Source organism: Colias eurytheme, chromosome 17, assembly GCF_061535395.1.
Source record: "Colias eurytheme isolate Ceu_HAF_F1 chromosome 17, ilColEury1 Martin Lab GWU primary, whole genome shotgun sequence".
NCBI classification, from domain to species: Eukaryota; Metazoa; Arthropoda; class Insecta; order Lepidoptera; family Pieridae; genus Colias; species Colias eurytheme.
In genome coordinates this window covers 5,238,733-5,360,543 of record NC_142996.1, presented here as the reverse complement: position 1 = coordinate 5,360,543, position 121,811 = coordinate 5,238,733, and the positions used below count along the sequence as shown (strand labels likewise).

Here is a 121,811-nt window from a genome sequence, read left to right as displayed (position 1 = left end):
ATGTCACATACCAAATAGAAAATGACTATGGATGTCTACAATTAAATAAATCACGTATTAACTTCTTTTACACGAATATCCGCAGTATACGAAAAAAAGGCAAATTTGACGAATTGAAGTCTATAATTGGAAGCATGTCCCGTACTATTCATGTTATACTCTTAACAGAAACATGGCTCAAATCAGAAGAGGAAGCAGTTAAAATGCAAATTCCTAACTACACACATTACTATAGCTACCGATCTGATAAAATCGGTGGTGGAGTCTCAGCCTATGTACACAATGATTTACAGCATAGCTTAATTAATTCTCTCTATGAAAATGGTAATAATTACCTTTGGATTAATCTAAAAAAATATGCACTAGACATAGCAGTTATTTACTATCCTGGCGATAATAATCTAAAATCTTTTTTGTCATCATTTGAAACACAAATACAGAATCACAACAGGGCTCTTGTATTTGGCGATTTTAATATAAATTTGTTAAAGGCTGATAAAAGAACTAAATTATATAAGGCTGTCATAAAAGAGACCGGGTATAAAATACTTAATAATATTGAAGAAAAATATTGTACAAGAGAAACGGCTACATCTAAATCTATTATCGATCACATAAGCTCAAATTTAATAAATGACAAATTCCATATGACAACTATTGATGCTTCTTTGTCTGACCACAAGCAAATAATATTACAGTTAAAAAAATTCAAGCCACCTCCAAAACAGAAGATGAAATACGCGGCTATTGACTACACTAAATTAGAAAAACTGATTACGACAACATCTCATGAAATACCTGACACCTATAATGCCCTTGAAGATTATATTGTAAATGTAATTAATAAAAGCAAAATCACTAAAACGAAAATACTTAACCTACCACAGAAAGACTGGATTAACAAAGACATATTACTATCTATTAACAGAAGAAATGAATCATGGAGAAATTTAAGGCTAGACCCGGATAATGAAAAACTGAAGATAATGTTCAAAGAGAATAAGAAGATCACTGAAGATAAAATCAAAACTACGAAAGAGACATACTACTATAAAGAATTTACTAAGTATAACAAAGACCCAAAGAAGACATGGACCCTTATTAATACTCTTGCAACAAACAAACTTAAAAACTATGATAGTCCCCATAAATTAAATTCTGAATTTGGTCCAATTACAAACATTTCTGATATTTGTAAAACATTTAATGAGTTTTTCTCCACAGTTGGTCCTAACCTTGCAAAACATATTCCAATCAGATACCACAACAACACAGTTCATACATTACCAATCATACATCATCATAGCCACTCATTATCTGCATTTTTACCGTGTAACGAAAAAGAAATAAATAATATAATTAAAAATCTTGACCCTAATTGTAGTACAGGCATAGATGGTGTGACCACTAAAGCCATAAAATCCATTAGTAAATTAATTTTAGACAAACTTACAATTAGTTTTAATAATCTATTATCAAACGGAGAATTCCCGGACTCACTAAAAATTGCTAAGGTTAGTCCCATCTACAAATCGGGAGATAAAATGGAAGTAAACAATTATCGTCCCATCTCTGTACTACCAGTGATTTCCAAAATTCTCGAGAAAATTATTTACAACCGCTTAAATGATCATTTGAATTTAATAAAATTTATATCTAACAAACAATACGGATTTCGGCCACAGTCTAATACATTATCAGCTACAATAGATTTAGTCACAAATATTAAACATAACTTTGATCGTAAAAATATTGCTTTAGGAGTATTCATTGATTTAAAAAAAGCATTTGACACAGTTAGTCACTCGTTATTAATAAAAAAACTCGAGGCTATTGGAATCACTGGTATTGCACTAAAAATGTTTATTTCATATCTAAATAACCGAACACAACTTGTCAAAATTGGCAATACGCAAAGCGATCCCTTACCAATGACCTGTGGAATACCACAGGGATCGGTGTTAGGACCACTGTTGTTCTTAATTTATGTGAATAATATCCATGACATAGGCCTACATGGCGAAATTACCCAATACGCAGATGATACATGTCTATTTTATTTCGGATCCTGTATAAATAATATTATTTCACAAGCTCAGGAAGACCTCAACCACTTATTTGAATGGTTTCAGTACAACCTCTTAACTGTTAACGTATTAAAAACATCCTATGTTATTTTTAAAGCAAAAAATAAAAAAATTCCACCTCATGTGCCAATTACTTTGAATGGAATTCCACTTCAACAAAAAAGTAATGAAAAATATCTTGGTTTAAGAATAGATAGTGGCTTGTCCTGGAACATTCAAATAGACCATGTTAAATCTAAACTCTCATCCCTTGCTGGCTCACTTCGTAGGGTTGTAGGATGCCTTCCTAAACAGGTCCGCATAAATATTTATAATTCCTTAGTAAAATCACATCTTATGTATTTAATCGAGGTATGGGGAAGTGCTCCCAAATACAAACTAAAAGAGTTACAAATAATTCAGAATAAAATAATTAAAATATTATATCACTATCATTACCTAACACCGTCAATCAAAATTTATAAAGACACAAAACTGATGAACATCAAACAATTATATAAATATACAACATGTATTCTTATTAAGAAAATTTTAGACAAGAACATACATACAGCACTAACTTTCACGAAAAATAAACCAGCTTATTCTAAACGTAACACAAAGGATCTAGACATACCGAAGGTCAGGACCGGCTATGGACAGAAATGTATTACTTTTGAAGGTGCCAAATTCTATAATAAACTAAACAATGATATAAAAACAGCTGAATCGATTTATACATTTAAAAAGCGCCTAGCTGATCACATACTTAATGACCAATCACTTCTGGAATAAAACACCTACCTTTGGAATAGCTGTGCCCGGACGACTGTTAGATTATTTATTTACTTTGTTATGTTATTCTCATGTAATTAGCTTTAAGTCTTTAAATGAGAATAAATGATTCTTTAAACCTAACTAATTTTCTATACCAATCTTTGGTCTTTACTAGGAATCGAACTTAACTTTACTTTTTTACCTGGGTAAAACCGAGGTTCTTACTTATCATTTGTCAACTAAGGTTCGAAATAATGACTACTGACTAGTAAGTGACTACTATGATAGTACTATACTTTTTGTCTAATATAACAAGTGTAAAGGGAAAATAAAACTGTAGTTAAATATAAAACATGTTTATTTTATGTTTGAAGGTACAGTTAGATACACTTTTATACACTATGTACACGAACACTCAATACCTAGACATACATATATTATTTTTATTTATCTCAAAGAAATACACAAACATGACACAGTAGATAGGTACTAACAATACGTTACAGTATACTTTATAAAAATTTACTTAATCTATACATTAAACAGTTGGCTGGTGTTTACTTTACCTAAATCTTATATTAAAATACGATTTCATTACAAATCTATAGAAAACAACCACCTGTACATAGTCTGAAACTATTTTACGTCTTTGGAAACTCATCACCGGAACATTCAGGTTATGGTCACATGATTTAAAAAATCTAAGGCGGGATCACACGCTAAGATTAAAATACGAATATTTTGTTATATAAAATAACTATAAAGTGCGTAATTTGAGATTGCTATTTTAATATAATCGAAGGTTAAAACAACTATAAATAAGATGAATCTCTCCATTTACACATAATGTTTAAAATTAATTAATTTCACATTTACGATACAAGTTCAACTCAAAAAGTTATATCGATTATTGCACCCTTAAACAAATCAAAATTGTGCTCAAACAAAGTTCAGACATATGATTCAGATTCCGTATCAGATTCAGAGGCATCCAACGCGATGCCGTTTTCATTTTTCTCAGTTCCGTTTGGCGGATCTCGATAGACCGGCGGTACAGACTTAGATCGTGACGTCTTATCATCTTTATTGACGTGAACCGGCTGGAACTTTCTCAATACCCTTTGATAAACCATTTTTCGCGGTGGCACTGGGGGTGGCATGTGCGGAGGTTTCTTGTTGTTATTAGGCTCCGTTTCCGAGTATTCTGGTTGAACCGCAGTCGGTGTCGCCTTGTAAATATCGGAAGTGAACATGTTAGAGCTCTTGTCCTCGTGGAAAATGTCTCTTCTGCGGTTGTATACAGACGTATACAGAGGTACAATGTACTGTGTCGTGTAGCAGTTTTCGAAGGAATTTTCGCTCGCCGGCGATTCTGTCGACCGACTGTTGAATGAACTCTGCGGTTGGTAGAGAGTGTCGTTGCTACTCGAGTCACTGTGTAGAATTATGTTCGCAAGGGATTTCGATTGGTTCAACTTATTATTATTATAGGTTCGCATTCTGGACTTTTTGCTATCTTCAGAATTGTTACTTCGAATATCATCAACGTAAGAATACGAATTTTGAAGCGGGTTCATTGTCTGCTTTTCTTTTTCCCTACCGCTGCCATTAACCATGGAGAGCGTAATGCAATTTTTAGTGCACATGTGGGCAGGATCAAAGCGACGTTTGCGACAACAGTTGACGATGTTAACATCGTAGTTTCCGTTACGTGTTGTCGTGACGTTTTGTCCTTCGTCACTCACTTCCAAGCTTTTCGTCCTCGCTGCTTGACGAGACCAGTCATTTCTAGTAAAAATGGTGGCTGCCGGAGACGCTTTACCTTCTATCTTCTGCGAGGATTCTCCTTGCTTACTCACTTGCCCATATATTTTTTCACTTGCATTATTCGAATGGCTGTTGTAGTTAGGGCTCTTTTTCTCCCAGCCGGTGTAAACGCGTGAATAATTAGTGTTCATGTTCGCCAGTAACTCTGAATGCGTTTGGTATTGATTCTGCCGTTGGATACTTTCAGTAAACATGGCAAGGTCGTGTATGTTACTGTAAACGATATTTTCTTGACTAGAAACTAAATCGCGATTGGAATCGATCGTCTCTTGTTTCGTTTCAAGTAAATTATCTGAACTTTTGGCGCGGTTAAAGCTTTTATTGGCAATATTTTTGTCTGCTTCTTGCGTTTCTGCATACATACTGTACACCTTTGAGGTTCGAGCCGCCTTAGAAACATTGCTCCTCGGTGGTTTCTGGGGTTCGAGCCCGGTAATATATTTAGCAGGACTTTGACCATAAATATCAGCGGTCGATCGTTGTACGGCAGTCTTCGATACGTAATTTCTATCATCGATGCCGTTAGAAACGCCGACGTTTATCGTATTATGTACATATCTATCTCCCATATATGGCATCGTGTATAGCTCTTCATTTACGGTACTGTATATTTCTGCCTTGTTTGAGTAAATATTTTGTCGCTGGTTAATCGGCGGAAGCCCGTTAACGTTGTGATTATCATTATTGTAACGGGAGTTTATTTTGCCATCTTGTTGCATGTTACAAGTTGGCGCTGATAGGCTATGTAGGATATTTCTCGGGGCCGGACTGTTGCCTCCATTACTGTTGGAATCATCTTCCGATAGTGTGAGGCCGGAATCTCTGCTTAAAGATAGTTTTTCTTTACGTGGGGTTGTAAGTTCCATAGAGTCTAACGAGATTCCAACAGAATGGAGACTGTCACTTTCTTCAGCGCCTGAATCAAGTAATGCATTCGAGTTTTCAGTAGATCCATTGCCAAGCAGACTGGTTATTTGAGGTCCAAATAATGCTTCAGCTTTCACAATAAGGAGCTCGACGACCATTGGCACAGCTTTAGGAGCTTTATCGCAAGGGACATTAGGCCATAGAAGGCTCGGTCCAACGCAAACACCAAGGTTCATAGGGCACATAAGATTAATGTTTGATTTCTTAGCGATCGCTTGAAGAAGGCACACGAAGTATGTTAGCATAGTGTAATGTGGCTTCGGCAGTTTGAGCAGTAAAGAACGGATAGCAGATACCTTTTCGGTTTGTGGTAAATCTGTAACAAAAATAACAAAATTTAGCTTAGTTCATGTGTTTAATTTTAATGTTAAATCAATAATAAGGCAAAGTACAAATTCGAATATGTTGTCTCACTATACGACAAATATTTGCTAACCGTTAAGTTTTTTTCACACATCTCGAGTGTAAACTTAGTATCAGAAAAAAATTAAGGAAGTGTGTTCATACCAACATATGCAAATATGAACTAATAACTTACTAGTATTTTCTGCTCGTTATATTTACAACTAGTGCGAATTAAAACTACATTACAGATTTTTACAAAGTTAAAACTAGAAATAAATTTTCTAAACTTTGTCTAGTCAATAAGTACATATTTTTTAAGGTTAAAGGCATTCATGTAAATACTTACTTAGCACTTGAAGCCAGGATGGGTAAAGTTCCGCTAGTAAGAGAGGCTGCGGCAGCGCTCGGAAGAATTCTTTGACCAGCGCCGCCAACAATAGTACCGGCGCTCGGTCTAACTCTGGGCACGTACCAGCGCTAGGGCCTAATGCGTCCAGCTGTAAATAAAAATAAATTATTATTAACACAGTGCATTAAAAAATAAATTCAAAATTATTTATTTCTTTCCTTTACAAATTAAACAAATTTAAATTAAACAAATTTGTGATTGGAACACTCCAAGTAAGCAAATAAAATGCTTGTGTCAGGAGGTTCCGCTCTTCCTTAACACTATTACAGAAACAGAAATAAAAAGCGCGGATAAAAAATAGCGCGGAATAAAAAGAAATTAATTCCGATATTTCATAAATTTGTAAATTTGAAAGTAGGTTCACTGCCATACATATTAAGATCGAGAAATACCTACGTATTTAAATTATAAAGTGTAATATTCTAAAGTTACGATATTAACAAAGAAATCTCTTATAAACAAGCTATGTCTTGGAGGCACGGGAGGTGGGGAGTCGCCACATAAACACGCTAGACAAACAACCAAATACCAACCTTATCTCTAAGCAGTCTGAGCGCTTTTGCATTAGCACTTCTACGGAAGACGCCGTGCGTGTGCGGTGCGTGTGCTCGCAGACGTTTCAGGGCATGCAGTAGTGCGGGGGGCGGGGAACCTCCACACAAGCGAGATAGAGACACGCCGAATAGACGTCCACCGCGACGTAGTAGGCGCAAACCGCGACTGCCGCCAGTTGTGCTGGAAGGGAGCAATTTTATTAGGCTCTATGAAAATATGAGGATATATCTTTTATTAGGTATCTCGAGGTGAAAATAATTGAATTTCAATTTCATAACGTAATTTATTCTGCATAAAAAATAAGGTATAGGTAGCTATTTTATATTATTTTTTTTGTAGAAATTAATTATGTATTCTATTAATTAAAGTTCGGAAATTATTGGATTTCCAAGGTAGACTTAGATAAATTACCTCTTTAGAGCTTGATTCTTCTTCCTGAGTTCGAAAACGAGTCCGCATGGATTGTTTTTAGCATTGACGTGTTCCAGATCGAAGCCATCTTCATTGGACAGGGTTTGTCTTATTCTGGACATCTACAAGTAAAAGAAAAAAATTATAAACATTGCATTTCTATCTGCTATAAAATCAGACGTCATAAACATGAGCATCAGCCTCCATAACAATTTTTGTTTAAAAATTAAAGAACAAATGCGCGAATGATATGATAAAGTGTTTTATTTACAAATGCATTACAGAAATTTTTGTATAAAAATTAATTTCTACAGATAACTTCAGAATAAGCATGCCATCTCTTACCTGTATAGCATGCGGCCTCTCATTCCCCTGCAGCGGGCTGGGCGGAGCGTCCCGTCCCGCTCGCACCCACAGGCTGAAGTCGTTAGCGGCGCCCCAGCGGTCCTCTCCCTCCCCCTCGTCGTGCTCCTCCGCGCCCGCCTGCAGCACGTGCAGCGCTTGGCGGACCACGCAACGGGCGCTCATGTCTGGGTTCACTGATACTGTTTTGCACTAGAAGGAAAGTATTATTTGAGAAAAATATACAAAAAAGTGACAGAAAATATTTGTAATGCTATATTTTTCGAAAATGGCTTGTGTTAACAACAAAGTTACATAAAGGAAGGTTATCTTATTCGACAATGGATTTTGACGTGATTGATTATTATTATCCTTCATTTTAATTAAGTTACATAAATAGTTATTTTACGAGAATATTGAATTGCGTTTATTGTTAAAAAAATGATTTAGTATCAGGCATAACGCTTGTAAAGATCTCTCTAGGCTTTCGTGGTTGATGTATGCGTCAACTTTTACTCGCAATCTTATTTTGGCATACGAACATTCACCGCAGTACGTGCTTTACTTGTTAACAACGTACTTCAGGATATGTGAACATATCCGTGAAAGTGAAATGAAAGCTTTTTAGATTTCCCACCGATGCAATGGCGGATTTTTTAAAGTATAAACTGCAATAGTGAAATTGTGGTTACTTACGAATTCGATCGAACTCGCCAAATCTTTGTAGAAGATTTGAATATTAGTTGACTTTGGCTCATTTGTCAGCTGCGTGTTTAGTGCATTTTGAATTTTTCTGAAACAACACAAAATAAGAGTATTAAAACATTTTGCAATGTAATATTTTGTAGGTAAAGTAGTTACCAATTCAATGAACACTACAATCTCTTAAAACCGTAAATGCTTTAATAATTTTAAACAAAGGAAGGAGTAAATTAACGTACCTATACCACGTGTCTCTTGCAGCTTGCGTTGGGTAAGTAGCGAGGTAGTTGATAACTCCACTAAGCGCTGGCCAACCAATAAGGAAGCCGGTATCATCACTATCTGGCAGAGACAGCCAAAGCTCCGTTAGTCTCACACTTTCCTTTAATTTAAAGCAATTAGTTCCTCTGGACTTTCCCACGAGAAGTAGGTCGTTGAAGAGGAAGAAATGTCTATCTAACGGTGGGGAGGTAGAGCCCAATGGGCAGAGTTGGACTGGAGCTTCCATGATGAAGTTCCTTGGTGTGAGGGAATTGTTAGAGCTGACTGTTCCGCCGATGTCCAAGCTCGGTCGCTTGCGAAGGCTCTTTGATTTCTGAAAGGACACGTCACATCATTATTTTTTATGTCTGTTGACTTATAATGGCAGAAAAATCTATTAATTAATGGGTTGAATGACCTTTTTGCTCTACTCTTTTCTAACAGCACTTGTATAATATTGGCTGTAAATATTACCTGTGCATGGTGCGATGCGAGTGCTGCAGGTGCATCAGCGTCATGCAGGGCAAGGTAGTCGTGAGGGAAGAGGTCTTGCACTCTCTCCAGGTCGGAGAGGCGCGCCGCCCGTCGCCGCGCGCACCCACCGCCGACCAGGCGCTCATACTGCGCTAACCGTTCGATCTGTTGACAATGTTATATTATTATTGGAGGGTAATAAGAATAGCTTGATATTATATATAATATAATTAATTAAAAGTAATTGAAGTGGTAAAAAACTTTGTGTTAAATATCATCATGCATATATTTAAAAGAAAAGAAAAAGTGTTTTGATGCATTATAGTTAGCACCACATGCACTAGTATATACATATATAAACACAAGCATAGTCAAAACAAATCGTGTAATTTACTTCTGCATGTAATAAATTGTCTTCAAAATGCAATGCAACGCCAGCGGCACCGCTTGATTTATGAAGATATTTAAGCTATGCGTCCGCCCGTAGCCTCCATTATGTCGAATTATGAAGCCTCACCTCTCAGTCTTACAAAAACAATATATTCTAAATATTCAAATAATCGTTCATAAATATATGTCGAACGGCAGAAAGATAGAGCTAAGGCATTTATTATGTTATATTACGCTTCATTAAATTACACTATTGTAATTTAATGAAGCGTAATAAGTAATCTAAATTCTAATGGCATACGGAGTCCTGAGGGAGCTTCCTCGGCTCCAGTGTAGCGTGCCCGCGACAATGCTCCTGTATAATAACGCGATGCGGACCGTGAGAAGATATCCATTGTATGCATTTCATTTTAATTTACTCACGTTCTCACAATGCGCTTTAATTTCAATATTTTCTTAGTTACATTGCTTATTAAATAGAGAGAGTAGAGAGTATTGACAGCAGAAGTCGCTTGATAATTCTATAGGCCATACGCTGACAAAACGCAGTGCGTTATGTGTCTGAGGAATTTGTGATATCAAATGCAATAACCGATGCAGTTTATGCATCAATTACCAGTGTAATCCGTGCTGCGAACATTAACATTTGGGAATCTTTATAATCGTTTCTTGGAAACATTAACGGGTGCTAAAATTTCGATTTAAAACATCATTTACACGAGCACGTTAACGTTTTTACAGCGCGATGAGACTTTAATTCGAGGTCTCGAATCGGAGGTTTCGATGGATTGACGGCTGACGTGCACAAAAAACGAGAGGCGATTTTATTGGTATTAAGGGTAAAGTGGGCACATGACACGAATTTATTGTGCTGTAAGTAATTGTAAGTGCACATAACCGCGGGCTGACGCTCGTGAGACTTATCCAAGCAGACATATTGACAGCGTCCCCGTTACGCGATCCAATTCATAACGCGATTACATCAACGTGCTTTGCTCTATGATAAGCCTTTTTCGATAGTTAAAATGTTACAGGCTTTACTATCACTATTACAGGTACTATGTAACCCACTTTTACATTTCATAATTTCCTTTATCTTGTTTATTTTCGATAATGACGATTAATGTGTTTGATTAAAGTAAATACGAGACGCTGCACTTCAATCGAATGAAGCGTTTCGTCATATTTGGATAACGATTTATTTTATCCCCATTTAAAAAAAGATATAAATGACGGTTCATATGTATTTGTTAATGGTTAAGATAAGCATTTAAGCAGTAAAATATTTGTCTATTATGCGATAAAGTGGCTGTATTTTTTTTTGTTTAGATTTAGACCCAATTGTTTGTTCGTTACTGGGCGCCAGCGGTTATCCCATCTCTTCAATCTAAGTATGTACCTACCAAGAATTCGGAGCATTACAAATAAGCACGAAATTTTTATCTTAGGTCGAGTTACACGGAACTGCACTTTTTAAGTCAAATGTTTACTTCAGAGTAAGTGGGCACGCTAAGACTTTAGATAACGAATGCTGTCTAAAATACAGATAGATAAAGTGACGCGCGTGTCGCCAGTGCTTTATGGCTTTGTGCTTTTTACAAATTATCTTTATCACTATTTTACATTTCCTGTTTTACTGGACACGCCTGAACTAAGCGTTAAGTAACTTTACGCATTACAGAGAGGTTAATAATGTATTGTCAAGATTTTGAAGTTTGAACATACCTTAAATAAAACTATAAATAATCATAAACATATAAACATTTCAGTAATGTACATAACGTGCATTCTATGTTATACTAGCTACTTCGGGTTAATTCGTTACTGGTTATAATCTCATATAAGCATTAGATCGGAAATACCGAAGGTTTGCCAGTTCATGTAACATAGAGGCAATAAAATATGTTTGACTAGACCACTCAACTACCTTTCACTTTCAATACGTAACACGAGTTTTCGCCCTTCGACAACAATCTTTAAGTTTAGTTGACATGATCATTATATTGCCGAAAGGAGAGTCAACAGCCGAAATCACGTAACACGATGTTTCTAAGCGAAACTAATGTTTGTTTATTGTTATATAATAGCGTCTGACTGAGTAATCGTTGAGATATTAATCTTTATGGTACAGAACACTGTCAACGGGCAATAGAGGTAGGTATGTTCTTAATTTTATTTTCTGATTAATGAATGGAGCGAATTCATGTTGAAAATAACATTGAATCGATCTGAAATAAAGCGATAAATCGTCATAATTCATAAATGTCTGAAGTGATAAAGTAGAGTGGAGGTATTTATGATTTCACGATTATTAACGGTACTTACTCAATTTAAGAAACATAACTTTACAGGTTCGCAGAAAGCTGCAATTAGGGTATGATTCATCTGGAATGTACTAGATTGTTAGCATTCGGAACATGGCGCGGCCTCAAAAGGAATCTAAGAGTCTTTGATAATATTGAGCTTTTAATCGAGATTGTATATAATTATGTTTTATATCGTCGATTCTCGGAATTATCAACATTTATATTCGATAGCCGATTTGTGTGAAAATTCAAAAGATATTTAGTATTTACCTATGGTAGTGACCTACCGCTACTTAGAATTATTTATTGATACTTAAAAAAACACATTCTGAGAAATTGAGATTGAAAGTAGACTAATAAAACGGGCCTTTGGAAATAAACTTTTATCTGAACTGAGGATAAATTCTGTTATAAAATTGCGTTTCTTATCAGATAGACATCTTACAAAAGGTCGAGACTCGACGGGACGAAAGTAATGGCCACACATATCTTTCGCCATTGTATTGACGTGATGCCAAATAAACTTTAGAGTTGTCGATTCATCTCCGGTGAAAACACGCCGCCAGATTGCCCATTGATAAAACTCTCCAATGTCGCAGGCTAAGAAAATAACCTTAAATTGTTCGTGAGCTTCGCTATAGCTGTATCGATTTCATTTATATTATTATCATCGTGAGTTACAAGACCGAAGATCAAATGTAAAAAGAAGTCGCTAGTAGCTACTCCGTTGTTTATTATAATATGTAAAGTACAAAAAATAAACTGGTAACGTAATTACGATGCGAGCCGCTCATAAATCATAAAGAAAGCAGCGTTGTTACCGAAGAAGACATCAAGCGTGGAATTTTCGATTGGGATGATGTAGGACTGCGGTGAATCGAAATAATGCATTCTGGACCGAATCACTGCGATGAGATTGAGGCCGTTGACCCCCTTACTGCATCCCTCGTGCTCGTCGCGACAGCGATCGTAATAAAAACAAAAAGCAACATAAACGGGAAAAAATTCCTTTAAATTTCAGACATTATAAATCACTCGATGAACACAAAAATTTATCCACAATACAGATTTAACAGCATTCTTCTTAAATCTAAACATAGCTCCACAAATGTTTGTATAGAAATACGATGCTGGATTGAAAACATCGTTGACAGACGTAGACTTAAAAAACATTGCTCTCTCGGCAAGAAAACAATGCGTTGTTTTTAAAAATGTGTGGTGCTCTAGATAATAGCCTGCTATAAAATTTCAACATCGTTTATTCTGAACAAAATAAGAGAAATATAACGTGCTTTGTTTGAAGGTTGTGTTAATTTTATAACATGTCGAAGCACAGGGTTTCTTTGAACGCTCTACGAGCATCTAATCAACGGGTACATGTTAATTCAACCCACATTCAAAGACTAATGTTTAGCTAAAACAGTTACAAGTACTTAATTTCGGACTTCGTTCTTTTTAAGGCTTTGTTTCAATTTTGTAATTATGATTTAATGACTCATAGTTATTGTAAAGTTTAATAATAACTATAGTAATAATGGATGGTTAATTTGTTAAATTTTATTGCATAGCCTTGAACGATTGAAGAATGGTATCTTTCAGATTCTATCGACGGCTGTTGAATAGAAGAAATAATTTTGAAAGGATACCATCAAAATGTCAGTTATGTGCTAACTACGATAGCGACGTTTAAATCATACCTAACGGGTGATTTAAAACCTCCTAATCTGACTATTGGGACATAGGTTAAACGGACTCTTACCCAATAATTAAATGGCAATAGTACGCATCATTTCACATTAACAAAACACTATCTTTTGAAAATATCCAGTTTGAGTGACGGCATATCAAATGAGATTATGTAACATTAGGTTAACAATAGGGCGAACGTCAATCATGCGTTGGAGACGATTTTAAATAAGTCTACGGGAGAAAGTGCATCGGTTGCCTTGGGCGGGGACGTTGTTATTATGTGATGTGCGTAGCCCGATTCGAAGTCATCGATGTATGGGTGGCTTAATTGAGGTGAACCGGGGTCTGCGCCCTGGGGTCACTCAGCGTGTCCAAACGCCCGATGTTGCATACTCCACGCGTTACTCCTACATGCAATAACTCGATTAAATGATAATGTGTGTAATTCTATCGTAAGCAAGCCAATTTCGACTTGCACAAGACGACCGAAACACTATATGTGAATAAACTTTAATTAGTATTGTATTACAAGCCCAACTCTACATTTCAATAATTATAAATATTCGATTATGCAACTGCAGGAAATAAATGAGTTCTTAAGAATAGCTATGAAGAATACGATTTCAAAATCTTTAAATATTTAAGCGGATTTGTGTCACATTGTGATGTATAAGTTCGATACCCCGCTTAAGGAAAATAAGGGCTTGAAATAGATTTTTATTGTTTACTCGGTTTTAGTTTTGTGATCTTATTTTTGTAGGTATCCGTTTGATTTTGTCATGCAATAATTTGTATAATTTTTAATTATAATGTACATACTATACACATATTATTATTAGTTGCATAATAAATAGTTATTGCACAAAATATCGTATTCGAATCGAAAAAAAAAGTGTTATGTATCATTGAAACTGACATAAGCTACATAAATTAATTATCATTAAGTAGGTGATTTTAGTCAAATAAACTTGTTTTAATTAAACAATTCAATATGCCTATATACCCCTTTTAAATATCGTTGAGTTTTAATTAAAGTAGCAATGTTATAAAAGGTAATAAACTAGCAATAAGGCACCCGGCGCGGCTTTCTCTCTACGCAATCATATTTTTCCATTGATTTGCGTTAATATTATTGAATATCGAGTTAAAAATTGTTTAATGTGTATTCGATGATTTGAAACAGCATATAAACCCCATTTATACGTAATTTACCCTTTATGATGTTAAAATGTAAAAATGTTATATTTTTAAAGGAATTTTATACACTTTTTAGAGCAAGCATTGGTGCATAGCTCTAAAAAATGAATTTGTACAGTTGACATGGTAGATAATGACAATACAATCGGTCACGAAGCTTTTAAATGTTAATCGAATGCATCTGTCCTAGGTCAAAACAAAGTAGAAAGTGACAAATATCTTTAAAAACGTTTCTTAGTAAGATATCGATTCTGAGTATATGAGTCGTCTATTGTCCCACTTTTCAAAGTTATGTAAGTGGTTAGCGTCTTTAACTTCGCGTTGTATTGAACACATCGGCGTGTTGTATTCAGGAAGTGAAGTTGTTTCCCTAGTTTTTGAACAATCGTTAAATATGTTATATATCATTACTTTAATTAATCGTATGCAATAAATCGTATTGATCAAGTAATATCAATCTTATGTCAGTTTAGACGTTAGACAATACGGAAAATGGATTAACTTTTCTTACTATTAATTAATGGATTGATATGTAACGTATTCGTCATGCACGTGAGTTTGTTATTGTTTGATTTCTACTTCTGTGGTGTAAGTGGTCATAGGCAGCTATAATCGATGATCATAGAACTACTTATTATTATATTTAAAAACCTATTGCTTTGTCTATGCCGCAGTGTCTTAATACGCAATCAACATACAAAGAAATAAGAAGTACATCTCGTAAAAAAATGTATCCTAATATATATCAAAACTCTAAGTATATTCGCGTTATATTTACTTCTATCAAAAACAAATATAAGTTGCGACAAAAATAGGGACATCATTAGGCGAGTCGCCAACTCAATGCATCAGAGTAATACTCAAAATAGCATGGCAACATTTGGATTTGAATATTTAAAAATTATATTCAAAGACGTGACCTTGGAATAAAGTACAAAAACGTAATGAAATACAAGTTTTAGGATAATAATTATCATACGTTTATGTTTGAAGATATTCGCTATATTTATAAGACGTAATTTGCCCAATTTATTTCAGACAGAAATATATTATTTCTTATTCTACATAAGAATATTAATTAAGTACGGTTTATTCCTGTACATATCCCATTTTTAAACACATTGGAGGTAAGATTTCCATATAATATTATTTACTACGAAATCCCTAACCATATTCATGAGTCGTGACTGAACATGCAGATATTAACCTTCATAAGAACTCTTAAGATATTTAAAGCAGAAACTTCGCATTTTTTATCCTCCTGGAAAAAATAGGGATAATACGACAAAGATATTCAAAATAAGTCAACCTTACAAATACCTCGACACATAATGATAGGGCTATATTTTTTGTAGACTCCATCACCCACATCAAACTAAAACTTGAAACCAACTGAAGTAGGACATAAAATTGAGAATTAACTACGCTCGAAATAACGTTGATTTTCTAATAACACTTTGTTTACAGTCATTAATGTTAACCATTTTAAAGGAATGAGAGTGGCATTAAATAACCGACTCCAACATGGTAGCGCTCAAACCCGCAGCTTTGTAATTCTGTAACCACGCTTTAATCGAATTAAACTCGATCTAAATTAATCGATTGGAATTATAGTACGTACTGGGAACAATAGTTCATGTCATGTGTACTTGAAATTCTTGTTACAGCCACATAAAAAACCTATTCTTCCTTGCTATAGAATTATAAAAATGCGTGTATGCTAATACAGAGGAAATCGTATTGGAATATTTTGACCATAAATATTGTATATATTATACATATAGAGATAAATAGCAAATAGCCTTCGTAATAGCAAACATTGCCACATAGAACGTTAGTAAATACACTTAATTAAATAATTCTTTGAACGTTTTTATAAGGTGTTCTTAACATTCAGTCACGTTTATTTGAGCAGGTAGATCTACATAATTAACTTAAACGTACTTCTAATGGGCCGAGGTACACAAATAGAAGAATTACATTGAAATCTGTGAGTGTCGTGACGATTTCCTACTGTCTTTTGTCATGTCCTCACGTTTCAAAACAATTAAATGATCAATGGAGCGCTGCGGAGGGTAGGCCGTCACCGCGGGACGTGGACTAATGACAATAAAACGTGGTAACTGATGTCAGAAACAAATGTTACTTTTGTGTCTGAATGTGACTTCAATCACGCCGATGAATGTGCTCTTAGATTTTCTACAATTCTGTGCTTTACTGTTAGGCTTATACGTGAGATCTTTCGTAATGCCTCGCCAGTTGTACGGTACTGCAAACGTTTTCAAAGCGTTTTGATAACATTACCCATAATTTGATTTATGCATCGAACAAAATTGTGAGTATTATTGAGAATAATAGTTTGATTATAAGAATTAATTAATATTTCGTTTATTCTCAGATTAAGTCATCTGATATTAGGCATTATGTACCTACCCAGACATTATCATATTTACTTTTCATATAATAATGATTATTGATTAATGTCCACATACTGTATGAAATGTTTGTAGGTTGATCAAGATAAATTTATAACTACCATTGCAATTGTTATAATTGTAAACTAGGTCTATTATTAGCCTTCAGCACGCTCCAAAAGAAACCGGCAGGTGCTTGTGCTCAAAACAAACGATGTACGAAACATTAATTGTGCAAAGACCACTTGCACTTGGTCTGGTTTTTATACCGCAGCTTCAAATAATGTGAATTTCGCACACATGTCGAATTAACACATCAAGCTACCGTTTTGTATACACGGGTGTGGGAAAGGAGATGCACAATGCAGCAACTATTAGGGACGGAGCTGTGTTCCGCGTATGAGAAACAATAGTGTGTATGTATGAGTATTTTGTAATGTCCTCCTATTACCTCGCACTCATGACGCAAACCTTTACATTTTACTACATGTTCTTAGCTGGTTATTGTTCATACAAGGCTGGTGATAACTTTATCTGGACGCCATCGTTTTGATGTCGGCTTGAACACGCTTCCTAGATTTAACTAGTGAATTAGATTTATATCATTTAATACAAACGTGCTAGAGGAAAAACAACAAGTCTGTAATTTTAAGGCAGACTTCTAAGAAAAAAAGTTTAATCAAAATTAAAATTATGAATAAGTAGCTACTGTTTTATTATTTATACAAAGCACATCATATTATATTAAATACATATTATGTACTAATACGAAAATACAATGGAAAAAGTGTATAAATATTTATTATTATTACTTTTTGATGTATTGGCCAATGAAAAAAAAAAAAGTTATTGCAAAACTTTATTTAAATAAAAAGCTATCTTAATTCAAAAACATGGTTTATTTCCACTTTATTTCCGAGAAACACATTAAAGGTTCTATGATATATTAATTTACAGCGTAAAAGAAACAAGTTGTATTTTACATGTTTTGTTTGTATTTAGATTACATGCGAACGGTTTAATCTGCATACATACTCAAGAACGATCTTGAGTCATCAAGGATTCTTATTTTTCATTCACGTTGTTCATTATTACTTATTATAGTAATCGCTGTATGACTAACACTTCCTATTCTAAGATAAACATAAAATGGTATAAAACGTGTTAAATGAGGCAATTTTATGGAGCAATCTTTACAAGTAGGTATTGTAACTGTTTGAGATAATTTTCAGTAAAGATTTCTTAATTATTAAAGTACTTTTTGTATAACGGTTAAAATAGCTTTACAAGCCGAGAAATTAAACTTTTCGATCAGTGTAATTGAATTCTTTGAATGATCACGTTGTAATAATAACGTAATATTTTTATTAGTACAAAACTAGTTTTATAGTGTATATTAAATAGACTATTAGGTTACGAATACGAATCTGGTTCGTTCGTGCCGAATAATTACGGTGCAATTACGAAAGTAAATCCAATCAGTCGAATCTTCGCTTGGAAATTAAAAACTATAAACTTACACAACACACGGCAAAGCTAGAAATTGTGATAAAACACGCAAGTATAAGACTTCCCGTTTTCCTGCTCCGGTCCGAACTACTCATTATGTAATTATATATTTATTGCCCTCAGGTAAAAATGTCTTGCAGCCATTTCTCCTAAAGGATTTTGTTTTTGTTTTGATAAATAATAACAATACGTCTGTTACCCTAATTGCATCATTTTTAAAACGAAGATAACAAAACACAATGGCTTCACTGTCATGGACGCATTATAAAGAACGGATTACAGGAACGGCATAATCTAAAGACATACGTGCAGCTTCAGGTATTCTACCAAGAATTATTATTTAGAAGTTTATCTGTAAGTGGCATATAACGGATTTTATTTGACTCTAAAACTTTAACAAAACTAAAAGACTTCAGAGATAAGCATTTGGTTTTGTTATACTAATATGTATAACAAACACACAGAAGTGCCAGCTCCGTCACGCTGGAACCCGCTTTAAAAAAAACCTTACTTTTTTTCAGCCTATTTTACCTACAAACGATGCTAATAAATGTAGTATAGGTCAATTTTTTGTAGTCTTATTAGTTACTTAGAAAACATCATTGATATCGTTCGAAGTAAAAAATATAAATAATAGCGTGTTGATTAGTTTTGGAATGGGTTCCAAATTGATTGTAGTTTATTGTAGTGGCAAGAAAATTCTTTATTTGCGTTGTTTTATCTCAAATTATTGCAAGAAGGTCACAATAACAAGATTTTAAAAAATAAATAACACTTGTTCAAAAACTACAAACGATGCCAATAAATGTAGTATAGGTCAATTTTTTGTAGTCTTATTAGTTACTTAGAAAACATCATTGATATCGTTCGAAGTAAAAAATATAAATAATAGCGTGTTGATTAGTTTTGGAATGGGTTCCAAATTGATTGTAGTTTATTGTAGTGGCAAGAAAATTCTTTATGTGCGTTGTTTTATCTCAAATTATTGCAAGAAGGTCACAATAACAAGATTTTAAAAAATAAATAACACTTGTTCAAAAACTACAAACGATGCCAATAAATGTAGTATAGGTCAATTTTTTGTAGTCTTCTTAGTTACTTAGAAAACATCATTGATATCGTTCGAAGTAAAAAATATAAATAATAGCGTGTTGATTAGTTTTGGAATGGGTTCCAAATTGATTGTAGTTTATTGTAGTGGCAAGAAAATTCTTTATTTGCGTTGTTTCATCTCAAATTATTGCAAGAAGGTCACAATAACGAGATTTTAAAAAATAAATAACACTTGTTCAAAAACTACAAACAATGTAGTTGATTGTAGCTAAACTCATATGTTTGTAGTGGCTGCTGAACCCCTGTAAGCAATAAAAAACAAAAAATTTAGTGTTCAATAAGTTAATATATTCAAAACAATTATGAGCCTTGGATTTCGTGTCGTTTGAAGTGTTAGAAAAAAAAATATTCATGCTCATACATACATCTTCGCACACGTGCGTGTTTGTGTATGCGTGTGGGAGTTTCGTAATTTAGTGTACATTAAATTGCACATGATATATGTTAAAAAAAAAAAAAGAGTTGGATATCTTTAATGTTCAGTAGTTTGCTGTTCAATGTTACAAAGTCACTTAATAATCCGAAACTGCTGAGACGACAAAAGTAATTAAAATGAAATAATGGATAAATTTTATCCGAAACGAAAAAAAAACTCAAAATAGTGCAATATAAAAAATTGGAATTAATATTGTCATTTATCGTTTATTGTAGTACTGGTAAAATAATTTATCCTCTAAAATAACTTCAAGAAAAATCAGATAAAACTAGCCAAATTGTAGTGGTATAATAAAATGACACTGGCATAAAAACTACAAACGATATGAACAATTGTCACAGTACCTTTATATTTGTATGTCTTGCTTATTACTGATTATAAGTGCGAATGAATAAATCTACTTAGTGTTTGATAGAGTGATACATTTTAAGACGTTAGAAAATAGAAAAGGAAATCGTTCGTAGTTTCACAGTTTGTCTTCCGACAGCATACCTTTATATGTATATGGACATTACCGATTAAATATAAGCGTGCGTACACAAGTTTACAGTTACTATAGTGCCTACAGTAAATGTAGCATCGATTATACCTCAAAATATAAATTCAAAATCGTTGGACTTACAAGTATGTGCTGTTTTTCGTATTAAAAAATAATGACAGCCAACTATACACGGACTTTCGTAAGTATTGAAAACTTGAGCTGCAAAAAATTGACCTATACTACATTTATTGGCATCGTTTGTAGTTTTTGAACAAGTGTTATTTTTTTTTAAAATCTTGTTATTGTGACCTTCTTGCAATAATTTGATATAAAACAACGCAAATAAAGAATTTTCTTGCCACTACAATAAACTACAATCAATTTGGAACCCATTCCAAAACTAATCAACACGCTATTATTTATATTTTTTACTTCGAACGATATCAATGATGTTTTCTAAGTAACTAATAAGACTACAAAAAATTGACCTATACTACATTTATTGGCATCGTTTGTAGTTTTTGAACAAGTGTTATTTATTTTTTAAAATCTTGTTATTGTGACCTTCTTGCAATAATTTGAGATAAAACAACGCAAATAAAGAACAACGCAAATAAAGAAAACTTGAGCTGCAAAAAATTGACCTATACTACATTTATTGGCATCGTTTGTAGTTTTTGAACAAGTGTTATTTATTTTTTAAAATCTTGTTATTGTGACCTTCTTGCAATAATTTGAGATGAAACAACGCCAATAAAAAATTTTCTTGCCACTACAATAAACTACAATCAATTTGGAACCCATTCCAAAACTAATCAACACGCTATTATTTATATTTTTTACTTCGAACGATATCAATGATGTTTTCTAAGTAACTAATAAGACTACAAAAAATTGACCTATACTACATTTATTGGCATCGTTTGTAGTTTTTGAACAAGTGTTATTTATTTTTTTAAATCTTGTTATTGTGACCTTCTTGCAATAATTTGAGATAAAACAACGCAAATAAAGAATTTTCTTGCCACTACAATAAACTACAATCAATTTGGAACCCATTCCAAAACTAATCAACACGCTATTATTTATATTTTTTACTTCGAACGATATCAATGACGTTTTCTAAGTAACTAATAAGACTACAAAAAATTGACCTATACTACATTTATTGGCATCGTTTGTAGTTTTTGAACAAGTGTTATTTATTTTTTAAAATCTTGTTATTGTGACCTTCTTGCAATAATTTGAGATAAAACAACCTAAATAAAGAACAACGCAAATAAAGAAAACTTGAGCTGCAAAAAATTGACCTATACTACATTTATTGGCATCGTTTGTAGTTTTTGAACAAGTGTTATTTATTTTTTAAAATCTTGTTATTGTGACTAGGGAATGCAAATCCGTTTACTTTACAAAATCCGGATTTTGAAAAACGGATTTATATAATAATCCGGAGAATCCGGATTTAGCGGATTTTGAATGAAAAATTTGACTTTTCCGTTTGAAACGTTTATTATTATGTGAAATCAATAAAAAAACATGAATCTTAGTTAAATCAAATGTATTTATATTTTTCAATACCTAGAAATTAACTAGACAAACCTAAATTCTAATAAAATAAAAGCTTTTACACTTTGGTAAAGAAAAAACATAAAGCAGACTCCTTGTCACATCCATCAGACATAAACATTATAATTTATAACAAAACATTTAATATTTTCTTAGATAATAGAAATAACATAAATTACAAACAGAGTTTTCATCATAAACAATTAACATATTAAAACGAAACAGCTTAAATTTTCTAAATCAGTAATCAAAATCCTATTTTGCTTTTTCATTCTTTATTAGTAATGATGACAGTCTTTCCATCAGAGTTCTTATTTTTATCAAAATCAGTAATAACTAAATTCAAATTTTCATGAACACAACGAGCAAACAGATTATTACTAAAATATAATCTAAAATTACTTTTGTTTTTGAGACATAAAATGAGACCTCAAAAATGACAATGCGTCTAATGTAGTGTCATTTAACCGGCTGCGAATTCGGTTACAGATGATTCCTGCTGCGGAAAAAGCTCGCTCTGATTCAACGCTTGTTGGTGGGATGCATAAAAGATGTTTGTAGGCGGCCTCCAAGTATCGGCCTCGCGAACCAGTTTCCTCAAATAATGCCATTTCTACCCGCACTAAGCTGAGTATGTCAGTTTCTGGCTGCCGTCTGGGCACATTTTCTTCCCCAACTCCAATCATTTTTATTTTTGTTAATTCCAGATCCAATTTGTCTCTATAACTAAGATGCTGAGATTCAGTCAATTCGCGTTGTCTCGATGTTGTTGTCGACGATTCGACTGTATTAGCCTCAGACTCAGACACTTGAAGATTATTTCGGCTTTCCAAGTCCACAGTTTTACAAATTACTTCTTCTATTTCTGCATTAGATGGCCTGTGAAACACTTCATCGACCGGTACTTTGACAAACTCTTCAGGATTGTGGAGATATAAAAGGGCCCCCGTTAGGCAATGGAGTCGTCGTTCTTTCACTCTCTTTTTTAAGGCATCAGTTAGACTTTTTGTTATTACTCCTTCCTTTTCGTCCAAGCTTTTGATCATGAAATGCAATGCAGTATCAGCAGTGATCAGTGTAGCGTCCCTTCTGCACAGAGCTTCCACGGTCGCTTTTACTATATCTAAAGATAGTTGCAGGTCTTGAATTAACTGAAACTCCTCATTGGTGAAAATGATATCACTTTTTATATCTACTAAAGCCTTTTGGACACATGTTCGAAGTTTCAGGAATCTTTCTAGCATAGTCGCCATACTACTCCAACGTGTCTTGCAGTCAAGTAACAGCGCAAGTTCTTTGCCAAATTCATCGTGGACATGTTTTTGCAAGACACAGTCGTTTTTAGTTGGGGAATTTCTGAAGAGTTTTACTACTGTCCTGACTTTATTTATAATGGTTCGAATGTCAAAGTTTAATGGAAAAGCGGATCCAGATCCAGCCACTTCAACTATGAATTCACCGTCTGTAACAGATTCTTCTTCGTCATCAGATGAAACGTCAATATTTTCAAGCATTGAAGAATGCTGATCGACAGCCAATTCCGAGTCCGACGGTAAGTTATAATTTTTGTTATATAACACATCACAGATTGCCAAATGAATTCCATGAGCATGACATATCTGATGAAATATTGGCAAAAGGCGTCCTACTCTGCACATGACACTTGCTCCATCAGTGGTCATGGCAAGCACATCATTGTCACAATCACCTAAGGTGAGATTGTATAAAGCCAACCTAGCTTTGATTAAAGAAATACAGACCTCAGCTGGCATAGACCCTTGAATTCGAATTAAACCCAGATTATGGAACATTCTCTCACTTTTGAAAGACTTGTTATGTATATTGATATTTATATATCGGTGGTTGTTAATAGATGTCCACTCGTCGAATGTTACAGCGAATTTTTGTTTTTTTAACTTTAATTGATGAATTTCTTCTTTAAGCTTCTTTTTTTCATCTTCGTGAACTCGCATTACCATATTTTTAACAGTGTTCGGCGAACTTGGCAACTTTGTATAACCACTTTTACGGAGTAATTTTTTTATATCTTCGGAAGTACAAAATAGTTTAAAAGCGATTCCATCTAGAGACGTCATCCTTGCAATAACATAGTCAAGGGAGTCTTCACTTTTAAAGTAATCTGTCATTTTCTGCCGCTTGACACTTGGTGTGTCATCATCATCAATAGTTGTTGTAGAAATTGAGGGCTGGCTTATGGCATGGACCTTCTTGAGATGCATATGTAATGTTGATGTACTGCCGCTGACCTTGAAAATCCGCATACACAGCTTACATTTCGCTTCTGCCCCATTTGTAGATCTCAAAAAGTGAACCCATACTGAAGATGAGTCACCCGACTTTTTGGTGTATTCTTTAAACTCCATAATAATTATATCTGAAACAAATTAACATTACCTACCTTTATTAAAATGTATTTATATAATAATATAATGCAAATGTACATTTCTTTCTACAAACAACTAAATAATATCTAGGGAAGGTAGGTATGATATGAAATAAATCGGTCTGCTTATGTACTCTGGAAATCTTCAATATCTTTGACGAATGATTAGGACAACTCTTTCCATTCCTGTCTGAGCTGGACACACAATTAAAAATTACATTAGCTATTTTAGTACGCAATATGTACACTACACTTACTCAAAAAAAATAATAATCTCTAAACGATAACAAGTTGGTCTATGCAGTACCTATAATAAAAAAATATGTATTCGTTTTCGACTCGAATGTCGGGATAAAGTAAGTTTAACATCAGTAAATACCTAACTACAATAAAATATTGAATACGATGCATTAAAAAGACATTCTACTTACGTTATTTTCATTCACTTCACTCGGTGTAATCGTTATTTAGTTAACTAATCTCTCTCTGAGTCCCTGCCTGTCGGTGCACACACAAATCAAATTCAGCGTACTCACTGCACTAGTTCTTTTCACAGAATGAACAAAAGTCCAAAGTCCAAAAACATCGAATAGGTATCACAACTTTGGAACAAAAATTTTATGGAGTCGCTTTTAATTATAAAGTTAATTATTAAAATATGTTGTAATTTGTTGCTATTGTTTTTATGACATGAAATTCTTCCTATCAATAAGGCCGCCAATTTTCACTCGTTTTCCTTATTTATGTAATTTGTTATATTTTATGTACAATAAAGAATATTCAATTGAAAAAGATTTGCCATCTTTACTTCAAGAGTTACCGACAAGAGCCCAAATCTTAAGTTAAAGAAGAAGAAATATAACTTCAATAAACAAGTTTCTACAAAGTAAAAAAAAAACTTATTAATCATAGCTAAAATAAAACATTATAAATGGAAGCTACTCCATTACTTAACCTGTCTTTACTCGAATAATCGAAGCTGAAATACGTTTCAGTCGACGCTTCAAGTGGTGATAAATTGTTGTAAACAAAAGTCAACAGTAATGCAATGTGAATGCAAAAGCTCTAAATTCAAACGTATTATTTCTAGGCCCACTTCGCGACGTGTCGCGACTCGCGATTCGCGCCAAATTCGACTACTTGCACGGGAACGGGATGCACTTACAGTGCCATCTATCGTCTAACGCAAGAAACATTAGAACCTATAAATATGTATTGTAATACTGTGCTAATATTATGTTCGAAAAATCCGGATTACATTCTTTAAATCCGGATTTAAAAGCCTATTTAAATTCGAGCAAAATCCGGATTTATCGGATTTCGGGTAATCCGGATTGCATTCCCTAATTGTGACCTTCTTGCAATAATTTGAGATGAAACAACGCAAATAAAGAATTTTCTTGCCACTACAATAAACTACAATCAATTTGGAACCCATTCCAAAACTAATCAACACGCTATTATTTATATTTTTTACTTCGAACGATATCAATGATGTTTTCTAAGTAACTAAGAAGACTACAAAAAATTGACCTATACTACATTTATTGGCATCGTTTGTAGTTTTTGAACAAGTGTTATTTATTTTTTAAAATCTTGTTATTGTGACCTTCTTGCAATAATTTGAGATAAAACAACGCACATAAAGAATTTTCTTGCCACTACAATAAACTACAATCAATTTGGAACCCATTCCAAAACTAATCAACACGCTATTATTTATATTTTTTACTTCGAACGATATCAATGATGTTTTCTAAGTAACTAATAAGACTACAAAAAAATGACCTATACTACATTTATTGGCATCGTTTGTAGTTTTTGAACAAGTGTTATTTATTTTTTTAAATCTTGTTATTGTGACCTTCTTGCAATAATTTGAGATAAAACAACGCAAATAAAGAATTTTCTTGCCACTACAATAAACTACAATCAATTTGGAACCCATTCCAAAACTAATCAACACGCTATTATTTATATTTTTTACTTCGAACGATATCAATGATGTTTTCTAAGTAACTAATAAGACTACAAAAAATTGACCTATACTACATTTATTAGCATCGTTTGTAGGTAAAATAGGCTGAAAAAAAGTAAGGTTTTTTTTAAAGCGGGTTCCAGCGTGACGGAGCTAGAAGTGCCTACTACAAAGCTCATCTACGACATCCGAAGCTACAATATTCTACGACATCCGAAGCTCACATTGCAAAATATGCCACTGTCAATTCTAAGATAGGTAGGTACTTTATATTGTAAGCGGATCACGTAACATACCTTCATAGAATTGCTGTACGTTGAGATCATGAGATGGTAATCGTTTGGTATCGAGTGACAATCTTGAAAACAGTTGTCTAATGATATCCCAACCGTAATGGAACTCTGACTCTATAAAGAAATAATACTCCGAGAGGTTTTAGCGTTTATACTTACTAGCTTTCCGCCCGCGGCTTCGCCCGCGTTTTCAAAGAAAAACCCGCATAGAACCCGTTCCCGTGGGATTTTCGGGATAAAACTTATCCTATGTGTTAATCCAAGTTACCATCTATATGTGTGCAAGATTTCATTGTAATCGGTTCAGTAGTATTTGTAGTAACAAACGCACACAAACATCCTTACAAACTTTCGCATTTATAATATTAGGAGGATATACTACTCGTATAGGTATATTATGTAGGTACATCATATACCTTTATCTTTTGGTTTTATTCCATGTATGGTTTTTATGCAAGTTTAAAATATTCATAACTCGTTTTCAGTACCGTAAAAAATGAAGATGAACAGATTAGCTTTTTTTAAGACGACAGATGAACGTACATGAGGCTTGAGAGGAAAAAGGTGTTAATAAGCATCTACAGTAATTAGCGCGTCAGAATACTGTAGAAATGAGATTGATGGAAGATATTTGATGTGTGAGCTTGTTTGTAAGCTGTCATACACATTCAGGATTGCCACTTGGCAACTTTATGCAATACGTACAATCTTATATTATGTGTGTTGCAGAATCAAATCTCTGTGTAGTAAGATACTAACCTAAATTAGTTGTAAAGCAATGTTTTGTAATGATCTATCATTACAATTACATTTATTGAATGTTGTATGTGTAGTGGTGTATTAAAACAAATAATATATTTACTTTGTTATACTCATATGTTTGTTTTTTTTTATTAACATAATGCCTATTTTTGATAACGAAAAGTTTTTTCATATCAGAGAGTTACAATTTACCTTAAATGGGTCTATGTTATTTTCAAATATGATTTTTTATTTATGTCTGTGTACAACGTACGAAGAAATAATATAAATAGATAAGTAATAAAGAATGCAAAGAAAATGAAAACGATGTCCTAAACAATATACAGTGTAATTATAGATATTGCTATAATCCTACGCTAATTCGTTTAAGCTGTTGAGCCCTCTTTAAACAAAACACAATGCAAGGTGTGCTATTAAAAAACAATAAGCGGCATTACTAATACATTTTTAATAACAGGCGCTAAAACAAGCTTTTAATAATACGTTACATATTTCTTCGAACTATAAAGTAGATTATCTACTAAGAATTCAATTTTGAAACGAAATAATAAGGGTAATTTGCTAATTATTTGAGTTGACATATAAGTCAACGGACGTTATAAATGCATGCCAACTTTTTACTAGACTTATCAACCTTTAAAACAAGTAGAAACCTACCTACTTACTGTGCTATGAATACAAATGCCCATTGCTAGTTTGTACAAAGCCTCTTTTTATAAGCTCATTAAGTATGAATATATCGTAAGAATTTTAAAACGACCAAGTATTTGCAGGATAAAAATAATATTATTATTTTAGTAACTTGGTTATTGACTTATAGCATTAAGTTAACAAAGCTTCATAAACTTAAACATTTTGAAACGTCAAACTTTTAATTCTTTTTTATTAAAGTTTGAATGAAAATTAAAGAAAATTTCTTGTAAGATTGTTCATTAAAAATTATAATCACTAATTGAAGGTAGTTTTAACAAAAATTATATTATTATTTTAGTAACTTGGTTATTGACTTATAGCATTAAGTTAACTTAAAGCTTCATAAACTTAAACATTTTGAAACGTCAAACTTTTAATTCTTTTTTATTAAAGTTTGAATGAAAATTAAAGAAAATTTCTTGTAAGATTGTTCATTAAAAATTATAATCACTAATTGAAGGTAGTTTTAACAAAAATTAAAAACTAATTAGCTGTATTTTTTTAATTAAAGAAAGCTTTAAAAAGCTATAATAACTTACATGCATATTTTTTTCGAAAACGCGCGCAACCGGATCAAAGTTCAAAACACTAACACGAAAACATGATAAGGCGTGGGTCACACCCTGTTGTTTACACCGGGTACTAAGGCCACTGATGCGCATACACGCGCGCACGGCGAAGACTGTCGATTGACTGAGCGTGCGCGCCCTAGCGGCTGCGCCTGCGGCCGGCGCGCTACGCCCGCGCAGACGCCGGACGCTGCCGTACTTGCAGATACACTACTAATACCAACTAAAGAACACCATAAAAAGACAAACTATGTGTTAATAACTATCATACACGTTTATAGCAGACATGTGGACGTGCAATTAATATTTTTAAAACCGTTCAGCTGCAACTGGAGCAATTCGAACTGGATAGGTTCTGGTTTTTAGTTTCCAATACTTCTGAGCAGGTGCAATTAATTTTCTTAAACGCATCTTCAATTTATTTTTAGATGAAGGTCGCACTTATGGAAGTAGGTAATGCTTTTTGTTACGATTGTAATTGATAGCTGACACAGAAAGCTGCAAGTATTGTGCTATAATCGAATTTCAATCTCATAATAGAACCTCCAACATAAAACCATAAAATGATTTATATCTTTAAAAAACGTAGAGACTAGGACCACAATAGGATAATTTATCGTCGGTATTAAATAGCACGCAAGCGCAAGTGATAAACGATTGAATAGTTTAAAAGTGGGACTGCAAAAAGCAGCCTATCAAAACGAATGCGATACAATCGGATCTGAAAGACAAAACCTACATAAATCATTCGCGTAATATATGAATGGAGTAATAAGTGATACAATAACGAAAGCTTCGTGATTGTGCGGGGCGGCACGCGCTCGCAGCCTCTTGAGGTATTTACACACTATCCTGAACCATAAATTGAAATCTATGATAAATTTCAAAATACTATATTTATACTAAGGTGATATTATAAGATTCCTGATATTAATTACAATATTTTCAGAGTTTTTGACATTCTTATGTTTGAAGGAACAATTCAATTTTTATAAAGAATGGATTTTAAGTACAATTTTTAATCAAGTCACAAAATTTTTAGGATGCATTCAAAATCTAGATCAGTTTTAATAACTTCACTGCTCACAAATATTATGGAGTGTGGACTAGCCTTAATTGAATTCATACGCAATGCCTTCGGAGCTTACACGACTGAGATATAATGAACAAAAACATCACGCTACGTAGATTGATAGATGACATGTATTGAGAAATAATCGTTGACCAACAGCACCAACGTTAATACAAAACGTTTAACAGTAGGAAACAAAACCCACACATCCACACCAATTAACTGGATTACAACCATACTAAAGCCCGCATCCATTTGCATAATATGGTTGTCCATGATCCGAGTAGCAGGCGTGGTGTCGAAACTTCCGATAGCTTGCGACAGACTTCTAATAAGTATCGAGAGCTTATTTGGTTGACAACTATGTCAGTTGAATAACATTTATTATGTAATAAGCTTATAAATATGTATTAATCCCATACGTTGTCAGAATTGTATGAAATATGAGACCAATGACACTGAAATGATTTCACAACAGGTCACGCTGGGGTAAATTCAAAATTGTTAAGAAGAATCATCTATTTTACCACACATTCATGTGTGATAAGATAGAGAGGTTGTTCAAAAATAGTAACCCAGTTTCGATGGCCCTGACTGTGTCCGATCAAATTAAACCAGTTAAATTATATCATTGGTCGTCTGTCCACTGTAATTTAATTATTTACCGTATGATACGCTTCATTGCGGTGTACCGCAGCCTTAAGTGGCCTCTTACTTGCGTTCCTGCACAATATGATTAAACCGAAATCTTTGACGTGCAATCAATTTTAGCTCCGTCATTTAAATCTCATTTTGCCACTAATAAAGTGTGCAAAAACCGTCCTAGATATTAAATATCTGTTGACGATATTACGAAAGTGTCACGAACATTTGCTCTATTACGTAAAGTTGCATATGTTACAGATTTCCGGATTCATAATTATTTATGAAGGATACCTATAAGCTCTCCTCACTTTGTGATACATTATTATAGTCTACGGGCGTCTATTTTCACTCCCATCTACGATATGAACATATGTCATTTCCAAACTGGTTTAAAGAAGTAGGTGCGCATGAAAGACGTGCTGAATCGACAATAGGTTGTTAATGCAAATTCAAGTCATTATGATTTGACACTCCGAGTTGCATATCGTATTATTTTGTCTTCATGAAGTCGCTTATTTCATTTATTTTAAGTCTGTTTCTAGGTCATTGATAAACCGATTCTTGTCTTCCTATTCCGTCGATACGTTCTATTGTTTGGTTTGGGTGTTAATTAATATGAATTCGTGTCTTCCTATTCATATTAATTAGGTACCTACATATTATGTTATTTTAGTTCTATGTTTTTTATTAGCTCTAATAAAACACCATATTTTAATGTTGCCGAAACTAGGAAAAGAAAATAACACTTCGCTGCGAAATATCGCATTTGTCACGATGATTAAGAAACAAAATTGGTATCACGAATTTTACGAAAGATGCTATTAATTTATATTTTATTATGAGACGCAAAATTAATGTCGTAAAAATACGTGTGCAAACGCATAATTCAAAATAGATTATAATTCAAACTTAATTTTATTCATAGCGTAAAACAAGATCATTATTATCATTAGGTACGATAATGTTTCAATACAGTGATTTAAATACACAGTAAGTAAGACGTAGCAAAAAATAATACGGTTCTAGTAAATAGGTCTGTGGGTATAATGAGCTATTATTCATGAAGCATTATCCAATTTTCCATTCAGAGTTATTATATGAATGAGTCCTGTTGTGTTGTGCGTGACCTAATGTAAGGAGGTTGCACGCAAACATTTTGGGATCTATTCACGAAGCACAGCTGTAAGATAGATCTAAATTAAAATAATTCTATTCAAACTCTCTATTATTTTAAATAAGTTGAAATTTAATATTATTTTCATATAACTTAATTAAAAATTTATAGATTAGGGTACTGCGTATTCGAAAATATTTTAATAATATTTTGTTTAAGATTTAAATGCGAAAGTGCAAAGGGCTCTTTAAATTGAATACTCTTATACATAATTAGGTACTTATTTATGTTAGGTATTTATGTTAAAAGAAGCATGAATAAGGTTGTATGAAGATAGATTATACAGGAAGTTAGTTATCAAATATAAAATATTGTTTCAATATTTTACAAGCTATGATATCCAACTACGGTCTCTAAAGTCAAAACATGCTATTGTTTGTGTGATGAAAATTGAAATGAAAAAACTAGTATTTAAATGCTTATCGTTTATTAAACAAATCCTGCAAGTCATGATGGTTTATTCATTGTGTACTTACAATATTAGTGACTATAGTCTAATCTCCGATGTTTGTTCCACTAACCTTATTAAAAGCTTGCTCGATATAATTCTTTTGTTTCGTATAATGAAATATTCGTACTCAAAGTAACTTTCTTATAGAATGTTATTATTGCGAATAGGAAGGAGATTGGAAAATTGATTAAGTTTGATTTCTAAGGTCTTAGTTCGTGATATTTTTTGCTGTTAACGAAATATTATGTAAGTCGTACCACTCGATTATACGATAGTGGCACATAAAAAAACTAAGCTTTGTGTTATTTTTCTAGTCTTCAATATCAATATATGTTATATGATAATGTTCTTAACCTTAAAAATGGTACTTTCTCCCTTTGAAACGTAATGAAAGTGTCCAGAAGCGAAAAAGAAGATTAGTTAAATTGTAATAAAATATAAACGATTTATTCGACGCTCATGTATCGACTCCGTCTTTGAGGTTAACTTCGGTGTGACATACCGAGGAAGCATTGAATACGAATTAGGCAATAAAATACGTTGACGAATAAAATCTGATATTAAAGAGTCTTCAGACTTTTATTAATGCCGTCCTCATCGTCATGCATCGTCGATGCGCGCGCGCATTAGCCATGCGCGTAGGGTTGCAATGTCCGCGGCGGTACTATCGATTGTTTACACACCCACACATGACCATTTGTATATGCCAAGGTCGCCAGAGGACTTTATACTTTATTAACATTAAATTAAGAAAAATAATACGTTAAATATGCGAGCAGTAGCCACCCGTGAGCTATCATGCGACCGATAGGACCATTTTAGGAGTTAAGTCACGATCTTACGCACTTGCGTGCCACTTTAGTATGGGATATCGACTTTGACCGATGGTTATGTTAGAATAACTTCAAATTGACTAATTTAGACGTAAGTGCACGAGACGATGTTAGTTCATGGAAGAAGTAATAACGTGTAATAATTCTCATAGCGGCATGGTTGTTTGATTATCAGAATATAAGAGGAAATAAACTTGATGAAGACATTCAAACACTAGAAAATTGAATTACGAATATTTTAGGAGTAATTGTACTACGTTAATGAAATTTACTTTAACTTATAACCGATTTTCCGGTCTAATTCAATCAAGTTTGCATAATATTATCTTCGTACAATTCAGTATTCGGGTTAGCTAGCTACCACGTTCAGATTATTGATAAGTACATACACAATTCGTATATAGTATTTATTCCAATACATATCAAGTTGAAACTGCTTGTCATTCCCGTCATGTGCCGTCCCTTCTACTGGATATTACTTAACACGTTACAGAATACCAAATCAATTTTCGCCGTAAGCTAACGAACACAATGGTCGATAATCTTTTATCTGATAGAGGCCTCACACTCATTATACACTTAAAAGGTCATTTTCATTAACAAGCCCTTAACACGCTTCAAGATGATTTCTTAGAATAGATTTACATTATATAATAATCAGTAAACGTTTAACCCATTTCAAGAAAGTGCATAAATTATTTTATTACTTTGAATTATTGCATAAATAATGTTTGAACTTGAAATGCCCTAGATAGAAGATTTATCTATTTGGTTCCATGCATAAAAATAAATAATTTTCAGTACAAAACAAAACCATCAATTTGATATATTTACGTGATTTATGATTGAATTCCTCATCTTATTAATTGGTAATGGATAACGTACAGCCACAGCGTAATTTAATGAATGATACGTTCATCAATTTGAAGCCATAAAAATATCTTCATTAGTAACATTTCTTTCTGGATAACAATATTCCCCGCAAAAAGATTGCTGCAATCAATCCCGCACTCAAAACATACGGCTTACGTCATGGTATCATCCGAAAATAATGACGCGGGTAACTTTTGAAGCATCATTCTCTCGACCTATCTTTGAAAATGAATGATTATTTCAAGCAGGTAATGAGCTGCATAAATCTTGCTTCTTTCAAAAGGAATCACTTTCACTCTGTAATGAGCCAAGGAAATCGAGATTGAAATAAGAGCATGTCATTGTTTATCTATATTTATATTTTTGAAAAGTACATATTTATTGAAGTTATTTTATTTTTAGTTCAAATTAGTAATGGTCTATAAGAAACATATATAAAATACATTGCTTTATTGAATAAATACGCTCTACATTAGGAATAACTCGGCATACCTTATAGTTAACATTAATACGTCTTTGTGAATGATAAACTACATAATATAGTCATGTACTTATAATGGATATACTTCATGGCACATGCTAACACACTAGTACTAAAATATGCTACCTATGTAATTAATAATCCTTATTATATGTAACCATATATGCCATAATGGAAATATCTATAACTAATTAAGCGGAACTCTGCTTACGTAAAGAACACCTGCCTTTACGTTGATTCAAGTATTAAACGATTAATTTTATATCTTTATTATTGATAAATATTATATAAGGTGAGTAAGCGATGTTCGTTATTCATGAAAACCAATTAAGACTCAATTTTGGAGACTAATAATTAAAAATGACTAAATTGTAAAGCTTTAAATCTATCGTATTAACTAATAAGTTAATGAATATGCTACATCAGGCATAGTTAATTAGTACACATCTTCAATAGCAAAGTTTAATTAGTACAATAGCAACAATTATTCAAATATTCACATATTATTGTAAAATAATTCTAATTCATGTATTAATATGAGAGTTTATACATGTAGGTAACCAGAAGGGGTAATAAATTGCGAAGATTAAAGATACAATACAAGTTTACAGCGCGGAACTGTTTATCTACGAACAGCGTAAGTAGCGCCTTTATGAATGATAACCGGAGGCTATCATGCAACTCCTCACGATTGTTATGTAACTGCGGTAATAGATAATGGATAATAGTAATGACTAATGATATTTAAAATGTATTAGGTGCTCACTGCGATAACTCGCCACTACATGATCGAGTGAGACGAATGAGATAAGCGGACAAGATCACAACTTTCACTCTTAGGGCTCTATGAATGTCGCAATACGAGACTAAGTGCAATTATAACAGCCATAACGAGCTATGTTAAAAGTAAAGCGTAACGCTAAATTAAAGCTCGAGTGTATGAAAGCTGTGTTATGTAATGTTTTTTTATTCACATTTCATCACTACAGGGGACAGTATGTTGGGGATTCGTGTAATTAGCGGCATATTTGTGTTACTAAGTGTGCTCCGGCGCATGTCACCGGGCGACATGTTTGCACTCTCGCTGCTGTAAAAACGGCCATGCCAGAGGTTTCGTGATTCAGTTCATAATTACGGTTTTAATCTCGGTATAATTTTAATACTTTATTTACGTTATGTACGTACATACATAATTAATAACAAACGTTTGCACGGACAGTAATGATGTGAAATTGTCGTCAACCATTACAAGTGCATTCAGCTAAGACGTAATCGTTAAATGTTGTTTGTTTACTCTTTCGGTTTATTGATCTTGTATTTGTTGTGGCTCTTGCACCATCTGATGGAATGACAGGCACGTGTTCGGTATTTAAAGTTAACGTTGACTAATATAAGGTACTCAGACATGGACCTTTACTTTCCCTGATAATGATATGGATTTTGAGTGGTCGGTCATTATCTTTACACGCTCTCCCGTCACGGTATCAAAATAATTACTTCTCTCTATATTAATTACGTCCTAGAACTTTCTAATTCCCGAGATAAATAGTCACGTCCATAGAATAGTCAGTGCGTATAATGAGACAGCTATGGGCATTTTTCAGATGAGTGAGTTCACTTGTCATTAACATCCAGTGCACGCGTTACTGCGTAATGTTACTTGTTTCTACATTCTTACTTGACAATTTACATATATTATTACTAATGTATCGATGTTGCCATTAATGTGTTTCAAAATATTTAATGTGTTAATGCCCGCCCCTGACTGGATTTAATGTGTAGAATATTTTAATTACCTATGAGATTAACGAAATAAACGATGATTTTTAAACACTTTCTTTTAACAATCATTAAAATGTCAAATAAATATACATTATTTATGATTTGTGCAATTTATTTACACAATTTGTTTTGTTTGTTCAGTTGCAAAAAACATACCCAAAAGTTCAAAACAGGTGATATACCTATTCATTATAAAGCCTCACCAAATACCAAACAGCTTACCTGAAAAAGAAAACAAACGATTATTACACACAAGTAATTTACTATTTCTCATACATGATTAGGTCTTGAAATCAATTTTAATATCAAGCGAAGTTTATAAATCATTTTCGCAATGACCATGCAACATCCGTTGATGGCGGACCGCGTGACATTAGCGCACGTGTTCTAATTATTGTATGCTATTTTCCTTTACACAATATATAAAGCCTATTTACATTTTCCATTAGGTTCTGTTTTGAAAACCCTTTCAATATTAAAGATAAGAAGGCGTAGTTTCTAATCTGTGGTGTAGGTGCAATCAAGTTTACATAGATAATAATATCATAATATGTATTCAGGTATGAAAAAATGCATGAAATATTAACAAAAACCCATTATAGCACTTGGTTCCATATTATAATTTTTACTGTCTGTAACACAAAACTTTTTATAAGCTTTCTAGAACTTCTTTAACTTTCTAGAACATTTTTATAAAAAACATTGTAGAAAGACATGGAAAATTCTCACTTTTTATAGCAGGCTCACACGTGGGCTGTTTATTACGTCTTATATAGTTTTAAAAACGTGATGAATGAGTACAACATTTGCTAGTAGAGACAAAAAGTCGTTATTACTATGTTACCCAATCACATGCTCGCTTAGAGATTTGATATCATACTAAATATGGGTGAAGAAAACTTGCAACCAGTTTGTTAGGAAAAAATCACATAATTTTGTCGACTTACGAGTTTAGTGAATACTGGACACCTGTTTATGAAGTGCTTAAAACAACAAACAACTTTGTAGTAAAGAGTGGTAGCGAAAGTTTGTTTACATTTCGCTGTTTTTGTTTACTTTCTTGCATCATGTGAATAACGTTTGTTTCACTTTATTTTCTACTTGTGGAATTATATAGTTTCATCTATCTTCAACAACTATACAAAATACGATTACACATATCGGCTTCTAATTGCATTAAATTATCCCTAAAATAGAAACGAATTCACAAAATATCTCCTATTTATAACTTCCTCCTACTTTATTATAAACATACTGAATATATGTGAGTTTATTCAACTTTTACATCCTATTTATATGCGTGTCCGCTATCTAACTTCCTATTCTTCCTACTTCCTACCCACCGCGGCACCTTATTATTCTAATCATATGAAAATAGCTTAGAATTATGACATGCACTTTCAAGAAAATTATCGTAGTTTGCGAGTAGCTACAATCAACATCAACGCTCAAATAGCTAACAATTACTGGATCCACTTTCAATATTAGACGCGGAACGGGATCGAGCCGGCAATGAAATATAGAACTGTATTGATTACACGATATGTCTTGCAATCTCGCGTTTGAGCGGTTAAGGGGAAGTGGTCGTTCGTCGGTTTGACGTGAGCACACAAACCGGACGCATCTAATGCAGTTTCTCTTTAGCCGGTAGCCGAGCCCGGTCAGTTACACCGCGGGCTAAAGATAGAGAAATTAGCCGGGGAGTGCGCAAGTGAATGCACTCAATTGCTGCGTTCGCGCGAACGCCGCACCGCCCCTTCCATATACGGGCGAAGCTGCAAGATCGATTGCCGCTAATTACTGCCCTTCGCGCGAAACCCCCGGCTGAAATATTGCCGAGCGAGGATGCTCCTGATTGTGCAACAGCCCTCGAGATAACCGCAACTCCACGCCGAGCATAAGTGTTAATTATATACGATTCTACGCCTTGCGGCATAAATTATTTTTGGAATCGTGAAAATTATTTGTGGATACTCCATAAAATAGCAACTGAAATGCGAATACCATTCATAATTTGATTTTGATTATTTACAAGTGTCAGTAAATATAAATCATGACATTTGAAACCGTAGCTTACTTCAACGGTCGTTGAACTTGCTAATAAACATAAATGTAACGTAATATTTTAATTTAATTCCATATTACGTACCTATAACATGAAGATTAAACCGTGTTGATAATTCTAATTGCATATCATAGCGTCATACTGTGAATTAAAAAAAGAAAATATAATTTATATGGATATTTATCGGTCAACTCAATTACAATATCAACCAAGATACAACTCTGTACAGTAAGAACTGTAATCCACACGCACGACATGTCGCTAAGACGATCCAATTACAATGTTGTGCTCAGCTCTGACAACCATGACTTTCTACCGATATAACTTTATAACATACATTTACCGGTGACTCGTTTATTATTTTAAACTATTATTGAACAAAACCTTAATTATATTAAATGCTAAGCAGTGACCAGAAGGACAATTTACGGTATTTTAATCATTCTACTCAATTACATTTGCGTCGATACAAAAGCATTCAAAGAAGTCGTTAAAAAATTACCTTAACTAGTCAGTAATTGATTTAGCATCAAAATAGACATAACGGTTTGCGAATTATACGTTATGTGATAGGAATATCGTATGTGTTATAAATACAGCGTTGCATGAAGCGAGAAAGTAGAGTGATTGCAAGATTATATATGCATGTACTATTCACTTATCCTTCACGACTTGATATTCAATTGTAGCTCAATGGCTTTCTACTGACACGTTAATGTTATCTGAAATATGCAAAATTATATCTAACTCTAACGAGAGTAATGTATTATACGATAAACGTATTTATCATGTTTAAGGTTATTGAAATTGATGTATTGAAGCTTTGATCTTTATTCGTATATCATATTATGTGAATAAGAAACGAACGAATAACAACTTTAATAACAACAAAACAGATTTCACGGCTATTACTAAGCCATATTAGCATAACAACAAAATTAGGGAAGTCGTTTAAAGATAAAATTGCTGAGTGACATTTAGCAAAACCACAAAACCTTAGGATATAAAGAAGAATCAATAGGGCGGGTCTATTAATTGCCGCAAAAGGAAACTCGATCGAATAACTAGTTATCGACGAAATAGCAATCACAGCGCAGATTCGCTATCTCTCTGCGCTCTCTTTAGCTCAGAAATGTGGTTCGATACGCGAAACATTCTATCTTCCGAATGCCTTTTCTAGTTGTCTCTGGAGTATGATTACTACAGAAGCCTCATTGTATACGGGGTACATTGCACCGCTTATCGGACAATCTGGGGTCATATTTGACACTTTATCCCTTTATGTTAACTTTTAATGATGAATTATAGTGCCGACAATATACTTTGAAGTACGGTGGTGAGATTATAATTTATAACGTAAAGTAACGAGATGTATATAGATCTCGACGCATCAATATTGTAGATAGTTTTAGTACTTTATTGCAATGTAAATACGCTTTTGTAAATGCACAACTACATTGCATAATTACGAATTTAATACTACTAATTTCCTGCGGTGAAACTTCAGTCCATATATTAGAAAATTTAGACTCATCTTGCCATCTCTATAGCGTCCATAAAAGACCGCAATACGAAAGTAGGATCATTTATAATTGGCACGATGTGATTCCCGTTACGTCAGCCGCATTCGATGACAATTTTCTGCTGCGATGGAGACCGCCCTGTAACAGCATCTAATGAAACAACAGGCTCGCACTTCCTCTGTAATGAATGGCGTTGCACGAATTATGGACGCGGTTACCGGCTAACCGATTTCTATAAAATTATAAATTGTTAGAAACCTCATGTTTTGTGTTTGTTTAACTAGAACAATGCGAATGGGACATTAATGATTGTTAATTTAAATATACACAATTTTATGTAATTTTGTTAATGCGTAATATTTAATTGCATTCGAAAACTGGTTACAAGATAGGCATAGGTATGTTTTGATGCGACCATAAATAGTTCTGGAGGCTCGTTAAATATATTTCTATTATGATTAGGTATATAAACCACCAAAATAAGTTATAATCGGATTCCTTTTATATATAGAATTTTCAAGTGGCACTGCTAATTCCTTTGATTCATCAATGATTAATTGAAAGAATACAAGTGTAGCAAAAAAATAACCTCATATCAAAAGGATACATTCTCTCCGTCGCGATGATCAAGTGGATCCCGTCGGTTCTAAATCAATCAAAAACCATTTATAATTCATGGATTCAAGAGCGGAAGTCGTTAAATATGGATCAATAATGAATTAAAATAAATATTGAAATTAACTCATTAAATCACCACCCAGGTGCACTCGCGCTGTCTTCGTTAAAAAGAGAAACTGTTATTAGCTGGTTACAAACATAAATAACGATGTGTTCCATTAATTCATGAACCGTAGCGTAGATCTATTAAGTATTACCGAAGTATCTTCCCTGGCAAAGCTTCCGCCAGGAATAATATATTAATACTCTCTGTAAGGAAATATTCACTGAGAGGGTAATACACAACCTCATAAATGGTGCGGTACGGTTGTTTTAAATTTACTATTTTAGTTTAGTTTGGAATGTTGCAGTTTCCTGTCTTTATGGAAATGAACAGACTACGTGTTTATCTTTTTGATTAAATAAGGATGTTTTATAAATAGTAAGTTAGTTAAATAGTATACCTACTGATTGGACTAATACAAATTTTGATGTGGTACAATGTTATTTGCTTTTTAATTCAGAAAAGAAAACGAAAAGTAAAATCTTAAACAATATATACCTACGTGAATATGTTAAAAGTTAAAACTATTATTAAATTTCATATACCACTATAAGACTTGACTATGATATATTACGATACGATGAGGAAAATCCGGGTTTAACTATACTATAGTTAAACCCGGATTTTCCTTACCCCCTGGGGGGTCGCGAAGCCGCTACAGGGGGGTCGCGAAGCTTATATAGTGAAGTTGCTAAAGGTTGGGAAAGCTACAGCAGTAAAAAAGAAAGAATAACATTTATAAAGATTTATTAAGAAAAATGGTAACTAAAAGACATGCTTAATCATTTGTATGAAATAAACAAAAAATAATAATAACTTCTGAGATCTTTTCCATCATATTCATTTATCCATCATTAATCAAAAAATAAAAATAAACTTATGAGGACCGTTAATGCGACGGTTGCGCTTGTTTTTCAGCGCAATCGATATAAAAAAAATATTTAATGTATTTATCCGAACCGTTGTGATTATGTACCTGAATGTATTGGATTAAAAAAAGAAATAGAAAAATTAGTTACAAAAAAAAACAACGGGTCGCGACATATTTCTTCATACTAAAAGGGCCGTGGTATGAATAAGGTTGAAAAACCCTGAACTATAGCTTTAACACTATTTGAATCCAAGCAATGATATTCTTCATCATGGTTCATCGATTATGCATCTACGCGTATAATCCTAGTAAACATTACACGTAGAGTTATTGCACGGCGGGTCGATGGCATCACGATCGCATCACGATGGCAAAGCTATTGCAGTTTGAAGAACTAGCACCTGTATTGCGAAGATGTGCCTTTCACTTGTTCAAATCGAAAGTGCAGATGCAACCTGCGCGACCTGTGAACTCGGCCACGCAATACTTCCAACATTAGAGCTCGAATTTATATAAACTCATATTTGATTGAAAGCGATTTTATACGCCTTGAGTAATTTTGGCATTTGGACTGTCCTGCGCCTATATAGATGATTACTAAAATAAGGAAGCTTGAATATAAATTTATGGAAACATATTTTTATTATTATAATCGTACGAACTTCATAAACATTTTCAGAAAACAGACAAATCTAATTGAAATATGGATTTTATAAATAAAAAATATAAACAAACACCAAATTATAATTGGCCAAATAAAATGCATTAATTATTGTTTAATGTGCACGTTAACATTAAGCTTACATTTACTTTATCTTTAATTAATACCAAAATGGACAATAACACTTTAGGAAAACACGTAAAACGCAGAGCGTATAAAGAATATGTAAATATACATGAACTGCATGTTTAATAACAAAGAACACACACAAAGAATTACTTGATTTTATATTCTTAAAGCAATCTGAATAAGAATGTAAAGAACTCAGTTATTATTGGATGCTTAGAAAAACTACCACAGAGTAGAGTCAGCATCAGATAGGATGGCATTAACATTGCGGTTGCAATAAAATACGTATTATGTTTCACAGGTAAATGATAGCGGAAAGATAACTTAGAGCTAGATAATTTAATGTTAAAATACGATTGTACAAGAATGGAATTAAAGCCCAACAAAACCCCATCGTTTAATAGTGGTCAGTTAAGCGGCTGTCAAATGGTGACCATTTTGCTAAACAAATCGCGACAGACCTCCTACAGGGAGAATCGTAAACATGCAAATACATAACTTACAAGATTCTAAACGATGATAAAGTATTCGTAACTCATACTGACAAAAGGGTAAAAAATATAAAGGCCAACGCTTCATAAACATTGTGTAACTGGTTGAGCATTAACGCTAGCGTATCATTGAACCTTTGAGAAAAAAAAATTGTTTAAATCACTTTCATCAGCAATTTTCAACGAAATTTGTGTTTACTTTTTACACTTATTAAGGAATCTGTAAATAGACTTTAACGGGAACTATTAACATAAATGCTTATAATAAAATTCATATGTCGGAAGCACGACTGCAATGCGGCGCAAGGAAGTTTAATTTCAGCACAAAAAACGGAATAATTGGTTTTAATATTACTACAATTGTCAGCAGACATAAAATAAGTTTGAAAAATCAGATGTTTTGCGCGAAGTGACAGTAGTACCCACCTCAACGCTTCGCTTATGAGGCGTGCAAAACTGAAATAATACCATTCCATTCCCACTCCAATCTAGTCTCTATTCACAATTTAGTTCCAGGCATTTGCATATTGTTTTCATATTATATTTAAAACGATAGCTTATTCTATTATGGATATATTCTAGTAAGTACCACCAATTCAATTAGATAGAGATTTAAGTTAAGAAAACTTATAAGATTCCTTAACTTAATCAAGTAATCATGATACACCAACAGTAAATAAAATTATACAAATATTTCCTTTAAATTGGCATGACCAAGACTTATTTTTAAATTCTGTAACTTGACAGACAGGAAGATGAACCTTATAAAATATATTAAAATTCCAACGCTCGAAATGAATTATTACAAAGCATTTGCATGTTGGAAAGGTAACACCTCTCATACGTATACATTAACATACGAATGCATTATTTGATTTCAATCATCCTTTATCCTCGAGACGTTTAAAAAAGCAAAACAAACTGTAAAAGATGGTTATAAATGAAGGAATTCCAGTCCCGTTGTTGCGGAAGCCACGCTTTACAATCTGCGGGGCATCCCGAGCAATCAGCGGGATTGCCTGGATTACTGCCATTATACCCTATGATCCTACGATCGGCTAAGTATTCGTATTAGCCCTAGCAGATCTACATAGGCATGCGGTAGAGTTTACTATTCATTTTCAATATAGATACAAGATTGAGAGCGATTACTGCACGTACTGATATAATATGATTTAACGAAGCATAATAGATGCAGTTTAGATTGATTAAATGAGCCATGAGGAACAAATTGAATTATTATGAAAGTAATATTTGTTTATATTTTAATCTTTAAATTTATATTTGAACAATAACAATTATCAGTTATTTATTTTAAGTACTATGGTAGGTACCCAGGAAACCGCTTTATTACGTAAGTATTGTAATTTAATGATCATTATTAATATTAAAGACAATTGATTCCGTTACTCGAAGCTATCTAAAGGTACGTTTACACGCTTGCCAAGCCTTGGCAAACTACAAACAGTCCCAAGCCTCCACAAATCTCGTTTGGCGTTTGAAAGGCGTTTATACGCTTGTGTATGCGTCAGTCTGCAATATACATCCAAGCATGGCGGACACCGAATTTGTGACGGCTATTGCATTTGGTTTAACGTACTTTTATTTGAAACCAACGCTTTTAAACATAAGTTACACCTTGCTAAGCAGACTATCAAAATAATAATTATAAATGTATCGTAGGAACATGCCTGCGCCAGAACGCACGTTCACGTTTTTTTTTCAAGTGTTTGCGAAAAGTAGTCATCAATATCTCTTTTTTATTTTTTATTACCTTTACTGGCCTTCCAGTAAGTTCAGAAAGACGAATCCATGCATCTGCTTGTTTCTTCTTATCTTTATGATTTGCATCTTTCGGATTCCAGATGCATGGTTCCACTTGGTAATGTTCCAGAAACGAAAGACTCTCCTCATTCGACCAGCAACTCATTTTTTATTTATTTTTTGTAAAATTAAGCAAGCGTGTACTCGCCGCGAGATCACGATGGCTACTAAACGCGGACCAACATGTAAATGCATCGCAAGCGCTTACCGCAAACGCCCTTTGATCTGCGTAAAAAAACCGACACTCGACTGGATCGGAAGCAAGCAGGCACAAGCCCACGCAAGCCAAGCCAAACGCCCTTTTTACATGCTTGCGATTGTCGATGCTTGCCAAGGCTTGGCAAGCGTGTAAACGTACCATAACGATTGGAATCTCGCTTACATAACGCATTTTGTTATGCCGTTTACATAATTCGCATACCGAAAAATGTGTACTACGGCATTTAATCAATTTAATAGTCACGAATTACGGGGCTTGTTAGCAAATAGCGTTATCTATGGAGCCATCGAGATGAAGTAGTTCATAATTAGATCTGTTAGCCGAGATGGACGTGAGATAAACATTTAAGAGCACTTTCACTGCGTAATTGGTCATAGTTGGTACTAATATGGCGACAATTTGTGACAGACGTTAACGGTTGGTTGCAGGCGCACACGCATTCGATCGTGGTAACAGGACGTAATGTGAATCGTTAGAAAGTGCGTGGTTTTGTTGATAAACTGTATAATTGATAGTTTAAGATTTCTAATGAAGTGGTTTAGTGCTGGCTTGCTAATAACTGCTATTGAAAAATAAAACTTTATTTCTTTACAGCAGCTGTAATAAAACGGAAAATAGATATATTTAAATATTAAATAATAGACTATAGAGTACGGCCAATTTAATTATAAGGTGTTAACATATCCATTTGCCACATGTTTATTAATTGAGTTCAAATTTCAAGGCAAAATTATTCTAAAATCTATGTATTATTTCACTACTAAGATAGAGAGGCAAGAGCACAAACATACTACTTAAATAAATTAGGGTGTTCTTTATGCAGCATATAATTAAATCTTTTCAAGGAATATCTCAGCTAAATGAAGGCCATTGTATTAAAATGAGAAAAATACTCAACGATAAATAACACCAAAGGTCATTATGGATCTACAGACCGTCATCAATATTGTCAATCAACTGTCGAAGTGTGAGGCAAAAAAGTGTTCATAAAGGCCCATATGGAATTAAACGCTGTTTACAACATTAACGTAACTGTTCTTGAAATGTCAATACAGCTGAAACTTAATAACGTAATCATCTGTATTATATTGTTGTGTGTGAGAAATAGAATTTAATAATTATTATCGTATCATAACGTATGGTTTAAACAAATTGTCTTATATTTTATACTGTTACTCTGAAGTCTAAATTGTTTTAATGTTAAGCGAAATGGTAAATTAACGGACATATAGAATAATATTATTGAAATATACGATACCAAAAACGTCAGAAGAGTCAGAACAGATAATTAACATTTATGAATATTATTTATTAATCGAACTCCAACCCCGTTGAACTCCATACAACTAAAAATTGTTTTTATTTATTTCAGCAATTTAAACCAGCAATTGCTTTTATATTAATATAGAGGAAATAATAACACCTAAGTTGACTGACAGGCATTTGAAACAACATGTATTTTTTTAGGTTCATGAGATCATACATGTACTGTGAGCGTTGTAATGCTCAATCGATCAATCAATTCAAATATTGAAACAAAGCCTGCAGCAACAAAGTAACATCTTGATTGTAGTGCAAACAATGCACTATCCACACGCCTTCGTGGCGTAAATTGTAACCGTAAATTTACTATCAAATACACGTAACGTTGAATTGTAAGGTACACCGACAGGGTAGCCGATAGGGATGGCGATACACTTAATATTATGAATATAAAGTAGCTGTAACCTTATTTTATTGAAGTTGTTATAATAAAGTTTCATGAAAAGCATCTTAGAAATTTGGAAAGTCTATATTCTCAAACAAGGCATAGTAAAAACTAAAAAGTGTGTATACTCATTTTTTTCACATAAGTAGGGCAGATTCAACGGTCGAGTAAAACACAATACCCGTTAAAAATAGCACTATATAAAGAGATATTCACTAAAATTTATTCTAAAGAACAAAAAATTCGTTCTAAATTTTTTTGGCAACCCTAGTAGCAACGTGCTTGGTCTGACCGTGGTCGTTTACATTAGATGTCGCAACACACGTGCTTCCACTTCACACCTACGTGGGGTTGATGCCGTGCCATGAATGGGGTGACGACAGGTGCTGAGATACTCATGTTTAACATATCTGATAAGGTTTATGACACTTGAGGCTTAAGCTCAAGTCCTTCAAACAAACATTAAGTCCTGTTTATTAGGTTAGGATATGAATTTAATATTTATAACTTATACAATTTAATAATCTTGCGATTACTCCTTATTGAATCGCAAAAGAAAATATAAATTACAATCAAGTATCATTTAAACTTTTAGCTATGTTATTGAATATGTAGGTACTTATTTATTCTTATAAAAAAAGCTTTCAAGTTTCATGCAAAGTAAATCAAGTCACACACGAATCTTACGTAAGCCACCATTTTCCCTGTAGCGCGTGAGGAATCAAAAATCTCTCGCGTTTCACAAACAACTTCTTTGTATTTATATACCGTAAAGTGTAATGAGTATATAATAAAGTACGACAAGCCTCTGTCCGATGTCAAGCATGAGTCACATTGAGCAGGTTAAGCTCTGTAGTTGTTCCAATATACGAGCGTGTTAATGCCTGATCGAGTATTGAAAAGTCACATAACTTACATTAGCGGACAATATTGAAGCTCTGTGAAGAGATTTATGCTATATTATTTAAACTGGAAATAGAAATTGCATTGTTGGAGCCTTATTTACGAGATCATTGTTAGTTATATAAAAATAGCTGCGCAGGAATTTATAAATATAGCGAGATAAAGGAAAGTTTTAACTGGGGATTTTATAATGTGTACTTACACACAGTGCTTACTGAGCAGGTAATAAGGAAAATATGAGGATAAAAAGAATGCAATTACATTTTAATAATATCAAAAACTTTTATCAAACGCGACAAGTAGCGTATAAGATACTATAACAGTAGGCGTAGTCTCGACACATTAGTCGGTAATTATCGACAACTAATTTATAGTCCCGTCTTCAGCAATGAAAATGATGTCGCTTAATACCTCTCCCTAATTTGATGGAAGTATACAATGGATACATATTTGTTTATAATTTTTATTCTTCACAAAACTTTCCGTAATGTGTCAAAATATTTATTTAATAATAGCCTTGTATTAATGTATTTTTATCTAAATTAATAACATCATTATTTCAAATCCGTAGATATAAGAAAAATAAATAAAATATAGATTTCATGGATTTGGAAAATCATTTCTTTGCAACACATTCGAATATTGTCAAAACAAATTATTCTTTGACATTGTCAATCGTTATGATACCGACGTTTGATCTCGACAAGATCTCGAAGGCCCTTCTCCCATTACGCTACCGGTATCCTACACGTCCGCGACTAGTTTAATTGGTCGCTTTTGCGTCGCGTTTCGCGCGTATCTCTTTGGTAGAAAGATAAAAAATTCTTATTACAATTTATGTTTCTTTCAATATATGGATGAATCCAGTACCTACTTCCTACTTTTACGTCGTCACTGGAATCGCTCGACATAGCGTCCGTCTACAAAAACGAGGCACAATAATGATGAATTTAGTCATTTTTCAGTCGCATAATATGCGAGCATCGGGCAGCGAGCAAATATCTAACTAGTATTCTACTCGAGTATCGTATTCTAGAAGTATCGTAATGGGAGAAGGGCCTTACGGTTTGTGTGGGTTTGTAGATACGGTTGATAATGTCGGAAAAATTATAGATTATTATAATTTTATAATAAAAAAGATATTTCACACTTCCGATGCTACACGATTTAACGCAATATTGTTTTCTCTTATTTAATGTTATTGCAATTAAAATAAAATAAACAAATAATGTTTTATTTTTAAGATGGTTTCAAAATTTTATTGAAAATGTTAAGAAGCCTCTTATATTATATTAAATAAATAATAAAATATGTAGTGTACCTACTGCTGTCTGCATTTATTCAGCCTAAATTATTGCATTCATATTCGATTAATTTCTTTCTGAACTTCTAGGATAATAAAATTATACAGATGAATACAAATAAAAAACGATCGAATTAAGAAAAAAAATTATTAGAAAAATTTAATTTAACAGTTTATAATAGCGTAGTTGGCTCACAACCATCATCTCTCATCAACATAATTCTAGTAACTTGTTCATCTGTAAATTATAAAATTTATAGATAAATATTTATATTTATTACATAAATAATTACCCGTGAACCGCTAAATCAATTGCATATATTCATCTTTTGCTTATTAACTGTAATAAAATATACAATGATGCACATAATATAATATAATAATACAAGCTAAAAATACAAGTGATACAAATTATCCGTTCCGTCCTTAGTTTTAGTTCCGTCAATTTCTATGATGTCTTAAAGATTTCTCGAAAGGCTTCGAATTGAGCAGAATTATCTTGTAGAGCTTTTAGAGTCTTTTGATTAGAATTTTATTGCACTTCACAAACAACAAAATATTACTAAACTAAAACTAATAGCTTTAACTATATAAAAACATAACGCAGATTGATATTTTCTTAGGATATTTGTTATCCAATAGATTTATAGGATTTTTAAGAACATAATTAAAAATTATCCTCTTGAAAACACAAAATTTATATTTATTTTGATAGAAATATTATTTTGATTGATTGATGTCAAATGTCAAAAAAGTAAATAAGGAGATTGCCATACATGGAATTTTGGATTCCATGAATATGTAATAAATAGAACATTAATTAAACGATTGATATAAAAAAATATCGAATTTGATTAAAATTAAATTAACTGCCATGTTTTTTGTGCATAACATGTGCTTTTTTCATATGCAATTGTATTTGTAATAATGCGAAAAATTTATGTAACTAATTTTAATTTACTATATATTCCATAATATCAAGGTAAATTTCTTGGAAAAACAACACTTAATTTTTTAGGTCTATACTATAGTTACTGAAAATCGTTAGTTACCGACCGATTTCAGTCGAGATCGATGTCGACTAATGTGTCGAGACTACGCCTACAGGAAACTTACATCACAAAATGTAGAGCAATATTTCACATCTGTATGCGTTAAATCTGTCCATCAATTAACAAAAGCTAGCCGAATTAACATGCAAATGCAAACAGAGCAAGTGCTCGAAACATTTAATTATACTAACAAGCAAAAGTACAAAACATACGCAGCGATATTTTTAAACGATAAAGGCTAGATTGATTGCACTTGTCATTGCCCGTGTGAATGGCTGTCTGCATTGGATCCAGGCTTGTTGCGTCATTCATTCAATACATTTGCTCTTCAACCATTGATTGTATCGATATTAGGCTGCAGGCACATTGGACGGCTATTGTAGAAAGTGAGATGATAAATGTAGCGATTTATTTGGACAGTTTTGGTAAAGGTTCATGCGTTACCTGCTTAAGGAAATAGTGTTCTTTGTTCATAATCATCAACAATAACAACTGCGAAACGTTATAAGAATCAAGTTCTTGGCTATAATTTTAAAATAAGTGGAGAAAATGTTAAAAATGATAATTATCAAACACAAACAGACACCAGGGAGCCAGGAAAATCATAAAGATATGTGAGAATTATCGTGAAGTTACATTTTAATAAGACAAAAAATTAAAAGTAACAGTTACGACAACACTCTAAAAGCCATTTAAATACCATCGATGTGTCCACATCCTTATTATTTTATTTAATATGACTCTCAATTCTGAGTTTCAGTTACACAAGTTTTGGGAAAGTCTTAATTATTACTGCGTAATGCTTTTTATTAAAGGTCGATCAATATTGGTTTATGTCGTATTAACTTTCCAATTCTTAATCAATGTAAAACGACTTAAGCTTGTTTGTGATTTTCACATTATTATACCAAAATTATCTGGGGGCACGGTAGTGCCCCCGCCAAGACGAGCCAAGCGAGGCGCACGGGCACTACCTACCTTTTCTCGAAGCGCTTCGACGTTTTTTTGAACCCTCATAACTTGGTACTATTATCTATATTTTTAAATTCTTAATGTTTTTGTTTCAAATATTTGAGATACGTGACTGTTCAAAGAAGCTCAAACTTATAAGGTTAAGTGTGCGTGAACGAGATGCGTAGCGTGTATGTCCTTAAAGTACATGTACATTTTACTCGAAAAAAAATGACAGATTTTTTTTTACTATAATATCTAGTATTGTATGTTTATGTATTCATATGGTGGAGAATATTAAATTGAAACCGTACAAAAAATTGCTTTTGATTCTATCTTCAAGAAATTATTAAATATATACGTAAGTTTATAATTTGAAATAAAAAATACATAATGTTCTGAAGTATAATATTGTTTGAATTTAAACGACCGCAATATTTAATAAAAGCTCACAAAAAACACCGTTATAACAGTTAAGACGTATGAAACGCATAAAATCGCTCCTATAATAATGTTTGAGTAATGTAGTGGGTGCTTAAGGCGAAATACAATCATGCTTGTGCACCTTTTGGGCTACGCCCCCTGGGTGGAGCATAAGAGCGCGCGGGACGCTTCACAAAAATCCCCTCGCCACGCCACACAACTGAATAGATGACGGAAACATACGGAACTAACGGAGGTTCAATGAACTTTACTTATATTCTTATGTTCGCGCGGTTAAAGCTGAGTAAAGCGATCCGGCAACGTCTTTTCGTTGCCGGGCCCATCGAACTAGAAAAATCGACCTTTGTTCCTTTGCACGAAGGTCGATTTTTAATTGGTACAAATCTGGTTACAAAAAGTGAGCTTGTGACTAAATTATTTTATGATGTAATAATTTGTTATTGTTAGAATTGTCGCTACCTACGTTACTAGCTTATTTGCAAATCTTTGTAAACAAATTTTATAGTTTTTCGACATGGGGACTTTACGTACAATATGATAATAAAAATATATAATAGAATAATGCTATTTACGTTTGTTTTTTTTTTACATTATTATCGGTTTTAAAAGATTTAAAAAAACGGGTTTTTGTTTTTATATCATATTTATTGAAAAAAAAAAACAATAATAGACAAAAAAATATTATTTACAATTTTGATTATTTTTGAATAAATATATCCGACATTTTGATATACTTAACATCAGATATTTTCGAATGCTGGTTTTGTTACCATTTTATTTTTCCAATGTTTATCTTCTTGATACGACTTCTTCTCCTTGTTCCGTAAATAAATATGTCTCTTGCCCGTTACTTTGAGCTATCCTTGTACATTGAGGTGCTGAAACAACCATAATTAGTTATAATAGGAAAAAAATTAATTGATAATACCTCTTATAATACCACGATTATTATAAAGATACTGTCATCAAAACTAGAAAAAATTGCACAGCTTTGTACGTTCCTTTGTCGCTTTATTATCCTAGCCCGTAATAAACTCGATTGTCGGCGTCATACATAGCAAACTTTCTGAGAAAATCGTTCTTTTGTTTGCAAAATTTTACGGTTGACCGCAATTATTATTACAAGTGCTTTTATAAAAATTAGTAAAAAATTTCGCAGCTGTGTCCGTTCGTTTATTGTCCTAGCTCGTAAAAAAGTCGATTGTCGGCATCATAGTTACATAACTACAATTTTTTCAAATATTTTTTATATAAAATTTATAAGTAATTGTGCTTATGCATAATATGCAAATAGTATTCATAAAAACAAATTAAAAAATTACTCATACATACATTCATTCGAATTGATATATGTATAAATAAATATCCTTTATCTAGTCCTGTCTAGATCTAATCCTTATTTGGGATTGCTCACATGTGTATAGAATTGTTAGTAGATCAGCAATAAGCCTAAAATAGCATGATATCTAATAAGAAAAAAAATTACATTTACCGGTGCAGTGAAAGACCTCAGACAATAGTTATAATACAATAAAAAAAAACAAAAAAGTTATACGCAATAGGGTTGAAAAAAAATTGTTTCTGATCTCACTGGTCTCACCTACCCGTCAGTGATAACTTACACTAGTCTGAAATATTGCACTATCTTCAATCTTATGACTTATAAATAAATCACATAAGAATAAACTTACACAAAAAAAGTACTATGTGAAACTGTCTGAATGTGGATCACATCAGTTTCTGGTAATCATGGTTGGTCTAAAAGACCAACGTGTCTTTATTGCGTCCTGGCTTGCAAGCTGCACATCGGATTTTTCGTGGTCGCGCTTCGCTATTAGAAATAAACATACATACACAAATCAGTAGTATATTTATTGGAAAATGAAATCTCAAAAAACAACTAAAACATTACCTATTTATACCAATAATAAAATTATAAATAAAAATAAAGACAGAGTGCATAAAATTATAAAATCTTGATTTGTGCGTTGCTAAATTCAGACTTTGTAAACATATATGTACTAAAACAAAAATCATAAAAAGGTAATGAAATCTCAAAATATGACTAAAATAATATTACTTATTACAAATAAAAATAACTATCAGATTTTCATTTATGCGTTTCTCAATTTAGACTTGTAAACATATACCTAGTAATCAAAATATTTGAAGTTGAAATCTTTAGACGTGTAGCGACCGAAAGACATAATAAATATAAATAAGCATGATAAACATTAAACTTACCTATTTAGATACAACTGTAGTTTCTTCATATTCTGCCTTCGCAACATTTTCTTCCTAATGTTCTCACCATCAATGTTTTGGCCACCAAAATTCACCATGTTTATGAAAAACTTTAGTAACACTAACACTAAATCACGTATGCGAGTAGACACCGGCACCGCGCGAAAAAGTTGTACAGGACTGCTCTCTAAGACGCGTTGGCGTCGACTAACAGGAGGCGGAACGGCGGAAGCGACCGGCCTGCGCGCAATTTTTTGCTCATAGTTTATAAATATATTTTTTTTAAATTACTGATGTATTAATTGAAAAATCTAATCCCGTACGTCCCTCAAGAATTGAATGGAAGTGGATGTGGATAAAGTTTCATTGATATTACTTTACTATTGTCCAAATGAAATTGATTCTCCGTTTAATTTTTGGGCAACTTCACAACGTTTTTCTATCGAGGCAAATTTTTTCAATCGTGTTTCGGTTCCCAAACGTCACTAAACAAACTCTTCAATTAAATAAATCGATAAATAAAAAAAATCAAATTCAAAGTTTTTGAAGAAAAAAATTAATTCTCCGTGCGCTCGAAACGTCTGTTTTGGGTCTCATTTCGCCTTAAGAAATTTCCGAGTATATTAACCCCTGTACAACTGCAGTCTGCGGGACGATGCTGCAAATTACCTCACCTCAGATGCCTGAATAAATAATTCAAGAAATGCTAGGTTGGCATCGCGCGTTGATTTGCGCTATGCGGTTTACGATATACAAATATAGTTATTCATATTGAAGCAAATGGTGTAAAAGTGTTAAGTTTATAAATAGAAATACGAAATTTAACTAAATTTCCCTATTTCTATTGGTACTCACACTCGTGGTACCAAGTTATAGCGCGATCGCTCTCAGAGCCGATATCAGTAATTTTTTTTATAGAAAGCAGAGAGAGAAGACTTAGCATTTGATATATTAAGGGGACAGTTTTCCTTAAACACCATCTAACGTCTCAGGTAAATGTCCCATCATTAAACATTCAAAAATGCGTTAGATTATTTCATAATATATGGGCGTTTTTACAGTAAAATAAATAGCTACTGTCATAATCATAAGCAGCGAGTTACACTTGTTATAATAGACTACATTGTTCTACTTTTTAATAAATAAATTGAGACGATGTACCGTATAAATTGAACACTAAAAAGAAAATTTTAAGGGCAATATTTTATTCACTGTATTATTTAATGCATTCGAAATGTTACGAGTCGGACAACAATAGATTAGACATAAATATATATTGTACATCGAAAACTGTTTTTCATCTGTAAAGAATTTTAACTAACCTACAGAATAGCAATTATTGAAATTAAACAGAAGAAACGTAGGATTAAATAACAAAACGATATATTTTTAAGAACTCTACAAGATAAATTTGTACCGCCCTGTAGGTATTCCTTATTCGGCGAATATTTGAACATTAATCAGCAGCATCCGTAATATTTTTCCTATTTTTACACATCCGTTCCGGCATAATGCGCACAATGTTGATGCTACAAACATTTGCATGTTGCTATAAGTACGTGACGTTTGCTTTGATGCCTTTAAAAATATTTTATCGTTTGCAGACATTGTTTGTAATCGATCCTAAACAAACATCTTAGTACGCGCAACGTCTAAAAATAGGGAACTTTGGTTGTGCATTGCCCTTTATCAGACAGCCACACAAACCAATTCGAGCCAACGTCATGATTTTGATGTATTTTAGTATTTCTTCATTTAATTTTAAATTAAATTTAGCACGAAGCTAATTATCTATCACATTATTAGCTTAATGACAATATATTTATTATATTAACCAAGTATTAAACTACATATATTGTTTGTTTGTCGGATATATTGAAACTTTAGTTTATTTTTTTAGATTGCCTTTTGTGAAGAATTAATTAGTATTATAAATTATCTCTACTAACCTACTCGATTAAACATGAAATACGTAAAATTTAGATTATTTAAAGAAATAAATTACTCATAATTATAAAAATAAATTAAAGTTGAATTGTAATAGCATATAATTCACGAAGAAGTAATAATTACACATAGGTACTATAAATAACAATTATGAACAGACCATATTCATACAATATTTTAAGTCGTGTTTGTGCATTTGTAAAAACAAAAACCAGACTACTTACTATTGTTATTAAAATTTAATATAATATCAATGAATCTAAATTAAATCAACATTCATAGTTTGAAAGTTGACTCAAGACCAAGTTTATAGAAACAAGTATTAGTATTCTTCGAAATATTTCATCCAAAGATTTTGAAATGACGATAACTCGAAGAATCGTCTACAAATTATTACGATCCCAAGCCCATAAAACAACGCGAATGTTTTGAGTTAGATAAACTTTCCTCTTTTTATAAAACGCGAAAAATAATTTGACGGCAAATTTTATCGCAGTCTTAAAACACACAGCATCAAAAGATAAAAAAGAAATCGCTAAACTATTCAAGGAATGGTTGGTTAGTAGTTGTTTTGTTTACCTTAGATGTTTTCTTATTTACAAGCATTATTAGTTCGGAGTTGGCTATTAATTATTACATACATATGTAATAACAATCGAATATCTTTAAAACAAAATAGTATCATTGTTTAAAATGGAGAACTAGTTTTGCTGTCGGTACAAAGCTGAACATTAATATAGAAAAATAATAACTAAATTACACTGGCGAACTGTGGTAAGGTTAACATATTAAGTAGGACACTGGTCTGGTGTAATTAATTATTGACACAGTATAAGAACAAGTTTTGTTGGTCTGACAGACTAACCTACACAATTCAATCTCACATCAATCAATCGCAATCCGAAGTCATTTGTATATTGTTTGAAAATATTTCTCACTTTGTTTATACGGCATGCGATAGATAAATATATACAATCTTCCTACTTTCAATTCGCCGCATAGCATAGCGGAACTTGACATTGACGTGGGTAGTTGTTTAAAAAGCTTTTAAGATACTTAAAGCGGTTGGCAGTACACGTTAAAGACCTAGCTTGAAAGACCGCTGGGATAGTAATCAATCTAGTTCACTCTCCGGTAAACTCGCTATTTACGCTCATTTTGAATGAGTTTTTACATTACCATTATTACGGAGAAATGTTAAATCTAACTTTACACTTAATGGTAATCATAGGATTAAGGAAAACGTCTAGTTTACGGGTTAATCGGTTCTTATTCTTTATTTGTAAGTTGTTATTCTTATTATCTGAATGTTCCGAAGTGCACATCATGAATGATTCAAGGTCCCATAAATATTTGTAGCATCGTTGCTCTCATGATCGATCACGTCTTCGGAATGAAGAGATGAGATAGGTATTATTTGTATTGCAATTAATAAACAAGACTGACAATGATTTTTTTTGGCTTCGTGATCGACGTGTTTTAACTTTTAAATGCTAAAGGTCACACTACCAGGTTTACACTACCTTCGTGAATCATCAAGATTTATGTGAATTGGTTTAACACATCTTTGGGATTATGCTAAATATGAGGAAATATAATATTTAACAAGTAAACAAAGCTATAATAACGTATTTTTATACTACGGGGTAAATGAGACGATGTTTATAAGCTACGAAAACACAGATTCATCTCAAACTGTATTCATTATATCACAAAAATACAGGTTTCAAAATTATTTTTGGTTGTGATAAAATTGCTTATCGATAAACTATAATTGATTCATGTCTTATTGTGTTGTAACCGAAAAATTGTAGTACGTGAGAGATTTAGTGCCGAAATAGTACACCTTGACCCTTTTAGTGAAAACCTTGTACTTATCATGAAGTGACAGGTTTGCAATTTGTTCCTCCCTAATACCGTTAAAATTTCTATTAACATCTGATGACTATTCGTCCATTCTTGTCTCGTATCCCATCAAAATCTACGCGTCCATTACATTCTCTTAATTGATCGTCGCCGTTGACGTTTCTTCGTGTCCCGTTATCTCTGACTCAGTGTTATACAAATCACTCCTAGCTACTGCTACGCTTGCAAAAAACATTGACAAATGGAATGAAATGCTTCTTGGAATGCCGACATTATAACTTAATGGCTTCAACGCTTTGATTTGAAATTGGTTTGTAACAGAAAATTAAAAATAATGCAAATTATACGAGGTTTTCAGCGGATTTCTGCAAAATATGACGTCAATAATCATTTTTATTCCCAGATAACGTCTCTTTACTTAGAGAATAATAAACCGTTGTGAGATTATCAGAAGTACCTTATTTACCTACGCTTTCAAAAGCTCTATTAAGATGCTATTAAAAATAGACAAAATAAATAGAAGACGCTAATCTAGTGAGGCACGCTATAAACCCGTTGATCCGGGCAGGTACAAATTTAATAAGTGCTTTTTTGAGCGCAGATGTTCCTTTTGAGAAGACACAAAAGGCGTTAACGCGTCGAGATGCTCTCACAAAGCAGCAAACAGATGCGCACGACGACGTGGCATTTGTCTGTAAATCACATGCGCAAATAGCGCACACACGTAAAACATAATTCGTCGTGACACGAGGTGAATGTGTGCGTAGCAGTCAAGGTTGAGCGTACCTGCCCCTACCTGCCTATCGCATTCTTGCACTATCTGCGGAATATCAGAGGTTCGCGTGTGTCGTAACTTGTAACGGTTCGGCATCTCGGCCTGTCTCGCTAAGAATCAAACTTCGACGGTAATGCCGACTGGCTGATTGACAATGTAATTATAAATGCAGAAAACTTGTTCATTAATAACCTTCAATGTTTCAACGCGCAGCGCAATAAATCCAAGATCTCATAAGCATCCATATCTCTAGCTTTATGTGTATATCATAATTATAATAAATGTGTTATACTTATGAAAAGCACCAGCTAAAAAAAAACGGCTAAAAAACCAAAAGCAGAAGCATTTAAACTTTATAAAAATATTAATCGATGTCAGTACGGATTTTTGGAGTATGTAGCCCATCTTGATGTAATTTTTTGAAGTAACCTAGTATGTGTGGCATGTAGCATGTTGTAGGGTCAAACTTGATCTTAAAACATGTGTAAGAGATAAAAGTAACTGTTATTTTATATTGTAATGTCGGTATATCTTGTGATAAAATAAAACATACAAAAGAACAATGTTCAGCATAATAAATAATAATGATCATAGATATCTATTAATACACTCGATTAAACGCAGATATTATCTTTTTAAATGCATGATGCATGAGTAGGATAGTTCTAAACTTTAATGAATATAAATATTAAGGCATAGATTAATATTTATATAACATAATATTTCGGCTTAATCATTACTTGATACAGCGTTAAAAAATATATTCGCTAAAATATTCGCTCTCGATTTTAAAGCTCAATATGTAGGCCACGGATTGCTACTCGTTAGAGGAAACTAGGTATAAATTACATATTATTAATGCAAATTTTGGTCATTTCCGATTTCGCTTTATGTTATTTGACATATGGATAAGATATATACATAGCTGATTTCAAAACAAACTTGTATTTTGGCATACTTTAGAAGGTTTGTAAAATAGTGTTTATCGAGTTTTGAAAAGTTATGAAATGATTTTGAATAGGTATATGATTTTTTTGAAGAAGCTTTTTTTTTAAAACAACTACGACTACTACTAATAATTATATTATGTTTTATAAAAGAAGGATCATCATCAAAATAAAATACTTGGAACCCGAAAATTCCAAACATTACGATTAATCCTTGTCAAAATATTTACAAGTCACGCCATCAAATGCTGTACCCCTATATTGCTTGTATCTTTTAAACTTTGTATGATGTCATAGTTCAGAGGAACGCCCTCTACAAGTTCTTTCGCAATTTGACGGACGTTATACAGAGGTCGAGTGACCCTAAATAGCCAGTCATTTTGAAGCAAGTGGATTGTTATTGAATAAGTACGGTAACATAATTGATTGTTAACAATTATGCAATTTACTAACATTACTATTGTTTAACAACTAGGCTCTAACTGTAAAGACATTACCATTACGGTTTACTCTATGTTTGAAGAATATTTTAACAGAACTTATGTATGCGAGATCATTAATACCGATGTGTTATCTCATTCATCATTTTGTCACAAAATAAACATAAACGTAACGCGGCGAGGACGTACTCCTTAATGTGAAGGTCAATCTCGCGCGTTTCATTGAAAATTATTTCAGAACGTTACTTTTATTCACTACTCTATAAAAAAAAGGATTAACTCACCTCTTTGAGACCGTCGAGTCTTCCTAAGGATTTGGATTGTCGTAATGGCAAGAATGCTTTTAACGCGTCCATGCGCGAGGTGCGCTCTGGTTCAGCATTTGTGGCTGCAGTCAGATCGGCGCAAGAGAGGCGGGCTTTCCGCCGCTTGTCAAGTAGCTGTTTTGCAGTCCTCGATCTACGTTGCACTGGGGCAGCTTCTTCTTCTGGTTCACTACACACTTCGCGAGCCGCGTGTACCGTGTGCCGCCGCCGAGACACCGGCGGCGACGTCAGTCTCGACACGAGGGATTCGAACATCGTGCTAGCCGCTACGATATTTCGATGACCAGTCACGTGCTATTTTCATACAACTCTCTCTATAATCCATATTGTGATGTCTTTAACACGTGGTGGATGCCTACAAGAAAAGAATAATGTTTGACGAACTATCCAGTTTCAGGGGTAGCCAATCCTCCGTCGCTAATGTATTCGCGTATGCTAGATCGTTGACCGAATCGTGACGCTATTGTCATTGAACTGTATATTGTTAGCACATTCGTAATGGTTTTTGTTTGATATATCATTCACACCGTGTGCATACCATGACGGAAGGTACGCAATCCGGAAACGCGTTGTAACACCGCACGTTTGGTGCGTATTTATTGAAAAATGAAAGTAATTCGTAAAGGTTTTGATGAACTTTTTCTCACGTTCGTGTGTTGCAAAGAGAATTAACCTGGTTACCAAGTTTTCGTAATTAAAAGAATCGCGTATCTAAGGTGCGATGGAAAATGTCGAAAGTGTGCCGCTGTCGTTTGCACTCAAAACATTGTGATGGCACTTTGCCACTTGTGCTGCGTAAAAATAGAAACAGCAAGGCCAATCACTGATAGTGAAAATAGAAATAATTTCAATGGTAGGTAGTCATCGCCGATTGCCAACGCTTTGGGCGGTCAGGTCATGTGATATTGAGGCAGTAGAGCAATTTCAAGAAGTTGCATCTTCTGAATAACATGCGATACTTAGTTTAAACTAGCACTCACAACAAGTGCAACTATGCAACATTAACGTGTGTTTTACATGCGCACGTTTTGATTTAACACTGCTTATATTGCCCTACTTTTTATTTGCATACATTTACAATTCAAAGATTTAAATGTACATAAACAAAATTGATGTTTATGTTAGTGAGCACTTTATGATTTGTAATAAATTATTGGTAGATATATCATCCAATGATCCAACAAATATTGTAAATTGAATACAATTTTAATACATTTCAAATTATCACAGAGACCATGCCTATAAAAGAAGTTTTTCTTTTGTTTTTGGTTTGATAGAGCTTGATGTATAATTACAAATCTTTATGATGACTACCCTAGGAGGTGTTGTGGGTGCATCGCCTGCGGGCTGGCTCCTCAGCCGGTTGTTATCGTTTGTGGAGCATAGCTAAGCTAATAAAACGGTTCGTCCACAGCCATCCGACGCGACGTGGACGTGAACCGGTAGAGACCGGTACCCCACCCCGCGCTATCACCCCTCGCCTCTAATATGCGCGCATCCACACCGCCTTATCAAGACTCCCATTGCGGCTAAGTTTGTTGTCTATCCGCTCTCCTATTACACAGGCCACTCGGACAGATAACTCGTATCGAATTCAACGTTGGGAGCCAACTCCGGCTAAACTGGCAATACGATATCTAACCAGCGATCCGACTAACCGCGGTTCAAATTAAATATGGACGTAATAATACCTTTCCGAGGATAGAGTACGCAAACAATGAGTTTGTAATGCAACAGCGATTTACAACGCTATATTGTGATGCAATCTCGGCAAGAGTGGATGATTTTTGTTTACGTTGATACCGAGAAGAAATCTAATGTAGCGTGAAAACAATTGGCGAAAGTCTGGTATAACTAGTTAACCAATAGCTGAGCGTAGTGACAAAGCCGTAGATTAGAAAGTGTGTTGGGTTTTGTATCAGAGAGCCTGTGATACGGTGCGCGCACACGCTCTGATTGGCGCCCTATCTGTAAATCTGTCGCAGGCACGACCATGACACAACAGTACCGTTCAGCTACGTGGATAAGCCGAACATAGAGCACGCTTTACAAGAAAATCCGTTCATTGCTAAAAGCGTCGCTATGTTCAACATTGTTTTCAAGGAAGGAACAAATAGTTCGAGTGTCCGTCAATATTGCAAACACATTAGACCGGCCATTATATGCATACTACCTATGTAAGTATGTAATAATTTCTAACAACGATAAACATCTTCAGCATCAAACTATCTGTTGACATTCCTGGTAAATGAAGTATACGTTTAAATAAGACAATGTATGCAGAAGCGTCATATTCCTAAAAAGGCTTCACGATGTTTACGTGCGCAGGCGCAACTTAGACACTATCTCCCGTCGGACACGGAAGCGACATCAGGTCAAGCGGTGACCTTGGACAGTAAGTAGGTCGGTCGTGAGATGGGCTATCGGATGTCACCGGGCAGACGTCACGCTCGAGCCCACGAACCCGCGTCTCGATCGATGAGCACGCACACGCCGCTGCATCCAGGGGAAATGTCAAAATATTGTAACACATTTGTTACCGATATTGTAACATGTGGTTACTTTTGAGTGCAAGGTATTTTTCAAAGATTGATTATCTTTCGTTATAATCATTCAAATGGTATTTACTATGGTTATTTAATGTCGATATAATATGTATATAGAAAATAGTTATTCATAAGAAATACCTAAAAAAACATTCTGACTAAATGAAAACTTAAAATTCAGAATAAATGAAGACGTTAAATAACCAATTTGAATTAAGATTTTGGAAAAGTAATTTAAAACCCAATTAACCACGTGGACATGTCACTGTGCATCAGCTTTATTAACATGTAATAAGAGTCGTGTAAATAAAAATGAAATATATGACATGATAGCAGTCAAGAGAATCGAAAGCAGGTGTTATGAGGCGCGTCTCCGAGTCTGTCGCAATGTTTCACCGTTTACTACCAGTTGCAGTATGGTTTTTATGTCATAAGCCTCACATCATTCAAGTTTTACATTTTACAACTTACCGACGGATACAGCATTATATGCGTTCAATGTGGAGATTAAAAGATAAGTTTATACAACCGAATTGCGTCATTGGAGAAGGGTCTAGGCAAAACACCTGCGTCTAAAATTTACAACTTACATACACAATGAAAAGCACCGTAATATCATAATCCAACTAAATAAACATATCAATAGATAAACGCGGAACGCCTAGAAGAAAATCAGGTATAAATGACAAACACAATTTTACTATTGTATTTTAAGATGTATCAAAACTAACAGCAAACGCAAAATATCCTATTAGTATAATGTTTAGGAAAACTACAAGTTGTGCAGCCCATAGAAATGCAATTGTTTACATTCATGACAACGTGAGTGAAAGCCAAGGCTCTCAGCTCATCTTGTTTTGTAAAATATTCCAGATAAATTTAATAATAGTTCAGCTGGCGTCATACCAACACAAGAGAGATAATATCTGTGTTCCTTTTTAACACTTATCACAATAACAATAGAATACATTTTAGCTTATTTTTAAACCACTTTAATTCATTTATGATAATACAAAAGGTTGTAAGTACATATACTTCAGGCTATACTTTATAATTTGGTTACGAATAAAATGGATAAATGTCCACTGAATTGTCAATGAAGACATTTTACGTTACGTGCGTTTAAATTTACTTCCGTGTTAACATTACGGACAGGCATTTTAACAATTATTATTTTTGAGATGAAGCACAACACAATAGACATCACAGAAGATAATAAAGTAACTCCGCTAGGCGAGGCATGTTTGCGTTGCTGCTCTTTACTTATGTCAACAACTTTAGTCACGCTGAATCAAACATTAACTAAATTGTGACTATGAAGTGGTCTTGGATCATTAGAGACGTTAGGAAGGGCGTGAACCGTTACTCGCCTGTATTAGTTTATATTAACTACCGCGTGACAGAGTTATTTAAATTTTTGTAACTGTTTACACGCTACAGCCTAGCCTACAGGCGATGTAACCCGGTCAGTGTACAAGTTGTATGGAGGAATTTATCAAATTCATTCTACGAAGCCTTTGATTTTGTAGTAGTTAGAAATATAAGCTTAATTCGTTTCGCCGGCCTTTCATTAAGCATAGTCTTTCCGATGAAAGTCGAAGTATTCCGATGAAAGTGAAATATTCTTTATAAGTATAATAAATAATCTAATAAATAATCAAATCACACTTTGCATTAAATATAACTTTAAATTGTTTATATTGAGACCGTATACCTGAACCCGAGTTTCTATGCGTTTAATATTCATAGTGGTATTAGAAAACAATACACAAACCTATCTCAAACCAGTCCAAGGCAAGTAGGCCATCTGTAAACATTCTAGGATGACCTACAAAAATAATTTTACTCAACATTTCAATTACTCTTAGAATGCGTGACCTCTCTATTCAATGTGTTAATCGTAAGATCTACAAAATGTCATTACATAACTCAATATTTACAACTCAAACAAGTGATTTTACGTTCGCTAAATATGCTCTATTTACATTACGTATTTTGATCACTTTCTTTTGCATTTGACTACACTTTAGACATTTTAGATAGCATAAATTCATAAATATTATACTTCATAAGATTACTAAGTATGAAAGTTGTAGTTCCTTTTGCGAAGATGGTGGTTTTATATGTATAAATAGTGACATGACTAATAGGCGGAAAAACATACTTTCCTAATATGTATTAGCAATCTTCGCAGTTTTGGACATGACAACTAGAAGTTAAAATAGTCAATAGATAAAGAAAAATAATGCTCAATGCTTACAAGTTACAATAGACGAGGAATGGGGATAGTAAAGCTAAATATAAAGAACTTTTTATGGAGCCAGAAAAACACAAGATGGGAGAAAGTAACAATATTCATGGTTAAACACTTTTTCTCAGTTTTTTTTTGCCATGGAAATAAGCTTAATGAAATTGCTGTATTTTAAATTGTATTTTTGACTAACTTTGAATTTTAAGAATTGGTGTGTTAATTATTGAGTACAAAATATCGACGGACTAATGAAAGCCCAGGACATAAAACGAAATGTATGTTTAAATATGTTATTTTTAATTTACATCAAGTGGCTTGTCTCCTAGAAAGGAATAAAATTTTATGTTCCCTTTCTGATGGCAATAAAAATTCCTTCTATCCGCTTTTAACTACGCACTAAAATAAGTCAACTCTGTTATAGATGTTAATCCGTTCGAAGTTACCAAAACACCATAAAAAATGCTTGGAGCTTTTAAGAAATCTGTGAGTACAATGATTAGTATCCCTATTCACACGTTAATCTGGTTTCTTGTTTAGAAACTTAGGAGTAGAACTTACGAAACAATGTACGATGAATGATAAAATCTTAGTAACAATATTTGTTCTCAGATTGTAGGGAAACACGTGAAATTTGATAATTACTTGGAGAATTTATCTTATCTTGCACCATTAACTCCACCCACTTACTAGAACGACATTTGGGTCATTTTTAAGTACCTCGTTAATACAGTTTACTAGTTACATACATGTAATTTTGTTAACTAGAAAGCCTTGTCATTGTTTGGGTGCCCAACGTGGGTTATTGATGTAGGTGCATTGGCTCGCGGCCCGACATTATGTCTAAAACCAGATCATGATCTTGAAAATCATTAATAAGTTTTGTAAATAAACCTATTTAAATATATTTCATACGAAGTTATAAATAAACTATTATTTATATTATTCTTTCGAACGTATACTGTGACTCTATATAAGTGGGTGGGAAGCAAATATGGATTTTTATATGCTTGGTTATAAACAAATGAACTTTATAAAACATTCAAATAATATCATTTTCACGGTATTGCGTCATAGCAAGCAGATGTGATCATTATCTTATACAAACACAAAAACAATGTATCTAAGCATAACACAAAACTGTGACAAAACTATTCTTTGTATAGAGTATTATTTATCGATGAAATTACCTCACAATATTATATTGTGACGGAACACAATATTGGCTATTATTACCGACCCTTGTTTTTAAAGCGAAAGTATCTACATTATACTATAATAATTTACGACAGGTAGATTCTAAAGGTCGCATTACGTTTGGCAACCGTACTCACTGAATCATTGCATTTTTTGTCAAATTGACCGTTCTAAAATTACCCAAAAAAACACAACTGGTATTAGTGTTCAATATATTATATTCTTTTAATTACAACACAAAAAAAAAACAAATTTTAAACATTTTCAATTCAGATGTTCGCATTTTGTAACCTTCATTATTAAATTAATAATTGGATATTAGTAGGTCAATGACAATTAAATATCAATTGATTAGTTCTAAGAATCATTTAAAGTTTTTTCGACTGTACCTGTGAATCTAACACCTTATATTATTTGTCTTCACCTGTCATAATAAATGCATTACTCGATACTCTATACTCTGTTACGCAAGATGTTAACATACTTTCAAATATCACATTTTAATTATAATAACGTATATCGTATTATTGTGCAGAGAAAGTTATAATTAGGGAATTATTTTTCTAATACAACCGAGATATGATACGAATATAATTGCAATACAGTCTAGTCTATTGGCCAATTTGCCTGTTTTCTAAATTTAATGCTATTCTTGTCGTCGTTTCTCATGATATTTCACAATAAAGAAAAAATATAACAAGGAGCAGCTATTTAGAAGTATAATTTATACTGATTATTATATTTTTAAAAACCCTTTGATAAAATTATTTATTGAATAAATAATAATGTCATTAATTACTGATTATACGTTGAGTTAAATATAGACAAAGACACACCCTGTCTACTAGTACTAAAGAAGCCATATCCTAGCCTAACCCTATTTACAAGCACTCTACATAGCAAGTCCTATAAGTCCATTCATTCTTTGCCTCGTTTCAATAAACCTCTACGACCTATTTAAATTAGCTTATGATACAATGAAATACAATTATGTAATCGAATTGTGCGTACTATGCCCCCTATCATTAATCCGTATTCTAGGTATTACATGAGCCATATTGCTGTGCAATGTAAAATAAATGAGTTAGTGCTCTATCTGTAATTACAATTGGTTTATACCTACTTTATTGCAAAAACAATATATTTTGTCATCGGTACCTATCAATTTATTTGAGGATATTCTTTTGAATTGAAGACAAATCGTATATGATACAATAAATTAAGCATGAATGAATTTCATTTTATATCAAAATTCAGTTACAGACGTAATTAAATATATTATGACGTAAATAAATCAAATCTCTGAGATATTTCTCAACTTTTTCCTCCACTGCACCTTACGCGTGATTGAGCGTGTTTTGCAAGAACATTGCAATCGTGTTAAGGTGACCATGTTTTCAACTATGATAACATAAATAAAATGCTGTTTTTATTTGCAGGCATTATACTTAAATACTATAAAAAGGTATTTTATAAACTTTTCATTGGAATTTATGTAATAATATAATACAACATGCTTCGCTCGCAATTCGCAAATGCTGGTATCAAAATCGGCATTCAACAAAGGTGGTGCGGGTTCTAGTTGCCAATGTTCAGGAATTAGATGAACGACGCTAGATAGCTCGACGTCGAATTGCAGTGACTAATCCATTGTTAAATACCTTGCATTGCTCAGTTTCATTTTTATGTGTAACTCTCTAATCTACTTAGGAACTTTAACGAAAGCAAAACGTGTATGAGCCCAGTGTCAAGGTGGTAATGAGGCTATAATCAAAGCTTCCGGCGCCACGTCCGGTGGTGAAGAGTAGATATACTTGTCAAAAGCTGTGTGGTCAATTTGTGTCCCACGGAAACAAGATTATATCTAGATGCTTTAACTGTATTAGAGGCGTGAGTAAGGAGCATAATAATGTTGGTAGTAGTCGATATCTAATATTTGTAAGGTTCTCTAAATGGTACATGATCAAATGATATTTAAACTGATATCTTTTGAAAATGTAAGAATTTCGTTGCTCCTTAGTGCTTTCATAGGTAGGTAGTAGGTACTACTGTAGGTAGGTAGGTATACTAAATTGCATACAAATTGTTTTTCTTTTGGTTTTAAGACAAACACAAAATAAATAAAGGTAACTGTAATTTGTAAACATTTCGCCTCAAGATTTGGAACGCAGTTGCTGCACAGATGTAGGGTCATTGCGCCTGTTCGCGTCCACTTAGTGCAGTTGGAAAGTTTGAAGGAGAAAATAAAAATGTTCCAGAACTAATTTCAACGCAAAATTTATGTAACGTGTTCATTACATAGTCTATTTTAAGATTTACTTTCAATTGTGTTGGAAATATAATGTGGTTTTTATTTATCTAGACAAATAGCAGAATTAGGCGTTTTACCCAGTTCGCGTCCAAAAATTCCAGTTCGCGTCCACCAGCTTAGAAAAAGAATTAAGAGTGTATTGGGTGATATTTTATCAGATAAATGCAAATAAAAATTAGATTTTAATAAATTATTTATTTACGAATATAGTTATTTAATAAAAACCGGCCAAATGCGAGTGGGATTCGCACACCGAGGGTTCCTGTATAAACTGTTTTTTTTTCATATGTTTTAACTGTAAATGATTATTTTTTCAATGTTTCCCTTATTTGTGCTATAAGACGTTGCTTCCTACCAAACTTCAAGTGTCTGTGTTCACGTAAAGTACCCTGTAGGTTTTGATTCCCTTGCGAATGTCGAAATTTGCGAAAATTTGCAGCATAAACGGCTGTATCTTCTGGTTGCTTTGGCTTATAAGTTTGATTTTTTCACTGCTTTAAGGGACCGTAGACTTGAGTATTCAATATAAATTTCCTGTTCTTCCAGTTACTGAGAAGAAGGGTTTTGACAGAAGGACAGACCGGCAGACGGACATACAGACGAACGGATATCAAAGTGATCCTACAAGGATTCCGGTTTTTCCTTTTGAGGTTCGGAACCCTAAAATCAACATTATTATTAATATAATTCACTGTAAGGAAACTGGAAAAACTTATTTATATTTATCTTCTCATCATTAATAGAACTAAAAATTAACACAAAACAAAGTTACGTTATGTAAATAAATAATAATCAGTTCTATTAAGATTACCTACCTACCCTTTTTTTAGTTTCTAATGAATTAAATTTCTTTTTTGTTTATATTATTTTCTTAACCACAGACTTATTGATTCTCATTCTCAAAGATACTAGTCTCATTCTTAGAAAACCCATTTTAAAATGAAAAAAATTGCATAAAAATTTGCTAATTTGAATGAAAATTTAAATTATCAACTTGTAGTCTTAGTCAAAAATTTACAATCTATTTTAAATTACATATTTTAACAAACAATTCATTGCTACTTAGTGAAAAACAATGTGGACGCAATATGTTCTATTGTTATGCACTATAGGTATAGTTTGCGCCCACCGTGGACGCAAAATGGAAGTTGTACAAATTCGGTGTAGTAATTCGCGTCCACCTTATTTTAGCTATTAATTGTAAAAGAAATAAGCTGATTTATAATCCATACTATTCCATGTTTTGTTAGCAAAGTAAAGAAACAGTTACATATTCAAAAATTCACATTTAACAATAAGATACTTACCGTCAAACGCGACGCTGCGCACTATTTTTTTCGCAAAATCCCGCGCGTTTTAGCTCTCTCGTTTAATAACCAAAATTAAATATTTTTTTTAAATAGGATAGGCGGTGCGCAGGCATATTTTGAATATGTGTGCATGTCTCTTATACATTGAGGTATTATCGGAAATTTTTCTTATTACAATTTTACTTAAAGTATACTTATTTTCGTGAATTTTCTAAAAGATATCCGCAAAATGGACGCGAATAGGCATGTGGACGCGAACAGGCGCAATGACCCTAGGTAATGTAGAGCCGTTGTCTTAGTAGTTAGTACAATATAGCAGTAAAAATCAAATCGATCCTTCTTTGTGCGTGCTTCAAAAGATTTTATGAAGCTATGTAATGAAAGAAGAGTTATCTTATAACCTGACGAAATATTGAATATATGCGGGCAACCTTTACTGTACCGGTTTCATCGCATGTTTAACTTGCAAGATGGGATCGCATATTTCCTTCAGTTTTTTCTTTTTTTGTTTTGGCGGTTGGTTGGATAGAAACCTGTCTAATATATTATCTTGTCTAAATGTGCTTCTGATGACGTTATATTCAAAGAATCGGTTATTGGCTACATAAATTATAATCGCCAAATAGGTAGATTGTGTGTTTACGGCGCTCTCGCTACGATTGACACAGAATTTTAATACCTATTCGCGTCAATTTAATTTTACTTTTTACAATTTTTTCTAATAGGCTCTGTGTTTTACATTTCTATTTCTGTAGTGATTTCAATGATTCATTAATAAAATGCATGATTTGTTTTTAATGATAACGACAGGTAAATATAATACCGATTAAGTTAAACTTTATAGGTAATTATTGCAATCCATAAATAGTAACATTTTGGTTTTGAAACTAGCATAAACACTGTAAAAATAATATGTATTTATTTAATTACCATAGAATATATTTCTATATATAGTTTTATTCTGTTATTTTAATACCATTTCGGAATGTGCTTCATTACAATTTAACGGCAAAAACTTTAACACAACGTGGACATTAGAGACAGGATTGGCTTCCCTTTGCATAATTTAAATAACAAAAGTTTTGTAAACAAATTTATAGTTACCGTTGTGTTATGAACATTTCCAATAATTAATTAGATAATTCCAGTTTTTTATTCACGGCAATATAGTCACTCACACACTAAAGTAATCAGCTCACAGCGAACGTTGCACGCAATCCAAAACAAAAAATAACACAGTTCTTGCACTCTTTAAAGTCAATGTTGAACTAATAAATCAAATTTTATTTTAAAAATCACGATTTAATTCATTTTGTTACATCGATAACTTATAAACGCACTTAGTTTAGTCGTCATTTATTTTCGACACGCAAAACTTTGTTGACAGTAACTTCAGACAACCGAGACGTTCACGCCGCGCTCGCGCAGACACCAGTGTGAAGTCGGCCGCAGACAGCTAGAGCGTCGGCAATCATCGGCTAACGTCGGCGTCGCTCAGATGGAATGCGCGGCACGCAAGCTCAACCAAAGACTACGGGTTTTGCCGGTATGTTCTGATCTACGTGGCTTTTGCCTCCGCTCACATACTCAAAATATAATTAAATTGCAACGATTGCTATAATGTACATTTGCCTAAGATCAGGTTCTGTCCAAAGTCGGCATTAAGTCAACGGGAAAGTACAGTTAGGTGCAGGCGCGGGAATGCGTGAGCGAGGTCACGGAACTAGTTGTAAATGACATGTCTTCAAAGAAGAACACACCAAGATCTGCTCGAATTATATGCATGGTTTCCACATGTTTATCAAACACCCCATTGAAAGGCAGTGTTTATTGCATTGCAGATAGGGCGTATTCAATATTATTAGGTACCTACTCTTGGTATTGACTAGCTGAACCGTTGTCAAAATTTAGCATCGGCATTACCTGCTGAATGCGGATCCACAACTTTTGCGGGTCATTGACGCATCTCCGCCCACTCGAATCCTGATTAAAAGAGTCTTCGAAAAGCCTAAATTCATGCCTCGCTAAACTCAGATTGAATAAAGATTACAACAGGAATATATATTTATCAAAACTGGAATTGCAGAATGCAAGCACGAACATATTTGCGGTTTTAGGCCAAATAGCGGTGTTAGCACAATATTATAATGGAGGTCTTAATGAGTCCGAAAATATTTGAAGACACGTGCGACAGACATCTTAGTTCAGAGTTAATTTGGGTACAACTCTAGTTTAATCAACACGTACCTAGGTACTTTAATATTCCATTATTTTGTATGATATCGTAATCGAAAATAAGTTAGGAACCCGTTGATGACCTCACTCAATATGACCAAAAGAAATATGTTCTTAGAATTCAATAAGAGACATAATAGAACTGCATCATAATAGCTTTGCAATGGGATTAAACATGTTCAATAGGGCGGATGTTGCGTGGACACACCGACCTGGGTATAATCAGGCCAGGTGAACTTCCGTGGCACATTACAATTCTACATTTATGGAAAAAAGTATTGAGAACGGCCTGCGTTTTGCTATAATTTTCTGTAATTTATAAAATTGCGTCACTTTGTTGTCTGGTATTTTATAAAACTATGAAAGTGTGTAATTGGATTAATTTTGTAGAGTTGTCTTATTTATTTTTATTAGTTTTAAATATAGTATTAAAATGATGAAATTTTAAAATGATGGCTTTTTACATGTTTTGTTATGACCGGCAGAATGGTAGAGTCGTATATTGAGACTTAGATTTTTAGATTATTTTCACATTCAGATAGGCAAACATATAATAAACACATTAAAACGTGTTTGCTGTCATGCTCATGAGCAAGGTTACTGCTATTAAAGCCATAGTGCAATCTGACTCTTATAACGTGACTGCTTTGCCCGTAACCTGTTCGGAGACCTTCGTCTTACCTACCTACTTACATATTTGTACTTCTCTAGGAGTACTTTTAACCTCCAACTATTGCGTTACTTAATGTCTGTGACATTTGTTACCTATCACTATAAATAAGTATTAAGGTACTTTTATCGCAGCCATTAAATTAAATCTTTAAAAATTTATTACTAACTCGATTTAAAGTTAACACCTTATTTATGATCGTTAGTAGAGTTTAGTAACTTTAACACGTGTTGAAATGAGGTAGTATTTTTTATGAATCCCATAAAAATAATGTACATCTTCTCTACATATTTCGGACACAAGAATAAGGCGTTTTAGAAAATATATAATACTTCCATATTCAATGCTATGGATGAGACTCAGCTATCCGTTTAGAATAGTCTTTACAGGTAATGCAAGTATGTATGTAGTAATTTCAGTGCGATGTTCGCTGTCCCGGCTTTTATTCTGACTCAAAGGTGAGTCACCGTTCCTGTCGTACAGAGAAGGTAGACATTCTTACGCGCACTGAAACACCCGAAGAATCCTATTGTAAACGCCGAACAATTTATAACCTTATCTAGCAATGCTACTACAGCGCACTCCGCAGTAAAACTATTGTTACTAAATCATGAATCATTCAAATACGAGATATTTGAATACACCATCGGACTTTTGTGAGTGTCACTATTTGAATGGGAGGTAAATAAACGGAGGGCCAAACTCATGGAAGCGTTAACTGTCACTTTTGAACGTTTTACTCAATAAGGAGCCCCAGTGCCTTTTCTTGTGTAAGTTTTCATTTTAACGAGAGAAAGTTATTGAATTTACATAATAGCTAAGCTTTAACGGCCGTGTGAATCGACGCGTTGTCTGTGGTTTTGTGGAAAATTTGTGAAAACAAAGACTATAAGTAAGCTGTGTTGAAACGGCGGAGGTTTGTGACAATTGCGTGCGATAGTGGATACAAAAAGCGGTTCGGTCGGCTCCTCAATCAGTGAAACCGCGCGTAGAAAGCAGAACCGGGAGGGGCGGCCGGTCGAACATCATTGCATTAGCGGTAGCAATATAATAATAACCCATTACTGTCCCATTGAAGGGCAAAGGTCCTCTTGAGATACATTATAAAGGTGTACAAGAAACTTGAACACCGGCTTCTGGGTCGGTGGCTTTCGTTTTTAACCGACTCTTTTAAAGGAAGTGTCATGTTCCAATTTTATCTGTTCTTACATCTATAGGTGGTTTAAATCTAATTTAATTAAAGTTTAAATTATTATGTAATTAGGCTAAAATTGTATAGTACCTAGTATTTTTATGGAAATCACTTGACGTTTTTAGCTCACATATGTATGTGTATAGCATATGATAGCATTGAAGTTACGTGGTTGAATTTGATTGACCTTAATTAATATTAAAATTAAGCAAATCGATAGCATATTAGAATTCAAAATCGAAAAAGCTTACATAATAAACTCGATAAATATATTACACTAAAAGCACCTCTGTAATTATGCATTTTTTTTGGGACATGATGTAATATGTCTCGGTTTATCGACGGGAGTCGCAAATGCGTCACACTTAATTTATGTCATAACATACTGGATCTATCAAAAAAGAAACTAAACTAACCCACTTACGAGCTTCTTAAATTTATAAATCTCTAGCAGGTTTAAGATTGTAATAATATCTAGATTTTTAAGCAAGTCACACGGCTCACACCAGAGCGGAACTCCTAAAAAGGCAATATCACAGCAAAATGAAACACACCGACTACCGAGCTCAATCGTGAAGAAAAAATGCGAGCGAAAAAGTTAACAGTGGCATACATTGCATACATTAGAGATTTTATTGGCGAAAAACACGTGAACAGCACAAAATATGAGCGTTACGAATATTGAAAGTGTGTTTTTGTGCTGTGTTGATACGTTACGAAAGGAGTATTACCACGCTGATGAAGTACGAGAAGATATGTGTAAACTGTTGAATATTCATTAGTCAATAAATACATACTCGTTATGAGATGCACGCAAATATCATCAATGGAAATGTTTTATCTATCTGATCTATCGTGTTTTATGATATTATTTTTTCTTAATCATTCAAACCCATTAATGAATATCGTTTATCATTCCATCGTTTTTTATTTACATATCTTATATATAAAAATGAATCGCAAAATGTGTTGGTAAGCGCATAACTCGAGAACGGCTGAACCGATTTCGATAATTCTTTTTTTATTATATTCCTTGAAGTACGAGGATGGTTCTTATGTAGAGAAAGCGTAAACATGTACCACGGGCGAAGCCGGGGCGGACCGCTAGTTGAAGATAAATTAAAGACTTTAAACGAGACTTTTACATACTTTGATTGATTAATTAGATTTTTTAATAGTTGTAGCTGGCAGTATTTAACTAAAATCATTAAATATTTTATTCTTGCAGCTGCATATTTTATAGTGCCTATTTGAACGCTTTTGTTGTGAAGTAAAAATGGCTTTTAATTTTGTCTTAAATCAAACTTTAATCTCGTCTAAAATGAAGAATGAACCATAGTTAATTCTTCCGATTGTATCTCTACAATTAAAAAAACTATAGAGCATTAAAACTATCATATAAATATTAAATGATAGAGATAAATTTATCAAAGAAATTCGTCGTCAACACAAAGTCACGTTAAATGAACATGCATCATAGCTTATTGGCTTGCTCTGCATTTTCGTAATAAATGGTAACGCGATTTTATTTTTGTAATGTGAGAAGTGTAAACGCTCGCTAATTTGATTTGCAGAGATGCATTGCCGTGCATTTAATAGATAATAAATAGCTATTTAACAAATTATTAATATAAATACACCTTTTGTACTTTACCTCGCATCTATACAACTGTATAATAATTATACTGTACAGTGTACATTGTAATGTTAAATGGTATGGTACAATAAATGGTTAAATAAATATATATTTTATGTGTGTTTTTAATTACGGACGGTTCTATTTAAAACTGTGCCAATCTACAGTTCAATTGGTAAAATGTAGATAATATTTTAAACAACATTTAGATTAGATTATGCCACTAAATTCAAAGATAATAACCGTGAAGCAATAGAAATCATGTTAGGAATGTCCGCTCCGGAAGCTGACGGAAAGATACAAATAGGTAATAAGTAATAACTAATAACTAATATTCACACATTTCTTTGTCCACAAAAGATATATTTTCGGAGTCACGCATAACCGTCACATTTTTTATATTTGATACTTCCGATAATGTTTATTTTAAACTTAACGAATGTGAGCACTATGAGGGCGATAAATTTCTGCGTGATATTTCATTAGGATTTTCTTAGTTTCATCCAGAAATTGAAATAACCTTTTAAAAACGCGATCTTTTATTATAGTACGAGATAATTACCTACCTTATAATTGACGAGCTACATTAAGTTCTATTTAAATCGACGTAAGTACATACATACAAAAGTTAATCGGAATCTAGAAGAATCGAATAATCATGGCTTTAAGCGCATATAATTATACATGGCTGAATGTAAAGAGTCAAATAGCTCGGCCCTCGCATCTTAATAACCCTGGATAAGCCTCATTTGCAAATTCTCAAGCAATCAAGATCTTTAAAGCCGTTTACTGTACAATCACTGGAAAGAATAATTAGCTGATTGGGGCTGCCGTATATTTGCTAATTTAAAAGGATATTAAAACCGAGATATAAAGCTTCACATATGAAGCTGTTTCTCAGACTTGAAAGTATGGATTTTAGATTTTTTATACAGGGCTCTACATAATTCTACATAAGACGCAAAAGACATATAAAATTTAATTTTCATTTAAACTGTTACAAGTTACTGTTACATTTTGCTCTATATACTCCTATAAATAAATACCTTCTACCGATGAAGTGATTAAATAGCATTTATATGTCTTAATAAACTTTTTATACAAAAAGCTATGAAAAAAAAACTGCTGCATAATATTAAAATATGTAGCTTTATTTTCATAGTTTTTTTCACAAATATACCTACCTATGTACCTACAACATTTTTCTATATTTTTCGTTTACAACACTGTACTAGGTTTATTATTCCATACACGGTGGCGTTGACTCTATCCATACGTTCACACTCCACATGAGTTAAACTTATACGTGTTCGAATTTTTCAATAGCTCAATTTATATGCAATTTATTTTAAGCCCAAACTAATGAATATTTAAGGCTTATCGAACAAATACCTGATTATGTAAATAGTATATTGTTATAATAGCATCTCAAATAGACTTCTATAACTATAACCTTAAAATTTTATAAGAATTTTTTGAGTAGATAGTAAACATTTTTGTTATACATATAGTGGGTACACACGTACGCACATGCTCGATAAACTTGCTCGATCTCGAGCAAGTACGAACGTGTGTACCATGCAAGTCTCAAGACAAATGCTCGAAGCCAACCATTTCAATCCAACAACTTCGATTCGAGCAAGATTCAAACCTCCATAATTTTTGCTCGATGTTCGAAGCAATCTTGTTTGTACGTGTAGCTGCGACTTCGAGCATATCAGTCGTGAGCGAGTGATTAATCGAAAAGGTTGTGCGTGCGCAGCTGAAATGTCGGACTTTCGAGCGTTTACTCGTGATTTTGTGGAACAATTTATAAACATGTATCGAGAAGAAGAGTGTTTATGGAAAACAACGTTAAAAGAGTACAGCGACAAGGGTAAAAGAAACGCTGCATATGATCGTTTCATTTTATTATGCAAAACGGTGGAACCAAACATTGACAGAAATGGAGTGATAAAAAAAATTAACTCTCTAAGGGCATCTTGGAGGAGAGAGAAAAAAAAATTTCCCACCAAACACAACAACGTATCGTCCATTGCTCGAAGAGTTTCAACGCACACTGAACATGATCTTCGCGCAAGCTTTTACGTGTAGACGCGAGTTCAAGCATGTCTGTGCTATAGCTTTGTTCGAAGAGACTTGCTCGACTAGCAAGTATGTACGTGTGTACCCACCATTAGTATTCTTGATTTCATAATATTATACCAACGAATGACGATGCTACTTTCAAAGCTCCAACTGAAAGCTCTTTTCTTTATTTTTTAGAACGGTGAATTTGATCAATTTTATTTACTTTTATGTTCGTGTGTGTAAAAAGCTTAAATTACTACAACAATTATTGAGTACGTTATCAGTAAGTCGTGTCTATTTGTATGCAAACAAGCAAATTAGGACTTCAGTCAGATAAGCCCATATGGTCACCGCGCCTGCATGTTTCGTTTCCTATAAGGCTTGGCCTAATAGAACTGTAACATGTGCGATATCTTGATAAAAGTATGCAGTTATTTTCAATTTTGTTAGTGTTTTAATTTTTACCTGGAGTTTTAGAGTCCCTTTTATTTTATAATGTAGGTAATACGGAATACCCCGTTAATTAAAAGTTAGTACCTACCTTAACGGTAATTTGGTGCAATAATGATATTTTTTTTCCTTTTAGGTCAATTTTAACTATTTTAATGGACAACAGTTTATTAAACATAATAATTTTGATTAAATGTGGAATTTATGCCTAAGTGATATCTTGAGAGCTTTTTTTACAGATTTTTAAAGAGACAAAATGTTTTTAATATAGATGTAGAGATCAATCATAAACCGGCCTTTTCTTTTTTTATCTTCATTTAGCAAAGAAAATCGTTGTGCTATTTTAATCGTTATTAATTGTAGCCCATACTTGAAACACATTATTGTACTTGCGATAAAAAAGATCAAAGCAAGAATCACACGGCACGCCTCTATAATCAATAGTCATAACAAAAAGAGGGTTAATAATAATTGCGATTTTATAACAATGGATCAATGTAACCTTCGCAATCATTAAGTATTGATTTGGCATTTTGAGTCTAGTCTATGATCTGATGAATAAGACGTGGGTGGTGTATAGACTGCAGAGGTTCGTACGTTGGCGGGAGCACCCCTGGGGTGTGGTACCTACATTGTAACATGAGTTTAACGGTTACGTAATATATTAGGATAATCTAAATTTATTAGTAGTTTAAAACATTTATTAAACTCTAAGCAGGGTTGAAGTACACTAATGATATCTAATGTAGAGTTATTGCATTATGAAGTCAACATTAATTAAAAGTTTTTTAACAATTAGATCATTGATGAAATAACTAAATCAATTTTAACGGTACCTACTTACTAATTTTGTTAATCAAGTTTCACGTTATAAACATAGGTAATCTATACATATAATAAATCTGTAGAAGGGTCAATTCTGTACATTGAAAATATTGAAAAAATAAATAGCAGGGGGTGTTACTGGATCGATACCAAACCCAAATATGTGATTAAAAAATTTTTTGTCTGTCTGTCTGTATGTGAAGACGTCACGTGAAAACTAACGGTTCGATTTCGGTGAAACTTGGTATAATTATACCTTATTATCCTGGGCGTAAAATAGGATACTTTTTATCCTGGAAAAATACGTAGAAAAAAAATTAATCTTATTTTTTCAGTTTTATCCATAGACGCGGTTGTTCTGTAGAACCGCGAACACACGTTGCGTATTATTATAGGCCTAGCCGTATTTGGGTCCAACAGATATTTATAAGATGTCATTGTCAGAGTTAATCAAAATGGAGACCATCCACGCGATGACCGACATCCGCGCGGACGGAGTCGCGGGCGGAAGCTAGTATATAATATAGGTAGCCTATAATGTCTCATCGATTGCAACTTGATTTTAACCTGAGTCATGAACACGTTGTTGCAGCTATGCATAATTTTATGTTGTATTTTACGATATGAAATTCTTAATAGTATTTTTTGTGTTGCATTATAACATATTATTATACTTCTATAATGTGACCAATATCAGCCTGTTCGACCGTGATATTTAACGTCTTTTCTACAAAATATTTATCATAACGTGTTTATTTAAATTCTGATTATAAATTTTATTGTAGGTTTTAAATTAATGCATAATTGTCATAACTGACAGAATACCATATTTATGGTCAGTGACCTTAACTCAGAACAATGTTTATTTCACATTCTAAATAAAAATGACGGTTTACGTTAATTTTTTACGTACATAAAATTTAGCAGTCTAAAATTGTTTTATTTTTGATTCAGATATGAATTTAAAAAAGTAAATATCATTTACAGCATTTTACACGGTAAAGAAGCGAAGCCCTGAAGTGGCGTGAAACAATGCCTGTAATCAGGGAGAGAGTTACACGTGCACTCTTCCGGCCCATTAGCATTGAATGGCGACGCGTGCGCAGGCTCGTATCATTGTCACACGGCCGCCATCAAATCGACTCCAGAACGGAATACCACCGATACTCTCCTTATTGTTCTCGATTCCATGGCGAATTAATGAAATTGCCCCATTTGACACGAACATAAAAGCTGAATATATCTCCTTCGTGCAATGAATACAATGTATCGTGATCTTCGATTACAACATGTTCGAAATAATATTATTATAAAGCGACTTACCGGTAATTCCAAGTAATCGGCGATGGTGTACTTGGCGGCGCCTCGTCTGATGTCCGCCAGTGCAGAGAAATGTTCGTCTCGTCGCATCTTCCGGCGCAACAGCGATCGAGCGTACGGGTACGCAGAAAGGTATTCACCGTATGCATCCATCAATTCACCCATAAACAGTTGCTTCAATAGAATAGTACTCTCATTCATTTCAACTTCCGTGGGCGGGGGAGGTAGTTCTCTACATTTAATTAACTCTGGAATGCTTTTCGGAGCGAAAGTATTGATCCCACTAGAAGACTCGCAAGACGTGTACGCGCCGGTCGAATCGCTCGAACCGCACTTCGAGAATGGAAAAGCGGACGAGGTTCCGCTTTTTTCACTACTAGCGGAACTCTGGCGTGTTGTGATCGACTTTTCATCGAAGTCCGGATATTGCGGCTCAGATTGACTCTCGGTCGAAGGTGATGATTGAGCGACAATAACATTATTATACGCTGCGTTTTTTATACAATCATATAAATCTTCTATAGATTCATAAGGTGTCATACTACCACAGGAGTTTTCTTCGTCGTCTCTTAATGTCTCGTAAATCTCTTCGTGACGCCTTGTTACAACGGGAGTTAATGCAGACTCTGACCGGCTTCTTTTTACATTTGGTACTTGATCATATCCAAAATCTGCTGGGTTAAGGAAGTCCCACCGTACATTAGACCAAACATTTTCTGTAATATCAGCTGATATTCTATGGTCAGCACAACATTGTGCTCCATTTTTTAACCTCACAGTGGTAACCTCTTCCGACTCTTCTACTAATGAACTATCGACAACTGCCTCGCCGTTGTCTACAACAACATCAACTACAACTTGACGCGGGGCAACACCTAGTGAAGATGAGCTTGACCTGTTATCATCATCTAAGATTTTATTATTTGAAGGTTGTTCACTATATATTGAATTAGCCATGTCAGATGCACAATCTACGTCATGTTGGGATAAAATACCCTCTTGAATCAATTCCGTCAAAAGACTCGACTTCGATTCATTTTCAATATTAATGGAGTCTAACTGTGTATTAAGAGCGGCAAGTGTGTCGTCGTCTTTATCTTTAGCAGGATTGCTTTTTAGTAAACCAGAATCAATGTATTTTCGCATACGTTGTGTTAATGCTTCGCTTGCTTCTGAAACTGACTCTAAGTAGTAGAACAGCAAGTGATATTCTTCTTTGGTAATAACTGCAGCTCGCAGTAATGGCTTGCCATAAAGTTCTACGGCTGAGAACAGCATAGACGCTGAAACAAAAATTATAATATAAATATACCAATTAAAAAATAATATTAATCGTCCATGTAATATTTAAGCATCTAGGTGGTCCTTTAAATGCGTATGTTGTTTCAACTTGTAAACGTTTAGCATAAGCATACTAAGATATCTATGGTCTGTATGTGATCTATTAAGTATCTGTGATATTCCTTTTTATGGTATAGCAACTGGAGAGGCGAAACTTGGTCGCATATATTTATTACACGGAGTCTTTTTATACGTTTACACATAAGGTATTAACCTAAAATGGCGTATGATTTTAAAGCCTTATTCCGCGATAATAAGGATCAAGTATCGGGACGACCGACGACTTCTATCGGTATGGCGATCACGGCGACTGCATTAGCTTTGCATACGAGTCGCTTCTGCGAAAGATTACCGGACAATAGCAACGGCGTGCGTACACGTTTCAATATTGCCAAACCGCTTTCTACAAACATAGTTTGCTGATGGAATACTTAATACACAACCGACTCGTATTGACGAGCGCTCCAAGGCACAAGGAAAGTTAAGGAAATACTTTTCATAAGATATGACTCGCTAAGAACTATAAGTCAATGTACGAGTACTCATTCAGTTGTCTTTAGAAAACTTTATGGTCATATTATCGTAGGCGTGAAAGTCTAAAGACACGATATTATGAATTAACCTGTTCAGAATTGGTACAGGCACTAGATTTCTGTATTGAATGTACTTTAATAAGTATTGGTTGCCAGTGAAACTAATCGAAGCTATTATTGACCTTATTTTTATGGTTTTTATTTTGTTACTTACACCTGATAATTGATTGACTAATTTTTTTCAAACTCAAACTCAAACTTTTGAATGGTTTTAAATTGATTTATTCGATCTATAATCAATAAGGCATCCAGAAAACGGGTATTATGTGTAAGTATTATAGGTATCATTATAAGCTCACCATATATTTTCTCCCAAGCCAGAAAGACTTCTAAATCCTTTCCATCCCACGGTGGTGGCTCAAATTCGACAACGATAACTTCTCCTTCCAGGCAAATTGCTGGCGCCCTTGGTTCCACAGGGGCCTTTGAGCCTCCAAGGAACAAGAGCGCAGTGGGAGGTGACACTGCGTCTTCTGGTGGTGGAATAGGTCCAGCAATAGGAAGAGATAGCGGCACTGACAGAGGTCCAGATGGAAGCCCAGCTATAACAACTCCAGCCTCTTGTAGAGGATCGTTGATTACTTCTGCAACTGTACTGCTGCCCCATACTGTCACCTGTAACAAAAGAAGCACGTTTTAATTCGTAATTAAGTCTATATTTTTATAATACGTAAAAGATACACAAAATGTACGGTAGGTAAGATGTTACTCCAACTATTTAATATTTATGTAGATTGGTTTTTATAAAAAATATTGCATTATTTACATAGATATATTGTAACAGTAGCAACTTTCCGATTATAAAGTTTTGGGAATTATAATGTATAAAAATATAAATATGTACGAGTTATTTCAACAACATTATTTAGATTTTTTTCTTGTTCGAAGAATGCGTCGCCACTGTTTAATAGGTAAACAATACATTGTATAATTCTAATTTTGATACGGGGTTCTGGATTAAAATTCCTTTTTAAGTGCACAAATAGCATATCAGAAGACTTCTCAAAACTAATCAGCTCAGGCATCTTAAGTCGACACAAAAAACAAGAGCTCGACCATCTCGGATATCTGTTACTTTTTCTTCGAAATGAAACCGTTAAAATTGTTTAACTACCTCGCAAACGCAATGTTTGTTAATATTTATAATGTCATTAACCAAGAACGAAATTAATGATTTATTAGAGCTGTATTAATTTTTCACATTAAAAACTGTAAGATTAAGATTAAGCTCTTACCTTGAATGGCTTAAAACTGGTCAATTTAAAAGCTCAAAGTTTTAATAATTGGTAAACAACAATAAAATTTAAAACCCGTAAATTAGGGCTCCAAGAAATAAATCCTTAAGGTATGTAGGTAAGTAAAAAAAATAATCCCGTGTTAAGAAAATTAATTGAACAAGGAAATCTCGCAACTCGAATACCTCAAAGCGCACATTAGCCTAAAATGGAAAATATTTATATTCAGGAATGAAAATTGGCCAACGGGGAATGCGTGTACATTACGAAAAGATACCACGCAGCGGTTTCAACTTTAAATACATGCTGATGTAGATGTTTATAGTATACAACATGTAAATGCTGGAGTTCCGAAGGCCTTGACTGCCTGAGTTCGAAGTTTTTTACTGGCTATGACGTAGCGTTCAAGTTATGCACGATTCCCCGCGGACGCCGCACCCAAACCGAAACCTACAGGATAATGCGTTGATATAATTTATCTTCAACGAGAAAAAATTAAAAAAAAAACATCTTCGAGGCACACTACGAGTTTCGATATTACGACGCGAAGACGAGCGCGTGTTGTTTTATTTTACGTTCAGATTAAACGTCGTCAAATTTAATTATTCTCCGCCTTTTTTACTTGATGAATATGGGTATTGACCATTTTATTATACGGTCGTGTTAATCATACAACGGACAAGCAATTTATTGGTATAAAAATTGATTACCTGGAACTCGGTAGCTGAATTTGTGATGAAACTACCTACATAAATATTATCTCCTGTTATCTGATTCAATTTATGAGTAGGTTTGTTTCCTGTTGAAATAACAGTAATCGTCTGATATAAACAGAAGATTAAACAAGAATGTGATATAATGTTAATAATAGGTAACAAAATATGTTTTTTTTTTAATATTTATTCTTATTTATTTATAACGAAAAGGGGAGGTTTACTACTTTCAAATATGAATAATATATAGGTACATATATGTGAATTAAAAAAACAATATTAGCCAAGGAACTTAGGTCCCTTATCCTACGTTATTAATACCTTAGCATCACAGATTAATAATTATTGATAGGTTAGATATTCTATTTTTTTTTTTCATTAGATACACACCTTTATGAATGTGCAACGTTTCTGAAAATATTTCCGTTTAACTAATTTAATTCAATTGAAAAATAAACAACATTAAACTACGAAAAAATTATTTTGGTTGTGTTGCACCTAGTGCCATCTACATAAGATGCGCGATGCATACGGCATTTGTTGGAGCGCCATCTATGGTTACGGTGTTGCACCACTTCGATTAAGATAAAAGTGATGTTTCTGAGTTTTACTAGTTTATACCTAGATGGCGCTGTATAAAAAAAATGCAATTTATGAAAAATAAAAATAAAAATTGACAGTATCTTCATGAAAATTGTGAAAACTTTATATAGTTCAGGATCCATCGCCCATTTTTGCACTTGATTACTATCAAGCCAATTTTTCGTGAGTAGCTTTATTTTGATGAGACGGACAATAATTTCATGTATGAAACTCTCGATAGTGGTAGCTAACAGAGGTAACAAGGATAAAATATTTTGATTTGGTGGTTTTCAAATATTTATTACTAAAAATGTTATTTTTTTTCTTCAATCTCAAGATAATTATCTAAATTATTCGAAAAAATATTTGTCCTACAAAATCTATGGTTTGATCAAAGAGTCCCCTCATTCCAATGTGTATCGATAACGAGTTCATCATAAATGATTACTAACCAGCTGATTTTTTTGTTTTCACTTATTTAATACTTATATAATTCAACAGACATAATATTGTCCTACAAATTGCGTAATAAATATTTGAGAACCATCAAATCAAAAAAATTTATCCTTGTTACCTCTGCAGTAAGCTACCACAATCTAGAGTTTCGTACATGAAATTATTGGGCGTCTCATCAAAATAAAGCTACTCACGGAAAATTAGCTTGATAGTAATCACTTGCAAAAACGGGCGAGGGATCCTGGACTAATATTTACTTAAATGCATGGATACATTCTATCTTTATTTAATACTTATCAATTATTATTATCTAAACCTATATGTGTAGGCAGTAGGATAGGACAAAAAAAGTTGTTTTCTAAAATTTTAAGTTTGAATCAGAAAATAATTTTCCTCTTTAGGAACGGAAATGGCGAATAAATATACAGAATCTGATCCAATTCCTTGAGTAAACCGCTTCTTTCGTAACGTTAAACATTTCATAATATTTGCAGATTAAAATATGAAACGAGAACAACTGCTTAAGTAATGAGATATGATTCATAATCTTTTAACCGATCAATATGAAAAATCGATTTTTTATGTTGTGGTCCAAATTGTTTTTATCAGCAATTGACGTGCTAACAACTTACCTACAACCAAAATTACTTTTGCAATAATGTAGTAGCACAGACTAATAATAATATACTACGTATGTAGTAGAATTAAAGATGCAATATTATATTGTAAGTACCTAGTAGCCCTTCAATTTTCATGTTAAAGTAAAAAATAAATAAATAAAGGCTATCGATATTTTTATGATAAATTACTATTTATACATGTTATCCATATAATCAATAATATAATATTATAAATTGCAATGTTTTATCATCGCCGTCATTAGGTACATTAATTAACTATCGACGAATAAAATATGATCAATTACTAGGTACCTACTAACTGGTTACTTTTATAGAAAGTATTATTTTTTAGAAAAAAAATCATTCTCTCCTTTCAGACACACTAAGTATTAAGTATTAACTATGAACCTACTTATAATTAATATAATAGCGTTTGTACGGGGCTACTAAGTGGGTACATAATATTCCAAATTGACTAGCGGGATCAGCATCATCACTACATAGTATAAAACAAAGTCGCTTTCCCTGTCCCTATGTCCTTATGTCCCTTTGTACGCTTAAATCTTTGAAACTACGCAACGGATTTTGATGCGGTTTTTTTTAATAGATAGAGTGATTCAAGAGGAAGGTTTATATGTATAATAACATCCATTAAATAGTGGAGAAGTACTGTTATTTTTGAGGTTTCTAATGTGATGTCGTAAAAAATTACATTTTTACCGCTTACATTGCAAACGCAGGCTGAACCCTACGAGTTTTATCAAAATAATGTACTAAGTATTATACACATTGAAAAGGTCTACAGAAAAGTCCGCGATGGCATATGTCTATCTCTTATGGATAACCCACAATAACTTCTTTTTGTCATTTACTTTTTACGACAAATAATGGCTAATTTTCGAAGCGATTTTAACCAATACAGCATTAATCCTTAACCAATTAAATACCTTGAGTACATTGTTCATTTAATATAGATCTAGATGGCCCTTTACACCGTATGATTTAAGGGAATATTTTCGAAGATATTACAGATTTAAAAATTGCGGGACGTAGCGTTTGCGGCGGTACCGGCCGGCCGCCCGGCTATATATTTTATACCCGTGCGAAGCCGAAGCAGGCCGCTATGTTTTTATATTCAACGTTCACAGTTTTTCTGTAGTGTATTTAGTATCAGCAATGCACCCGTGCGAAGCCGGGGCGGGTCGCTAGTTAGATCATAAATCAGTGCCTACAAATTTAGTCGTGAAAGCAAAGCAGCCAGACGGATGTTCACATACATATATAAATATATAATATTATAACATACTATTAATTACACGCTAATCTCTTTTATCGTACCATATCCATAAATCCCGGAAAATCATTAAATCACGTTTCATTGATAAAAGGGTTTATTTTAATAGAATACGCAAATAAAAACGAGGTTATACTTATTGATCGATATGTGAAAACAAGTCTGATTAAAATATTGAAATTCGAGCGCGTACACATATGTTTTTGTACTGATAACATATAATTATGTACAAAGCGAAGCAGAAAGTATGTCAGTCGGCGACCTGTCCACATTCGTTCAGTGACTATATGTTTTAACGTGCAAGTGAAAGAGATATTATATATTAATAAACGAAAGCTGCATCCTACTTTGCATGCATAGCACATAAGTACGTTATAAATTAATATTTGACGTTTCATAGAAGGTCATGCCTTCTGACATTTTTCATGCGGTTTTTTCGCACGTGACATTGCAGCTTCCCATCAGCGTCCACTATTCAATATTCATACAAATTGGTTTAACTTTAGCGGTATCGTTGTAGAGCAGTATTTAAATTTTATGATTGTAAATTTCGAATTTGAAAGTAACGTAACTATTTCATTCTAAAAATAATTTCACCATATCAATAGTGGGTAGGTACATAACTAAGATAAAAATTATAAGTTAAATGTTGTTATTTGTAAATCTGAACCTAATAAGTATGTTATGTATGAGGTGTTTTTATTTATCAATGAGGTAATCGCAAATTTTGTAATTCAAATACTGACCCATATCCATGAATAAAAGTTCAGGAGGAAACGTGTAAATGGAACGCAAATAGCATAAATCTTTATTACAAACAAGTCGTGAAAAAGCGATTTCGGTGATTTACGAAAACAATATTGTTGATAAAATCGTGATATAATAAAAATCTACCTATATAACAACAACAACGGAAAATATTTATTGTGCACCACAGAGAAAAGTACATACATTACTATTCATTATTATTACCTACAGATAATTTTTGAGCTTTAATTATAAAAAAAATATTACTTTAATTGTAAAAAAAATTTTCTTCGTAATATTATTATCTATTCATAGTTAATTCTATCAAATGTCTTTGCAATTTAATACATAAAATAATTAACTCGGTTTAATACTTATTCCGGGAAGAGATATGATTTGAATTACATTGAAGTAATAAAATAAAAAAAGCTGCACAAAACTAAATCGCTCTACCTGTATAACGTTTCCCAATAAGCAATGAGTCAACATCAACATTGGCTATAAAAACTAGTTTCGATTTATCTATGTATGTATTATCAGACGAAACCCTCCAGCATTTTTTTATTAAAGAATACGTCTAACAATCCTTATCTTTTTGAACACAATTGTGGTCTTGTCATTCACATTTGATTAATTATGTACAACTTCTGAATAACATTGAGTCAAATAGCTCTCAAAAGAGGCTCGCTCGAGGAAATTACATTTGGAACTGATATTTTCCATACTTCGCTAAAACAGTTTTAATGAAGATCAATATAAATTAGGTTACATAAATATATAGTATAAATTTTATTAGAATTATTTAAATTGGTTCTTTGTGTAGCTTTTAACGGAACGAAATTATCAAAAGATAATAAGAACTGTAACACACTCTAACAGTTCTTATTGTCTTTTTATATCTTCCTAAAAACAGAAAAGTGAAGCAATGCAACTGTTATTTGATGAAATTATTATCATCTACTAGGCTATCCCTCTAAGTCCGTCTGAGATGAACGGGAATTAAAATAAAATACCTATATTTTTGATAGAAAAAAAAAAATTATAGAATGAGAGATTTTTCATATTCAAGTCACTCATAATCAATAAAGTCTCGTTAATGATAAATATCTTATTGATAAAAAATGTAGTTATATTCCATACATAAAATCGATTTCCGCGTATGTAGGCGCGTCAAGGCGTATGTTATTTAAAGATACGAGAAAGGAACAATGCAATATTTTAAATAATTTAATAAATATTTATTTAATATATATTTGTAAAAGTATAAAATAAAGTTGGACCTATGGGTCCAGGGCAGGTGTTTATTTAGTCTCTACCTTGCTATTTAGATTTCTAAGGTCTACCTATTTACAGTTTTTGCAACTAATAACTGCTATATATTTATAGATTACTAGCGGTCCGCCCCGGCTTCGCCCGTGGTACATAATATTTACGTTTTCTCTACATAAGAACCATCCTCGTACTTCAAGGAATATAATAAAAAAAGAATTATCGAAATCGGTTCAGCCGTTCTCGAGTTATGCGCTTACCAACACATTTTGCGATTCATTTTTATATATAAGAGATAAAATAAGAGATTTCGCGTTATCTTTACCTAACTGATAGATTAATAGAAGAATGACGAATATTGTAAAGTAAACAATTAATTATGAAATTTTCTATGGTGAATAATAACGCTTCTGCTTCCATCGATGACACGTCTACTCGTTGCATAAAGAATAATAATAATCTACTAACAGAAACACAGATAACAACTGACATCAGGTGATTTGAAATACTGCCTGCTCTACAATTCTGTAGTTAGTATTTTAAACGTAGAGACAAGCTGATTAGATGCGTATAATTAATCAATCACCACGCACGTATCAATTATAATCATACAGCTATATACAAAAAGAAACCGCAAATATAATAACATCCTCGTCACACTTGGATCGTCTGACTTTCTTTTATTTACAAACAAACGCTACCATTTGATTGCGATACTCTTCAAGGGTCGTTAACTATTAGGTAGTGGAAAATCGTTTCCGACCTTTGTCAACCTTTAGCTGCTTTCTACGTCTGCTGGCATACTGCACGAATTTCAACGTCGGATATGACACGCTCTCTTTACAGGGCGCCCTTTTACTGTACTTTTGACCTAAATGAACTGAATCGGAAAAAGATCAGGTAGTGGGCTTGCATCATAAGAGCATTCAAAATAAATTAAGCAGTATTTTTAGCAACTAACAATATTTTCTACAAGTCTCCAAAGTATAATTTTGAAGGAATGAATTAGGTGGGTTAAATATAGATATGAGCTGTACATAAGTTTTGCGACAAACAAATATTTATAAAGGAAACTCGCACTATAAATATCTACTTAAAAACAAAAATATTATAAAAATACGAATACGAATATTATTACGAATCACAATTTTTAGAAACAGTATCAAATAATGGCGTTCATATTATGAGTTTGATTTGGTAATAGGATTTCAACCTGATTAATATTTCACATATATTTAGTAAACTACGATGATAATATGAGAATAATATTCAATAACATTATTATACTCGGAAATGGGAGACGCGAGTGTGATTCATTGATACGGAACGATCATTGTGGACGGTTACTCAACAAACGTAATAAATAAGGTTATATACTAGTATTATACTATCTGTGGCTATACTTTATTATAAACAGCGAAATCGTTAATATCAGATGAGTCAGTAATCAGTAGGTACATATAAATTTAATTATTTACCAAATGTGGATTTTGTAAACATTTCAATCATTAACCTATAATTGTACCCCTGTGAAAAATATTCTTATCGACCTTGCTTTCTCAAAGTAAACAAAACAAATATTGTAATGCAATTATTTTTGTTTGATTATCTTATTTTATACAATTTAAAAAGCAAACATAAATTTGTTCTCTACATGGGTACGCACTACGCACAATTACAAAAATGTATATTTTTAAAGACATTCCTCATCAGATTGGAATGTTGTTTAAACGTTGAAGAATTAATCAATAGTCAATGGTAATTCTTATAATAAATCTATCCATCCTTATGGGAGAGAGCTGATAATATTATTATATATTATGTAATTTATAATATATTATAATTTTAAGTCGCATAACATTTTCATAATAAACACATTATGCTGCTCGAAATGATCAACAATATTAGCTGCAAAATCTCAATAAACGTGACCGATTAGCCACAATCCACAACCTGACTGCCATAGATAAAGGCTCGTGCAACCAAACCAGTTATTGGTACCAAAGGCATTTGTATCTACTGGATATATGGCTATATCCAGCGCTGGATTTACAACACGGCAAAGAATAATTAGTATCTATTAACATAGTATGTATAAAGTTATAGTATGGTATTAAGCAGGGCGGCAAAAATTGGGATGTTTTTCCTTACCGATGACCGATGTTATAAAAGTAATAATATCTATTTAAAAAATGTGTGTTGTAAACAATTGATATTTCACGACGAAGACGGTGATAGAAAAAGAAACCAATATTAAACCCTAAGATTAAACCATGATCAAAAAAAAAAACACAACAATCTTAAGTATTTACATCTTTGCAAAGACATTCTACTAAATGTCTTTGCAAAGATAAGCTGGCTAAACGACATTTTTGACTACCAGGGAACAGCATTTAGGTTAAAACTTAAATCCGACTCTGGGCATACTCTATATAGCATGCATTCCTAGCAGATAAGAGATCAATGACTCGTTAAATATAGAATGAATACTATCAAATTGAATGGCATTTACCGTTTGCATAAATTTCAATTTATGAGATGATGCATTCCCGTTTATGACGAAGAGTGACAGATACAAAAATATTTACACAGTTATATACATTACATTATAACAGCCATAATAACAGCACTTATGCAAATTTAATTAGGCAGCATAAGGTTATCAGATGTGAGAAATACAAAAGTTACTACCTAAGTAGTAAGCTGCCTATCTTTACCAGTAAACTAACGGCGAACCAGATATGTTTTAAAAAAATTAAAAATACTTTTTTTTAATTAATTATATTTCTAGGAAAATAAAGACTAGATTCACAATCTCTTTACGCTATTTTCACTTAAAAAAGTGATTATACAGCTTGAATTTAATTACATATACCGAAGAAATAAGATTTTATCCAAGTTTTACATCGTTTTCCTCATATTAAAAGGATTATATCCTTCTCGTAATTCAGTTTCGTAGAATCGAGCGGCTCAATCCTACATAACTTGTTTTCGTATCCTATGCGAGGCGTGACTTCGTTAAAAGAAACCTAAAAAGAATAAAAAGTAACATAATCACTGGCCTAGTAATTTATTTACTCTGTTCAATTTTATTTTTAAGGGGTTGCTTTGTATGCAGTTTATGCTCATAGTTTGTTTTTATGTCTACAATTTACCTGAGTCAATTACAAGCAAGCATAGTGTGCACAACGTGATTATCACAAAGGAGGTAATGTAGGACGATTTTTTACCTTTTTATTTCACAAAGTGGTAACAAGCACATGCTTACGTCATGGCAAACGACTACCAACGTCCAAATGCATAGATAACACTAAATACTTTTAATGAATGGAAATATAAATTCATATTTTATACCTTAGATAAGGTAGAGCCTAAAAATTCGATTAGTGCACAGGTGACCCATTTCATACCAAATTATTGTCTCAAAAATCTGAACAATATCTATTGGCGAGAAGCTAGAGAATAGTTGTGGACACAGTATATTTTGAGAGTCGAAGTAACAATGTAATTATGCAATCGGCTAGTAAAAACGTTTCAATTGATTTCTATTGTGCCATATAAGAACGTTAACGAATCGCACTATGCGTCATACATTTTGGCGACCAGAGTTGCTAATAAAAATGCAAGGCAGACAAACAGTTTACCTTCAATGGTATGGAAAAAGTTGAGTAATACAATGTACTTAAACAATGCAAAATATATCCGTCGTACATTGGCTGAATTTTTATCGCCGTTTTCCTAATTTCTTACAAAGGCACATGTAGTACAAACCACATTGTTTATATGATAACGTTAATTACTCATCAATATTGTATGACCGGTTTTTAGCACCGGTTCTTATTTGACATAATTTATACTCATAGTTTTTTTAAGGTTTTTTGTAAATATAGGTCCTCAAATTTCTATATTACGTACATACGTTTATATTGGATGCTAATATCTAACCAATAAGTTTAAAGAATATCAATCGCTTGTGTCTTATTTGTGATAATGCACGTTCTAAACTACAGCTGGCGAACACAGGTCAATAAATTAAAATAAAACAGACTCTACAAATGAACATATGTCTTAAACACAGCTCAACGAAGTAACCATAGATATTTTCAGTCTAATATCATAAAGAGCCACACCTTAGATTTTCACCAAACTGAGATAAAAACTTGGACAAAAATTTTCGACAGTATAAGTAAACCCAAATATTCATAATCTCTTCTTCTTCTCAATCCATATTCTCGATATACGTATCCTTTGGTCGCTAACGAAGACCTCATCGCTTTTATAACTCCGCCATTATAATTACTCATGTTTAAAAGAATATAATAAATTAATTAGAAATTTTATAATATGTCTCACTGATTTCATAGAATAAAAGTTTTAATATTATAAAAGGTGGACAGGATATTTTTTATTTCTTTTTTCTAACGCAAACTTCATTAATATTAAATTAAACAAGTTTTTATCAAAAATCTTGTCCAGTGTTATGTAAAAAAACATTATTTAAATATTTTATAGATAACCAGCTGTATATTATGTGGCTAAATGTTCACTAGCCATTAATTCATCAGATTTTGTGTCTCATAATAATATTATGTCTATACTTTTTAAAATGTATTGATTTCCATACTTTCGTGTAACGAATTTTGCATAATCCTCTCATAAACTATATAACAGACTTGTTATTTTTATAATCAGCAATATTCCAATTTCCAAGTAAAACCAATGAAGCGAATATAAGCTTGTTAACAAAACTTGTCAATAATTACGTGCGTGGATAAGTAATTGTTTGATACGGGTATCTTATAAAACAGTTAACTATTACCGTAATAGAAAACTGATTGCGTGCTCTGATTTAACCGAAACATCTAGACAATTACAGAAACATCATAATATATCGACATATGATTAAGTTGTAAATAGAATATTCCCTAGCTAAGTGCATAATCTTTATTCACTGAAGGAATGTTTCTTGAAACCTGTATTGTAGATAAATAGTTAATTTGATGACTTAATTTCTTGTCTTTATGGTCTTTAATATGTTGTTGTAACAGTTAATGATATAAATAACAATAAATTAACTTTTGGTGATCTACGTAAATATGCTGTAAGAGTCAGACTAATAAGACAATAAGACAGAATGCTGAACATATTCCCATGTGGCTATGGCCAGCACTTATTTATATAAGAATTATAAGCATATAATTCTTATATAAATAAGGCTTGTAGGTTAATCGGATCGGATTTGTAAGGAATACAATACCGTCCGCACATCAGTCAGCCTTCTTGTTTTAATATTACTCTCTAAGCTTTAAAACCTCAGGATCTATGAATGAAGAATCATAATAATAATGGCACCAAGGTCTCTTTATTTAACACGATACCTCTAACCTAGATTTGAGTCGCTGCGATGATAATAAAATCAGTCAACTATGAAATACTATCATTCATTAATTCTTAGTTTTAAAATCTGCAGAAAAACATTTTAATTTATCACGCAAATAAATTAATTTAAAATTTGACAAGGCGTCCATTTATAGTACCAACCTACCTATTTTATTGTAAGTTGGTAGATATTCATAACAATTAACAATAGTTTATATGCACATAGGAATCCGCACTTCGTTCTTTACTCACTCCTCGGTATTTAAGTAATGAATAAACAAATCAACCGCTTCATTCATGTTTTGCATTTTATAATATTTATCATTATAGAGGATATCGTTGAACTCATTATACATTCGTGCAAATGTAAATATAAATATTTATTATTTATATAGAAGAGATGCAGAACATAACTTGTTCTCACAGACATCGGTAGGAACTCGAGTGAGTTTAAATCATAAATTAGCAATAACCGCCTGTTTAACTTCAGCTTCCGCATTACATAATACTGTTATATATTCAAGGGTCAGCTTATATATAATGTGACACTGATTTTATAGGTGTATATGCAAGTATATCATATATGTTATGATTTAGATTGATTGATTTTGATCGTGATAGACACTCAAAAAATATCGCTCTACATCTCGACGACGACGTGAATTTTGTTATACATCAACCAGACAATAAAGGCATCAAACATCCATAAACTGTATTTATAAATAATGCTATTCCAATAAAAAATGAAGGGAAGGAATTTCTCAGAACTCAGAAGGAAGTCCAGAAGCCTTGTTGCGACATTCATATTAATTGGCTTCATCTGATGTCCATTTTATATCCATTGTGTTTTTACATTCTAACACTATTGAAGTAATACTGACACTATTGATTAATTTATATTTTTCTACATACTTTCTAATATCTTCATGTATGCTCTGAGCTCTCTAGTGGGTTTCAGTATTTTTTTATCTGTATATTGGAGACGATAATAATTCTAATGCAACGAAATTATAGCTTCATTTTGTGATATGGATTTTAATAATCTTTAAAAGCTTGAAGGACTTAATTCTTGCTTCTCAAGAAATTTAGGAATTATTGAAATATTTAGTAGAGTATAAAATAATATTCAATTTTGTGTAGTAGCTGCAGTATTTCTTCAAGTTCTTGCTCTGTATTTCTGCCTCTAAAAAACAAATTTCTTCTATCAGATATGCAATCGTTTCAACTACTCGTCATGCATGTTACAATTAAGGATTGAACCGTCAATTCTAAGACAACCTAACCTCAAGAAACAAAACTGTGATAGACCCAGTTCCGCACGAATGCAACTCACGTTTCCATATAAAACATAATTCATAGTAGAAAGTGCATTTACAAAAACATAAACCTCACGATTTTGTTTTAATAGAAAGAGGTAATGTTTTCGATCCCAAAATGTTATCTAACACTGACTAATGATCTCTTTTGAATTGCAAAGCGAATAAATTATCGGCTGTTTGGTTTTTAAAAGTTGTTTAAATTTCGAGCTACTTATATTTATTATTCAAAAACGATGATTTTACCACGGATAATATAATACATACTATTTTTTACGTAAGTCGGACATAAAAAATATTGTCTAGATTCTTATTTTTTAACCTTACTTGCAATTCATTCTAGATCCTTTCGGTGATACCTAGTAATATTTTTCAAGGCCTTTGATTTGAATCTATTTCATTTTTTCTTTTAATTATTTGTATCAAATTTTACCGATTTGTAAATCAATTTCAATTGCTTATGTTTTTGTTCGTTAATATACTTAGGTACTAGTAGTAGCAGGTAAAATCAATTCACTTTTTACGCGATAGATTAACGACGGAAAAACAAAGCAACTGACAAAAAGTCTAACGTGATTGATTACTTTTTTACGGCTTCAGAGTGTATTTCTTTATTTTGTACTATCTTATCCTGCTGTATATTCTCCTTATTTAATTTTTTAATATAAGGTACTTATATATTATAATGTGTAATATTATATACTTAGAAAAATGCTAATTCTTATGTTTTAAGCATGTTTAACCCAGATGGTTAGGCCCTTCGCTCATGGAGCTACTCAAAAAGAACTACTCAAATTACTAACGAGTTGCCTGAGCGTTACAGCCCATACATGTTCTATGGAGATTCGCACACGACGCGACTAGTTACTAACTGGTCGGTAACGCGTTAGCAACCAATCACGCGCGACGCGTCGTGCCGGTCTCAACGCTACTGGTTTCCCGAGTTTCTTTGTTTTTGATGATAAAAATGAACGAGCAAATAACAGAAGTGACTGAAACCTTATAACTTGAGTAGCGTTGTATGCGAGATACAATTTGTAACTGGTTTGTAATCGTAATTACTGATTAGTTCAGTCATTTTTGAGTAGCTCCATGAGCGAAGGGCCTTAAACTATATGTATTCGAGTTGCCATTACCATTTGCCGTCACAATGTTTTTAAACAAAGCTCAAATGTGGCTTCATATAAAACAACGGGATAGTACGTGGGCTGAAACAGCAATTACTGTGATCAATGTGGATTATAGTAATTGATTTATATTCGTTTGACATACACGGACAATGATCTCTGTGATGTAGCAACACAAAGATTCTATACAGGAACATAAGCGTATTTAGCATTCTAGGTATGCCTAGCTGCATTTTTATTGCCGTCGTCGTATTATTCATATCTAAAGTCCAAACATCATACTCATGTGAGGTGTAAAGCACTTTTTGTTACTGGAAACTTTTAACCTTAAATCCCTGGAATTGATAAAGAACATGAGAACACGAAACTAAATAACTAGCAAGTTTAATTTTCTCCAATTTTGCGTTTTAGGATAGGAGAGATGTAATGATAAAAGTCTATTTCCATATCTAGTCTAGATTATTAAGACCAATGTGCAACCGTTAGCCATATTTACTTTTATTTCTTTTAACTTGTTTTGCAAGTGTCTTTGAGGATATTACGCCTACTACTCAGTCACTGTTCTACTTCACGACCAACGATTCTACACAAAAGGCTAAACTACATTTGCATTTAGGTGACCAACATGAAAGGAGATACGTAGGTGTCAAACGTAGAGCTGTATCATTGAAAATCTGTTTGGTTCGCGAAGGCTTTTCTGAAATTTTGAAATATTTATATGATCGTCGTTCACCATAATTTTAATAAGGATTTGGTTTCTTATGAGCCTCGAATTTGTAACCGTTTAGAATGTTATAAATTGAAATGAAATTTAGACTAGAATCTAACAAAATAGTCAATTTAGCAATGGAAACATCTTGAGTAAGACCAACGCAGTCTTAATTATTGAGGAAATAGTTCAGAACTTTTTCTTTCTGGGATTTCCTCGTCGCAAATATGAAATAAAGATAAGTTTACTTGTTTTATATCACGCTATACAATTAGTTAATGTCAAGGAAATACGTGAGTATACAATATGTAGTTGTATATGAAATTCTTTCACGCGATGTATTCGAGATATTATTTGAACAATATTTTGTCAATGTGCTGGTCACACTTATGTATAATCGCCAAAATCGGTATTGACCCCAATTATGAAATTTGGAGCGTAACAAAATGTGTTTCCTTTCTATGGAGCGGATTTTATCGGCTATTCGCTAGTTTATCTCTTCGGTTATGACTTATCAGTTATGAAAGTAATGCTAAGAACCATATAGTGTAAGTACCTACTTTCCTAAAAATATGTATCTTCAGTTTTTTCCTAAGCTTTAACAAATAAAGTAGCGTTTATGGATCGTTTAAATCTTATCTATGGGAGGAATATTAATATGATTATTGCTGTAAACAAAATATAGGTATTAAATTTAATTAACTAAGTATGTATTTATTTATTAATCACTTATTTGATATTTCTGAACGTATTAAAACGATTTGGTTTAAATTTTTTTCTATGAAACAACGTAAGTAAATAAAGAAAAATTATACATAATCGAAAACAAATAATCCATACGTAATTGAATCTAATTTTAAATGCCAAATAGGGAACTTGTATACTATACCCACTTATAACTTTCTCGCACGATCACGAGCACAATGCAATTCCACTTTATTTGCCAAGTTCTATACACGTGTACAAATCTGGTGTATAATACAATATGAACACTAATATTTGTTCTCCAACATAGATTTGTAAGGAATATAGTATTATGTCCGTCAAACACATTTTTATTTGTAGATCCATTGTTGTACATTACTATACAAGGCGTAATCATTGTTTACGTGCACAATATTTGTAACAAAAATGATATCATTCAATTAAATTAAATTTATTTATTTTCTCATCACAATTAGCAAAGTCTCATTCAAAGCAAATAGTTTACTTTGCAATTAGATTTAAATAATACGTACTTAGGTAAAAATTAAATTAAAATATCGTATGGTCTTATGAGGGCAAATCTAGGAAAGTGTCCCCGAAAACCACTCCCTAATTCACATTAAACCTTTCTTGACTATAAATTCTAAGACACCTAAACAAAAAAAACAACTTTTCTTTCCTGAAACACTCCAATTATGTGACCTACTCGTACACCCTTACACACATGAGTAACACTTGGTGACTCTAATAAGCAGTCGTAACTCGTATTTACATACGTTTTCTTTTACTGGGTCAGTCTTCACTACAATGTATACTGTGTAGTGTATTATTATGGTTTAGTAATACGTAGAAATATTATTTTTCACAGAAAATAACTAAAAGAAATACGAATAGTTGAAAGTCGTAACAAAAGTATTTCTCTTTTATACTCATTTGGCGACCAGTAATTAGTCTTTTGTTGAAATTAATGAAAAACGTGCTTTTCGGAACAAAAGACTAGTAAACAATGGTGGCAGCCAAAACCTTGGGCTTTCAGCTTCCTCCATAATCGTGTCAAATTGAAGTTTTATAGTTTGGCATCGATAAATTTTATAGAACGACACAGTTTTGTAAAACCTAATGACGATCATTGTTACAGCTATGAATATATCGATTTACTGTCTCCTTGGTCTGAATGCTAGTGCGTTGGCGTTACAACCAGAAGATTATGACTTCGATTTTCATAAAGAAACTAAAAAAGTGATCTAATAAATAGGAACTTCAACTTTTTCGCTTGCCGTAACCTGTGCCGTAACTTTATAAACTAAAATTTATTCCCCATGTCTAAAATCGGATTTTTTATTTCGAAAAATACAGACGCTGATTTGCAACTCCGCAATAATTACGGCAACAATTTGTCGTCACCATTATTCAGTTGAAAATGTAATGAACACCCGGACAATTTCAGTAGCCATCTACTTTTAAATTACCGTCGCAATAATGACCATTACACCATTCTAATAAGAGTCATATCTCTTCAATGCAATTATTGCGACTCGTTAATCTATTGCCTATTGTACTGTCATTGTGGCTTAACGCCGCAAAACAGAGTAAAAAACGAAACAATACAGCAATTCACGTAAGTAAGTGCTACTACCGATTTCTGTGGGAACTCTATACAACACTTTCTTCTGTATCTTTTGATAAGATTGTGTTGTATATTTAAAAGTACAGGTAAACATTAAACTGTCAGAAAATTCCTCAAAACATTTCTCTTATTCATCAGACAAGAAAGGTTTTAGGCACTCGGTTTGTAGGAATTGTGTAATAACAATTTAGCTTTAGTCAGAAAATAGAAGTACTAAAATATTCAATGTGTTTAAAAAGAAATCAGAAAACAGAAGTACCTACTAAAATATTCAATGTGTTTAAATAAAAATATACCTGCTCACATAGATAAAACTATCATTAGGTAGCTACTCTCCATCGACACTCACGTTTGAGGAAATTAAACGTGTTTTTTAAAACATAAACTTAATGTTTAAGATAGATATATGATGTTATCTTCGATATTGATATCCTTGTTATCTGAAAAAAGGCTTTTGTCACATAGGGTAAATGTGGTAACACTCCAATCTAATTATACTCATATTTTAAGTGACTTCTTGTAATTTGTTCAATTTAAAATATTATGCAGTTAGCGCTGCAATTATTTGCTAGGATAACAGGTGAAAAATAGGCCAGCTTTTGAAACATCTCTCCTTTTGTAAATCCTAGGTTTAAAATTAAACGAAATAGGTATGTTTCTTATTCATGTACTTAATAACAAGAATATTAAAACAAGCAGATTTTTTGTCTAGCTTCGTGTGAAACTTTTGGGCGCTATTTGCCATCTTCAGGTCATAGACACGGACTTATTATACTTATTTTAAGGGATATCATAGTTTACAACGTATACATATAACATTCTACTAGCCACTTATAACTTTTGGATTTGTCATATTATATTGTCTGTAAGTTGAATGACTAAGATAGGCTATCACTCTATCAATTACTTAAATTTTTGATATATATCGTCAAAAAAAGTTTTTCTATATATATTAAGAAAGAAGTTACCTCCCGCTTTCAATAATTATGTTCAATAGTAGTAAATATGCCTTTGATATCATTTATTGTATAGATATTTCTTAACAGTAATAAAATAAAATAGATGATGCCTCAACTTGGCTTACGATCATGCAACCGTAGCGAGATAATAATCGCTTATTGTAATTGACGAGTAATGAAAATAATACTATAACCCTGTGGTAATACAAGGTTACATACCATTATAGCTTATGAACTCAACTCTATTCTATGAAAATACCTATAATATTAAATCACAAAAGCAATCAAGACAATGCGAGTGTCACAAAACAACAAATTAATTAATATCGCCTAAGAATATCGCTATTAATACGTCAACTCAAAATATAATTCGAATATTAGATTAGGATTATAATGAAGTTAATTATTTAAGTGATTTGGAAAACTTTGAGTTATTTACAAACTGCGTAAAAAAACAAACCTTACCTTATATGAATTGAATACTGTCATACATAGACGATATTTCATGGGGTATTGTATGATGCATAAACACAATAATTATAAAGTAGGTGTACGAATGAAAAACATTACAAAATTGCTGCTTATCTAATAAAATTATGTTAAAGGTTGAAATTAACATAAGACCGATATGAATACGGATGTAGTTAGGAATCGGAGCTTGCCTTCGAAAGTGCCATTCTATTATTATAAGTGCAGATAACCTTTAAATCCTACACATTGCTCTTTATTAGGTTTCACTGTGAGTTACCTTTTGCTTTTTTCAATTAGAAATTATAAATACAATATTTTTATCTTTTCCTGAGGAATATTCGAGATACCTATATACAATTTAGCTCGAGTAGTATATATTTCCCCAAATTATTACATACTCTACATTTTAATCGATACTCAAATTCGGATTAGTATTTAGTTGTTCTGGATGTTTCTCAAACAGATGTTTAATTACCTTTTGATTGGTGACTCAATTCAACACGATCGGATAATAATTAATCGAATCCGGCGAAATCCTGAACATGAATATGAAAGTTAAAGAGGTAAAAGCACTATCTTTCCAATTTCACAGTAAAATATAAAGAAAGTGTCATACAAGCTATCGATTTACCGTGAACGGTTAATATCTCAAAGAGTCGCGAAATGCATTCAAAACGTTGCCTACTTAAAGGAAAGGAGCCTCACCGTTATGGCTTTAACTAGCAATAAATACTTTCCGTGCTTCATATTTATTCAGTTTAACTAAATAACGGATTATCAATATATGAAGGAAATTCAAACTAGTCGCTTAAACATGTTAATAATTGTTCATGTACATAGAGTTTCGTGTCAGAATAAATTATTGTGTGTGTAAATATAGTAGTGTACGTTTTTCACCAGTTTTTCCATTTCTTGTGTATCTTCCTGGATAAAAAAATGACTCTTTACATTTGTTAAAAGTCTTAAATCGTAAAGTATGGACATTTTCCATCAAACATAACTCATAAGTCATAAGTCATATTGGTACAAGTATGGTTCTGGAATCTGGATAAGGTACTGGTTATTCAATCTGCGAAGCTTATGCCTGACTCCTGAGTTTAGTAATTCTAGACTATGATAACTAATTTCTATGTTGCACCTGTTTTATCTAGACACAGATATATTAACGGAAGTCGATAATTAAGTATGAAACTAGGTGTAACATTTATTTCGCACGTAATACGACATCACGCAAACCATCTAATTGTCGTTGGAAATTGTAACTTCTTGGATGGGTTTTTGTAATTTATGACGTGAATTTCGTATTACAAGTACATACATATTCTGTAAGATGATTTCTGCAACAATTGTAGAGTAGATGATAGTATCCAAATAGAAAGCACGTCTTCCACGCCCACGCCATTACAATTCAGAAAAAAAAATTTTTTCGTCGTAGAGCAACAGTTATCTTCATTCATTTATACATTTTTAAATTATACAAATTCTTTGCATGTATTAGAAGTACCTATTATTTTAGTATTTTCATTTGACTTTATTAAAAAAAAAATTGCAGGGGAAGTTCTATAAGAAATTGTGAAGTTAATTTGCCACATTGAAACGTAACCGACTTAATCCTATCATAATAAATTATGTTCATTCAAATTTTCAGCATTTCTAGTGTACTATTTTCACTTTCCTATAAGCAATTGCTACGCTTTTACATTTAAATACATAGTGTTGCCTTGATCAAACGTAATATACATAACATAGCAAAAATGTAGAGCTTAGTTTGTGTATGCTCATAATAGAAAAATTATGTTTTCGACAACATACTAAAAAAATATTTCTAAACGTTTTCAGTAGGTAGTTAATAACATTGTCACGTAGGTACAACATAAAAAATAAAATAAACATTTTGCAGCCTTAAAAAACGCTTCTACGTGCTAGAAAGAAAACCTCCAAAGCGAGTCGTGCCACGATTATATTGAAATTATGTAATTGTGCAATAATGTGTTAATGAAAGCAACAAAGTATAAGCTGTGACAAAATATCATGTCCATGCAAACAGATGTACGGTCGTTTATTAAATTGTGTTCACCCCTGGCCCGAATGCCTTGCCTCGAAGTGCGCAGGTCAAGATCGTTTCTTATGCAAATTGCAAGTGCTTTTTACGATAATAAATAAGTACCTCCAACGGCTTGATGACCGAGAAGGACACTTAATTGGTAACTGTATTGCTGATCTGTATTCTTGTTTAATAATATTGGCTTGAACTCTATTAATTTCATAAAAAGCAACTATTTTATTGATGGTAATATAAAAAGAAATTCTGAGAAAAAATATTACAACTATGAGCAGCTTTCTTAGTAGAAAGTTTTTCTTTTAAAAATTCTATTGGTACTTGGTAGGTATCCTATTTATCATTGCTTCATAAGTTACCTAGTAATGATATTGTAGTGCTGTAAAATCTTTGTAATGACTTAAATAAAAAAAGTGAAAAATCGAAAGTCTTGAGTTCTAGAATGAGCGAGGTATGAACAGAAGTAGAGCGATTATTGTCTTCTAAAATTATGCAAAGTGGTTACATAATATGCGTCTAACTTAAAAATTTATTTGCTCTTGTATGATTTAATTAAGGCCAAGTTTACACTTGCATTGGCGTGCTAAGAATGTGAAAAGCGTTCTGTATTTTTGACACAGATATCTTGTTATTCTATACATGCTTTCATTACTAAAAGAGAGCAAGCGGACGATTAATACACACTTAAATATACCGACCACTGAATTATGTCGGCTGTCTTTATGTTAATAAAAGTTTTTCCAAACGCTCATTACTCACGTGACAAGAAGACATTTCGTTGATTAGCAAAATTATGATATGTCAGACCAAGGTGACATAATGGCACAAATATTTTAAAACCCGTTCGGTATTCGGGAGTATCTTGTGTGACCCAAAAATGTTTTGTGTTCAACGAAAGTAACAAACGCACGTGTCACTTTCTCCTGGGGGTGTCTATTTCGGTAATTCATAATTAGTTCAGCTATTGAAAAACTTGACAACATTCTCTGAGCGTCTTGTAAACTAATGAGATATTATTATCATTCTTCAGCTGATGTTGTAACGCCACTTCACATGGCCTATTTAATGTGACATAATGTTTCTATTAAGAAGCTTTTAATTAAAATATTACATAAAATATCTGTAGGTAAATGTTTTATCAGAAGAATAAATGTTTGACCTAAATTATTATTAAACATTTAATCTTAATCCTACTCGCTTCGTTTTTAATACGATTAATGCTTCACAATATTGAAATAACGCTACAATAACATAGTCATTTTAAATGAGATCAACTTTGAAAAACTACAAAAGCTATTACAGCTGTGTATTGTTTCATCTCAATGATTATCTGACGTCAAACTGTAGATAAAAATAAAGTTTTAATCTCATAGTTAACGTAAACTTTGCTTTAGAGATTCATGTACCTGATTTATATATACATTTTATTTGCGTACGTAAACATTTTATAAAGGGCTGTTGAAAACTCTAAACTCTTTAAAGTATACGTAGGGCTTTGCGTAAAGCTTTTTAAAACTTAGTTTCATATTTCTCCTAAAAATAGTTTTTATAAAAAAAATTATGAATTATGTGTAACGAAGTGTTTTTATGACGATAAACTCGTCATCATTGCTCTCATACGTATCTAATATCTAATATAATATATTATAAAGGCGAAAGTTTGTAAGGATGTATGGATGTTTGTTACTCTTTCACGTAAAAACTACTGAACCGATTACAATGAAATTTAGCACACATATAGAGGGTAACTTGGATTAACACATAGGATAGGTTTTATCCCGGAAATCCCACGGGAACGGGAACTATGCGGGTTTTCCTTTGAAAACGCGGGCGAAGCCGCAGGCGGAAATCTAGTATGATAATAAAATCTTTTGATAATGAATTGGCCGAGTGTGATCTATATATTTCGTTGATGCATTTCATTATAAGTTACTAGCGGTCCGCCCCGGCTTCGCTAGTGGTACATATTTCGCAATAAAAAGTAGCCTTTGTCCTTTCTCGGGTATGAAAATATCTCCATACCAAATTTCATGCAAATTGGTTCAGTAGTTTAGGCGTGATTGAGTAACAGACAGACAGAAAGAGTTACTTTCGCATTTATAATATTAGTATGGATAACGGAAGACTTTTCAATCTATTATAGTATCCATTACTATTATACTATCTATGACTACTGAATTTAAAATAAGCATTGAGCATTAATAATCCTACAGCATTTTTTCTATATTATCCAGAAAACAGATTATATGCTTTTGATAATTTGTTACCACTGGAAACATGTTATAATATAATAATAACCTACCCAAAAATTGTATCATTGTTACCATATTAAACAATTATTACAGGAAATTCGTGGTCGATTTTAAATATTATGTCCTCAAGTATGATAATGATACAATCGCAAATTGAAAACATTGCGAAGTAAAAGGCGATGCAGCAGCAGATGGGCTTTTGTCTAAACAATTGGTAGTAGTATTGTTGATATCTTTAAAGTGTGCGAAAGAACTTGTGGTCTTGGCCTGTCCCTGAAAATCGTTGAATCGCCTACACCGATTTCATGATTCATTGAACATCAAAGAGTTTACACTTCACTGCGCAATCGATTGCCTCCTGTATTTATACCTACTAGAAAAAGTATAACAAGTCATTATTGTAATAAAATCTGCATTAAACGAATCACGATTTTAGTATAATAATTGAATAATCGATACAGTTGAAATATACAATTAACATTTTTTTTGCATACTTATCATTTTTAAATGGAATATTTGCAATTTATAAACTAATTTTTAATAAAATAGAAGCGTTATCTCAGAAAACCTATATCATTGTCATTGATACAATATGATGATTGCCTCAATCTGCAGAAATCGTCCGCGTCGGCGTCTCACACTTGTCGGACACATTGTGCAGCATTATTGTGAATTTTTATATGTGAGAGTTCGCGATTACCAGTATTAATGTTATTTCGTAGGTGTATGTTTGTCAGATAATCATGTATTTGAATTCAAATAATAATTAATTATAAGAATATATTATAACAACAACTGCACAATGGATTTAACCAACAGCTATAACCATTACAAAACCCCTGAATGTTGTAACCAAAGATAAAATTAATTGCACAAAACACAACAGATTATTTTAATTAAAATTGCTTAACTATAAAGTTCTTCAATTGAATTCATTTTATAAGCAGTGATCCGTATATTATTACCTAGTATTCAATAATTAATTAAGTATATAGTTTTAGGTAACTGGCAAATTGAGCTTTTGGGTCGCCTGTAGAAAAGCTATCAACATGAACATTTCCAAAGTTATGTCTTTGCAAATGCCTCGTCAGCTTTAAAAGAACGGATATACGATAGAAAAAAGAAAGGAAATTACATAATATCATACCTACGCTCCTTAAAAACCCCATAAAATAAACCGTTTGTACATGGTTACACAAAAAAAAATCAGTTTATAATGTAGTAACTTCCAGTTTACTTAATTGAATATAAAATATGATGAAAACAAACCAAGATTTTTAAAAGTAATTTATTTCATTCTTTGTGTGTTGTGTTATTCACGTATTTATAGAATCAAGTCACGTATAGATGTCACAAAGCATTGTGGTTCATTGTTAACACGAGACATCGTTATACGGCAGAATAGTAAAAATTAAAATGATGCAAAAATATGAAAAAATGTTATTTTGTTGTGCTACGCATACCGTATTAAAGATAAGATTAATAATTACAGGAAGATAATAATATACCTACAAGTCCTACAACGTGATACAACGGAGATTGCAATAATTGTAAAAATGACATGTTTTGTGTAACGTTTGTAAGAATAAATAGTTTCGATTTTTTTTTAATTGAAGCCTACAGAGTATTCCGTATTTCAAGATAAAAATTTTCCAATTAATCGTTTAACCAAGAATTGATTAATTAAGATAACTGCACTGGGCAAATTGCTAATTATTACCAAGTTTGGTAGCGAGTTCTATTTACCGATAAAGAAAGCCTGTTTTTATACCCTTAAAAGTTATCTCGATTTCAGTTTTACTATTTACGTTTCTTATCCCTAGTTTTTATCCACTACCTGACGAGACAGTAAAATTATGTATATGGATAGTAAACATAGGAAAGTCTATGTCCAGTTTGCTAACGATTATACCGGTTCAAGCTTCTTGATTCAGAAAAAGTTTTCATCAAAAAGTAGCCTTGGATTAAAATAACGAACTATTCGTAGTGAAACCTTTATAACTCAAAATGTAAGTTAATCAACCAAATTATACCTTTATGTCCATGTATAACTGTAAAGGACGAGCACACGCAGGCGGTAACGGGGCTCCCCGCGCAGCGGCTCCACGTGTATGAGGCGGAATATTAACGCTGCACGTGGAAGAGAGGCGCACCGCGGTTTCGACGAGGCGCACCGCGGTTTCGCCTATCGCGCTGTACTCAGTACGCCACGTGCATTGCGTTTACACGTGGAGGAGGCGTGGCCTAGGCGGCACATACAAGACAGCCGCCGCCGCTTTTGGATGCCGCCGCCGCTTTTGAGTCTCGCCGCTTTTGTATGCCGCCGCCGCTTTGAGTCTCGCCGCCTTTTGGATGCCGCCGCCGCTTTGTGCCTCGCCGCCGGGCGGCCGCTTTGAATCTCCCCGCCGGCGACGCATATAAATAGCCCGAATTTTCAAATGGAGTTCAGTTCGAGCAAGTGCTTATTACAGACAAGTAGTTAATAAGTAATAGTGATTAGGAATTGTAATTGTAAAGAGAAAATATATGTACTTATGTATGTCGAAGGAAGGGTTTTATTTCGACCACGAACCCCAAAAATTATACAGTCCACAACAACGTGTGGTCCTTCGATCGCCGGATAACAACGTGTGACCCTTCGATCGCCGGATAACAACGTGTGATCCAACGAGCGCCGGATACTTCAAGGAAGAAACGCTGCACGTGGAAGACCAGATCCTGCCGAAGAGAGGTACGCATCGGCAACGAGCTGACCTTCGAGGGACGAATATCGGCAAACCGGTAACGTTGGTACTAGCCTGCTGGTGTTTTTGATCGTCACCAGGCGAGTCAGGTACCTACCGACGGGGCCGCGCTGTTGGTACTAGTCCAATAAGGTGAGTCGTAAGGTTTTTTACGGGCAGACACGGGCCGCCAGTGGTGACCTAGTGGTACGCGCCGGGAATCAGGGGTGCTGGTCAGCGGAACGAGTCTGCCAGTATAAGCCTGCGGTGCGTCACCTCTTTAGGCATGGTGGTAACCCGCAGCCAGGGTGACGCTGTGGAAGTTGAAGACCGGAGCCAGGAGACAGAGCGTGTGCGGCAAGAACGAATGCGGCGGCTGGTGCTGGACCCGTTAGCATCGCCATCTGACGCACGCTTGACGTCAGCCACAGAAACAATGGAGATCCCGCCGCAACCGCGACGGCATTCGCCAGCGAGATCCGCTAGATCGGTGCGGTCGTCGGCGAGTACGGCGCGGCGGATTAAGGCGGCGGAATTAGAAGCGGCAGAGCGACTCGCCGCTATCCAGAGAAAAGAACTACAAATTGAGAAAGAACTAATAAATAAACGCTTACAGTTCGAGGTGTCCGCCATACAGGAAGACGAGGACCTGCCGGAAGATATCGTCACCGCGACAGAAGAACGAAACAAGGTGGACGAGTGGCTCCAGTCACATCCTGTGCCGAAGGATGACAGACACCAGCGATCCGAACAAAGAAGAGGAAGATCGCCGACGCCGACCAGACGAACAGGAATAGAGCAGCTGGCGGCGTCCCTAGAGAAGATGGCGCGACCGCGCCTACGCCACGCGGACCTTCCTATATTTTCAGGTGCGATCGAAGAGTGGCTGCCGTTCCGAGCAGCCTACCGGGACACAAGCAGCATGTACCAAGTGTCCGACGCAGAAAACATCCAGCGGCTGCGTACATGCCTGAAGGGGGAAGCAAGGGACGCCGTGGCAGCGCTGCTTCACACTGCTTCATCGCCTGAAGCAGTCATGAAAACCTTGGAGCAGTGCTTCGGGAGGCCCGAGATAATTATCGACAGGGCCATGGAGGACCTGAGGAAGCTGCCGCGACCTGGAGCAGCGGCCAAGGACATCAACAGCTTCGCTGTGAAGGTACAGAACGTGGTATGCATACTTCAAACCATAGATAGGAAAGGATATTTATACAATCCTATGCTAGCAAGGGAGATATTGGACAAACTAAGTCCGCACCTGCGGTCCAGATGGTGCGACTATGCATATTCACAGGAAGGTACGGCAGATCCGGAAATTGTGGTGCTGTCCCGCTTCCTGATGAGAGAGGCGGACCAGGCGCTCCGCTACACATACGCGCCGACGAGCAGCACTGCGCCAGCGCGCAGAGACACCACGGCAGCAGCGGCAGCAGCGGCAGTGCGACCTGCTCCACCAAGAAGGAAGTCGGCAGTATACGCCATAGTTTCCAGCAGTGGTGATGAAGAGGAGAAGAAAGAAGAGAAGAAAGAAGAGAAGAAAGAAGACTTCTGCCTATGCTGCGGGCGCGACCACACCATGGTTGCCTGCCCGCGCTACGCCAAGCTGTCGGTGGATGAGCGGTGGGCGCTGGTGAGGGAAAAGGGCGCCTGCTTCAAGTGCGCCACGAAGAAACATCGGCGCATCTACTGTCGAGCGAAACCATGCGGCGTGAACCAGTGCCGCCGCCCGCATCATTCATCACTGCACGACGTAAGAAGAGAAGAGCCTGCTGCGTCGACCGAAGAAACCGTCATGGCGGTTGCTGACCGCGCAACCGCACCGCCCCGCGCCGTCCTGCTGAAGATGTGTCCAGTTACCGTCGTCGGCCCACGGGGGGAGGTATCGACGCACGCACTGCTCGATGAGGGCTCCACCATCACCCTCATTGATGAGGACCTGGCGCAACAGATCGGCGCCGAAGGTCCCGCCACGCCGCTCCGCATCCACGGGGCGAACATGGAGCAGATTGAAGAAGGAAGTCGACTGGTGACGGTGCAGCTGCGGGGGCAGAGCGACGGGACACTACACGACCTGCGCGCCCGCACAATGAAGAAGCTACAGTTGCATCAGCAGTCCATCCCGGGTTCCCTGCTTCGGTACAGACACCTGCGCGACATACCGGAACATGAGGTATGTTACGAACAAGCACGCGCGGGTGTCCTGGTGGGTACCGACCACTGGGAGCATATCGTGACAAGAGAACTTCGGACGGGCGGCGCCGACGAACCTGCCGCCTCCAAGACAAATCTCGGCTGGGTGATACATGGAACAACGCCGCGTCGAATGATCGTCGAAAGGGACTGCGTGCTTCACGTCCGAGAACAGCAGCAAGCGGACCTACGGCTGCACGACCTGGTGGTGAGCTACGCCGACGCAGAGGAAGCCAGACAAGCAATCGCAGAAATACGGACGGTGCACGCGGCGGCAGGCTTCAAGCTACGGGGATGGAACGCCAGCGACAGGAGCGTGCTGAGGGACGTGCCACGAGAACTGCACGCCAGCACACCAACGCAGCTGGGAGGAGCGCAGCCAGCCCCGAAGATCCTCGGGCTAATTTGGGACGCCGAGCAAGACGCGCTAGGGTTCAACACAGCGATGAACAGGGTACCGGTGGAGGTGCGAGATCGCAAGCGCCCGCCAACCAAGCGCGAAGCATTAAGTGCGGTAATGTCAATTTATGACCCACTAGGCCTCTTAAGTTATTTCACCATCCGTGCTAAAATCATATTGCAGAGCCTGTGGCGCCTCCAGATTTCATGGGACGAACCGATACCTGAAGAAGAGGGCGAACAGTTTGCGGGCTGGCTGGCGCAGCTGGAAACGGTCGGCGCGCTACGTTTGCCGCGATGCTACGCAACGGACAACGTCAAAGACATCGAGCTGCACGTGCTATGCGACGCCAGTGAACAAGCGTATGCAGCCGTGGCGTACTGGCGTATGCGGCGAACGGACGGCAGCATACAAGTGAAACTCGTCTCGGCGAAAGCAAAGGTGGCACCACGGCGCGCGCAGACAATCCCGCGCCTAGAGCTGCAGGCGGCGGTGATCGGCGCCAGACTCGCCGATCAGATAAGAAGAGAGCACAGGTATGACATATCTCGTACTTGGTTTTGGACAGACTCATCGACGGTGGTGCACTGGGTGCGCAACGATGCAAAGAGATACACGCCGTTCGTCGCGCATCGCCTAGGTGAGATTGGAGAACTAACACAAAGGGAAGAGTGGCGGTGGCTGCCGACTCATGAAAACGTTGCCGACGACGCCACCCGCCTAAGTTTCACCACGGGACATGATCGATGGTTCCAGGGTCCAGAATTCCTGACAAAGACGGAGAACCAGTGGCCCACGGAGAAGGAACTTCGAGAAACAACGGACGAGGCTGATGTACTGCATGTAAGCGAGCTGCCACGGAAGATGGAATGGCTGCCGGATCCAGAGCGCTTCTCCAAATTCCGCACACTGGTGGGAGCAACAGCAAGGGTGCTCGCATTCATCGACATACGCATCAGACACACGGCGACGAGACTAGAATGTCGCCACCTGGAGCAAGCCGAACGACTGCTGGTGCAGCGCGCACAGAACGACAGCTTTGGAGAAGACATAAAGCGAATCAAGGACGCGCGCCCCATCAGCAGATCCAGTAGACTGTACAAATTGGACCCGGTAATGGAAGACGGCGTGCTGAGAGTAAGGGGCCGCATAAACGCAGCCACGGCACCCGACACAATGAAGAAGCCGGTAATCCTCGACGGCCGGCACAGAATAACCAGACTAATAGTGTTACAGGAACATTGTGCCGCCGGACACGCCAACCGCGAGCGCGTCACCAACGACCTGAGACAGCGCTACTGGGTCATCCACCTGCGGCCTACAGTGCGCGCTGTGGAGAAGAACTGCGCGCTGTGCCGAGTACGCCGAGCAATGCCGCAGGTCCCAGCCAAAGGGGACTTGCCGCGCGCTCGCCTCGACCCGTTCCATCGACCCTTCACCAACTGCGGGGTCGACTACTTCGGGCCAATGATGGTCAAGATCGGACGAAGAAGAGAGAAGAGATGGGGCGCGCTGTTCACATGCCTGACATCGCGCGCCGTGCACCTGGAGCTCGTCGCGTCTCTGTCAACGGACTCAGCCATCATGGCGCTGAGAAGGATGGCAGCGCGCAGAGGGTGGCCTCGTCTGATGTATTCGGACAACGGAACGAACTTCAGGGGTGCTGATCAAGAACTGAAGAAGGCGTACAACGAGTGGGCGCCGGCGCTACAAGAAGAAGCGCTGCGCCACCGGATGGAGTGGCGCTACATACCGCCGGGTGCGCCGCATCAAGGCGGTGCATGGGAGCGGCTGGTGCGGTCGGTGAAAACCGCGCTCGGCGCGACACTACGGGAGAAGGCGCCGCCAGAAGAGGTGCTGCGGACTCTACTCACCGAGGCGGAGTTCGCGGTGAACGCGAGGCCGCTGACTCACGTGAGCGTGAGCCCAGACGACCCCGAAGCCCTCACGCCCAACCACTTCCTGTTGGGCTCCTCAACGGGACTGCCGACGACGGGGCCGTGCGACGAAGCAGACCGACGGACCTGGCGCGCCAGCCAGGCGCTCGCCGACCACTTCTGGCGCAGATGGATCAAGGAGTACCTACCGACGCTCGTGCCACGGGGGGAGGCGCGAAAGGACACGCGACGCCTCGAGGAAGGTGACGTGGTCATCATCGTGGACCACGTCTTGCCGCGCAACACATGGCCCATGGGGGTCGTGGTGCGCGTTCACGCCGGGCCGGACGACGCTGTGCGGGTAGCCGAAGTGAAGACCAAGAGCGGGATCTTCAGACGCCCCGTCAGCAAGCTCGTCGTGATGAAGGAGGCTACGCAAGCTACGCCGGGGGGAGGACTGTAAAGGACGAGCACACGCAGGCGGTAACGGGGCTCCCCGCGCAGCGGCTCCACGTGTATTTTTTTTTTTTATTTTTTTTTTTTTTTTTTTTTTTTTTTTTTTTTTTTTTTTTTTTTATTAAATAAGGTTGCTAATTAAAATAGCACCTTATACAAATTACAATCTAGCCTACAAGACTAATAAGTAATTTTATGTTAACCTAAATTTCTAAATAACTTATTCTAAGAGAGTGTCCATTGTCACTTGCTTAGTGTCTGTTAAGGGGAAGTAAGTCACTTTGCTCGTGTGCTTTGGTATACAGGTAATTGTCACTGTTCACTTTTCACTTATCACTACACTAACTCAAAAGGTTTAGTCCTTTTTAGTCTTCGCACTAGGTCCGTGGTATCAAGGAGCTGGATAGCCTCAACATTCACGTGATGATGAAGTCGATGTTGATGAGCTTCTGCATGTTTTTGAACAATTTTGTCCACGGTGTCCACTTTTAGGTCACGGTGGAGGTCACCATTACGGATGTACCAGGGGGCATTTACAATGTCTCTCAGTACTTTATTTTGGAAACGTTGTATTATGTTAATGTTGCTTTTTTTGGTACAGCCCCACAGCTGAATACCATACGTCCATACTGGCATGAGGACTTGTTTGTATATGAGAAGCTTATTATGTATCGACAACTGGGAGTATCTTCCAAGAAGCCAATACAATTTCTTATAGCGCAAGCCTAATTCTTCTCGCTTCTTCTTGACGTGAGCCTTCCAGCGTAGCTTAGCGTCAAGCGTCATACCAAGGTATTTCGCCGTGTTAGCATAAGGTATTTGTTGGCCATTAAGGAGTATCGGGACAATCTGTGTTCTTTTGTTTGTAAAATTTATGTGAACGGATTTTGATTCGTTCAATCTTATCCGCCATTTCCGAGTCCATTCATAGACCTGGTTCACAGCTTCTTGGACTTTATCTCCTGCTTCCTGGTAAGTGATGCCTGTGGCCATGATAGCAGTGTCGTCAGCAAATGTTGCAGTAATGTTTTTTTCTAATACTGGGATGTCACACGTGTACAAAAGGTATAGGATGGGACCTAAAACACTTCCTTGTGGCACACCAGCTCGTATTTCCTTGAGGTCCGAGAAGGCATCGTCTTGTCGAACTCTAAAGACTCGATTGGTTATATACGATTCTAAGATATCTGAAATTTGTTTTGGTAGCATTGTTCTTATTTTATGAATGAGACCTTTGTGCCAAACCTTATCAAAAGCCTGTGCGACATCTAAAAACACTGCTGAACAGACTTTCTTTTCTTCAAACGCTTTTTCGATGACATTTGTTAATCTGTGAACTTGATCTATTGTGGAGTGTTTCTTTCTAAATCCAAATTGGTGTTCTGGAATTATTTTCTTCTCATCAAGTATTGGCATGATCCGTTTAAGTAACAGTTTTTCAAAAAGTTTTGATACTATTGGTAGCAACGAGATCGGTCGATATGATGTTACATCGTTTGGCGGTTTTCCTGGCTTTAATATCATAATAACTTCAGCAACTTTCCACAAATTAGGCACATATTTCAACCTAAATGCAGCGTTAAAGAGTGTTGTTAATTTGATTAAAGCTTTGCGAGGCAAATTATGCATTATTTCGCCTGTGATTAAGTCAAACCCCGGGGATTTTTTTGGGTTAATACTAAACTTAATTTCGTTGGAGATTTCTTTGGGTGTTACAGACTTTATTTGTAATTCTTCATTAAGGTTTTGATCTTCAGGTAGTTCATTTGCGTCATCATCATATGGCTTAAAGATATTTTCCAGATGTTGCGCAAATCTTTTAGCTTTTTGTTCATTGTGGATAGCCCATTTTCCATTTTCTTCCTTAATTGGTGGAATATGCAGAACGGGTCTATTCATATGTTTCGTAGCTTTCCAGAGTGAGTAGTCTGTGCAGCGATCGTTAGTCAGTTTTTTGAGATATGACGTCATATTAGCGTCATTTAGTTTTTGTATCTCTCTTTGTAGCTGTTTTGTGAGATTATTTAGTAGCTTTTTATCACCAGGAAAACGAGTTTGGTGCCACCGGTTTCTCTGTTTTCTCTTTTCACGTAAAAGTTCGATAATGTTCTTCGGGTAGACTGCTCCCCTGTGACAAGGGTGACTATCTGGTGTGTTTCTCCATGCTGCTTGTTGTATGTCTACCATAAATTTTTCGACTTCAATGTCAAGTTGTTCTGGATTTTTTAATGGTATATTAAGTTTTATATGTGTGTCCAAGTCGATTCTAAAACTGTTCCAGTCTGTTTTCTTATTTACTAATCTTAGGTTATTATTCTTATTTATAATATTTATACATAATTTAAGAATTATGGGCGAGTGGTCTGAACTCATATCGTTCATACTCTTTATATCTAAATAGTTAGATGATATATTTTTATATATAAAGAAATCCAATAGGTCGGGTATTTTGTTTGGATCTGTAGGCCAATAGGTTGGTATGCCCGTAGATGCAAAGTTACAGTTCATATATTTCATGGCACTTAGAAGTTCTTTGCCTTTAGGTGTAATCAACCTGGAGCCCCAATGGGTATGTTTGGCGTTAAAGTCACCACCAACAATAAATCTGTCGCCAAAACTCTTGAGAAGACTAACGTATTTCTCTTTATTAAAAGATTCTCTCGGTGGGAAATACAAGGCTGATATAGATACAGGACCACGTTTGGTTTCAACGCATACTGTTACGGCCTGTACTTCTTGTTCTTCGATTTTACTTATTTCATAGTGCTTCAACTTTTCTTTTATTATCACTGCACTTCCACCTCTAGCTGTATTATTTGGGTGAAGTGCAAGATATACTTTGTAACCTTTAAATTTAATGTATGATTGTTTGGTGAAGTGTGTTTCCGATACTAAGCACACGTCAATATTTTCTATTTCAAGGACAATTTGTAATTCATTGTGGTGTTTAAGAAGCCCATTGGCATTCCATTCCATTATGCTAAGTATTTGAGTCATTTTTTGGCAGTAGATGTAGCATTTCTATTGCTACTTTCCAGTTTCCTTAGTCTCTCGTCAAATGTGGACATAAGGCTTAAAATTTGGTTGAGTTTTCCTTCAACGCTGTCTTTCATTTGGTTGCTTCCTTTCGTCTGGTTACCACTCGCGATTTGTGCAAAAGTGATGTGCTTACTTACTTGCCTGCTTTCTTTCACAGCTGGAATCACTTTTGTATCTGCTGTTTTCCGCTGATTTGGGATATTTAGTTTTTTTGTCGCTTTATTTTTAAGCGCCTGCATTTCTTTTGCTACCATGCATCCTCTATAGTTCGCAGGATGTGGAGCGCCACAATGCACACACTTTGGCTTTTCTTCTGCTGGCTTTTTACAATCTTTAGTTAGATGTTTACCAGTGCACTTTACACATCTTGGATCCTTGGAGCAATATTTTTGGGTGTGCCCGTAGGCTTGACATCTTTTACACTGAGGAACTAATTTAGAGGTTTTCAAGGGATGGATTTCCACCCTGCATCCTAATATAGACGTTATCTCATAGATTTTGTTTATTTCCTCTCCGTTATTAAAGGTAAGCATGAACATATTGAGAGGTGTCTTGTCCTTCCACCTCAGCTTGTTTACTGCCTCCTCAACTTTGAAGCCTTTTCTTTTCAGGTCTTCTACAATTCTATCTGGGTTGCATGTATGGTGCAATTTCTTAGCTATAACTCGTATTGGTCTTAATTGTTTGTTTTCATAGGAATGCCAATGAAAGCCATCGGCAGTCAAAAACTCTGTGATGGTCCGATATACTGTTTCATTTTCAGTATTAATTTTTACGGTTTCTCCGTGCATAATTTTAATTGTAAAGCCGCCCCCTGGCGACTTTTCTAAGAGGAGATCAAAGAACGATTGGTAGTTCCTGATGTCATCTACTATTATAGGTGGAGGAAGTGGCACCTTTTTGGGTTTTACTTTCTCCTTACTTTCCTCATTTCGCTCTTCTTTATCGGAGATATGAGTGGGTGAAGTGTTCAATTTGCGTTTTTTCCTGCTCTTGGTTCTAATCCACTCCGTTTCTTTGGCAAGTTCTTCTTCATCAGTGCTGTATTCTACATGGGAAGAACACTTCTTTTCAATTTCTTTTTTCTCTGGAATTTCCGTTTCCACTGGAGTCAAAGAGTTCAATTTTTGTTGAAGAAGTTTTACTTGTTCTTCCAGATGCCTTACGTGGGTTTGAAGATTTTCACGTACATTTTTCTCTTCGGAATAGTACTTGTACAACAGATGTTCAGTTTCAGTTCTTAAGTTTATTTTTGATTTATCGGTATTCATGGTTATTTATTTTAGCGAACGAATCTTACTTCGCCTTAACAATTGTTTTTGCTATCAGAGCGCAATAACTAGGTCATTGCGGCCGGCCGCAGCGACGGCGTTGTTGTGATGTGTTAGCACTTTTTAGTAGCTCGAGCGAGACGTCTACTCTCAGCAAGATCAAACAAACACTGACCACGTGTATGAGGCGGAATATTAACGCTGCACGTGGAAGAGAGGCGCACCGCGGTTTCGACGAGGCGCACCGCGGTTTCGCCTATCGCGCTGTACTCAGTACGCCACGTGCATTGCGTTTACACGTGGAGGAGGCGTGGCCTAGGCGGCACATACAAGACAGCCGCCGCCGCTTTTGGATGCCGCCGCCGCTTTTGAGTCTCGCCGCTTTTGTATGCCGCCGCCGCTTTGAGTCTCGCCGCCTTTTGGATGCCGCCGCCGCTTTGTGCCTCGCCGCCGGGCGGCCGCTTTGAATCTCCCCGCCGGCGACGCATATAAATAGCCCGAATTTTCAAATGGAGTTCAGTTCGAGCAAGTGCTTATTACAGACAAGTAGTTAATAAGTAATAGTGATTAGGAATTGTAATTGTAAAGAGAAAATATATGTACTTATGTATGTCGAAGGAAGGGTTTTATTTCGACCACGAACCCCAAAAATTATACAGTCCACAACATATAACATAACATCGCAATTACGAAAAGTTTAAGTTAGTTACAAAATGGAATGCAACTATTACGTAAAGAGAGATATAATTGTAGTTATTATCATCACTTCTATTAAATGCTTCATAATATTATGATCTAATCAAAGTGTCCTTTCGTTAAATACAATGAAATTGCTGATCAATGAAAATGGCACAACTCCAAACACAATAGATTAATGTTTACTAACAGTGAGCAAACGAATGAAAATAAACGTATGTTTAAGACGTAACATTACATTTAAGTGACGGTAAAAACATTCTTATTGCTTTACTAGCTGTGAAATCAATATTTAAAATAAGAGCCGTTAAATATTTCTGGAATTAATTGCAATACTTTTAAAGGTTATGTTAAGAAATATTAAATCGTTGGAAGGGTCCTAGTAAAGAGTCTAGACATAAACCGGTTTAAGAACACTAGTGAAAGTGCATCTAATAATTATTATTATCGATGTGATCATATAACAGGTTATATTAAAGATTTACCCTTGAAAATATATATTGAAATGGTTCATTTGCATTCTCGTGCCGAGAAATATTTTAGTGCGTTATAAACAAGAGCAATATTGATCATACATTAAACACTTCGCTCATATCACAAATACCCTGCCAAAATAAACAGACGCCAAAAGCTATTTACTAGGTGTGACTCTAGAAGGTATTCCTAATTATATAATTGACGTCACGAATCATAAGGCCGTCTAGTGAAGCATCAGGTAGCCGGTAGCCGGTAGCTGATAGCCCGCATGTTAACATGCACACGCCAAACTGACGAAGTGCGCTCGAGTTGCGACATCACTTTCACTCGTTAACCGATGCCAATTTATTCAATCTAGGCCCCATTACCCACTGTTTTGGATCGACGACATCCACAGATTGCTTAGAATTGCTAGCAATATGTGGCGATGCTTTGTGATTTCCTGAATTCACAATTCCACAACAATCAAGCACAGGCTATGTAGGCGTCCTTCCTCATTGGGATAAGTACAAGATGATTGTATTTTATTCGCTAAACGAGACAAATTATTAGTATTCTCTCAGGTCATTAGGTACTGAAAGTGCATGCAATCTTTTTATAAAGCAAGAAGTCCTTTGTTTTTGTTTAAAGTGTTTTTATGTTGACCTCGCATTAAAATGTCATGGAAACACTGATTATGAAGAAAATCTGCGCAAAGGTGACAACTTAAAGTGACACCTATGCTTTACAATAAATTATTATATGATCAGGTAAAATATGGAAGATATAAGGTCCAATTTCAGGGACAGTACGTACCTGCATTGTGCAGATAGGGTTAACTATAGAATTAAAAAAATCCATCTTCATATATTATGGTTTTATAAGTTTTTCTTTGCCACATAATTCGCGATTATAACGTATTTTTTTATGTGAGACTGATATAAGTTTCTTGGTGAGACTCTACATAATTTGTTTCTTCAATAGAAATATCGATCGTATTATTTAATATATTGTATTTATTATACGATATGTTTAACCCTAAAAAATATAAAGGGCTATAAATCATTGCATTCATTTAAAAAATTTAATACATTCTAACATAACAGTGTTGTTAATTAGTTGCAACAATTAAATGAATGCTTGCCGGAATCAAATGCGTCCTTTACTTAAAAGGAAGTTACTTTAAAAGTGTTAATTAATCGGTACAGTAACTACGGTACTTTATTTAACCTTAATTTCCGTATGATTTTGAAACTTATTAACTAATTAGGTAATTACTATCACAAAGATTAAGCATTTTGTAAATAGTTCAACATATAACGTGCAAAAAATTATGATATAGAGCTGGTTTATGCATTGTGGATAAAACCTTAGATCATTAATTAATGTAATGATCTAAGGGATAAAACACACAATTCATAAAATTTAATGGTCATACAAAATAAATATGAAATCATGATTAGCAGCCAATTGGCCGGTAGTCAAACAATAGTCGAGTAAAGCGCGCAATTCCCTGGTTCAATGACAATGGCAAACAATGCTTGACGGATTCAAATGTGATTGTAGATCGTTATTATATCAATGGAGAAATCAGTGATGTGGGCGAAGCGACAGCAGCGAAACTACAGCAAAACGCATTTGGATACGATTTCATGTTTTTCGTACGTGCTTTGAATATATCGAACGTAAACATTTCCTTGCGAATAATTATTTTCCATTTTTACATTTCATATATACTTTTTCCAATAATCTATTATTTACCGCTAGAAATAGATTAAAGCCGCATGCATAAACGGTAAATTTTTATCCATATACGTATTGTGTTACTAATAAGAAAATGTAGAGCATAACATGTTTCTATTTTTATACCCGCTTATTGCAACAAGTTTTTCATGAAAAGTAAAATTTGCAATAGATAATGAATCATAATATTGTAGCACAATAAAACATCAGGAAACCTTTTGTAAACGAACCAGGTGTGGTATCTACTCTACAAATATAATTTTGCCGTTAGTAGCAAAAGGTTTTTACCTGTCTTTGTGTTTTGTCCGGCAGAATAACAGACAACTCGAAGGATCTGTTCTTTTTGTCCCTACTGCCGGAGCGCATAAGCTTCGTCGATGTGCGCGTGATGCTTTGTGCCTTCTCCGGCAACTTTAGCGCAACTATAGACATGCTGCGCGAAAGCCGCCGGCCCAGCTTGCGGGTCCTCAACGACATAGACCCGCTTAGCCCACGTTTACGGGCTTCTGGAGCCGGCGTGTTATCCTCCACCCCCACCCCTTCCTCACTAGCACCAGCCATCGCACTTTACACACTATCTCGATGTCAACAATCACATCTCCCGCAAAGTCACAAAACTTGAACACTTTTTAGCATGAGAAAGTTCAACTCTGACTCATCCTACAGATCCGTCTTTCGTTGCACTTTTCAATTGTTAATCCGCATCGTTACTACGAGAGGGCACGAATTCGACGGGTCCGGCTGATCATATGGTCACAGAGCCGGTTTGAAGCTGCGCCGACTGTCCACTGTGAGCGGTTAGTTCGACGGAAATTTAAAAACAATTTAACGATTCGAAATAAATTTAAATGTAAAGTTACGTTGATCGGTTTCGTATATATATCGGTAAAGTAGGGCGCGTTATCACTGTGGTGAGGACAGAGCGCGACGTGCGCGCGGTTGTTCGCAATCTCAATGACTAGAGGCGGCTGCGGCGCGAACTGCGAACGCCCCCGCCGCGGCCGCGCCATAACAAAACAGCTAGACTTCCAATTACTTATCGAATCTCGCTGTATCAAAGCTATGACACTTTACTAATGTTCGTTTGTCTTTCACAATGAGCAGCAACGCTCCCACGAGATTTTTGACATTGATTCAGGACGCTCTCAATCCACTTAACGGAACCGTAACAGTATTTGTCCATCTAACTAGCAATTCTATGGTAACTATCCTCACCTGATACATCACAGATTTAGTGCCAAGTTTATACTCATAAAAACCATACATCACATACATCATTTATGCATAAGGGGTTTGCTCTATCCATGATAGAGTATGGATAGAGCAGAAATTATTGTATTGATATAAACGAAAAAATATTTATTTTTCTTTATATGGTAATCAGAATAAGGCTAGAAGCCTGCAGTATTCACATTTCTATCAAGGTCATCTATAAATGAATATATCTGAAATAAAGAAATAAATACATAATTATTAACATATGAAAAATATTAAATTAAATTAATATGAAAAGATAAAACACCAAAATTTAATGGGATCAGCAAATCAATGAACATTTATTATAAATATTATTTTAATATTTCAGATAATATAAAGTAACAGACTCAATTAAGATTTTATCTTAAAAAAAAACTTACAAGTTACAGAGATACATAAAGTCTCGTATAATATTATATTAATTCAAATTTTAACTGCGAATTTTAATGAAACTCTACAACGTAAATAACTTTATTACTTTTTATAACTCAATCTAGATTCAACTTTGTGGTTTTACATAACACATACGTACAACTTAGTATAGTTATTTACAATATATGGATCAGTTTCAAGGCAATCGTGTTCATATACAGTAATCTATGTAATGGTATTCAGGAC

At 34.4% G+C, this 121,811-nt stretch overlaps 1 protein-coding gene across 1 annotated transcript; it reads right to left on the bottom strand.

Moving 5' to 3' along the window:
• Window positions 1-3,183: 3,183 nt before the first annotated feature.
• On the bottom strand, window positions 3,184-120,905 carry LOC149901220 (uncharacterized). Its single transcript, XM_090111757.1, has 11 exons — window positions 120,225-120,905; window positions 81,865-82,180; window positions 79,635-80,914; window positions 9,097-9,261; window positions 8,601-8,956; window positions 8,356-8,452; window positions 7,663-7,872; window positions 7,318-7,439; window positions 6,885-7,086; window positions 6,289-6,439; window positions 3,184-5,913 (listed from the first exon to the last, which is right to left on the bottom strand). The coding sequence occupies exons 1-11, from the start codon at window positions 120,495-120,497 to the stop codon at window positions 3,794-3,796; spliced, it is 5,292 nt and encodes a 1,763-aa protein (XP_089967883.1). The 5' UTR covers window positions 120,498-120,905; the 3' UTR covers window positions 3,184-3,793.
• Between the last annotated feature and the right edge of the window lie 906 nt (window positions 120,906-121,811).

What these genes read in the sequence shown, in the direction of transcription:
- LOC149901220 (XM_090111757.1), bottom strand. Translation starts at nt 120,497, where the DNA reads ATGGCTGGTGCTAGTGAGGAAGGGGTGGGGGTGGAGGATAACACGCCG. An exon ending in AGAGGCCGCATGCTATACAG is followed by an intron (nt 7,440 to 7,662) that starts GTAAGAGATGGC and finishes TTTTACTTGTAG; the next exon opens with ATGTCCAGAATAAGACAAAC. An exon ending in ATCCTGGCTTCAAGTGCTAA is followed by an intron (nt 5,914 to 6,288) that starts GTAAGTATTTAC and finishes TTTTTGTTACAG; the next exon opens with ATTTACCACAAACCGAAAAG.